We start from the raw sequence: 137314 nt of genomic DNA, 5'->3' as shown, positions 1-137314 counted from the left end.
AGTATCAATTTGGGGCCCGAAGATCTCATTGGCACTGGATCTAAATTATTCTTTCACCGGCCCTGGTGTAAGTAAACAGACTTATTTATCTGTCAGGTATGAATTAGACATACAACGACAGCCACAGACTTAAACAAATCTTTTTTAGAAAATTAACATCAGCAAACTTTTTTTTTCAAATTTAACTCCTACAGCTACCATCTGTCTCTGTACATAATAATTTTATATACCTGTAGTTATTGTTTTGTGCCTACCAATATCATTTGAATACCGCCAGTTGTAAGACTTTCATTCTCACTCACGTTTAGCAACAATCCGAAATGGTGTGAACGTTTTTGTTGTTCTACAGCAGTTACGGACTTATAGTTTTTTTTACGTTTTCAAATTTTGTTATTACTGGGACTCCAACTACAATGTTGGCTCATTTTAAATCTAACTAACTCCCAACGCTTAACACCAAATCCAACCTGCACAAATTTAAAAGGTTTCTACTTGGCATTATCTGGGACCATACGGCCCCTTAACAAATTTGTTTGGAACACAAAGTATTCAGACATTGAGCAAAGTGGCTAACCTACTGTAAGTCTGCTTCAAAGTTCCTTTTTCACAAAGGTATTCTCGATTTCACAGTCTCAAAAATTTTGGAATAATTGTGCTTTTTACGCCTACAGCTATCGCACAATCAATCCAGCGTGACTACAAAACCACAAAATGTAGAACTGAAAATATGGCAGTTAGGTGACAAGTTTGGTAATCATCTTTCTACTATTTTGAGCAGACCAGACCATGTGTTTTTTTGAAAAAGATCGTTTTTAGTAGAAGATGGTAGAAACTTGCAATAGCCTTCAGATACTCTATTTTGAAACAGGTAAGCCATGTAGCTTTTTTGTCTGTTTTTACTTTTATGGCTGAAAAGAGCATCACTCATTAGTTAGTGCAGTGTTGTTTTTGTTGTTTGTAAGTTTTTGATTTTGCATTCAAATGTACCTTATAGTTACAACAATAAGAATAACTTATTTCTTTTGGAAATACAATATTTAAAAAAAAAATGTGTCGCTTGGCAGCTATTTCAATCATCGAATAAAATAGGAAGATATCCTTGCTTTTATAAGCAGTTTAAAATTTATTTAAATCTTTAACTGCCTGTTTCAAAATCAAGTTTGTTACGAGAAGTCTGCATTAGTCTCAGTGTTCCGGCGGGTCAATTGCCCTCTTGTTTAGAATTGAAATTGTGATGAAATTTGTTGACATTGAACTTGCGTTGTTTTTGTGTTCTGCGTGATGTGGCTTGCCTGGCTGCAAAGAGATTTCACAACTGATTGTCGCTTTTTGCTGCGTGCCGGGAGCCGTTGTTTCTGGTCACAATTTTGCCTTTTTGTTGAGTTTCATTTCATTATCAAAATAGCTGACCAGCTCAGTGGCCGAGTGGTTTCGCCTTCGGCTCTGGTGCTGGTAGATCTGAGATCGATTCCAGGTCGGGTCAAACCGAAGACTTTAAAATCGGTACCGATTGTGTTCTATCCTGCATAGCGCAGTGAGAATGAGTCGGGTAATAATGTGATAACATCGTAAACCTGATATAAATGAAAAATGAGCCATGTCGCTAAAAGACCTTAGCTGTTGTAGAGCGACAATAAATAAAAACTATAACATTATTATTATCAAAATAGCAAGCTAGAGAAATGCAAATGTGTACCACGGATTTCGGATTTAAGTTATCGTTGTTAAAGCCATTATAAGTTGATACAAAATCAGATTTTTATCCCAACTCACTAACTCAATAAATAAATCAAGAAACAATTGCAATTATGATTGAGGCAGACCGAGGAGGGATTGTAGGTAGGCAGTGAGCACCTACTCTTGTAACCACTCAGTTAGAGGTCACCATTTTTTGTGACCCTAAAAAGAAATGTTCTCGGGGCAGATGACCTTTTTGTTTACAAAAAGGTAATTTGTATTGGTGATTCAACAGAGTAGGTGAAACGCATCTAGCAGTAAGCGACAATTTTTATTGATGCAGTCAGTCGTTGCAGGCGAATGAAATGCAGAGAAAAAAAATTATTATTTTATTACAAACGCTAATTCAAAGATATCTAGTTGAAAGCAAAGTATACAATATATGGATGGAAAATTGCAAATTACATACTTGAACACTTCTCACATCGTTAACTATTGATGGGATTTTTATTCAGTGTATAATAATGCCACCCTAGCATAGACTGGCGGGCCAGGTAGATAATTTTCTTGGGCCGGATCTGGCCTGTGAGCGGCAGTATGGTGACCTCTGGTCTAAATCAAAGTAACCAATCGTAAAAAATAAGTAGATAATAATTTCTCGTTCGTGGTACAACCAGCGAACCAGTGGTACAACCAGTGCTGCGGTGGGATGGCTCAACGGATAAGGCGTTGGCATTTCAATCATGCAGTCCTGGTTCGACTCCCGGCTTCAGCTGGTTGTTAAAAACACCGCTCACCTCTACCTAGGGTGTAATAAATTGGGTGGACATAATTGCTACAGGAAAGACGGCCGAGAGAGAGTAACTGGCCATCCTACTCTGCTTAGTACAATGAGAGCCTTATCTTCTCATACCCAACACTTCAATCAAGTACGGGACCATCTTTACCTTACAACCAGTAGACTAAACATGCAATAACGTATGGGCTAAAACTGAAAGTTGATGAACGCTTTAATAGATTGCTGGATTACAAACAGCACGCAATGTAATTCCATCTACCTTAAACAACAAATGGGTAGGCACTAAAACATAGAAAGTTTTGTAACACAAATAAATCTTTGGATTAATCGGAAGTTACAGGAACAGCGTTCAACCAATCAGAAGTTGCATGGTACACAAAGAAAAACCAAACATATCTGATAAAAAGTAAATTAAGTCAACGTTCCGTTCTCCACAGCTTGGCGTAGAGGGTTAGGGTAGTGGTGGTCGTTTTAATGACGTGTGTTCGATTCCCACCCAAACCATAGCTCTTTTTTCTTCTGCAATTACCGAACAAAGTTCAAAGTTGGATAAACTATCTGGATGAATGCTAGAAGGGTCACAATTGGACGGTAGTCACTACATGTTATGATTGGTTGGCGGTATCATCGGGTCTCACAAGAAATTGTCACGTTTGAGTAGCTACCCAATAAATGATGGGCTAAGCAATATTGCCAAGTGATAACCTTTTTACTGTGACAAGGACGTTACACGTTGTGGAAATTTTGCGGTTTTACTTTTATAAATCTATATATGAAATGTTTACTATATCTATAAATAAATACAATATTTGAATGTCTTAATGATAGCCTATTAGCAGTTAGTGGATGCTAACGTCTTTGTTTGACTTTCTGGGACAGAAGGATTTTCTTGGTACAACACCAGAGGTCAACACATGCCATGATAGTCATAAGGGCATAATGTTTAAAATCAAAAGAAAGCAGAACTTAGTTGTAAAGGCCTTGAACAGAGCAAAGCTGAGATTTGTCATTAAATACAAACAACTTAGATGTTGATCAGTTTTATTAACTTCTCTAGCAACACTCGCAACGTCTGTCTGACGAATGAGAAGATAAAACAAAAAGAATAGAAGTTTTTTTTATTACTTTACTGACGTTTCGCACATCCTAAACTTATGCCAATGTACGGCACTGATAGAATGCTAAACTATCTACAACAGGTCAACAGTTTTGTGATGGGTTATCTTTAAATGTTTATTAAAAATAACGCAGAAGTTTTCCAGAATCAGGCAATAATACGTGCAATGCTTCTCGTCCCTTGTGATACATCCACCAGTAATTAGCTGCGGAGGAAGATTCCTGAAGATAAAAAGTAAACAATTGACATATTTTGCAAACAATTTTCTACTGAACGCACACCTTGTCCTGCTGCATTTTTGTCCCAGCACATCTCAGTTTCATGTCATTAATATGTTTCACATGGTATGCAGAATCTGCAGTTTGGAAAACGTACACGGAAAATGATGTAATAAAATTTCACACAATTACAAAGTCTATAGTTGAGCTTGTTCCAGGTTTGAAATTGTTCTTTAAATTTTGGTCAAACCGAAAGAAGGTTGTGGACAATGTATGAACAGTTGAACACTCCGAATAGTGCAATTTCATGTAATTCTTTGCATTGCAAACAAGTCAAACATACTGTATTTTACCTTTGACCCGACATCGTGGGACCCCATTGGTCCATCGCTTGTTCAGCAAGCACACAGCACGCAAACTACCCAACGGTTGATCGACCATTTCAAAACCAGGATTGCAGGAATAGGTGATGGTTCCGCCTACAGGAAGGGAACTTGCTCGAAATGATACTGATCCAAATGCAGGTGGTTTTGGAACGATGCAACGAATTTCTGTATAAGAAAGAAAAAAAGTAGTTAAGTCCGATTTACTATTTTTTATTGCATGGTTGCTTTGCATCCTTTAATAACTACATATCTTAATTTTTGCAAAGTCGGTAGGCTATGCGTATTTGTTTGTTGTTTTGTTTTCTCAGTTTCTTTTTTTCTGGACGCCTGCAGACGTCGAATCAATGTAAAAACAACTGATATGAGATTTAGGTTAGAAGCAAAATTCACTAAACGTGACGATAGAAACAGAAAATAAACTCTGCAAGCTCAAAAATTATCCTTTTAAAAATATCACCAACTTTGTTGTTATGTTTGCATTGTGCGTATGTTTCTCCTGTCTTATTTTATTTATTTTCTTGTCTTAATGCTTGAAATTGGCTGCAGGCATTTGATTTTCCACTTCAGAAAAGTTTGTTACTGAAAACGCCGCATGTAATATTGCAACAAAATATACAGCAATGGCAACAGCGTAGTGGCACTGTTCACGCGTTTAGTATGTTTCTACCAGATCATTGGCCGAGTGGTGATGGTCTTTAGCTCTGGAGCTGGTAGATATGAGATCGATTCAGGTCGGGTCAAACCGAAGATTTTAAAAATTGTGTTTTTCTTACATAACGCAGTGAGAATAATTGCTACATGTTTATTGCCATGGAACAAATGTGACTTCGTTGCGTGATATTTTTTCTTGTGGCGTTATTTCAAAACGGATGTTTTAATCATTTCTGTTCGTTGTTTCCGTATGGTGCTCAATAATAAGTATTTGTCATAAATTCAAAGGATGTTGTTTTAGCTAAATTTTGATCGCTTTTGTTTAGTAGTGAGATGTGTATTTTCATCCAGCAGAATAACATGGCATTCAAGGTGATCTATAATCTGGTTTGTGAAATTGCATTCTGGCAAGTTTCCTTGAGTTGCCATTCCACATTGGTGGAAGCGGGTTTTTCTTTTGGCTTATTGTTCTCGTATGCGATCTGTAGGGGACAATAGCACAAAGAAGCCATAAGATCATGCGACGCTAGTTCGGTTTCCGGAGTTTGCACTTGAGCAATGCAGTTTTAAGAAGAGTTCTCCATTTGATGGCACATTGTGCATTGAATTATTCTCTGACAACAACACCTCAACAACAAGTAGATATTCCTCTTTGTTAATCTGGGTCACCGGAACTGCATCGGTGGTTTAAAACCTTTACAAGTATGCCAGACCCTAAAAGCTTCAACAAAGGCCTTTTGTATGCAATGATAAAAATTTTTATAATGAATGAATGAGTCAGTTGTAAAGATATCATAGCCAATGTAGAGCGACAAAAGCAAATAAAACGATTAGACTACATTGTTATTTTGCTTTGTTTGTTTTTTTATCTGTAAACTCTCATAAAGTCTTAAACAACAGTATTTTACAGAAAAAAAGATTCTAATATGTTGCAAAATTTCTGTATTAATTTTAAAGATTTGTTGATGTTTTTTCGATTATTATTATTGTAATTTTTCAATTCAAATCGTGCTTGGTCTTTGTTTTGTATGATTGCCTTAAAGCCACTTACTCCACCTTTAAAAGATTTGATCGATGTTTTGAAAACAAAGATTTGCTGTAGGCTCACATTGTAAAAACATTGTGAAAACACCGAGACATGTTCCTGCATTCTTTGAATGATTTTGAAAATATGAAAGTGGTTACTGGTGTCCAATACAAGTATATGGTTTAATGTATGATGTTGAATTAAATGTATGCCATATACTCAGGGCCGTTGAGAAGATAATTTGGGCCCGGTACCAATTATATTGGGGCCCCAAATCAATACACTTCTAAAAAATCAATTCTTCTATTTTCCTGGCCCTTACAGGTTCAAAAAAGGGTTACCAGAATCCAAAAGTACCCCTTGGACCTCCTGTAAACGTTATAGTAGCCTATATGCAACGCATGGTCAGATTATATTGGAAAGCCAGCAAAGTTTACCTTTGCATTGTGGAGGTCTATTGGACCATTGCCTTTCAGATAAACAAGTTATTGTCAAGGAATATAGTGATTGGTGCACCATTTCATAACCAGGGTGACAAATGTATGTTATCGTATCTCCAACAGAAAAGAAAGTTGCTTTTGATGATGGCTTTACATGTGCCGGTAGAGCTGGTAAAATGCAGTGTACCTGTGTAATCCCTAAGACATAAACGTATTGTCATTACGAGTTGAAATAAAACCGAAAATCAGAAATGAATATTACACGAAACTAAATTTGAATTTGCAATACAGGAAAATAGTTGTTGATTATTTTTTATACATCATATTATTTATATTTTTGACTTTCAACACAATACACAGTAATGATAAAAAATGTTGGTCGTTAAATTCAAGTTGAGTTCATAATCAAGGCACAAACCTATTTAAAATTGTGTTAAACATGAGGTCTAACTTCAAATTCTGATTGCATGACTTGCGTGATACGTGATATCTCGTTTTTGCAATCGTTTTTAAATAATTTATTTTTCGATTTACAGTGTTTTCTATAGAGACAGATTGTTCTGTTTTCAAGGCATCAACGTGCAACAAACTGACGGGCGTTGTGGATACAACGGCATAAAATATTTCTGGTGGATAACTTATGTATCACTCATTCAACTTCATAACAAATTTGTTCACCCACCTACGCATATTGGCTTGGAAACTGACCACTTTCCATTTGACCTACATGTAGCAGTCAGTTGTTTATGCGCATGTCTAGCAAAGCGGTACCCCTCTTGACACTGGTAAGTTATATAACCTCCGTTTTCGGAAAAAGATACTAAGCCGAAAGCAGGTGGTCGAGGAAGCGCACATTCTGTAACTGAAAGCAATTTTTAAGGCGATACACTATGGCAAATTAAAAGTACCAGTCTTTACATCAAAACTGAGTTTTTTAAAGAATCTTGTTTCAAATAGTTTAATGAGCTGTAATGATAAAAACTATACGGCCAGCCTTATTTGTTGTACACTACAGTACGGATATTTCCCAGAAGATTGTCTGTTATTCAGAAATGTCGCGACATAACGGAGTGATGGCGGAATTACTCAATTAACCATTCAATCAACCAACACATAACTAACAAGAATACGTTGCAGGTGCATCAGCAGAAATCAAACCTTGTTCAGATGGCGTCGATCATAATGACACTGTTGGGTCAAGAAAAAAGCAACCAGCTTTTCAAAATAACGAGATTAGACAAGTAAAAGCTAAAAACCCGTTCAACTATATCTATTTTATATCAAATCATAGCTTACGTCTTCTACATTCTGGAACACCTTTGGAAAATCTCCCATTTCTTAGACAAGTCACATTTAACCGGCTGGTCCTGCGTTGGTTAACCATTTTGTACCCGCGATTGCAGGAATACGTTATAAAGGCACCAACCGGAATTGATCCTGTTTTGGGAAGAACAGATCCAAAAGCAGACGCTGCAGGAACCCGACAGTGAAGTTCTGCGACAAAAAAAGCCTTCAAATGTAAAATACAGGCCCTGTTTGCATTCATCAAAGCCTCTACGAGTACGTGAAACCGTGACGAGCTTCCAAAAGAGGCTCTTTCAGACTGATAAGATTGTCACAATTGTCACAATCAATCAACTAGATTGTCACAACCAATGAACTAGATTGTCACAATCAATCGACTTGTCGAAAAGTTTTCGCAATTAGCGTTTTTGGTTTCATTTCGTTCACACCTGAAAATACGATCAAAAAAGCAATTTTGCGAGTGGAAACACTCCGAAATTACAACTATAACTGCATTTTCAGTAAACGACATGATTGTACAGTACTGTTGTGAAAATCGTAGTAGTTGTTTATAGCCACCTTGTTCAAATTCTACACACAAAAATGTTGTATCTCGAGATATTTTTGCTTGTTGTAAGGCTTTTGTAAAATATGAAACCCCTGCTATAAATTTACTAATTACAAACAAATTCAATTTTTTATCTGTTTGCATCAGTTTACGGCATTGAGCTTGTCGATGTGACGCTTGAATGTAAATTTGGTAGCGCATATTTTCATTATTGGTGATGCTAAAGAGGGTAGTTTTATAACTTTTTTTTTGCAGATATTAACGGTTTTGCGTTTATCTGGATCTATATCTAACCAGTTTACCTACCAATGCACGTTGGAGTGGAAAGCGACCATCTTCCGTTCGGTTGACAAGTGGCAGTTAGTTGCTCATCACGACGACGACCAGCAAGACGATATCCTTCCTTGCACCGGAAAGTAATATCACCTCCGTTCCTGGAGAAACCAACCAAACCGAAGCGTGGTGGTCTAGGAACAACGCATTCTACAACAAAAACCAGTTACCCCGCTTAGTTGACATCACGTTTGCTTTTGACTCAATGTGTGCGTATTTTTCATATGAAACTAAGTTTTCAAAATTCAGGGCAGGTAAATGAAAGTCAGATTAGTCCTTTTTTGCTCAGTGCTACTATCTCAGACAGCAAAATTTGCTGTCTGGGATAGTATCTGTTTCCTTAGATTGCTTCATAATTATGTTTTATAGAAAAAAGCACCCAAGAATGATATTGGAATGTGTATGTGGAATGCATATGATTAGATTTTAGTAGATGAAGGTTTTGTGCCAACTACTTTTCATCATAAATACCCAGCTTTTTGCGTCTGTTCGTGCACAGTGGAATTCCTCTTGAAAAGGTTCCTGTACTTAAACAAGTCGCATTTAAGCGACCCGACGGTTGGTTCAGCATTACGTAGCCACGATTGCATGAATATGTTATGACGTCATCGGCAAAAATCGCACCTCCATCTGGTGAGACTGACCCAAATGCAGGTGGATCAGTAGCTTCGCAGCGGACTTCTGTAAAGCAAGTAAAAATATTTAAACTAATGTAAAAACTTTCTTCTTCTTCTTCATCGGTTCAGTCGTTTACGACTCTCGGTCACTCTATATGACATGTTTCTCCACATCTCGCGATCCCACGCAGCCTGCTTCAATTCATGCACTCCCATTTATGTAAAATTTATGCAAAGTTAACACGAATAAAACTAACTCTTTTTCATTTCATTACATTACAAGCACTCAAGCAGAAACGTAAAAGATCTCGTAGCATTGAGAAAGTCCATACATGGATTTATCATAAACCTTTAAAATTTCAAAATTGGAAACGAAGGTCGCAATGACCAAATGAATAATTAAAATAATTCAAAATTAAATTAGTTTTATGATTACCACAATCTTTATGGTAAAAAGGCATTAGAAATTTCATAGTCATATAGAATCCCTACGAAAATAAATTAAGTGAAGTATGCAATAAATACCAGTAGTACTATACAAAAGTGCTCAATGCCAAGCAAAAAGGTGAAGCAGAGCAAATTATATTTGAATAAGGACCTTCTGATGATCTCCCTTTTAGGGAGAAACAGGCTGTAGAGGTTTTAGAAAGTAATAACTATTTTTGGTGTAATTAAGTGAAGTAAACATTTAACTTTCTTTTATTGTCTTGAAAATCTTACTTTTTATGCATTGTGGAATTCCTCTAGAAAATTGTCGATTTCTGAGACATGTCGTACTCAAACGACCTGTCGATGGGTCGATCATTTTGTATCCTTGGTTGCATGAATACCTTACAACTCCACCCACAGGAATTAAGCCATCTGCAGGTGCAACTGATCCAAAGGTGGGTGGGTCAGGAACTTGGCAATGAATCTCTTTAAACAAAAGATTGACATGTTTTTTTTTTAACAATAATGAGTTCAAACTTGCGTGGACAAAGCATGTCTTCGTAAGAAATTTTATTGTAGAGCTTCGGTAGAGAGTTTGTCTTGTTGAACCATAGGCATACGAAGCCGAGTTCAAGTTCAAGCCATATTCAAGTTTATTACATTTACAGAAACACTGCGCAGTTTTTCAGAAGTACTGCGCAGTTTTGTTTTTTTCCTGTTTATAGATTTAGAAAGCGATACGGACATGTGATAAGGAGGGAGGAAGGAAGTTTTCTTAGAAAGGCACTAGATCTAAAGGTGGATGGGAAGAGGAAACGCGGTCGTCCAAGAAGAAGGTGGAAACAACAAGTGAAGGATGAATTTTAAAAAGTCGGACTGAAGGAGGAAGATGCAAGGGACAGGGTGAAATGGAGAAAAGGGATTAAAACAATTGCTGCGCGGAAACAATCGGCCACCCCCACTAGTGGGGAACAAACCGACGATGGATTATGATGATGATAGTATTTTATTCAGATGTAGTTAGATTGTAGGCTATATATGTTATTACTGAAGAGGACATCCTGTGATGTCGAAAACGTTCGATATTTAATTTGTTGCGTAGTTTGTGTTTCTGTAAATGTAATAAACTTGAATATGTTAAACTTGATCACGTTGCTTGGCTTCGTATGCCTATGGTTCACATTCCACTGCATTTGGAACTTTTCTTTTGAATTACTGTGGTAAAATGTCGCGCAAAAAATTGTTAAGCATTTCTTCCAAATTTTTGTTATAATGATGTTGTTTGGTTTCTATATAAATGCTGTGTGGTGTCAAAAAATTTATATTTCGATTACAATTTACAAACAAACTTTCCACTTACTGACACACACAGGCGGCGAAACTGACCAAGCTCCACCAGCGCGACAAGTAGCTCTCAATCCCTTCACTGGCTGCTCAACCAATTCGAATCCTAAATTGTAACAGCAAGATTACAGTGCAAGTCTTGGTTTTCTACCATTTCTTTATTTTAGTTTAGAGAACTGGTAGATCAGGGCCATGAAGCAGACAGAACAAGAATAACGTATGATTTTCATTGCTCAAAGTGAGTTAGCCTACATTGCACTGATGTAATAAATAATGTTATTGGACTTTCCGCTTATCTCCAGTATTATTTGAATTGTGGTAGTGTCAGCTAAAAACAGGTTAAAAAATATTATATCAATCTATTGCAACAATATTAACTAGCCTTACAACAGCAATTTGTAATTAATTTAAAAAAGCATATTTTCGTAAAATTATTCAAAGCAAGAATACCTCAAAATGAAATTCCGTTTCTAACTGTTTTTTTTTTTCTTGGTTTAGTTTAATATCCAAGCGATTTTGTTTCAAATAGGCTAAGGCTCGAACCAAAAATGTAAAAAAAACACGAGCTTTAGAAGCAGAAAATTTGCAAAAGCATTAAAAAAAAGATTTCGATATAAAAGTTAGCACAGAATTTTTTTCTGTTTGCTTCATATAGATGAAGTGTTTTAGCGAAAATTTTGTTATATATAGGACGGGCCTATAATACAAGAGAAGGATCCACATAGGATACAAACTGATATGCATAAATGAACAAGTGAATAATACTGTAATACTGGAATATAAAATAACAATAACATGTACTTGAGAGGTTACTGTTATTTCTTATTTACTTGTTTTGAGTATGTTTAATAATTAGAAAGACAGCTAGTCTACATATTTAAAAAATGAAATTTCATTTATCACAATGAGTAGTTATCTGTTATTTGATAAAATATTGCTTATGTTGAATCTTTATTCCCTAACTGACAAAGCCTTTGATAGGTTATTTCTGGTAGTTTCGCATACTTTTAGAGCCGTTTGACGCAGGCCGGTTACCGAGATTGACAGAGCGAAGTTTCCGATTGTTGTTGAAGTGTCCTTGACGGAAATTATTTCATCCATTAGCTGCCGCTGAATCGAGAGCAGTCCTGAAAAGCGTTGCTCAAGCACATACCCCGCGAGTCGAACCAGCGCCGCTTAATCTTGATTCGGTTTGTTTAACCAGTGAGCTAACCGGGCGCTTGTTTTGGTCAACTGATAAAATTATTATTTTATTAATCATGATTGATTAGATCTGCTTGTTGGGTAATGAAAGATTTAAAATTGTTGCCATGGCAAGTTACAGATGGTACTGACACTTAAAAAAGAACTGGCACTCCGTGAAATGTTGGCACGGCACGGGAGCCATCTGTTGATCATATTCCAAGGTACAGCAACGTGTTTAAATCTAAATTTTCTCAACGCAAATTTTTTCACAGAATTTTACAAACCTAAGTTTAGTCACGTTTATAAGTCATGTGTTTATACGTCAATTTGCGTGAGCGACGTTGGTGGTCAAGTCATTTTATGTGTTTGCTTTTAACTTTCCAAGCAAAAGCAAATCAATTTAATCTTACTTTTGCACTGTGGATTTTGTCTGAAAAATCGTCTACTTCTTAGACATCTAGTTCGCAGAGAACTTGATTGTTGTTGATTGATTATTTCATAATCCCGATTGCATGAGTATGTTAAAATATCATCAACCGCCAGCAAATCATTATGAGGTGACAATGATCCGAAGGGAGGCGGTTTGGGAACTTTGCAACCAACCACTGAAAATATATGATAAAACATTTGAAAAGTTTGACTACATACAAACTTTAATCAGGGATTTTTGAAAAACGTTATTTGAGACTTCCGGCTAACAGAGGGATCACTGAAATAAAGTGTTGCCAAACATTTTTTAATTATTTCTTTTAATAAAAAATACTGCGATGTATTAAAAGCTTTCAAATTTCTTTTTTAACTATATTTTTTGCATTTACAATAAAGATGTTGAATCCAGTGGTGGTTACTTGGTGTGGTACTGCATTTCTGAACAGAGTAAACTTTTTAGCCAAACTCCATCTCCAATCATACCATTATTATGCAAATCTCCAATTATGCCACAATATGCAAATGGAGCTGTATTTGCAAGTTTATTAAATGTTGCAGTAGCCCTATTACACATACTGTGATGGGTTCCTTAGTTGCATTTATAATTTGAAATTTTCTCTTAATTCAGCCTTATAATAATGTATGAAAACGTATCAATTTTTAACTTCCAGCTTACAGACCTAATCTATATCTTTGTAGTATAAAGTTATGAACATTAATGAACTCATAAGTTCAAAAATGTCACTTTGAACAAGTTACGTGCGACTTTATAAGTTTCTCACAACTTTTAACAAGCAAGAATTAGTAAACTGTTAACTTGGTTAAAACAAAATTTAAAGTAGATATAAAAAGATTTGGCAACACTATTATTTAATCTACACTTTCTCAACAGATGGAACTCATACATTGCTAGTCAAACTTTGAATCAAAGAAATTTACTTTCTCTACACTGCGGAATTCGCCCAGAAAATCGTCGGCTTCTTTGACAGGTCGCATTTAATTGGCCAGTAGGTTGATCGACCATTTTGTAACCAGTGTTGCAGGAATATGTTATATCTGCTCCAACAAAAACCCAGTCTGTTCCAGGTGCCACGGCTCCAAATGCTGGTGGATCAGGAACTTGACAACGAATCTCTGTTAAAATACAAAGTTTTTTACTGACTCTCATTATTTTCTTTGATGAAACAAAAGTTTCGTGGCTCCGTTGAAGGTTATAGCCAACAATAGATTGAGTTTCGCTTTTAGCAGCATGATGGTTGTTTACTTCACAATGTAGATATTAACGACCTGTTTCAGCCTGATGCTGCGAGTTCGTTGTGGTAATAGCAAATAGCACTAGCTTTCGGAACACAGTTTCCTAGTCATGTGCTTTGATCATCAGGCTAAAACAGGTCGTTAGTATTTACATAGGCAAGTAAGCAAAGATCATGCTACTAAATGTGAAACTCAATCTACAGTATTGTACAAAGTTTTAGTTTTCCATTTTATTTACTTTATTTTTCATTGTACAAACTCAAAATCGAAGTCCAAGATATAACCAACATCCAGGTACAAAACAAATCAAAGAAAGTAAAAACCAAACTACAACCGTTTAAAGCGTGTATTTATGCTGTAACTAAAATTTTATGCAAACAAGTAATAATTATAATATTGTGTGTGTAAAAACAAGCTGCATTGTTTGAAACAATCAGTTTCCTTAGAATTTTCGTCATCAGTTGTAAGTCTTTAAATTATTAGTGCAATACGGAAGTAATTACTTAATTTTCCAACTACAGTAAATGAAAAAGTACGTTATGCGTTTGAATTAGTAACCAAGCGAGTATTTGCTAGCAAGCTACTATTTATACTGCGAAAATTACACAACAACAGTCATATTTTACTTTGCGACTATTGATATCACAAATGCAACACAATAAACAACTAAAAGCAGCAAAAGGACAGTGAATAGTCATCGAGTCAGCTGCTCCTGTTTATTTTTGCATATCATTAAGTGCCATGCCGAGACGCAGCCGAGTGCTCTGGAGCGGTGTCAAACCCACATCCTTCAAACGCCACGCAAGGGTTTTTCAACAGACTTACTCGGCCAGTCAGTCTAATATTAATGCAATCATAATGATTTTTTTTTTGAATTCAGTTAACTATTTTATGATTTAGTTTCAATAACATATTGCATTAATTAAAATGCTGAACAATCACTCCACTTACTGGCACATATTGGTGGACGAACTGACCAGGTTCCATTAGGTTGACATGTACTTCTTAATTGTCTTATTGGCCGGCCAGTCAAACGATATCCTAAGATATAAAGGTAACCTACATTAAATCAAGAACTGATTAAATATGATAATATGCTGACAACCCGACCCTGAAATTTTCCAACGAAGTTTTGGCGATTTGAAATCAAATTGGTTGCGATTAATTTATTCCCATCTTGTATCTAAATTACGTTACTCAGAAAACAACTTAGATGTTCAACTTTAAACAGACAATTTCTGGACAACTGTACCAAAGGAAAAATAAAAATGCTCTCTAATCATGTTATTCTTCATCATGTCCAGTTTGAAGCATTGAATTGACTGTATTAGAGTCTAGGAGCCAATCTACACCTGGAGCTTTTTTGAAAGTACAATATTCAAAAGAAAATCATATAAATCTTACTTCTGCATTGTGAGTTTTGTCTAAAAAGTCGTCGAGTTCTGAGACATCGAGTTCTCAAAGGCCTTGATTGTTGTTGATTAATTACTTCATAATCACGATTGCAAGAGTATGTTACAACATCTCCAACAGAAAGCGCACTACTAGGGAGAGATACTGATGCAAATGTAGGTGGTGTTGGAACTTTGCAACCACTATCTGAAAAATTAATATTTAGTTAAAAATTGAATATTTACTTAAAACAAACAATAAATTCTATTAATACTACAAAAAGTACTCAATGTCAAGCAGAGAAAATTACCGATAGAATTCTATTTGAATAAGGACCTTCTGATGATCCCTTTTTCAAGGTGAAACAGGCTGTAGTGTAGAGGTTTTAGAGAATAGTAACTATATTTGAAGTAAATATGAACAATTTGATCAAAGGTTTCCACCGTCATGCAGATCTTACTTTTAATACATTGTGGAATTTCTTTGGAAAATTGTCGATTTCTTAGACATGTTGCATTCCAACGACCTGTCGGTTGGTCCATCATTTTATACCCCCGGTTGCATGAATATCTCACAACCTCACCCACTGAAATTGAACCGTCTGCAGGTACAACTGATCCAAAGGTGGGTGGGTTAGGAACTTGGCAACGAATCTCTTTAAAAATTACAAATATAGGAAGTGAAGAGAAACAACAGGTCTTTGTAGAAAATTTCATTAAAGCTTATGTAGTAGCTTGCTCATATTTACATTATTGGAAAATATATTTCTAACAAACGTTGACACAATTTAAAAAAATAATTGTTCTTTTTAATCAGTAACACAGATGGGTTTTATACATAGCCTACGTTGTAAACTGCAAAAAGCTTTTACACTTCTTTCATATTTTACAACCAAACTTTCCACTTACTGACACATACTGGCGGCGAAACTGACCAAGCTCCACCAATGCGACAAGTAGCTCTCAATCGTCTTACTGGCAGCCCAACCAATCCGAATCCTATTGTAACAGCAAGTTTATACTTATCATGGCTTGCATCAATTTATAAGATTGGTACAGTGCCATGACACAGTTTGGATAACAACTCCTTGTAACAACCAATAACCACACTTGATTTTTAACACCGTTTGATAAAAACCACTCGTCCTACTGGCCGTCCAACCTAAGTTGCAACAGAAAGTTAGAACAAGTAATGATCTGATGAAAACATCCAAATAAAGCAACGACACTTTAAACAGGAGCGCATTTGATATTTATAACTCAAGTTAGTTAGTATTCAACTACAGTACATTAAGTTTGAATCATTTGGCGTTAGACCGACTACACAATTTATTATTTGATCATTCAGTAATGAGAAGGCAACTTCCTGGTCAGAGGTGCCGAAAAATTTTAAAAAAGGTAACATGGCCTAATACGAACAATAGGCGATCGATTGTCGTAAAGAATCAAGGTAGTCGACGCCTTTTTAGGCTGGGCCAATGATGATGATGATGATGATGATGATGATGATGATGATGATGATGATGATGATGATGATGATGTAACAAGTGGAGATTGGACTGGAATGTAATGACGTTTGACTATACACATGGCTACAAACAGCATGTTGATGAAGACTGCAAAGATTGATATTCAACACAGTTTAAAGAAGCCTATAAACTACCTGGGATAGACTACAACCAACAAACTTTAAACTCCTAATAAAAAAAAAACTGAAACAAAAAGATCTTTATTACTTTACAACCTCCGCCAAAATGGAATTTTGTCATCAAAGTTTTTTTTTTGAGAAAGTGTTTTTTTGAAGAACTAACAATGCTAAACTGGCTTTCTACTCGAGCGGGACACACCATATCTGCAATGGTGAAGTGGATCTGGATGACCGCGACAATAAAGTTATCATATGGTATTAATAAACTAGAATGGACCATTGTCGTGTGTGCCTACAACTGAACACTCCTAAGAAAAAACGAAACCTATCAGCACCAAATCCATTGACAAAAAAATTCTAGCATGCAAACTATCTATCAACAAACGTCAAAGACACACATCAAACAAACGTTGCTCAAAATATTTTGATGTACTGTAACTAAGTAGTAATTACGAGTTGTTTAGTCTTACTTTTACATTGTGGATTTTGTCTGAAAAATTGTCTAGTTGTTAGACATCTAGTTCTCAGAGGACTTGATTGTCGTTGATTGATTATTTCATAATCACGGTTGCATGAGTATGTTAGAACATCATCGACTGCCAGCAAATCATTTTGAGATGATACAGATCCAAATGCAGGTGGTTTTGGTACTCTGCAACCAATCACTGAAAATCACAGCAATTAACTGACGTTTAACAACAAAATAACAGGTTTGAAAAATATTGTTTAGTTTGAATAATGTTACACAACACAAGTATCAATTATTATTATCTTCTAATGGTAAAATAACTGCTTAAAATTACTTTTCTCTCAAAGTTATAGATAGAAGAGACACATCAAGTTTTACAGGTAAGTAGGATGCAATTTGATTCTAACTTTGCATACTTGAAAACAAACCTACTCTTTATACATTGTGGGATTTTTTCGGAAAGTTGTCGGTTTCTTAAACATGTCGCATTTAAACGACCTGACGGTTGGTTGACCATCTCATATCCATGATTACATGAATATGTTATAATTTCCCCGATGAATGTGGAATGTCCTGGTAGTGATACTGACCCAAATGCTGGTGGATCAGGAATTTGGCAACGAATTCCTGCAAATAAAGCAAAAATCTTTCCAAAGACGGTACCAGTAAAAAAGGGTTATACAAAATACTTTTTCTTGTTTTAGTCATGCGATCTCGGTTCAATTCCCGGTTTAATCCGATTGTTGAAAAAATACTCTAAACCTACCCCAGTGAAAATATTATAAATTGGGCGAGTTGCCAAAGGTGAGAGAAAGGCATTGGCCACTACCCATTATGATTGGTGCTAATAGCTTAGCAAAATACGATCTTCGTTTTTTCATTTGTTTGTAACTGTGGGACTAACTTTACTGCTTCAAAGCTTGGTTTTAATATTTGAAAACCGTGTAGCTTTCGTTTATAGTTTATTATTTTTGTAATAAGAAAATATTCTACAGTTACTTTTATTGCGCGCCCTACTGTAATGCTTCTACTTAACCGATTAGTGTAAACAATCACTCCACTTACTGGCACATATTGGTGGACGAATTGACCAGGTGCCATTTGCTTGACATGTTCCTCTCACTTGTCTTATTGGCCGGCCAGTCAAACGATACCCTAAGAAAAAAAGTTTCACTAAGTTTACAACTGACAAAAACAGATACTACTCATATATTATTTTGCGAAGTCTATACCAGAAAACTGAAATAGTTTAAACTGTCAATTTGTTATTTGGTAATTGCAGGTGTGAATAAGTTAATTGGATGAATTTATTTTGTTGTTGCTTGTAATGTGATAACAAACGCAATTGAAACAAATCATACTTCTGCATTGTGGGTTTTGTCTGAAAAATTGTTGAGTTCTTAGACATCTAGTTCGCAAAGGACTTGATTGTTGTTGATTGATTACTTCATAATTATGATTGCATGAATATGTTATCACATCCCCAACAGACTTGGAACCATCTGACGGTGACACTGATCCAAATTGAGGTGCGTCAGGGATTCGACAGCGTTTGGCTAAAAAACAAAAAATTAAAACAGATTTCAAGACAGATATACAGCCTAGACAGGACCTTGTTAACCGCCATGAAAGATAACAGTCCTATTTCTATAGACTTATAGTCATGTTTATGAACACGAGAAGTTCAAGAGAAATCTTTTTTTATTTAGTAGCTGTGGGAAGCGGCTATGGCGGCCGCGTGTTTTTGTGCCAGTTCGACGGAGACTGGTATAGCCGCAATTTTTTGTTGCTTAACGTCGGAAAAGCGTTTATGGTTGCATACAGCTTGTATTGCTTAGTGAATTCCCTTAAAACTTCTGTTATTTATCAGAGATGGTTTGGCCTCAGTAAATCACCATTATGGCGCTGCTTCATCAGCGAAAAGTCCGTCTGTTGACAAGCAGTTTATAAACGTCTAAAAAGTTGTAGTGTCAAGCATGGCCACCTGGAGATGTGGCCTGATTTGTCACATTTTCCAGATTTTGATTACAGCTACTGCTAGTGTTTGACTGACATTTTTTGAGATGTTTTTACTTTTTGCGGTTTCCTAATGACATAAAACTTTTTTGTTGCCTTGGGGAAGCAATAGCAAATGAGAAAAAGTAAGTTGAAAAACGCAAAATCAGACTGTTATTGAAAATTAACAGTCTGAATAAAATCTTCGAAATCAAATTTTCTTTGTTTTTCAACATGTGAGGATGTTAAAACCTATTGTGTCATCTGGGGAAAAGAATAAAGAAAGAGTAAAAATCTACTTTTTAGAAAAAATTATTTAAACGTTCGCCCAAAGCTAGAAAAACCTGGAAATTTCTGCAAAATGTGACAAATCAGGCCGTATCTTTAGGTGGCCATGTGTCAAGGAAGGATACTTTCTATTTGGAGTCACAACTCTTATGTAAAGCTCACCATGAGTGACGAGTGTAATAAGTAAACTAAAACAATATAAATCATGAGCACTAAAGCTAAACAGCTCATGAGTGGCAGACTTGCAAATTACAGCATTTTTTATATATTAAATTTTTTCCTAGAGAAGATGAGAGACTAAGCTACCGCATATTCTTTGCTATGCTACCACGCCCAACTTTTAAACAAGCTCATGATTTGTGAAACACCATCGGAAAACATTTAACGCGCGCTCAGTAAAAAATAAGAGCCCGCAAGTGGATTTCGGAGAGTGGAGAGGCAAAATGGTGCTCACACGACATAGAGCATGCATATCCATAGGTATTGTAGGTGTGATGTAGACTACGTGTAGGCTACATAAGCAATACCACCCAACGCTCTTTGAAACCATCTACTGTAGGCAACTGTCATTGTAACATCTACTGCAAAACGAAGGTTATTATTTGACATATTTACTGTTGAAAATGGATCACCATGGAAATAGTTATTTAAATTAGAAGAATGAGTTGGTTGCAATTTATATTTATGCAGTCAAAATCTAAAGTTTCCATAAAAATATTTCGTAAGGTAAAGCAGTTTTGTTAGTGTAATGACTATCCCTCGTCTTTGAGGATGACAGTCTTCACATAAGCACTAGAAGGCAATATAGGCCTACTCCGTAAATGCAAAAACGCTGTAATTACAAAAGATAGTCTGATCGCAAAAGTTACTTTTTTTTCTGCATTGTGGAATTCCTTTGGAAATTTGTCGGTTTCTTAGACACGTCGCATTCAAACGACCTGACGGTTGGTTGACCATTTCATATCCACGATTACATGAATATGTTATGAATTCCCCAATGAATATTGAGGGTCCTGGTAGTGATACTGATCCGAATGCTGGTGCATCAGGAATTTGGCAACGAACCTCTGTAAATAACGCACAAGTAAGTCTTTTCAGACGATACCAGTTGTAAAGGGTTATGCAAAACTATTTTTTCACTCTTCTAGCTGTGAGATCTTGTTTTAGGCTAATTTCTAGCTTTAGCCGATTGTTAAAACAAACATTGTTCACATCTACTTGAAAGATAATAAATTGGGTGTGCATTGTTGCTGAAAATAAAGTGGCAGAGAGAAACAAAGTGGCTATCCGTTTATGCCATTGGGCTATTGCCGAAAGGTCAGTAGGTCTACAGTATACACAATGTACTCTACAAACCTCATCTTCTCATCTATTTGGATCAAGTAGAAAAGCACCTTTATTCTTTTGCATATTAGTTTCATTCTTGAAACACCGAGTAGCTTTCGCTCATGGTTTATTATTATTTTTTTAAAGAAGCAGTTCTAAAAATAATTTTTATTACGTCTTACTAAAATGCTTCCATTTGACTAATTATAATGAAAAATTTTTTCACTTACTGACACATATTGGTGGACCAACTGACCAGGTACCATTAGCTTGGCATATAGCTCTTAATTCTTTAATTGGCCGGCCAGTCAAACGATACCCTAAGAAAAGAAAGCTTTGCTAAGTTTACAACTGACAATAGATGGTATTGTGGATACATACAACTCTTCAGTTATTTTTGAAAGTCTATTCAAAAACTTGGTTTTGCCCCCAACATTTCCCCTTCATTGCCCCCAACCCTCGACCCTCAACGAGACGAAGGAACTTGATGACGACGACGGAAATTGAAACAAGTTTAGTATTTAAATTTAACAATTACTAATTTTAGATATCAATCAGGTCTGTGATACAAATTTATTTTGTTGTAGCTTGTAATTCCACAGCAGTGACAGAAATTCTTACTTTTGCATTGTGGATTTTGTCTGAAAAATCGTCGAGTTCTTAGGCATCTAGTTCGCAGAGGACTTGATTGTTGTTGATTGATTATTTCATAATCACGATTGCATGAGTATGTTAGAACATCTCCAACAGACTTGGAACCACCTGACGGTGACACTGATCCAAATTGAAGTGCAGCAGGCATACGACAGCGAACATCTGAAGCAAAGATTTATCGTGTCCTCATCGTTTTGAAGTAGCAGTTTTTGTATCTATTATCTGTATCTATTGCTGTAGGTATATCGTATGCTGCAAGTGGGCTGTAATTTTTATTTTTGTTAACCCTATATGGACGGAATTTATGCTAAAGTTTTATTGTCTAATGCTAAAATTAATGCTGAAGTTTAATTACTAAAGTTTTATTGTCTAGTAGCCTACTTGTATTATTTAGCATATTATTAAAGTAGTTATTAGAAACTAGCAAGTATTAACAATTAAGATTGCAGATGAATCAGTTGACTACATGTTTTAGGGGGAAGAATAAGTTTTTGAAATGGTGGGTGCAAACCTTTTTATTACAATAGATTATATCATCAAAAACTAATAGAAATTTTACTTATTTTCCTGCATTGCGGAACTTCTTCGAAAAATTTTCTGTTTCTTAAACATGTCGAATTCAAACGACCTGAAGGTTGGTTGACCATCTCATATCCACTATTACATGCATAAGTGATGACGTCACCAACAAATATTGAAGATTCTGCTGGTGACACTGATCCAAATGCAGGTGCATCAGGAACTTGGCAACGAATTTCTGAACAATAATCCAATAATGGTGCTGGTAGGCTAGAAGAGATATGGATAAAGAGACATGGTTGGAACAACAAATTGAAAAGTAAACTTTACATTTAGCAAACATTGATAAAAAGTTTAGTTTTCAAATTTGTTATCAATATTACTCAGTTCTTATATTATTCACTAGATTTTTTATGAGTAGAAAGTGTATTTGATGTAATTCACTCAGTTCTTAAAATGCTGTCATTTGATCAATTACAATGAACAAACTCTTCACTTACTGACACATATTGGTGGACCAACTGACCAGGTCCCATTATCTTGACATGTAGTTCTCAATCGTCTTGTACGCCGACCAAAGAAACGATATCCTAAGCCACATGGATTTGTTTCAGCAAATCTATATGTTTCAGCAGCAAATCCTGCCCAAGACAAACTCTCTACCGAAGCTCTATAAATCCATAAAACTTACAAAAAGCAGTTGACCCACTTAGACGACTCTAACCATGAACTCGGCTAAAGCTAAAAGCTATGGATCTTTTTTTGTTTGTCGTATCCAGGCTTACACCCGGTGGCTGAAGATTTAGATTAAGTGGACGGGAAGGCAAGAAAGCCAATCTTCGTGTCCACCTTCAGGCATGCTTTTAAGTGTCCTGCCAAAGACACCGCCGCATGCTCTGGAGCGGTGTCGAACCGGCGCCCTTTCGATTGCCGTTCCAGTGTTGTCACCACTCGGCTATGCAGCCGACGCACTATGCAGCTAATATGCTACAAACTTGTTGAAAACAAATGAGATATTTCAACAGGAGATGTTGAAACAACTTTTGAGATAGATTCATTGTGTGATGCTTTATGTTTAGCGATAACACCTTACATAAATCTTACTTCTGCATCGTGGATTATGTCTGAAAAATCGTCGAGTTCTTAAGCATCCAGTTCGCAGAGGACTTGATTGTTGTTGATTGATTATGTTATAATCACGATTGCATGAGTATGTTAGAACATCTCCAACAGATCTTGAATCGTCTGAAGATGATACCGATCCAAATTGAGGAGCATCAGGTATTGGGCAGCGAATTGCTTCAATAAAGATGAAAGTTGTCAACACAATTCAAGAAACCGTAGCCTAATAATTGGCATTGTAAGTTTACACATAAAATAGTTCCATTTTTATTACTCTGGTAAATTATGATGTAGAAATAATATCATGGTTGTTATTGCGCAAAACCACTCCAAAAACAGTTACGTTCAAAACTGTTACAAAATAAACAATATTTCTGAAATCTGGGGTCGTTCTCAAAGTAAGGTAAGTGGTTTCCCCACTATTTACCATATTACATTACTGTATGTTTCAAAGAAAAAGTACTTCAACATAAATAATATGAGATGTTCTACTGGTGCAAATTAAGCTGAACTATCACAAGATGTATACAGTGACAATCTGCTTTTATTCCGACGTTTCGTCAATCAGACACGACTGACTTCTTCAGGGGGCTAGACCAGGTAGTGATTACCTGTCTAGCATGGCAAAACACAGGACCATGTTGCTGAAATCAACTCAACATACGAAATGGATGTTGAGTTGATTTCAGCAACATGGTCCTGTGTTTTGCCATGCTAGACAGGTAGTCACTACCTGGTCTAGCCCCCTGAAGAAGTCAGTCGTGTCTGATTGACGAAACGTCGGAATAAAAGCAGATTGTCACTGTATACATCTTGTGATAGTTCAGCTTAATTTGCACCAGTAGAACATCTCATATTATTTAATTTAATGCCTGGTGAACAGTCTCATTCAATTTTCACTACTTCAACATAAGTTATCATAAGATATGTGAAGTCACTGTTATGAATGTTAAGATGAACTTTTGTTGCTAGTTATCTACCCATTGACTTGGAGATCACTACTTTATTTGGTACATATCGATACCCAGTCTGGCAAAGACGAACGTTAGATTTATGTGGTGGTTTCATCTTTTAAATATGTAGCATATCAACAAGCTAATAATGCAAGGCTTACGCCGGCAAATTGGTGTTTCTCCGGAAAAATTTTTGTCTGATCTACAAGTTCTTTGGCTTGCTCCTTCTAAAATATATCCTCTGTGGCAAGTGTAGTTTACGGTATGACCATATGTATGGATCCCGGTAACATATCCGTTTTCAAATGGGACTAAGTCGTGGCAGGTCTTATCTAAATAATAATAAGGCTAGGCGCAGGGCACAAGTGTTGTAGACATTAAACAAGAAAAACATTCATTTAGTTTTATTTAGTGCTTTTATTCTACTAGAAAGCGTCATATTCAAATAGGTCACACGTGATTACTAGTAAATGGAAAATCTCACCTGGATTAATGCAGGACATTCCACAAACGTCATCACATATGCATTCTTTTGATGATCTTCCACAATCGGTCTTAGTCTGGCAGCGCTTCTTGCATTTTCTACCCTGTTCTACTTTCGATAAGTTTCTTTTTTGGCATTCCTCGCCTAGATAATGCAAAACGTGTGTAAATACTTTTTTAACCTCGTATGCTACTGTTGACACTGAATCGTTACCAACAACCAGTAAAAAATCTTTGTAGTTTAGATTTTTCATTATTTTTTTAATCAATTGTTATAAAATGACTACTTGCACCAACTTGTTTTGGTTATAGATAATAAAAGCGCAAATATCTATAAAATCGTATTGTTGCGATGCATTGCAGCGTGCAAACTTCAAATGCAGATTTTAAAGTATCATAAAATCACAATAACTCGTAGACTACATGCCTAGTTGATTGGGGAAAATATTGTATTTAGCTTATTCAACCTTTTCCAATGTGTTTGGATATCCACTGTGTAAAAGGCGTAGTTTTAGAGTAGAATCCTGGAAAGTATTTCAATGTATTGTTTTCCATGTAGCTGGTTGCGCAGTTGAGACCCCAACTGACAAGACCGACCAAAACCCAACAACTCTCTCCGGTTTCTTCATCAATGACCTGCAGCAAAATTAGATTGTTTGTTACTTTAACCCTTTGAAGGCTGGGGGGGGGGGGGGGGGGGTAACTCAACTTTTTTGTATCAAAAGTTGTATCTCTAAAACCAATGAGACTGCGACTACGAGATTTCTTGACTTTTCCTAACTTTTATTCACCTCTATTGAGCTGAAATTTTGAGCGGATAAAGGTTATAAATTGAGAGATATAAGGCATTTCTCAGCACATGCTCTGAAATATGAAAAATATATATTCAAATTGAGATTATGTTAAAAATTTTAATCACAATATTGCAATACATGTTCTTCATTACTCTACCAAAAAATAATGTGTAAACTCACGCAATCGCAAAATAATCCAAAAGTCATAAGTCACCTCAACATTTCAACGTATATGAGCAGTTCTAAAATTCACATAGTTTTAATTTTCGGATATGCTCAGAGTGAATAATTTTACAAAGTGAATCCCAAATTTTGAAACCGTATGTCAAATTGTGTATACTTAATGGTTCGATTTTGATCTCAGTCTGTCTTCTTATTGAGACGCTTGGTTGGTTGGTTTGGTTTTGAATTTTTATCCTTGGACTGACAAAGCCTTGATAGGTTATTCCTGGTAGTTTCGCATTCTTGTAAAGGTTTTGATGCAGGGCCGGTTACCAAGATTGCAAGTTACCAATGTTGACAGAGTAAAATTTCCGATTGTTGAAGTGTTGTTGCCGGGGAATTATTCCATCCATTAAGTGCCGCTGAATGGGAGCAGTCCTTGGAATGCGTTGCTCAAGCGCACATCCAAAAAATCGAACCAGCGCCGCTTGATCTTAAAGCTTCTTTGTTCACGAAGTCATGCGCTAACCAACTGAGCTATCGGGGTGGTATAAACCGTTCTCTGTTTCAGAGGTTCTTATACATTAATTCTAGTTAGTCTTGATAGTTCAGTCAGATCTACCTGGTGTACCTTGCAATTAAAGAAATTGCATGATCAGATAACGACAGTTGGACTCTGGGGAGGTGTGCTTGAGCAACACACTTTAAAGACAACTCTTCATTCAATGGCGCCAAGTTGATGAAAAAATTACACTGAAAAACAACATTTAAACAACCAGTAGAAACTTGATTCTGTCAATTTCTGTGATCGGGTCGCGTTAGTGGTTTAAAGCTTCTATTAGTGTGCGTAACTTCCAAGATTGAGCTTCTAAAGTGGATTTCTCAGTCCGAGGTAAAATATTCAAAAAAAATGTTAAACCAACTAATTCTGCAACAATTCATTGCATGCATACAATAACACTTCTTTCGAATTAATATTCATATTTTGCGTTTGGTATTACGAGAGTTGTTAGCTTTTTTCAAGGCATTAAGTACATTTTCTTCATCACTTCGAAACTTAGACATTTCGAAGAAAGATAGTTGCCTAAAATTATATTAGAGGCAAAGTAAATAACATAAAAATCTTTAAAGATAACCTGTCTGACTAATGGGCCACCACTATCTCCGGTACAAGCGTCCACCACCGAATTCATTCCTACACCGATACCACAAGTCATTCTCTCAGTGAAGGCTACTTTGTCTGGAAGTGGGGGGTTATGGTGTGTCATCAAATCCCTGTCATGACTGCACCTGTAGGATTAAATAAATGCAGTGGAGAGTACAATCCTATACTGTATAGTGTGCAGCACAGATCATAATGTGGTCCTTTTGGTGTTGCAGTCAGTGCATGACACTGGCGCTACATGTGTTCATTGATCTATATCTGCTGTCAATTTTAATGCTTAGACAATCCTTGACTATTTAATAGACGTCCTGAATGCTGGATTCGCAGAGTGGGCATTCAGGGCCGCTCAGAGTGTTCCATGTATGTTGTGATTGAGCAGTGTTTACTGAGAACTCTGTTGGTGGTTACCCCTTTTTGTCTATTTGCTGTATGGAATTCCGAAAGAGCCGTTGTTAGGTCGGTAATGTGATCTCCTTCCCACGGCATGTCTACCTGTCAGTTTTACGTCGGTTCCAAACGCAGTAAAAAGCACCGACAAGCTAAACGAGATATTATGTGACATTTTCAACAGCACACCACGCGACGTACATTTCCTTATTTCAAGGAAGATAATAAGCATGACAAAGAAACGTGTTTAAATTTGAAGAAAAGCAACATACATGATGTAGCCTACAATGCTCCGCAGCAACAGAAGTATCAATAAATATTAAGTTTTAAATTCTTATACTGTAGCTTACTCCATATTCCTGCAAGTTTAAACTTAATATGTAAGAGGCAAACAAAGTAATTTTAGTGGATCATACGCCATGAGAAAATTGTAGGCTGGCTTATAGTACCTGTTGCTGTTTCGTAGCCGAATTAATCCTTGTTTAAGATGTCGTGAAATATTTTCATCGCCTTCATCGAAGCGCCCGAAGCCAGTAATCGCTGTCAACATGTTTTTCTCTTCTCGTCCGTCTTCTTGCAATAACCATTGTTCTGCAAATACATTTATAGTTTGACCTCAAAGTTCTGGAAATGTGAAAGTGGTTGAAACCTATTTTTAAGTTATATTTAATTTGTAAATGGTAAAGTATTGTAAAGGTTTAAAAAATCAATCGTATTTAGTATTAGAAGTAATTTACGGAAAAAAAGAACGTTTCAACAAGCGAAATTTTCACTCTGTCTATGTAGCTGACCGGACCTGCGATAGTGGTTCAGAATCTCTCTAAGTATGCTAAACTGCCAAGAACATGCCTCCTGTACTCCATAGACACTACGCTACAGCACCTAATTACTATGTTATTAAAATAGTAATTAAAATACCTTCAATTCGACAACTTTCTTCTTTTCCTTCGTTGCCATTAAGTTTTCCAATTTTTCTTAAATGCTTTCGAACGCAATTGTTCTCAGTGCAAGGCAAACAAACTCTTTGTATTCGTTTGGTGTATTCAACTCTCCCACTCCGCTGAGAAGGAAGCCACGTGTCTTCCAACTGTTCCTGTTCTTGTCCAAGTTTAACCTAAAACATATTGAACATCTAGATCAGGGGTTCCCAATCTGGGGATAAATTATCTCCGGGGTAATATGCAATTCGTTGGGTATAACAAGGCACAAAAATCAAGCTAAAAATATACATTTTTGAACATTTTGGCATTATTCTTGACTGCTTACATGTGTGACAGGGATTTTCAACTGTGATAGGGTGAAAACAAAAAAGAGAAACAGGCTGAACATAGAAAACGATGCGCGTATTGCACTGAGTGTTACCAAGCTAACGGTTACCGCTTTCTTCTCGCAGAGGCAGTTGCAAATATTACATTGAAAACGATATTTTTTTCTTGCAGTGATTGTTTCTAATAACTTATGACAGTAATAAATAAAACGGTATAAACTTGAGCATCCCTGACTTGAGAATAATGTTTGAGTTCTTTTACGAAGTGAAATATTGAGGTAACACCCCGTAATCGCCACGTTTATTTGGGTAACGGCTCGAAAAAGGTTAGGAAGCACTGATCTAGATACATTGGGATATATACAGATATATACAAGCACTGATCTAGATACATACAACAGTTGGAAAATACCCCTGAATCTTGAATGAAATAAGCTAAAAAGCAGTGAATAGCACGTTGACTGTCATGTATAGTATAACACGTGTTAATACAGCTTGTAGTATAACATTGTTGTTAGAGATACCAATGCCCTTTTCAGTGCATTCTGAATGTCTGGCGCACACGCGTAAGGAGAATATCAGTGGCGCTGAATATTATAACTAAATTACCATATTTTTGTTATTGCTACAGCAAACCGTCAAGTTAAGACTAAATAAACTAAAAAAAAACTTTTTGCTGATGGATACTGACACTGATTTTACTTTGGTGAACTCAGTTTTTAAATTTACAGAATTACCAATGCAATATCGTAGTCATACGTTCCTTCCACGTAGTTCTCATGAATGATGACGCGCTCGGGAAGGAATGCTCGCGTGTGAGGTGAAAGGTCAGAAGATCTGTTGCTTAGCAACCGTGTTGTTCCTGCACGTAGAACATAAATATTGGTAACATTTTGATGTGATACATTGGCTGAAAAATGATTTCTGTTAAGACTAACGGCATTTGGTTTGTGTGTTTCAAGGATTTTGATAAAACGATGTTAATTTGTTGTTGCTATTTGTTTTTATATGTTTGCAGAGCAAAAAAAAACTTTAACTTTAAATTTTTCTTATATTTGAAATAACGTACAACCAGCTTCCCCAAAGCAAAATTTTTCAACACAGTTTAAGCTTTTCTGTTTTACTGGAACAAATGAACTATAGCGGTAGCGGACCCCATTTAATCGCACCAGGTCAAATTGGTCCGAGCAAGTGGTCCAAATAGGCGAGAAAAATGCCTACAAATTTAGTGATTTGGAAAATTCATCATTTTCAGCCTGTGGCAGCCCACTGCTGAGCAAAGGCCTTTTCATGCCAATCCAGTCGATCGTGTGTTGTGTATGTCAGCTGTTGTTTCACATTCTTTGTCAATCTCTTCTCTCCATCTCATTTTTGGCTTTCCTCGTTTGCATTTTTTCCTCAAGGTGTCTAAGTTGTTATTTTGTGAGTCTATCTGTTGTCATGATATCTTGATAGATGACAATTGACCTTATGACGTGATAACCATATATTTTGTATTGCCTTCACTTCGAAATCGTTTTGCGTGAACCCAGCACGGTGCTAACAAGGATTCACTGAAGGGTTATCTCTACAGCGTACTCCATGATTATCTCACAAAACATAGTTACAAAAGTTAAAAACAAGAAAGCCTACTTTGCAGATTTTGGTCTGTTGTTGCAAAAAAGTTATACAAAAAGTGGATTTGGATTCGGTAGGGGAGACCAGGGATAGCACGGACGATTTTTTGAAAACAGCTCATATTTTTTTTAAATTACACAGCAAGTTCGTAAATGTTATTTTGTTGTAAACCTTAAAGCTTTGCCAAAAAAGGGTAGGAGTATCGTTTGTTTCAGAAAACCGGAAATGCTTATAAAAAGCATAATTTCTACGGTCCTCAAATGTCCGAAGTGGTACCGGGGTAATTTCGGACATGCCTGGGGTCATCTCGGACAGCAATTTTATGTAGATGTTTTGAGTTGATTTGACAGTTAATACAGAATATTTGTTTTTCTTTTATATGTCCGAACCAATATGTCTTTAAAATCCAATAAATTATTCAAAAGATCTGAAAATAGAATTTTGTTTAAGTTTGATTTTTTCCACGGGGATACTTCGGCCATTGTGTCCGAAGTATCCCCGACCACGTGACTACAGGTAAATGAAGAAAATATGGCTACCTGATTAACTGCTGGTCAAAATCATCACTTGCTTATCTGAGTATAGCTTTCTAACTACAACCTCAATGAATAAAAAGTTTGTTTTGGTTAACGGCAACGGAATTATGACCTTACACGTACAATTTTAAAATCTTGATATCACTGATAAAATTACTTTTTCGGCCTCAACTTTCTAAGAAAACCAGACATACTTGCAAACTTTATCCTGATTTGTAATGGAGCCACAAAGCTTTGGTAAACGTGATTTAACAATACTCTACTGTGACGTCAAATGCCTTATCCGAGGTATCCCCGCGTCCGAACTATCCCCGGTCTCCCCTACTATCAAAACATGATGTTGTGAAAAAAATTTCAAACACACAAAAGGAAATCTAAACATGTAGTAGCCTATGGTGAAAAATGACAAAACATCATAGCCTACGTATACATGCCGCTATAATAGAATATATAAGCTACTTACCCAATGTAAGGATAATATTTTGCGGCCAATTGTCCAAGCGCTGTGCATCTTTAAAAATATGCGCTGCTGTAATGACCCATTCGTTGTTTATCAAAGAACCACCTCCGAATACATTAAAACGAAAGTTATATGTCTGCAAAAAATTAGTTTTCTTAAGTTTTTTGCGATGGGCATAAATCAATGCATCCAAGATCTGCTTGTCAACAAAGCTCTGGGTGAATGTAGGTCATACCGCTAAGAATGTATAAAACTTAGGCTATTTGAAGTGTAAAAATATCACATTTTGTTTCAATAGAAACACAATTTAGTACACACTTTTCTGCACATACCAAATACACGCTTTGTTTTCGGTGAGCAAACGCCACTTGCCAAGGCCAAGCTCCATCTATTGCAAACGAACCGCCAATGACTTTGCCAACTGCGACTCGGTTTTTAATTTTCCCTTCATCTCCGGCTTTCCCACATTGAGCATAATCTAAAAACATGGCATGGCCTTCCTACTATGTCGATTGACTGCATAGATTTACATTGAATACTGGGCAGTAGCCAAATATTTGCAAAAACGGTTTTAAGCTTATGTTGTTCAAAAATAAAACCGACAAACTGTGCATATGGCACGGTTGGTGTGCATTTTGGCATTAGGCCTACCACTAATGATGTAATACAAAAGTATCGAATCAACTCTGTACCTGTATAACTGACAACCGACCTAATAAGTCATTATGTTTCAAGAGGTTAACAAAACTGCTTGTCAAGTAGCCTAACCTATTTTATGAAATTTGAACTTATGGTCTAATTAAGTTACTCTCGCGAAAAATATTTGCTTGTAAACAAGTTTAAACCAAAACTTTTCTAAAGTTTCTGTGATCAAACAAAAACTGGAAGCTCCCTCATGGTGAGGATGGTTAACATTTTGATGTTGAAAACACAGTAATTGTGTTTCATTTGTAGAGAGCAATGAACAACAACCATACAGTTAAAACTGATATCACAATATTTACAACGACAGATGATAAGAAGGATTATCAAGTATTTTTTTCTCTCACTAGTATTGGCAACAGTAAAACTGAATATCGTTTGCGCAAATATAAAACTACTAATGCATAAAAAAAACGTACAATTAAACAAAATTAAATGAAGAGCATTCACGATAACAAAAAAAAATGAATAAAATACATTTAAAATTTTCTTTTGGCCTATGTACTAACCTTGTTCAGTTGAATCAAGAAGAAAATCGTTGGCATTATCAATTTTTGGATTTGCGAGGAAGTTTCCTTTGGAAGTAAGGGATCGCAGTTCTTTAATTGCTTGAGGATGTTGGAATCTTTCTCCAAACGCAATGACGTAAATCTGAAAGTTTAGGCAAATCATTTATGGAAGTTTGGTCGTTGTAGCTGCTGATCGACAATATGTTTCAGAAACTCTTACAACAGACCGATGTCTGTGTTTTAGGTCCATTGTTATAGGGTTCAATGTCGTAGGCTACCAGTGTTAAATATTTTATCAACACTTAACGACGTGCTTAAAGAAGGACACAAAAAATTATTTTTCTTACCTCCCAATTCACTTAATCTAAATCTTTAACTAGATATAACAACAAATAAAATCCTCATCAGAACGAAACGCAGATTATGACGACAAATAAAATCGTCATCAGAACGAAATGCAGATGTTTTGTTTTTTTGTTGTTGAGAATTTTAAATTTGGTACAATTAGATTCAATGAACTACACTATTGTATGTTAGCAAAAGTCTTATTTTTAAATTTGTTACCTCAAGTAGATATCCTTCATATAGAGATCTGATGCTGTCCATTGCTGCTTTGGGTGGTTTCCCTTCTGTATGAGGCCCTGAAATGTAATATGAGTTACACTTACATAAATTTAATTATTTTTCAAAGGACCAAGAGAAACCAACATATTTTCGAAAAATGAGCAATTATTCCATGCTGTATTGAAATTTCTCAGAGCTGCAAATATCTCTGCAATTGCTTATTTATCAACCATCTCTATTAAATTGAAACAAGGTGTCGATGCTAAGCCATGTTACGAAGGTGATTGCCTGACCACGTGGTGAGAAACATGGACGTCGTCTTCGAAATCGCTGCAAAGCACGAAGCTGTGTCTCTTCAAGACGTATCATAGCATGCCAAAATAATAGAGAGCAACTGACTTGATAACTATGCAATTATGCATCTGTTCGCTGGTTCGTGTTGCCTGTTGAGTTGCATCTGTGATCGCAGTGTGCTGTATATTGTCGCAATGAGCATAAAGTATAAAACGATTATAAACCTAAGCGAAATGTACATAACAAAACGAAAGTAGAATCGATTTTTTTTTCTGCACTAAGCTTAGAAGATAAAGTTATGCAAATGTTTTCTCCACTAATTGCTCCTTTACTTACCGTTAATAAATAGAAACACGTGTCTAGTGGGGTCAGGATTCTCAGAAAGCGTTGAGTACAGAGTGGAGTTCAGCTTTTTAATTGCTTTGTATGTATTACGTCCGCCGCGAATTTCGTTAAAAAAATTGACTAAAAATAAAAACATGCCCACATAAGTTTCTTGCCAGAGTAATTACTTATATACAGTAGCACGTGAACACATGTGTACATTCACACGCAGACATAGAAAATCTTGCTTTTTTAAACATTTACATGTAAAAATGAGATTCATTAATCAGTTTGCGCAGTTATATAGGTTTTATTTATTTACAACACGTAAAATCAGTCACCACATAAAATCTAACTGATAACGAGATTTTTTGAACATATTGTAAAATACCGTGGCCTACTTACGCCTATTGAGTTGGACATCATGTAATCTCTCTATTGCATTTTCAGTTGTTGTTGTTTCTAGATGTAATATATCCAGTTGATTGGTTGCAAACACCGATATTTTGCATTTGATTCGGCCATTCTGTGACATCTAGAATTTAAGTCAATAAGGTAAACGTAACAGAAGACGATAATAAGTTTCTGGGCAGCCGATTGTAGCATCGAATAGACAGCGATAGACACGTGTTTCGCCCATGAGGCTGGGCTCATCAGTATCGCACCGTATTCTTGCCACTTGGGTAATCGACAGCGGCGGTCGATTACCCAAGTGGCAAGAATACGGTGCGATACTGATGAGCCCAGCCTCATGGGCGAAACACGTGTCTATCGCTGTCTATTCGATGCTACAATCGGCTGCCCAGAAACTTATCGTTTATTGGAGGTCTTTATGGCTAGCGTGGAAGCTACACCGTTATGGTTAGCGAAGCGTTACTGCTGCTTGCTGTACTAGCGAGTGATCAGCCTTGTGCTGATGGCCAGGAAGAACACCCCTTCTTCACAGAAAACGATAATATTATTTATTAATACTTACATCACATATCATTTCATATTTTAATATTGTGTATCACGGATGACTTTCACGTATTTTATCTTGTATGCATGTTATTATATAGCATTATGCATTTGTCACGCAAAAAAAAAAACTTAAAGAAATAAAATTTCTTTTGCAAAAGCAGGTCCCCGAAATGTAGTGCCAAATGGTAACTTAACCAACAATTTTGCTGATATATAAATAATTCATGAAAAAAAGAGAATTTCGACACTTTAAACCTTGATTAACGTAAAGTCAATAGAGGATCCGCGTAAAGCAGATACAAAAGCATATATATTTCAAACTGGTTGTTGATATGATCTGTGCATTCAAACGCGTTTCAGTAACAGGTTTGTCTTTTGCAATTCATAATGAGGTAACAATAGAAACATATCTGCTATATATTGTTTCATGTTTTGCGGTAGATCATAATGGGACCATAAGTTGGATAACCAAAAGTCAATGGGATCATTAATTTAGCAACTCAAAGCAAATTTTTAAAATGGGAGCTTTGACTCTTTTTTTGTGTTTGGTGCTCTCACTTTCTTTATTCTTTTTTCTGCAAACTTTAAAGCATCACGTAATACATCATCTTTGACGTCATCAGATATGTCGAACACGAAATAACTTTCAAGGTTGGATGAATATCGCGCACCAAAAGACTTGCCGATGAAAGGAGCATCAGAAATTTGAGGAAGTTTTCCTATCACCTTTTCGTTGTTAAAAGGATACTTCGGATCTAAAAAATACATTCTATAGTTTTATTCCAGTACTCCAAATGACTGTTTGGGTTGAAAACACATGTTTTGTGAGATTGCAGACACTCAAACAAATTTGACTGGTCCTGAATACTCATCAACCAAACTTCAACAACTACGATTTCTGTCCACTTAAACACATTTTTAGGTAAAATTGGGACAAAAATAACCCTGCAAAACATATCGTTTCATGGGACATATCGTTTCATGGGACTTTCACATCTTAAAAATCAAGAATTTGATTAATCGACGTTGCAACGTGTCATTGTGTAATGCGCTTGAGATGCCTTTGTATAGAAATGTCGATTAACTAATTTTACGGTTCTTAATCTAGAGCAGGGGTGACGAACCTTTTTGCGGTCGCGGGCCACTTTGTCAATTACACATGAGTTATCGGGCCACACACAAATTCTTAATCGTACCCTATTATGAAATCTTTTAGAAGCGACTCAAGATATTATTCATGAAAAGTAACAAACGGCAGGTGAAAGAAATAAAACCCACACAGTTGAAATTATTTTTCGCAGAATCGAAACATACAACAATAAAAACTAAAAACAAATCAACTTGAGCAAAAAGGATAGAGCAACAGTACTTGCACTGATAATGAAGGCAGTTTAATTTTCGAAGCATTTGCTTTCATATGAGTATGGTTTCTTCTTTTTTTGGCTCTATCCTTTTTGCTCAAGTTGACTAAATGTTTCGACCATTATGCTCCGAAACAACAAATCAGTTAATGAAATTTCTTTTTCAAATAACAAACAAAACCCTATGCAAATCATACAGCTGAAGCTATCTAATGCAACATTGAAGCATAAAATATTAAAAAATAACATTGAATTTTTTTTGCGTAGTGGGATTTTTGGAAATTTTTTTGCTTGACTAAGCGTTCAATATTCGGTAGAACAGACGATGTGGCAACTCTCAACTGCATAGGCTACTAAGATTTTCATCTGTCAGCTTCGACCTGTAACGACTTTTTGTAAAGTGCATTTTATAAAAGAACTGTACGCATAGGTTCGTGCTGCTAAAAACAGATGACCCTTTGAGATTGTCAAGTTGTTTTGCGGGCCGCACAAAATTCTTTGACGGGCCGCATGCGGCCCGCGGGCCGCAGGTTCGTCACCTCTGATCTAGAGCATTCTTACTTATGCATTTCGGAGCTCTATCATCGCTCCATTGAAGGAAATAGAGGCATTCCTGTCTTCCATCCCCATACATTGAATAACCCGGATTGCATTCAAACTTAACGAAGCTTCCAATTTCCAGGTTGCTTATGGAGGTGATACGTCCATTGATGGGGACTCCTGGATGCCGGCATCGGATCCTTTCACCTGGTTGCAAATGAAATAACACAATGAGGAAATAAATAAGTGCGGTTTGATGAAAAGCGGCAATAAAGCAGTCACGAAAAAATTTTTGTGGCAATTTCAAAAATAAATTGTTTCAAATCAGGAAGTTTATATTTCTTTATTATTTTATGGAGATCATTTGCAGATCAAGTAGAAAATATGAAGAGGAGGAACCGAAAAATGAGGACTAAAGAATCAACTGCTGTATAGTTACAACTATAAATAGGCTACCTAAGTGGAAATAGAAAATTTTGTTTAAAATGAACACGCACTGATGCGAAGTTTTGTTGACTAAAAATCATTGATAAAGCTTAGGCAGAGAGTTTGATTTGTTGAACTATAGAGAAAGTAACTTTTGCAGGTTTAAGATGTTTTATTACAAATATTTTTAATTAAAAATCATTGGTTTACCAGGCATTGCAAACTGTAAACAATATTATGTTGAATACCTCTGTCATCGCATACTGTCAACAATCCACTCCATCTTCCAGTACTCAAGCAAGTCCTCACTCGTGATCCTAGCATCTCATGCGTTCGTGGACATCTGAATGTAAATGATTGGCCTACACGATACGGACCACGCCTCCAATTGATTACGTCACCACCAGTAGCTTGTATGGAAGGTCTTGGATCTCCGCATGTGATGCCTTGAATGACAACATGATGTAATATTATAAAACAAGATCATTGCATTATTATGGTTTATTTGTTTTGTTCTAAACTGTAAATAGTTTTTATGCCTGTATATAGCAATTGACAATGCCAACGGGCAAAGTAAGCCGGTTGAAATATTCAACTAAAGGTAAAAATGATCCCATACTTGATTCAAGTGTTGGGTATATGAAGATAAGGTTCTCATTGTAATAAGCCTTCGGCACTAAGGAGAGTAGGGTGGCCAGTTTCTTTCTCTCAGCCGCCTTTCCTGCAGCAATTATGCCCACCCAATCAATTACAACCTACTGTAGGTAGCTGTGAGCGGTGTTTTCAACAACCAGCTGAAGCCGGGAGTCGAGATAGGCTTGTATAATTGGAAAGCCAACGCCTTATCCGTTACGCCATCCCACCGCCGATTCGTTACGCCATCCCATATTCAACAAGCTGAGTTATTAATAACATAGCGTTTTGAAAACAAGACAAAGCTGTCATCAACGTACGCTTCATTGTGCCAAAAATCTATCCAATTAAAGGTTTTAATGACAGTATTGCCATTTTAAGGTTTATGGGCTGCTTTACAACAGTAATACTTTACGGTGAATATGGGCTCAGTTTTTTTAATTGCACTGTATGTCTATAACATTCAATGTGTGACCACAAAATTTTGTCCCCTTGTTGATCTACAACAGTGAGATAGAGCAGGGGTAAAACCCTCATTTTTCCAATAATGCGGCTGGTTCCAACAACCGTTTATTGAAAAACACGGATCACTTTTACCTAGGGTGTAACAATTGAGTGGGTGTACAGTGGTTACTAAAGAAAACGCGACTGAGAAAAAGAATCTGGTCACTCTCATCTTGTTACTGCTGAAACTTTAATTTTGTAAGAGGTCCTATCTTTTCTTTCTCTAAAGGTCGATAATTGAGCATGGGATCTTTTTCTTTACTGGTCTACGGTGCACACAATAAAAAAAGAACAAACCTGGTAAAATTTTTAAAGCCATGCATGTGTCCTGGTGTGAAATTGTATTACAATCCTTCATAAACGTAGACAAGGATTCTAACCAGTTAACAGGCAATAGACTACAACTGGTTTTAAAAAATCTAATAAAGGAAAAATTAAAAAGGTTTATAAGAAAAGCAAAGCAATAACACTCAAAATTATACTCTGTCTGAAATAGCACTAAATTTTATCGAAGCAAAAACGTTTATGAATTTTATGTATAGGCTATTATTTTACTGGAATTTGTTGCGTTTGGAAATTCAACAATTTATGTGAGAGAATGAACAAATACGTGTTATCGTAATTTGTCTGAGAAAGAGTAAATACGCGTTAGTGTAAAAAACTTCAACCTAATTTAACTTTAACTTACGTTGACAAGACACAACTTGACCGTCCCACGTGCCACCTCCAGTACACCTTCTAGCAGTGTTGCCAGATTCATGATAGAATCCTTTTCTGCAGCGATAATGAGCTTCTCGCTCTATTCCAATTCCTGTGTACGTCAAGTCTGCGTTTCTGGAAGCGGCGGCATTTCCGCAACTTACATCTGGGTAAACGAAACGAAGTTCAAAAAGTAATAAAAATTACATTGCAAATCCTGATATAATGTTGTAAACGTTGTCAATATATTAAGATGGCAACACTGTCTAAATAATTTTTGTATAAACTTAACGAAATGGGAGAGTAGCTAAACAGTGCAACGATGGAAAACTTTAAAACAGTTTTAATAATTGGATTTACACAGAACAATAAAAACGTTTTTTTGCTCCAAACACTATTTTACTATTTTGCTCCAAACCTCCTGTAGGTACTCTGCAGCTTTATCTTCTACCAGTTAATCACTGCGCGTTGATAACTGCACAAAATTACAAACAATGATATGAATATGCAGAAAATGCTTTCAAGTTTTGTTTACTTGGGTTTACGCAGCTTCTGGAACAATAGCCATCACATCTGCACTTCAATGTTCCTCTGCAGTCGTCATCTACTTTGCAACTTCGTCCGCATGTCATGTTGTTTCTCCTCACCCCAAAAGAGCTGTAGTTTTGGCAAGATACTAAGAGGATAAGTAGAAAGAGTAAATTCTATAGCACAAGGAAGATTTTTCTAATTAAAAAACATTTTTCATTATATTATGAAATCGTTTGTAGTTGCATGATTTCAAGTCGTTGTAGGCTATTTATAATTACATCTAATCAAGATCTAAAAATTATTGCATCTTGATCTGGGGTAAACTTTAGTCTGAAAAAATTTATGTCTTTTAAGGAGTTAATGATATGCAGCATCTGACATCGCCAACCCATGCTGCTAAGTTTAACAGTTTTGTGCTGCGGCTACTGTTACCACCGTTAACTGTGAAGTCCTTGTTATTTGTGTAATCTGCTTTATAGTGTGTTGATATTTGGGGTAGGCTAATTCTCATAAACCAGGTTGGTTTAAACAAGTAATAAGATTCATGAAGGAAATTTAGAACCAGTGGTTCAAACAATGTGACGATAAAAGTAGATATTTACTTACAGTGAGTAGCAAAACTTTTGTAACCAGCAAACTCTCCACTTAAACGAACTTTTTATTTAAAGTGCATGGACTTACGGATACAAACTGTAGTCCCAGTCCATCCTCTTCTCGCATGGCACAAATGTTGCATGATCGGAAAGTCTCGTTTGTAACCTGGTTTGCACACGTATTCAGCTACGTCGTCGTACTTAAACCTATTTCCTGACACCAATACGAGTGAACTGTTCGAAGATCGTCGTCTTACTTTTACATCAAGAGTGTTTTGAACTGGTGGCGGGGGCGGACAGTAGCTTCCTTCAAATATTAAAAAAGTTTTATTTGCAGAAAGTGTAAATATATTCTTTGTATTTTCATGCGTGTAAAAAGATCCATTTGTTTCTTGGAACTTCACATGATTATAATTGAAAGTGTCTGAATATTTTTTTGCGTGTAATTTTATAAAAAAAACTGCTCTGCAGCCTATTATTTTCATGTGTAAACTATTTTAAACTCACGTGTATGGTCGTTAAACAAAAATCAACAAATGCTCCTTGTTGAACATTATTTCATAACAAGGGAAGTATGAAAATGAGAATATGTGGAAAATGTTTTTTCAAGAATACTTCTTGTTCCACGATGAAAACCACTCATAAATATATTTCTGTATACAGATAATATGAATTCATTTTCTCTACAATCGTGTTATCACGGAATATACTTTCAAGAGGCTTTTAAGAAGACTTAGCATTATAGCAGTAGACAGTTAAGATACTTGCTTTCAGGTACGCACGAATACCCGCATTCATGATCGCAAGTGCAAAGGAAAGACTTTTTACAGCTTTCTGTTTGAATAGAACTTTTTGGTATACATTGCTTCCTGCAGCGTCTTCCTACTTCAATGGCGGCAGTGTTATTTCGAGGATTACATTGACCTAAAAAATCAATAAATTACTGCTGTGCTTAAATCAGAAGTCTCTATTCGTAGCAACAGTAGGTCTAAAACTGTTTTCAATTTTTTGTGGACTCCTGCCAAGCTATACGAGCTTTCCAGTAAAACGACTAATTTTGTACGTTAACGTAAAGCAACTCTGCGGAAAGCCAAACAACAAACAAAAGCATAACTAGACGTTTGTGATTAGTTCAGGTCTAAGTAGTCACAATCAAGCTTAGCTTGTGGGTTTAAGTAAAACAATCGGTATTTCTAAACAGTCAGTCTTGTAACTTTACCTTTTGCGTGACTGCAACAAATGAAAATGCACAGACACAAAAAATAAAGGCAGTAGAAAGACATTTGTGAGCTGGTCAGCAGGGAAATAAATTTCACCTGCTAAATGTTTTGACCTGACAAACATAATAAGAAAAAATAAACAATTTGTTTGCTTTTTGAGTCATGCTCACTCAATTTTTTATAAAGTTGTATATTAGGCCTACTGTATGGATAAAATATTACAAGACCACACTTTAATCCTATGATGTGATGGATTTCTTAAAAATCTTTAGAATGCCTTTTGTATGAAATTATTTCTCTGTTAGTATTTTGAGAAAAAACATCCATTACTTTCTTTGGTTCGTTGAGCTGAGTGACAGACCAAGCTACACTTAACAAAAAATTACCGATTCTACAGAAGTAAATTCTTTAAGATAATTTACTGTGTCACTTCCACTAAGAAATCTTATCTTACACGATCGCTTTAAATCACTGATATTTTGATAAACGAAACAATCTCACATCTTTGTTTTAGTCTACTTTTCAACGGAAAGAATGTTGAGAAACTATAACTCTTCACATGCAATATCTGCACAAACGTGATTGCGCTAAAACGTCATTTAGCCAAACATCGTCTGCACTATTTCAAACGGTGATCGATGCACGTATGCAAAACAAAGGACAATCAAATATCACTAAGGTACAACACAAAGACATCAAAATTTTTTTCTTGGTATTATGGTTGGGAGCAGCGATTTACTTGTCTGGTCTCATAAAGCAATTTTGCATGCGGTGAGGTCGTGATAAAGCACTGTTATCGATAATCACTTTTTTTCTGTTCCTCCTTTTGTGATACAAGGCTGTTATTGTGATGAAACAAAACTTAGGCTGTAAAAAAAAAACATTTACAATAGAAACAATTTTTTGGACTTTCTAATTATGATAAAGTACTGGAACTTGCACGTAAAATATATAATATTAGAAAGCCATTTTTGACATTTCGGAAGTATGTTTTTTCAAACAGGACGTAATTATTCACCTGTTACTGGTCCGTCTCAATAACCTTGACTGGGGTGCAGTACTTTCGCTCGTTATTTTTCAAGTTAAAACTTTATTCGTATTTTACAGCTTGACATTTTGTTTCTTAACAGCTGAAAAGAAGTTGCTTAAAATGTTGTTGCTCAGTCAGCATACCATACATTTTCCAATAATTTAGATAATTTAAAAGTCATTTAAAAGGTTATATAAAAGTTTGAACAATGTACGTAATCACATATTTAGGGACTAGGTATGGAACACTGGAGGCGCAAGAATCATATTCATTGAAATTCAACGACGCAATTGAACAACATTTTTCCAACAGGAATGCAATTTATTCTTCATGGAATCAATTATTGTATTAAATGGTTCTAGGACAATTGCCCCCCGGACAACTGCCCCCTGGACAATTTCCCCCGGATAACTGCCCCCCGCACAACTTCCCACCTAGACAACTGCCCCCCCCCCCCCCCCAGACAATTGCCTCCGGAAAATTCCATCAAAAAGTGCAGTAAAGTTTTTTCTTAATTAGCGCTAATGGTTTGATTCTTATTTGCGACAGAAAGATATATAAACATCGCAACTAGAAATGTAAATTATGAGCGATTCCTCTTACAAAGTCAACGACATTGCGATTTTCATAGTCTTCTACAATGGTTGCAATGCGAGCTGAAAAATCATGATAGCGTTTTTTAGGCGGTGGTGCAGGAAATCCTGCAACCATTTGGTTAACTGTTACCTTTGCTAAAGCCTGCTCGCTTTTTAATGAGTCCATAAACTTCCAATTTAATGTTTGCATGACATGCAGTAATGTTAGCTTGAAGGTAGATTGCCATCTTTTCCAAATTGTTTGTGCGGGGAAGATCTTCCACTACACGATCATACATGCTCCACATCCTGATCTAAAACGGTGTGATCGTCTGTTGATGCATAGCCTTCTTCCAATGAAGACATCTTCAAAGTAATCTACGGTCGAGTCAGTTTCTGTTGGCATGGTATCCTAAAGTGTTTCAAGCACACTAACAACGTCATTTGGTCGAATGAAAGCCAGAGCTGGAAGCATACGAATTTTCAGAGCAAAGTCAACATCCGCCTGATATTGGCATTGCAATCCTTCCGCCTGCCTTTCCTTTGGTCGCTGTAACGAGTAACGATGTTGCCACCAAATATTTTCCGCTATGAATAAACTTCACCAAGTCATGCTTAAATTGTATTATTCTCTTGGTATTCATTATCCGGGGGCAGTTGTCCGGGAGGCAATTGTTCTATGGGGCAATTGTCCGGGGGGAAATTGTCCGGATACCGTATTAAATACATTGAATAAACGTAGATCATCAAATTAAAATGATGATGAACTCAAGTCGTAGCATTTATAAAACCCGGTAGTTGGCGATAAAGAGGTTGTTGACTTGTACTACAGATTGTGTCGTTTAAGCGTATCCTCAATTTAGAGTATACTGTAATTACAATATACAGTATACTGTATCGCAGTGCATCGCAACGAAGATAGCAGTAGATTTAGATTACCTGCTAATGTAAAAGGTTACCCTTGAATTTTTAAATTACTTGATCATCTTTCACAACCAAGTGTTGATTCAACGTGCACAACCATTTGCACTGAGCAGTACCGCTGACAAGGGGTGCCCAGGGGAGACTTTAGGACCCGGGCCTGGGATAACTGCAGGAGCCAGGAACCTCTTCAAGGAACCTAAAAATATGAAGAAGCTACAGCGTATTCTTTGGATGCGTTTTTCATATAAATGTATTGATTTGAGACCCAAAGATCTCATTGTTACCGGCCCAATAGGTCCTCTTAACCGTCCTGACACTGAGCAAACATTCTTGAACTAAACTAACCACCTACGTCTTCTAATGGCAAAATTAATCAAAATGACTGGAGCTGCCGCCATGCTGCGTTGAAAAAAGTAACTTTTTGTTTACGATATATTGATCTAATGAATACGGAAACTCGACTAAAACAATCAAATGAAATCTTAAAAATTTCAAAAAGCCATATCCCATATCTTGATTGAAAGCTCATTTCCAAATTCAAGGTTTCCATTATTCTCTTGCATATTTCAATATTAACTTTGGCAGACCGACTATCTCAAAAAAAAATTATTCAGATTATCTTTTGTAACAAGGAAGTTTTATCAAACGTCCTGCTTTACAAATCGCTAAGTTGTTGTCATTTCGATGATGGGTTGTCGACAACGTTCATGTAATGTATTCCGTTACTTATCTTTAATGAGTTAATCTTCGAAAAGTTGTAATCGATAGAATGTATATAGTTGCTGGTATTACCCGAGTAAAAATTCAGTCTAAAGCCTACCTGGGCCACCAAAAAGCAATTGCAAATACTTAAAATATGACTGACGCAGTTTCAATTTGTGTTTGAGGTTTTGAAACCAAAGGATTAATTGTCTGATAGCTGCAGGCACTAAGCGAACAAAATTTCCAAGTTCCAAAATTAAGAAAAATTAGCTATTTTGCAAACAGAGGCGACGATTTTGTTTTCAGAAAAAATTAATCACACACCAGTATGTTCGATGAACCTTTGGCAAGATATTTTGCATGTTAGTGTTTTAAAATATGGTACGAGTTTGGAATAAATTAGTTAGCCTACCCTGCAGTTTGAAATTTTGTAATTTTCTACCAGCGGGAGATTGGCCCTACTAGCTTCACCAGAGCTTTGCCATATTTTATTGACAATATTTTGCACCCAACTGGTGTGAAATAAATTATTACTATATTACCCTGAGGTAGTTTGCCTGGCACATGACAAGGCAGTTTGCATAATGTTTGCACAGCACAGGCTTGAATACAGAAACTAAAAACAGGCTGTTGCTGGAAAACTCTAGCCGTAGTGCAATAAGTGTGAGTAAGTAAGATAATTATAACTTTATAATTAGGCCCGCATGGATTTAAAATTAAAGTAAAGGCAGGTGGAACAACTAATTTATTGCGTCGCCAAACTTATACCTTATGACTGAAAAAAAAAATTAGTTCAAAAAGCTTGCAATATGTGGGAAATAGACCACGCACTAAAAGAAGAGGGGTAACATTAGCCTACGTAAAAACATTTTTTAGACTTGTTCAACTTTCAGTAACTTTTTGCCTTTAATTTTTTAACACAATTTTTTATAGGAAATTTTTTTGAAGTGCATATTTTGCAGATAATTCCACCTAACAAAAGTACAGGATTGAAGATAGTGCACTGGGACGTATTGCAATGTAACAAAAACTAAACGCTTCCAATATGTCATTGACATCATTTAACTACAATAGAAGCTGGTTTCAGTGCGTTGTTGTCAGGGCCTGTTTGTTGTGACAATCCGATGCTGTTTTAAAACAATTGACCTCAGAAAACAAATATCGCTTTTCTTAACATTGTTTCAACGTCCAAGGCGTCCCAACGTTTGCAGCATGGGATCATCATAGTTATGTGAATAAAAGCAAATAGATTTCTTGCTTGTTTTCTCTCTTCAGCTGAATCAGAATTCTTTCGTGTTTTCACTAACCGCCCAGACAGCAAAATCTATCATTTTAACGTCTGCTGACGTTGAATCAATGTAAAAATCATGGATTTTGCTGTCTGGGTAGAAAGTACGGTAATTCAACAACATTTGAGAGTCTGCATGGTATTGGTTTAAGTACAGTTTCGTGGAAGCTTGTTCAAGTGGAAATTTGTTCATGTTTCGTTACAGTTTGCATGCAAATGTTCTTTTTTAAAAGAGCTTCCGTAGAGAGTTTGTCTTGTTGAAATGTAAATTAGTTGAAATGTAACAAACTTGAATATGTTAAACTTGATGACCTTCCTTAATAATCAAATAAGGCTGTTCACCAGGGATTTAATTCAATGACATGATACGTTGTTCTGGTGTTATTAACGAACATTCCTTTCGGTTGCTCTACAGTCTTTTGAGAATGTTTTTAACATAACGTTGAAGTTTTGAATTAAGTTTCATGTACAGCAATTCAAGCAATAATATATTTTAAGGTGAGCATGCTATTTCGACTTGTGGTTAAGTCTTAGTGAGAAATGAAACACTACCCAAGTTTTCTTATTTTTTTAGTGTATAGTACGTGCGTTCTAAGACTACTGTATTTGTCTTACAAATTACACGAGAAAAGAATCTCATGCGTTTTTACTGGATATATCTCTTCTGCTTCTATTCGATTGCAAGTTGTGCTAAAGGTAAGAAAATAAAAGGTGTAATGATTTCTGAAGAAGATACAGTCTTTAAAATGATCAGATGTCTGGTGTCGAATAGCTCATTTTTAATTTGAGCTTTGTATCCTATTTATGTTGTCACTATCTTATCCTCATTGTATTATTTAAAAATAAACACCATCGGTACTGTTTTTAAAGTCTCCAGTGTGACCCCAGTCTATGGGTGTGAGCCTACCTATAGAAATCGATCTCAGACCTACCAGCATTACAGCTGAAGGCAATAACCACTCCACCAATTCAGACAGCAAAAACCGTCTGCAGACGTTGAAACAACGTAAAAATGACGGAATTGGCTGTTTGGAACTGAGCTGGTTTGTTGGTCTCGAATGAATCCAAAACCTCACTTATCAATCATTCAGCAATCAGCGGTCCCGTGGCACCCAACAGCAGGTACGCGCATAGTTTCGAGTTATTACCATTGCACAAACTCTCACAGCATAAAGTTGCACTATGCCTTGACACTAGATTTGGACAACCAGCTACCAGCTCAGTGGCCGAGTGGTTTCGCCTTCGGCTCTGGTGCTGGTAGATCTGAGATCGATTCCAGGTCGGGTCAAACCGAAGACTTTAAAAACGGTACCGATTGTGTTCTATCTTGCATAGCGCAGTGAGAATGAGTCGGGTAATAATGTGATAACATCTTAAACCTGATATAAAATTAAATATGAGCCCTGTCGCTAAAAGACCTTAGCTGTTGTAGAGCGACAATAAATAAAACCATAACATTATTATTATTATTGGACAACCAGCTCAGTGGCCGAGTGGTTTCGCCTTCGGCTCTGGTGCTGGTAGATCTGAGATCGATTCCAGGTCGGGTCAAAACGAAGGCTTTAAAAACAGTACCGATTGTGTTCTATCCTGCATAGCGCAGTGAGAATGAGTCGGGTGATAATGTGATAACATCGTAAACCTGACATAAATTAAAAATGAGCCCTGTCGCTAAAAGACCTTAGCTGTTGTAGAGCGACAATAAATAAAACCATAACATTATTATTATTAGATTTGGACAAAGTGGCTTGACCTAATAGACTCAAACCAGGTCACTGGTTTCAACTTTAAGTTTCTTGCTCGAAGTTGAACATAACGTAACTTGGTTTTATTTTAGCAATGAGGTGGTCTTTTAGAACTATTCTACCTCACAAGCAACTATTGAACTCTTGCTGAGGATTTTTTCTTTAATAATAACAATCTTTTTATGACTTATTTGGAGTGGAACAAACTAAGGCAGGGGTTCTTAAACTGGGGTTCGTGGACCCACAAGGGGTCCGCGGACTAGTTTGAAGGGGTCCATGAAGGCCCTTTAAAATATTCAAAAAACTGAAAAACTTAAAGCTCTTCAGGACAAGTTATCTTTGTGGAAAAGGAGATTGGAGACTAACAAGTATTCCAATTTCTCAACGTTGGAAGAATTGATGCTTCAAAATGAAACTGCAGTTTGTAATGCTCTACCATCTTCTCTGCACACAGACATTTGGAAGCATTGCAAAACTCTTTCAGAGGTTACTGCTTAGCCGCAGAGCATATTAAATATACAGTATGGATAGTGGATACGTTACCCTTTTCTCGTTGGACTGGAATCTATTAGTGATGAGGGCCTTGCAAAAGATGAGTTCATTAAACTAAGGGCAATAGAATCATTAAGAATGTCCTTCAATTTGAAAAGTATTGGCGATTTTAAGAGTACGTTGACGCAAGCATATCCTTTTTTGGTAAAGAGAGCCATGGCTGCTATAATCCTTTTTACGACTACATAATTATGTGAGTCAGGATTTTCATCCTTGGTAACTATTAAAACAAAGAGTCGAACCCGGTTGCAACTTTCCAAAAGGTACCATAAAAAATCCCCCATGTTGAAACTTCGGAAGTACAAAGGAAAAATGCAAATCGTAGCTAAATTAACTGACTTGGCGCAGAGAGTTAGGGCGATGGTAGTCATTTCATCAATGTTGGTTTGATTCTCACCACTGCTATGCCTATTGATGTTTTTTCTTCTGTAATTACCAAACATAGTTCAAAGTAATAAATGTTAAAGTGTCTACCCTACTGATCAGCACGACTCTGATTGGTCAAATTTCAAAGAAGAGACTTTTTTTATGGTACCTTTTGGAAAGTTGCAAACCGATCGGATGCAAAGGATGGCATGCGTGTTGCCGTATCAAAGACGAAGCCACAATTTCATGTTCTTGTTGAAGACAAACAGCAGCATCCTTCGCATTAATGAAAGTAAATCGAAGATATTGAAAAACAATCTGCATTCGCTATTTCTTAAATTTAATAAAACATAAATTTTGTTACGAATTCATTTTAATTTTATTGCGCTATGTCCAATTCATGCTGATCAAAAAAGTTTCTTGGTCTAGTCCACAAAGGGGGTCCATGCAAATCAAATACTTTTTAAGAGGTCCGCGTTAAAAAAAGTTTAAGAACCCCTGAACTAAGGAGAGTGATTACTATGAAATGCCATGCAGCGTTAAAAGAATTGTGCCTACAAATGCGAGCATTTGTATTTTGTCGGTTGCTATAGACCTAATATGGAGAGCACTGGTAATCTCAGAGGACGTCCACCGTTCGACACTTGAAGAGGGCACATTGTTGCCTCAGACGTTTCGACTTACTTGGAATTTGACACGAAGACAAGAAGAGAACAAGAGATAGCTAGAACATAGATAACGATAGATACGTCAGTTGGCAAAGCTCCTGGCTTCGCAAACGAAGAAACTTCAACATCAAGCGGCGTTGGCGCGATTCTCAGAGTGTGCGCTGGAGAAACACATTCCAAAGATTGCTCTTGATTCAGCGGTTTCTAGTAGATGGAATAATTTTCAGACAATAACACTTCAATATAAACGAAAAACTTCATTCTTCCAATCTCGGTAACCGAGTCTGCGTCGGTGGTTTAAAGCCACAATTATGCGAAACTGCCAAGAATCATCTATCTGAGGTTTTCTCAGTCCGAGGATAAAGATTCAAAACCAAACCAACCAAAGATTAACTTTCAGGCCGTTCCGTCGACATAATAATTATGTGTCCATTGTGTCGTCATCAGCCAGGCACTGGCCTAGTTAAGAAGCAGAGAATTGCAGTAGCCTATTTCAGCATTTGCAATAATAATTTAACTAACTATTTGATTTTAATTAGGACAATGTAATGCAAGAAATAACAACGCTGCCACTCAAAGTGGAAGACGCTGTAGGAGACAATGCGTTCCAAGAAGTTCAGTACCTCGAAAACGCTGCAAAGCTTCTTCTGTTTGTACCTGCGATCATGAGTGTGGGTATTCTTGCATACCCCGAGGTTAGTGTTGCCAAATACTTTTAGTAAATGAACACACATTCACACGCTTGCTTATATCAGATTGTATCACTGAAATCGTTTCACTTTAATTTCATTCAATTTGTAGCTCCGCTTAAGAGTACTATTCATTTACAATGTCTTACTCCGCTCACAGTTTAATTTTCAAAAGGTTTGTCAAAATGAGTTTCGTTGCTGTATTTTGGGCTTTGTTGACCAAGCATTTCAATCGTTTTTCATCTAACTTTATGTTATTTTCTATTAATCGAAAGTTTAAAACTTCTTAGAGGCTCTCTGCCTGCTCCCGCCGGAAGTTGAAAACGCAATAGAAACAAAAATAAGACGGAGATCTTCAAATGGTTCATTCGAATTAGTGTCTGGTGATTCGTTCAAGTACGATGATGTGGCTGAATACGTGTGCAAACCAGGCTACAAACGAGACTTTCCTATCATGCAACATTTATGCCATTCGAGAAGTGGATGGACAGGGACTACAGTTTGTATTCGTAAGTCAGCATAAATAAATGGGAAATTTAATTGTGCCAACAAACGGTGATTAATTTTTCTACCTGATATCAATAATTGTTTCCACGAAACTTCAATGTAGCACAGCAAAAAATAACGTACTGTAATATCATACGTTCTGATTGTTACGCTATTAAACTACAGTTTTTATCACGTCAATTGAAATCAGAGCTATGGAGTCAAGTTAGAACTTTCAGACAATAAATCACAATAACTTATTTTTTGGACCGACTACCGGCATTTCAAGTCTCCAATCCCACCAAAGTGAATAAAACTACATCTCTTGGTGCATATTTAGTGTCCTGTCAACGCTACAGTTTTTCTGGAGTTATTCAAAACAACATGAGATGTGGAAAAAGTTGCAAAGTAGATGACGATTGCAAAGGAATATTAAAGTGCAGATGTGATGGCTTTTGTTCCAGAAGTTGCGTGAACCCAAGTAAAGAAAACTTTATCACATTGTTTTTTTGTTTGTTTATCTTTATCCTGCATTGCGGGAAAGCGGACTTGAGCGCTATGCATCGGTGTACGCCTTCCGACATACACCTGACCCACGCTGCAGCCGACGGCAATGTCTGTTTTCCGGTTGTCTACTTTACTTATGACTTAAATTTGGTACTACCCATTACTCGAAATCGATCACTAGGTAGAGGCAATTATCGTAAAGTTTCTTGCCCAGAGAAACAACAGCAAGTGCGGGTGGCTGGAGTCGAACATGCAGGCTCTCGACTGCGAGCCCAACGCGCTAACCACTCGGCCACGGCTGCCGACTCGACACGGCTAACGACACGACACGGCTGTCGACACGACACGGCTCGACACGGCTAACCACTCGACACGGCTGCCGACATTTTACATGTTACCGTTGTTTGAATCTTGGTCGAAGCACACCAAAAGCATTGCATTTGTCCATATTTTGTCCTGTGTTAACCAAAGCAGTGAAGATAGGTTGAAGGTAACAAAGTGCTCATACTGCGCAGTAGGAAAACTATGATTTATGGGTTGAAAAATGTACTGTATGAGTAATAAACCTTAGCTGATGTAACGAAATCATACATATTTGCTGGAGAAAAAAACAAGTCAATATGCTTTCCATCATCCTTTGTGATAATGCATTCTTGTAAACTGCACAACCGAGCTATAAAGGCCTTAGGCAGTCTGTGCCTTAGGACTTAGAACGACGCTCGAACGGGCACCGGTTCGACACTGCTATAGACCACACGGTCTTTGACATGACACTCAAAGATCTGCCTGAACGTAGGCTAGACACGAAAATTTGATTTCCTACGTTCCGTTCGTATTTAACTTCCAGCTGCCCAGCTTAAGCCTGGTTCGGAAAGAAGCCTTTGCAATATTCCGTCATGATTTATTTTCTACGTACTTCAAAAAATATAAATTCTTGTTTGTCATCCCAAAAACGTTTTATTCTGTCTAGATGTAAATTGTGGGAATGCACCCGCAGCCACAAACGTAGACCTGACATACACAGGAAGTGGAATAGAACGAGAAGCTCATTACCGCTGTAGGGAAGGATTTTATCATGAATCTGGCAGCACTGTTCGAAGGTGCACAGGAGGTGGCACGTGGGACGGTCAAGCTGTGTCTTGTCAAAGTAAGTTTAGAAATGAATTGAAGGCATAACTAGTGTTTACTTTGTGCATTCGCAACACAGCAAATCAATACCTGCCAAATTGTGTGTAGTTTTATGACATTTGAATGGTTATTATTCAGCTTGCAGTCACAGAAAGAAGAAAATAGAAGGCTAACAATGAATGGTAATCGAAGTGTCATGTCTGCGTCAAAATTTATGTGTCGTTATTTATTTTATCTAAAATTTAAACTGAATGAATTTGTGAAGTTTTTAAGTAGTTTGAGAAACTATAGCCTACATTAAAAAAAAAATTACTTCAATTGGACTTTACCAGGCATCACATGTGGAGATCCTAGACCTTCCATACAAGCTACTGGTGGTGACGTAGCCAATTGGAGGCGTGGTCCGTATCGTGTTGGCCAATCATTTACATTCAGATGTCCACGAACACATGAGATGCTGGGATCACGAGTAAGAACGTGTTTGAGTACTGGAAGGTGGAGTGGATTGCTGACAGTATGCGATGACAGAGGTAAAGTTGCGAGCTTACAGAAATGTAGAAAACGAATTATCCTGTTTGACCACAAACTTTTTCGAAATTTGTTTTGGTATCATGATTTGTAAATATTAAAAAATGTAGTCCAAAAACAACCTCTCACACGAAAGAAGAATTTTAAAAACTCGTGATTATCTTAATACTTGTTTGTTTGATCGAACGACTGATCACCATCATCCATTGATCCAATCTTCAGGAGGTGAGTCGTTTGTCCACGCCAGAGGTAGTCTATTAGTTTTATTGCTCATTCTCCAAGCTTTCGCTTGTTGTTTTTGGGCTTTGTTTAATTCTTTCCTGTTTCTTTACGCTAATGTCTTTTCTCCAATTCCAGTCATCTCTTTTTTGGTCTTTTAATTTTTTTCCTCTAACGGTACATCAGCTACTCGTTCTTCATAACCATTAGACTATCTTTTAAAATATCTTCAATTAGTCATTTGAGTAATAAAAGATATTCTAAACAAGTTTTCACCACAAACATAAATAGTCACAGCTGCTTCACTTCATATTCAAATTCACTAAAAGTAATGTTGCTCATACAAAACATGCATTCCAAATCATTCCATTTCAAATTGTTGTATTCCATTCCATAATGCATTCCAAACGCTGAGCAGGCAGTGGATCTTGAAAAGCGGGAAACAACGGTTTAGCTCTTGGTATATGTCTCACTCTCGAGCATATGCCACTCATCGTTGGTGCTTCGTTTGTAATCATAATGGATGTATAGTTCATGGGTTCAAATGCTCAAAATATCATTTGCAACTAGGTGAAAGGGTCCGATGCCGGCATCCAGGGGTCCCCATCAATGGACGTATCACCTCCACAAACAACCTGGAAATTGGAAGCTTCGTTGAGTTTGAATGCAATCCGGGTTATTCAATGTATGGGGACGGAAGACAGGAATGTCTCTATTTCCTTCAATGGAGCGATGATAGAGCTCCGAAATGCATAAGTAAGAAAATAATGTTCTAGCAGATAGCAAATTTGAACAATTAATCATCATTCTGTATCTAAATTTGATTAATGTTTAGTAATAGGCTTCAAAGCGCTTGAAATGACGAGCAGTTGCAGAAGTTTAATTTGCAAAAAAAGGATAACGATGAATAGAGATTAGACATCGATGAGTTTGAATAAATACTTTGTAAAATACAATATTTTCAATTCTTCCGATTTAAGATATTATTACAGACACTTTTACAGATCTATTTGTTGTTGTGTCATAATTATAAAGCAACGTTTCTAAGCTTCCCTTCTGCTTATGACGTACTGGAACGGTTTATCCACAATGGTTTATCCACAACGAAAGATTATCCACAACTGTATAGGCTAATAATCTGAATTTAGTTGCAGTTTATTTTCGTCAAATCACACATGTCTATTGGGTTATAACCTAATAGTTTGCATTATTTCGCAATCGTAAAGCTGAGAATATCTGTTGTATAGTTGCTGTCAATACATAATGCAACAGTTATTTTAGCATTACGCTGCTTAATGTTTGCATTACTAATTCCACAAAGTCAAAAGACTTATCTTGAAAATTCAGGAATATAAAAATCTTTGTGTAATCTTGAGTTGTTTAGATTTGCAAGGCCTGTGCATTTGCATGGTGTAAGCATGGTGTAAGTAAGTGGATTCCAACCAGGCAAGACTTTCTCCCAAGGGAGAAACTTCACAACTGCTAGGGGGAATGTTTGTGCTCTTCGAAAGCAAAACAAACCTTGAAAGGATTTAGCTCAACAATAAGTTGTGTACTTTCCGTTGTCAAACCAAGAAAAATATGTGGCCGTTGGCTCTCTACCTGACATGGCTCAGATAAAACGCGCGGATGAAAGCAACTTGCCTGAAGCGAACAAGCGTTTGATCACGTTTCTTTTATAATAACAAATGTCATGATTCAAGCTTTGTTAAGGATCTACCACATTCACACGCTTAGTATTACCTAACAACTTATTGTTCTCCAGACCTTAGCTAGAACCTGTTTAGTGGCCTAGTGGTTATACCGCCTTGGGCTCTTGTGCTGGTAGATCTGAGATCGATTCCAGGTCGAGTTATACCGACGACTTTAAAAACGATATCGATTGTGTTTCTCTTGCATAACGCAGTGAGGATAATTTGGGTATAATAATGTGGTGACATCCAAATCTTAGACAAAACTAAAAATGAGCCCTGTTGCTATAAACGACATTAGCTGTTGTAGGGCAACATTAAAAAAAATATAACGTTATTATTATTATTATCAGACCCTAGATATCCTTTCGATGGCGAGAACGTAGTTGGCAAACTCTTACAAGCTGCTGAAGATCCTTTTATTGGAAAATCTATTTCCGGTACAACATCATCGAACATCGAAGCTTATTTCGTCATCGACATATCGGATGACGTCAGAGATGACGCATTAAGTAATTCTTTGAAGTTTGCAGAAGAAAGAATGAGAAATGTGAGTGAAATAATCAGGGATATCTTGACACTACGAGATGCGAAACTTGAAATCTGCCCGTCCAACTGAAGGGCTAATTATGCTGTCTACATTGTATTAAACAATGCCGTGTTACTGCATAAGAATGTTTGTTTTTCACTGGCTGTTTCCACTTGATCGTTTCATTAAAGTGGTATTTGTTATGTTTTTGACAAAAGTATTAATATTTCATAAATTATTGCCTATTACACAAACAATTTACATGAACAAGGGACAAAAAAAGCAAATAAAACAACTACTATTGCCGTATTGTGGATTACCTTGGCGAGCATGTACACAAAACAAAAATAATGCACATCAATATCATTGGACAATTAGATATTATAACTACAAACTGTAACCACAATCAAGTTATGACCTAAATTAAATTATTCGCAGTCTTGCGTGAACCACCACTCGTAAGCTTGCGAACTGTTCGAGCCATCTTCGCTGGTTCCTCACGCCTGGGAGCTTTCAAACGTTTTAGTTCATTTTAGACGAAGCAATACGAAGTTTTTACAATCAATTCAAAGTTATAATGGCCTATAGGACAAGCTTCATCAGCCTGCAAGCCGAATAACGTCTCTGTGGCATTCTTAACAGCTCGAACAAACGCAGAGCGTGGGTTTGGTAAGGTGAACATTTTCATACAATAAACGTTTGAAAGCTCCCAGACGCGAGAAACTCGCGAAGATGACTCGAACAGTTCGCAAGCTTACGAGTGGCGGTTCACGCAAGACTGCGAATATTTGAATTTGTCATAACTTGATTGTGGTTACAGTTTGTAGTTATAATATCTAATTGTCCAATAATATTGATGTGCATTATTTTTGTTTTGTGTACATGCTCGCCAAGTTAATCCACAATACGGCTATAGTCGTTGTTTTTCTTATTTTTGTCCGTTCTCCATATAACTTTATTATGTAATAAGCAATAAACATGAAATATTAATACTTTTGTAAAAAAACATAACAAATACCACTTTAATAAAACGATCAAGTAAAAGCAGCCAGTGCACAACACATTCTCATGCAGTAACACGGCATTGTGCAATACGATGTAGACAGCAGTTAACCCTCCAGTTGGACGCCAATGGACGGGCAGATTTCGAGTTTCGCATCCCGTAGTGTCAAGATATCCCTGGTAATAATTTAAAAAAACTTAAACTGGATTTTTTTTTATATAATTAACGCTGACACAGCATGATCAGGTGGCCAAAATAAAATCTTGTACATTCTATATCGGCAACTTTTTAAAAATGTTTTCAAATCTTTTCGGTGTAGACCTAAAGTGTTTTATTTACTTGATTGAAGTTGCAGCCTTGAAAAATTTAAATAACAAGAAATTTTGATCTCAAATTTTAAAACTGGCAACTATTGTTTTAAACATTCATACTGCATTCATATTATAAACATCTGTCCTATGAACAGTTAAACACTGAATACATTGCCAAGATATTTGTCTTTAAAATTGGTACTTATGTCTCGAAAGACACTTATTTTGCTATATCTTGCCAGAGTATTTAAAGCTTATGTTATATTTGTGTACAGAGCTCTATATTATTTTTTCAAATGTGACTTAAATATGTTTCGTTTTCACCTCTTCAATAATTTTCTTCTTAAAGTTCTAGTAGCCTACATTAGACAAACATAACAGCAAAAATCTTGTTAAATGCAGATGTCAAGAAACGGTCGAATCCGATGCGAAATATCAGCATTTGCTTCAGAACGTGTAGTGTTGTTAGACCTTCAAACCACGACAACTGAAGAAGCGATAAACAATTTAAATAACGCAAGAGCAAACCGACGTAAGTATGGTTAAGTGTTGTCGTTCACAAACACCTGCTTTCAAACGTCGAACGTCGCTTAATTTATTTACTTTGTGCAATCGCGGCACTTGGAAGTAAATCCGGCCATCCTAAGTAACCGGGACATCACCGAATTAAAACTGGACTCCTTGTACAAAGTACACATATAGCCTACAAATTAAATTTGTGATTTTTAACTAATCAGCAAAACGTAACCTTAATATAGATTAACAGTGTTTAGATGAAAGTTGGTTAACATTCTTTTCCATGTACAAGTTTGTTAGAACACGAAGTGACATTTTTGTGTTTATTGTGTACTGTAGAAGTGTGCGTATTTGTTTGATTTATTGTGAAGTGTTACATGTGTGTGGTTGAATGAAAGTACAACTTATACATAGTATTTTCGGAAAATATGTGTATAGTTATTTCGAACTAAACTTCAAATGTAGGAAAAAAACGTAAACCCGCTCAAATGAATCTGGTTCTTTAACCCTATTAGAACCAACGTGTTTTCAGTGAACATTTTGGAAGAAATCGATACACGACGGAATACCCACAGAGCGATCGAAATACTTAATTTGACTCTTTCGTCTTCGTTCTCTGAAGACCCAGACAAAACAAGATATGTGTTTCTATTCGCCAACGGTAAGATTTTTTTGACCGCGGAGAGCACAACTCTGACAAGAATTCCTTTTTGTTTAGTTTGTTTTGGCGTCATAGGCTACAACATAATGAAACGATGACAAGCAAAGTATGAAAAACATGGACAATATCAAACAAATTATCAGACTGAAAAGCATGCCGGCATCACTAATATAAACAACACACATATCAAAATGGAGGAATTTCACAAGGGAGGTTACAGCTACCAAGCATGATCAATCTGTTGAAGCATATGCAATAAGAAGCAAAAAGACATAGCTTTAGGATACAGTTGTGGCACGAAACAACTTAATCCGCCAGGTGTGAGGACTAGCGACCCTCTCCCGCACAGTTTGCTGATTTAAAGTTTTAAACTATACTTTCTGCAAGTGCTAAACAAAATTTCAACACAAACGATTTTCAGTCAAAAACTCAAAAAATTCTTTTTCAGGACCCCACGCACAAGGAGACCCACCAAATGTCGCAATGGACAATATCAGATCAATATATGAAGGATATTTGCTTGAGGTTGTTTTGAGAATAAATCACGATTTTATTTTTATGTAGGTCTACTGTAAAACCTTTTATTTCTATGACAAAGGAACACTACAAATTCATTAAAGACTTCGTTGATTATGAAGCCCCTGTTGGTTTAATTTGTTTAGTGCGTACCACAATTGTAGTTGTTCGAGCCAGTCGCTCTCTATCGTAGGCCTTTCGTCCGTTCAAGTTGCCTTTGTCTGGACGACGCTGAAAAAAAAAAACGAAGAACATTGTTTCCAATGAGAATTGCAGTCTGACAGAAATAATTCAGTAATGATGCAATTCCATCTAAAAAAATGTACATCCAACATTGACTTTTACGGGATTATCAATACGACAAAATAAAGCAAGAGCTACGAAACAAAATTAATAACTTATTGCGTTGAAAGTTGGGGACTTTCCCGACTTTCTAAGAAGTAATAACCCAGTCGCATACGACTGCGGATCGCCAAATTAAATTCGCACAGTCAACACAAGTCGTAAAAACTTCTGCACTTAACCGAGTAAGGAAGTATTCTCCAAATGTCATTAGCATATGTATAACATTAAAATTTTAGAAAATGCCATTTCAAATTTCATTAATTTTTCAGATTTACGTCATTGCATTTGGGGAAGAATTTCAAAACGATCAAGCATTAACCGAACTTCAGTCTCTTGCACCTAAAGGAAACTTTCTCCCAAACCCGCCCCTAGATCTGTTTGTGACCTCACAGTCTGGAGCAAGTGAAACAGGTTTGTTATATATTTTGATACAAATTAACTTTCATTGTCGTTTACGTTTTTTATTGTGTTGTTCTTTGCTTTGTTACTGAATAATAACTAATAAGGCAAAGCATTTTTTAAATTAGATATCCTACGATAAAACATTGTGACATAATATTGTTGGACTTTGAATGACCGAGTGCTTATTCACGTTTTAGATCCTAGAAGAATTGTACCACCATAATTATCTTTTTTTATTTTTGTTAAGATATAATTGCAGTTTTCCTTTGTAGCTTTTTTCGCTTTAAAGACTTTAAAAGTTTAGAATTATGGTGAAAACTAAAACGAAATGTAATTTATAGAATGTTATATATTTTAATCCAAAAGATTGTACTTGTACTACCCTAATTATGTAGCATAACAACTTATTTACATTGCATAAGAATGTATGTCCATAATTGTGTAGTATGATCACCTATTGTAACAACTTTAGATTGTATACTGTATGTGTAAATAAAATAAATGTGAATATGCTAAATCTGATCATGTTACTCGGCTTTGTACGCCTATGGTTTAATAAGACAAACTTTCTAAGTATATATGTAGTATAGTTTCCAAAAGTCTAAATTGGCTAAGTCATGCGCTACCTAAGGTTTTATGCTAGGTAGCCTAGCAATCTTTAGGTGCAATACTTATTCAAATAGAAGAAATAGAAGTAAAATGTATTTAATTTCCATATAATCATATCATCTAAATTCTGTTTTGTGCCCACTAGTGGAGGTGGGCGATTTTTCCTTGCAGCAATTGTGTTCATTTCGATTCTCCATCTTATTCTATCTCCGCATCTTTTTCTTTCAGTTCGGCTTTGTCTGCCCCATTCTATTCCTGTTCTTTTTAGAAGTCCCCGTTTCCCTTCCCATCTACCTTCAAAATCAATGTCTTTCGAAGAATATTTATTTTCTCTTTCCTTAGTACACGCTTATACCATCTTACTCCATTTGTTCTTGCAAGTTGATCCATAGTCTTCTTCATCAATTTACATCATCGCCATGTGCACTTGTGCAGTCTCCCCGAGTCAACGGTTGGCTGTCGTTTGTTTCCACAAGTCACGTTCTTCCGCTAATCGCTTTTTACATACGAGTTCCAATTGATATTGATGAAGATGAAACATTTTCTTAAGATTACAATGACTGTGGAAGAGCAGGGGATGTTGGAAAAATCAAAAACCGAGTCGCAGTTGGAAAAGTTATTGGAGGATCGTTTGCAATAGATGGAGCTTGGCCTTGGCAAGCGGCATTTGCTTACCGAAGACAAAGTGTGTATTCGGTGTGTACTGTGGTGACTTGTAGTTTGCAGATTAAGCATCCTTGAAACACAGGGTCTTGGTCGGATATAGCTTACTGATAAATTTGATCTAAAAAAAGCAAAAAAAATGTAAATTGAAGACTTTTAATATAGGGTCATTGCAAATCTTTAACATTTTAGTTCGTAAGTCTTAGTTCAAGCATTTTAGGTTTCAACAAAGAAACTACAGTGAAATGATCAGCTGTAACACAGACTTACAAAACTTGGTACCATTAATGGTTTTACTATATTTTATTCACATAAAAATATACAGAAATAAACGGATAACATTGTCTTGAAACTGGTGGTTGAATTTCTGCTCTTCGGTTTAAAACTATATTTTGCAGGTAACAGTGCACAGTCAAAATTGTCACTTGCTTTTTCATTGCAGATTTAATCATTATCAGGCTATTCCTTATGTAGTCACAACGATGTGTTTTCAACGTTGAAAAAAAAATGTTTTTGTTGTTTTATCTGTGTATAATATTTCTCGTAAATAACGTGTGACGATTAGTGTTACCAAGTTTTGTATGTTTATGGTACAAAAAATTAACTTTTTACCAAAACTTACAACTATCAGTTCTTCAAGAAAATCTTTTGGTAAAATGAATCAAGTGCTTACATCATTGTAACTTTTTCTGGCGTTGAAATATTTTACGCTTGCGGCTATTTGATGTGTAAATGCTGTTCTTAATACCTTGTTAATCATTGTACAGCAGGTGAAAAAAAAGTTTGAGTAAAGCTTCTTAACGCATTTTAAATCTTTAACAACTTGAAAATAATTAAAATATTTTATTTACAGACGTATAACTCTCCAATAGGTATTTTTGGAGGCGGTTCGCTGATAAACAACGGATGGGTTATTACCGCAGCACATATCTTTGCTGTAGCAAAACGAATACCTAATTGGCCGCAAAGTTTTATTCTCACTTTAGGTAAGAATATGATTGCAAATATACTTTTTTACATCTGTATAGGCCTAATTGACACTTTACATTTCAGAACAGTGTCTCTTAGAGTAAGGCAATTGGCTTTCTGTGGAGGACCTCCTAACCTTACTACTAAAATGAATGGAATTTTGATTTATCTACAATTATACCCGAAGGAGACATTTTGACTTCATGTTGCTTAGCGCATAACAGATATAGCAAATTTGGGTCTTAATGATAACATTTTTAACTGTAGTCTATTTACATTGTGTTTATACATGGTTGTCATATCTAGAAGCGTAGTCGGGGGGAGGCAATTGCCGTCTCCGGAAAATTTTTAAACAAGCATTTTACCTTCTGTTTCAACATCAATTAAAAGATTTTAACATTGATTTAAGCTGATTTAACACAGCTGATATAACACAGCTGATATAGCTGATATAACACAATTTTCAATTAAGTTTTCTTTTTTCAACTTTTCCTGGGTGAGATCTCCCAGACCCTCTTTGAGTGCTTCATGTCCAAAGATATAAAACTGCTTTAATTAAATTAAATTTCACAAGCGTTACATCAAATCTATTCTGAACATCTACTGGAACAAGCATTTCTCAGATACTGAAGTCCACAAAGAGGCATCTATTTATCTGCATTAAAGCGCTTTTTTATCTCGAGGAAGCGCTTCAAAGATACTCAAAAAATCAACCCATTATGCAGCACTGGACATTCGACCAACCGTGTTGAAGATAGGAAATCATAGAGGCTCAGATCAAACTCATCTGAAACACTCATTCATACAACCTATCATTTTGGGAATACTTAGTTTAGTTATTCATCCGAGGCCATCGATGCCTGTTCAGGTAAAGGAATTGAAGAAGAAGAGGCTCATTGTGTTTGAGACCGTCTCCAAGTATTTGCGCGTGATTTTGGAGTGGTGATGCACCTGGGAGGGAAGTCCACCAGCTTAGGTGGCGGAGGCCATGATGAGGGGTCGAGGTACCTGTGGAGGGAGAGTGTAGATCGAAAACACTAAATAACCCTCCGCAACTTTAAGATGGCGGAGGGGCCAGGGAGAGAGCTTTTTTTGGGGTAACGCAGAAAGCCGGCCTGTCGGGCCGGGAGGGCAGTTGCGTGTGGTCGCTGGAGTCGGCAGTAATTGATCGCCGGGCAGCACCACAGGTACTGTTGACTTCTATCAAGAAGGTACTGTTGACTCTTATAGCCGGTTAGTCACAAGTCCACAATGTCAGTTTTCCGAAAGAAAGCTTTGTGCAATTCATTTTGTTAGTCACTTGTGGAATTGTGAAACGAAGTTCTAACTTTATCGGTTGAATTTGTCTAAGAAAGTTTGTTCTTATCTATAGGAACAACACGGTTGCTAAGCAACAGATCATCAGACCTTTCACCTCACACTCGTGCATTTCTTCCCGAGCGCGTCATCACCCATGAGAACTACGTGGAAGGAACGTATGACTACGACATTGCATTGGTAACACTTGAATAAAAAAGCACACAAAACAACAATATTTGCTGTATTAATGTAGCTATATTATCATTATGAACGTTGTTTGAGCGTTTGCTAGGCGGAAGGTTCACTTCATTGAGTTCAGGATATATACTTTTATAGGTTAAACTTGGACAAGAACAAGAACAGTTTGGAGATATTTGGCTTCCTTCTGAACGAAGTGGCAGAGTTGAATACAGCAAACGAATACAAAGAGTTTGTTTGCCTTGCACTGAAAACAACTGCGTTGGAAAATATTTGAGAAAAATTGGAAAACTTAACGGCAACGAAGGAAAAGAAGAAAGTTGTCGAATTGAAGGCAGTTTCAAACAATTGTTTATTGCATTGTATACATAGACTAAGTTACAGCATCTCTTTTGATTGTCTGCTTTCGTAGAAACAAAAGCGATAAATATATTGCCAATTCACTCTAAATCACGTAATCTGTCGTTTAAAGTGTGTAAGCTAAAAAATTTTGAACAAAAATATCTTAGTTTACAGTCCTAGAAAAGTTATTAATTCTCTATTGTTTCTATACTTTCAGGGGAATGGCTTTTGGAAGAAGGCGACAATGAAGTCATAGAAGAAAAAAACATATTGACAGCTGTGACGGGTTTTGGTTATACTGATGAAAGCGAGCCCGTAACTTCAAATCATCTCAAACAAGGATTAATCCGCCTAAGAAACAGGGACAGGTGAGCCTACCTACAGTGTAAAAGTTTCTGCAGACTCCTTAGTCCTTAGCAAAGAAAAAATTATAGCAAGTCAGCTACTTCTAATTTGTTTCCACATATATGTCTGGTCAAGTTGCTATCACTATTAATTAAAATATTTGGTGAAATTTAGCAAAATGACTCGTGTATTGTCACACTGTAATAATTCAGAATGAGATCTTTCCACTACATCTGCTTATCACAATATTGCTCTTGAGTGTGACGTATCACTGTAACGCTGTGTCGCTGTACCACTGTGCCGTGCATATCGTGTAAACGGAGTTAGGATGAAATTGTTTCTGCAGACTCCATCGTGTTGTTTAAGTTTAAATCAAGTTTAAACATGAGAAAGAGGCATCACACCACAAATTTAGTTTCTTATTCTCTGATGTGATAAGTCGTCCATAGGTTGGTCTCATCTGCGTGTTTTCTTTCTGAAGTAGATTTTGAATTCCATATTTGCTTTGACGGTTTCCACGCTTAATTACCTTGCAACAGGCCTTGTATGCTCATAGTTGAACAAAAATGATATAAGGCTTAAAATCAACAGGTGTAGTCAAGATAGAGATTTGATGACCCGTCATAGACCCCCACTTCCAGAGAAAGTGGCCTTTACAGAGAGAATGACTTGTGGTATTGGTGGTGGATTGAATTCCGTGGTGGACTCTTGTACCGGAGATAGTGGTGGCCCATTAGTTAGAGAGGTTATTATGCAGTTACTGACATTTGTGACATACGGACTTCTTCCGTTAGGCTACTGGCGTTTGCGACATTTTTTTATGTAGCCCTTTTTTGTTTCATTTTTCAACCGCGTTGTTGCATATAAAATGCACACGTAATGCTCAAACTAATGTATGGTTTGCTTATAAAGATAGTATCAACGTGAAATTTTGTGTCGATGGAAACTCTTAACAGGTCGAACATTTTTCTTGCTTTTTGTAGCAAAAGTTGCTGTGAGATAGGCTTTGTTATTGCATTTATTTTTTGTGTGTATTTTCTGCAGATCATTGATGAAGAAACTGGAGAGAATTGTTGGGTTTTAGTCGGTCTTGTCAGTTGGGGTCTTAACTGCGCAACTAGCTATACGGAAAACAATACAAAAAAGTATTTTCCTGGTTTCTACGCCAAAACTACGCCATTTGCACAGTGGATAGCCCAAAACATAGACGAAGGTTTGTTTTGTACGTTCTTCTTTCGTGTTGTTGCTATACATCAGGGAGCCTGTCAGTTAGCCACTGCCTGGTGTTATCGCCAAATGAGACTAGGTCATTCATATCATAAGGTGGACTGTACAGCTGGCGTCCCTTGTTTGTGTGAGCTATCGTCTGCATTCCACTACACTCACATGCAGCGCTCTCTGCCAAACCCCAACCCAACATTTTGTACGTTAAATTCATTAAATTCTGATTACCTTTCTCTTTGCAATTAGTCACAGCGGAAAACCATAATATCTCCGTGGGTAAGTTGTAACATAAAATTCGCGAATCCTTTCGTCTGTATGCGATAACAACCAGCGAAACACACTTCTGAAAGCCCCTTCACGAATTGTATTTCAAGAAAAACTCAGCAACACGGGCTGTTAAAAATTAGTGCAACGCGTTTGCACTACGCAGTAGAAAGCTTGTTACCACATTATAGATTTCTCGGATAAAAGACGGAAATTTCGTCTAGTTGGTAAGCACAGGCAAAACAGTTTTAATATTCGACCAACCTTTCCAGCGACAATTCTAAAATGACGAAACTGACTTGGGATATTTCAAACCACATAACTTTCATCTGTGACATAATAGTCGATAGGCGTTGTGAAGCAATTCCACAGGTGTTAAAAAAGATGATGAAATATTTCACAGGTGTTACAAAAGGATGATGAAATCTCTGCTCATTTTTTAGCAATATTCCATGACGTAAGACAACAGGTTAAGAAGACCTTAACGGTTTTATGTGACGTTTGATTTGGGAAACGATTGTCCGTAACAGCAATGTACACCTACACTCTCCATTTAAAATGACTGTAGCCTACAGATCTTTTTTTGGGTTGATTTGACTTGGAAAGGATTTTCGCGTTATTTTTGTAAGGGTTAGCGGTGTGATGACGTGGCATATAACGTTTCGTGTACCAGACATGCCATTTTGTGTCGACTCTCAGCAAAAACTGCTTGTTAAAAATCCTGCTCACCTTGGTTTGGTTTTGAAACTTTATCCTCGGGCTGACAAAGCCTGTGATAGGTTATTCCGGGTAGTTTCGCATACTTGTAGAAGTTTTGAACCAAGGTCAAATTCCGACCTTGTGCACGAAAATCCTCAATGTGCGCTTGAGCAATGCATTTCAAGACTGCTTTTTGTTCAAAGGCACCTAATCTAGCAGATAGAATTCGACAATCGGAAACTTTTTTCTGCCACTCTCGGTAACTGGGCCTGCGTCAGTGGTTCAATTCCTCTACAACTATACAACATTGTCATGGAATAACCTATCAGATGATTTGTCAGTCCGAGGATAAAGATTAAAATCAACCAACACTCAACTTACCTTCCCACATTCGAATTTCAGCAACTATTGTGTACAACCACGTTCAATTGTTTAGTTGTAATGTATAATCACGTTTTAGAGTTAGACGAAGAATGTCAAGAGCGTAATCCCGCTAACCTTCCGCCCGGTAGAAAATGCAAGAAGCGCTGCCAGACTAAGACCGATTGTGGAAGATCATCAAAAGAATGTATATGTGATGACGTATGTGGAATGTCATGCATTAATCCAGGTGAGTATTTTTTCATTGATTTTGACTTTTCACAACAAGTTGCACTTAGATTGCAGCTTTTCTATTTTCGTTTGTTCAAACCCCTATAACTTTTTCTACTGCTGGTGAAATTGATCTAGCTTATTATTATCTCATAGTAGCATTTGAAATCAATACATTTAAATGCGAATCCCCCTGCTTGTATGGAGGGCTGTTGGCTCATCCGATTTTGTATTAATCAGTCATTATGTTCAGATTTAAGGTGCGACAATTCAGAGACATTTGAAAACGGAGTCATCGCTGGTAGCCTGATCTATAAAAGTACCATAACCTACACTTGCAACAGAGGATATGTTTTAGTAGGATCAAACCAAAGAACTTGCAGATCCGACAAGAAATTCACTGGAGAAGCACCTACTTGTCGCCGTAAGCATTAAATTTGATTTTGTGTTTTTTGCACTCATGCAGTTACCGTACCGTAAAAGTACATTTTCCTATCTTCCATCAAGAAAACTAAAACTACAATACATGTGATTGTTTGGCGAGTGAGCATTGCATGGTAAAAGTAAATTTTAATTGGTCAAAAATTGTGTCTGACTAAGTGATATTTTATGCTTTAAACTGACTATTCTGAATCGATATCAAGCACATCATGACGTATACGTTTTGTCGCTTCTACCTTTTTGTAGACCTCTGTTATGTTTGGCATATATTGTGTTTTTGTACTAGTCAGAAATAAAAACAAAATTGACCTGACACAAAGTAGAACACACATTTGGGGCTTGGGCTTAACATTGTGGATTTGGTAACCCAAACTTTACCCTAACCCAGGGGTCACCAAACTACGGCCCGCGGGCCGGAACTGGCCCGCGAACTGATTTCATCCGGCCCGCAACGTGCTGCGAAAATAACAGCTGCACTACAACTGTTAAGGAAAAAGTTACCAAATTTTTTGTAAAGGAATGACGTTGCTGTTTATCATTAGGCCACCAAAAATGGGGACAGCCTAGCTAGGCAAAATTTGGAAAGATGTAATGTTTTTTCAAGAGCACGATGCCATGTAGCGTATCACAGCAGGGGATAAATTAGCTTTTTCAACAACCTTTCGATTTTCATCACAACTTTGCTATTCATGGCCGTAGCCAGACCGCAGAGCAAGGGGGCCAACTTTTTTTTAGGGGGGCCGAAAAAATTTAAATGATTTTGGTATTTTAACCTCTTAAATACCGGTATCCACAAAAATTGCAATCTATCAGATTAGTGTTAAGACCAACACTGGTCTCTTATTTTTCCGCTGGTTAAATCACTGCAACCATTTTACAATGACCAACATAACACAGCAATTGTTGACTTGTATAAATAGCGGTACTTGTTATGAGCAAAAACTTTAACTGGCTCGAAGAAGCTAGTGCCGAGAATTTTGATATATATGATTAAACTCCGCCTATACACCCGTGAGCTACTCTATTGCAATTGCAGTCGCGGATGTTTGGATGCAAACCATCTCACAAACAAGTCTAAATCAATAGTTTTCGATACAGAATGTTCAAAGGCCATAAGCACCAAGTTGGTTGTAACATGTCTGTCTTGGTTGTAACATGCTCCGTCTAGTCTAGTGGGAGCGTCAACCCTTGTTAACACTGCGAATCCACACTCACAAACGGCAGTGCTAGATCCAAATGTAGCAATATCTGCTGCAAGTTAATTGGGCCTAGGTTGGAGCTCTGCAACGGGAAAGATGGGAAAAATCATAATTCTAGCTGTTGCTCGAGAATGTTGGGATTTTGCCAGGGAGGCAATTTTTTTTCAAGGGGGGGCGAGGCCCCCCTGGCCCCCGGCTGGCTACGGGCCTGTAATGTTATTCCACCGCTGACTGTTATTTATTGTGCTCAATTCAAGTCATTGGAGATTCTAAATAGTTGTAGGCTATATCTTTTTGTAATTTGCATCCGGCCGGCAGCTGTTAATCTCGCAGCAATCCGGCCCACAGAGAAAAAAGTTTGGTGACCCCTGCCCTAACCCAAACCTTAAAGGAATGAGCAATCTTTTGGTTTTGTGATCGTCGTTTTCAGAAAACAGACAAAATACTAAAAATGTTTTCTGACAACAAATAGCAACAGTAAAAGCATTTATAATCAAACCTATTGACTTTAAAGGCAACAAGCATTCAATACTCAGCATTGTTTACAAAACAATTTATGTTGAAAACGTGTTTTTAAAACAAACGTGATGGAGAAAGAATTGGTTTGTGATCGTCTTTTTCAGAAAACAGACAAAATACTAAAAATGTTTTCTGACAACAAATTGCAACAGTAAAAGCATTTATAATCAAACCTATTGACTTTAAAGGCAACAAGCATTCAATACTCAGCATTGTTTACAAAATAATTTATGTTGAAAACGTGTTTTTAAAACAAACGTGATGGAGAAAGAATTGGTTTCCTTGTCTCATCAACCTCATAAAAGCAGGTTGCAATGAAATTTTTTCTTTCGTCTCAGATTTGGTTTCGAATAAAGACTACTAGTAGGCTACAAGGCAATAGCCTATGTGTTTTAATTATATTATGTTCAGCAAATAACCTAAAAGGTAGAGCTACGACACAAAACACAATACCGCCTTTTGAAATAAAATAATCAATATGTTTCTTTTCAGAGCAACGGTGCCTTGTTCCTAGAGCCCCGAGATTTGGAACAATATCAACAAATGAGAGATTTGTTTTGTTTGGAGAAAGTATCACATTCACTTGTAATCCCCAATACGAGATTGTAGGAAGGTCCTCCAGAAGTTTGACAGTTGCATGTGGAGAAAATGGAGATTGGTCGGATGAAATTCCAACTTGCAGAGGTTTGTATCGTCACTGCAATGCTGACTTGTAAGAAAACAAGTGAGGTGGCACCCATCAGCTGTTGCAACTAATGCAAGTTGTAACGTTTGGCTCGGTAAGATTTAGATTTTCTGCTAAAAAAAAACAGATAGAAGATGAAGAATAAAGCTAAAAAACACAAGGTTCACGGCTTGAGGGTCTACCACAGCACTCTGCCAAGCCAAAATTCTATTCTCAGATAGCTACCTAGGCAGATTACTGTGATAGACCCTCGAGGCGTGAACCTACTGTTCTTAGCTTTGCTTATTTGATACAGACCACCATGGTCACCACTTTGCGATTTTCCCCTCTGTGTTAGACTAAATGTCGGGCTTCTTGCTTTTTTGCTTTTTTCAATGCCATATATTAATGCAGTGTTGGATGATATGATGTAGTCTGAAGAGTTGTACAGACCCGAGTAAATTATATTCTTTTTAAAGCAAACAATTTTAAAAAATAGTTTTCTGGAGACAATTCAGAGCTATCTACTGTATTGCTTTTAGACAAAATCTGAGAAAAGCGACGCTTTATAGCATCAACACTCAACTGTGAAAAACGTGTCCAAGTAAAAACATTCTCTGAAATGTTACAGTATACTTTGTGTTGCTTTACAGAAATTCGTTGTAGAGTTCCTGACCCACCTGAATTTGGATCAGTGTCAACGCAAGAGCAATGGGTCCTTGTGGGTGAAATCATAACTTATTCTTGTAACACTGGATATGAAATGGTCAGCCAAGCGTCGGGTCGTTTAACTGTTGCATGCCTTAGAAATGGTGAATGGTCCAATGATACTCCACAATGCAGAGGTAGGATTGTTGTGCAAACAACATTACCTAAATTATAGTAAGAACAAAACTCTGCGTGGACCAATCCGATCAGTAGTGTTCATAAGGGGTTCTACGAGGTACGTTCCTCAATAACTTCAAGGATCATTTTTACGTTGCAACCACAACAACTTTTAATCCAATCAAATACCGAGATAAATGAAAAGAACTTTTGATGAACGCCAAAGGCTAGAACAGGCGTGGTACACAAAGAAAAAGAAATATCTTCTTGAGGTCTTTGTTTATCTGTGTAAACGTTACAATACATAGTCAATATGTGGTGAAAACGCCATAGTTGATCTGGTTACTATCGATCACTAAAGAATTACTTGATCGTTAGGCATAATATATATTTACATAATATTTTGACACAAAGGCTACATTTATGCTTGAATTAGGGTTAGAGGTAAGGTTTAAATGATATGCATGAGAGTTGTTACTTTGATGTTTATGTGTTAATTGATGCAATAGGCCCATTCCTTATGGATCTAACGATCGTTTAATAAATCACAATAACTGAAACAACACACGATGTTATTGCAGAGCAACGGTGCCTTGTTCCTAGAGCCCCGAGATTTGGAACAATATCATCAAATGAGAGATTTGTTTTGTTTGGAGAAAGTATCACATTCACTTGTAATTCCCAATACGAGATTGTAGGAAGGTCATCAAGAAGTTTAACAGTTCAATGTGGAGGCAATGGAGATTGGTCGGATGAAACTCCAACGTGCAGAGGTTTTTCAGTTTTTCTGAACTATTTTTCAGTATCTACAGCAGTTGTTCTTATCTTTTTTTTCTTGTTGGCACCATCTTGAAATCGTCAACCAGTTCTCACACCTCATCCTAGAATGACTGAAAAAATAATTGTCACCGACATTTTAAAAAGTTGGTTAAAATTATTTTTAAACAAGTATAGCTTCTTACATCATGTTATAACTAACGTTACCCATACAACATCCACGCACTCCCTAGGTGGTACCTGCACTTCTTGTTAAAAACCCCTGGTGTAGCCTATAGTAGGCTATTTTGTAAAGAAAATAATATTCTGAGGATACCTTTTTTAATTAAACCTCACTTTGTTTTATAGAGATTCGTTGCAAAGCACCTCAGCCTCCGGAATTCGGATCAGTATCTCCTCAAAAAGAATCCTTTCTTCTCGGAGAAGCAGTAACATATTCCTGCAATTCTGTCTATGAGATGGTTAATCAACCATCAGGACGTTTGATTGTTACTTGTCTTAGAAGTAAACAGTGGTCCAATGGAGTTCCACAATGCAGAGGTAAGATATTTCTATGGAAATTTCATATTCTTGATATTTCATATTCTTGCAATTTTGGTTATGAGATGGTAAATGCACCTCCTGGTCGGTTGAAAGTCACTTTCGAAATAGCAAATGGTCCAATGCAATCCCACAATGCAGAGATAAGATCTTTCTATACAGTAAAAGCACAACATGCCACCAATTAAACATAAATATGGCTTCCGTTGACTTCTGCAGTGGCCTAGTGGAAATGTTGTTTACACATAAATCAATCAGTTAAGTTGCATTAAAATTAACAATTGTTTGAATTGTAGTTTTGCAAATAGTAGCAAACTATGAAAAGTCCACTAGACAAACCAAGTCTTCAGATTAACGATTGGCCAATATCTTGCAGAATAACATTCGTGCAAGATTCGTAAATCACCCTTTATCTATAACAACATTTTATAACATAATATAACTTTTCAAAAAGGCTCGCTGGTTGGATGAACACATTTTGAAAACTTTGACGATTTTCACTGCATAGTCAATGGGAGTGATGTTTGCTTCGCCGGCCCTTTCCAAAAACAGGAAATTGATGTCCCCAAAATATACTTAAATAATTATTATGAAGTTAAAAAATAATATTTATACAACCAATTTTGTCAATTTATTTCAAAGAGTGTCTAAAAAAGTCATGGAAAACAATTTCTAGGTGAAACTTCATTTTTCTTTAATGTTTCCATCAACATTCTCTAAAGACGATTCATATTTCCCACTAAATTGGGAAATAGCAGGTACAACTAAAGCAAATGCAGCGTCTGTACCGCTACTCTAAACTAACATGTAGCGCGGCTACGGCTGCGGCTACGGCTACCGCTATTGCTACTAAAAAAGTAGCGCGCTTCGTCCCACATCTGTGAATGATCATGGTACAACTTTCAGAATCTTATTTTCAATCATTATTCATCAGAAGTGATGATTTGGACATTGGTTATTTGATTTCACAAATTTTTGCTGTTTCGTTTCAGATTTCTTAAAAAGACTGCCATAAAAGTGAAAACTAATACTTTCAATTAAGACATTTAAAAGTGGTGAAAATGTGAGATAAACTTCAAACATAAGTTTTTGAAAAAACTAAGAAAAAAGTTGATCGATGCGTTATCAAAAGGGGTCGACGATGGGGCACAATTCTTGATGTGATTGGTTTGGCTCAGTCAGAAATTATTAGATATTTAGGGATTAGAACAGACAGCATCAGTTGGGTTAGTTTCACCAGAGTTCTTTAATCATTATGATTATTATCACTTTTAGGAGTCCTTTTTATCTGATCTTTTTCTGGTCGGAAGAGCATGGAAGGCAATTATTTCATCTCATTGCTTGACTTTTTGCTTCACTTTTTTAGGTGTTTATAAATTTTGCACATTAATTAAAGCAAAGCTGTCTCAGTTCTTATTTTGGTTAATAGCAATTCGTTGCATCGTTCCAAAACCACCTGCATTTGGATCAGTATCATCTCGAGCAAGTTCCCTTCCTGTAGGTAGAGCCATAACGTATTCCTGCAACCGTGGTTATGAGATGGTCGATCAACCCTCGATGACTTTGACTGTTAGATGCTTGGCAAATAAGCAATGGAGCAAGACAACTCCACAATGCAGAGGTAAGACCTTTCTATAAAATTAGTGGCCATGCAGCCAACAACGCTGTGTTGGTATCGAATGCCTGCAGCCTACACTACAAACAACAGATTACCCGTTTCTTTGGAAATTGATACAAAACTATTCAGTGTCAGTTGAAAAACTGCTTCGTTGGAAAATGTTTTGATCTTATGTGTGTTTTCTATGTCAGCAACTAACAAATAGAACTTAACAACCACACGGTATTTAACGTAATATAATAAAAAAGAAATAAACTAAAAGTTACAAACGTTTTCGGCTATACTCATGTTAGCCCTTATCAAGTAACCAGCTGACTGATGTTCTACATAAATAATTAAAATTACACAACTAATTTTACATAAACAAAGTCAAAAAAAGAAACGGATAAGACTGTCTTTCCGTTATGAAACTCCAGATGCAATAACTGAAAGGAGTGAGAGCCAATTATAAAGGAAACATCATTCAAAATACGTTCAAATTGGTGATAATGCACGGCAACATTGTAAAAGTAATAACAGAGGTTTGTTTTACTTACGATGACATGCAACTTTTGAGCAAAACTATCTAACATGCAGACCAGATCCCAGCACCGTTTGTCTAAGAGTTTGGTTGAACTGTAGTAATATTTTACCACAATTCTGTTACTTACAGAGTCACGTTGTGAAGTGATCCGTCCTTCTCAATTTGGCACTGTGTCAACTTCAAAAGCATTTGTTCCTCTTGGTGCCAGTGTAACATATCGCTGCAGAGACGGTTACGGAATGGCTGCAACATCAGCCAAAAGTTTCCGAATCACTTGTCAAAGAAGAAATGGAGTAACGTTGTGGTCTACTACAGAGATTCCTGAGTGCATAGGTAAGTTTTGCTTAACCTAGAGAGTGTGGTTCTCAAAGAAATCTGTCTATCAATTGACACCTGTCATAATATTTCGTTTTATTTTGGGGTTATTTTTACGTTTTTTTAACGCTGGTCGATGTTATTTGATTTAGTTTCCACTTGTTTATTGTTTTTACAAATTGTATTTCTCTCTATAGGCTCTGTAAAAGATTTTCCGTTTTAGATTTTATGATCAATGTGCTTATATTCAAACCAAAACTGTGATGTTGGCCAAAGTTTTGATAAGAGAATAGGCTGGATGACTTCACGTGGCAGTTACAACATCAAAAATATACAACATTTTTTATTTCGTTTTCAGACTGTTTCACAGAATTATTGGTCTGACCATGGCTACCTAGAGATATATGTGGCCATTTCTAGGCGGCCATGGTCTGACAGTAAATACATAAAAGCTTCATACAGCCACAGACAAAAAATCAACTGTTTTTTGTTGTTTTTTGAAACAAACGGTTGATTTGTTGTGTGGGTCGCTGCGTAGTTACGTACGCAAAAAGGGGCAGGGATAGAGGGTCAAATCCCTCCATCTGAGGTTAATATTTTCAACTTTGTTTGATGCTTTGTTGTTTGTTACGATTTTGTTTTACGTCAGCGATCTACTTTTGTTGATGGACCTACAAGTGGCTCTTCGTGCTCCATCCTGTCAGTAACAGCTGCATCCTAGCAGATGAGAAATGAAACTTGTCTACAAAGAGCCTCCACCAGGCACAGCTGCAGGGGGCAATGGACAAGTTCATCTGCCCCACCATCATGCAGCTCAACATGGAAAGCTACACAACAAGCAAGATTAAAGTTGTGGAGCAGCTTGTCCCTTACCAACTGGGCACTCGTCATCCTTCCATCTATTTTTTATCGCCGTTTTAGCTTTTCTTCAAACTAAGATAGTTAAAGATGACGTAATTTTGTAGCAATGTAGCCAGAGCAACAAAACGAAGAAGTAAAACAAATAGAAACTTGGCCAAAACGTCGCATTAGAATTTCTAAATCTATCCCTTCCTGCGCGCCGTGGTGGGGCAGTTTGATGTATGACTGAGCTACAACCGGCCAAAGGAGACCACCCGCATAATTACTCGGAGTATTGTTCACTAGTGCTAAATCTATATTTTTCAGTAAGCTACAGCTTTCACTCTTTATTGGGATCTCGCTGTTTAATGTTAAATGGACCAACTTGACTTAGTTGTAATGAGATTTGATGATGTGGAATTAATTATATTGAAAAAATAAAAATAAAGATATTTTATTTCGACATAAAGTTATTTTGTCATCTTTATTTCAAAATCGCAGCCATTTCGTTCGCTATGCCATGGAAATAATTTGCAAAGCATGAGAGAATTTTAAAACAAAGAAAGCGTGGTGAAATGCAAACGCTTAGGTTGATTTAGCCAAGATTTACTATTCAGTGTGTTTCAGACCAAATGCAGAGTATTTTATAATTTTGTTTGTCTAGTCTTTTCTTTCATTTTATTTCTATTTAAGCTTTTAAGCGAAAATTTGCTTTGGCTAATTTTTTCAAGCACTTTTAATTCATAACAACTTGATCATGCTTCAGCAAAAGTAGTTTGCTTTTAACAAAATATTGCATCTTACTTTTGTTTGCGAAATTTGACGAGATGTTAGTGTATGCAAACCAACGACTTCCATGATTCAAATTGCGGTTGCTAAAACTGCAAACAGACATGTAGCCTAATGTATATTTATTGACATATTATTTTGTTTCTTAGAGATATATTGATTTATCTAAATGTTATATAGACTACAACACATGCGGAGTAGCTGGCGATACTGCAAGTAGAAAAAACAATTCTGTAAGAGCTCGAAGAGCAATAGGCGGCACCAATGCTACTCTTGGAGCTTGGCCCTGGCACGCCTTAATATCTAGGCGAAGTGTTAATGTACTTCAGGTACGGCAACTCAGATTATTTTACTAGCTTGATACCACTGTAGATTTTCTTATAGTTTACGTACAAGTCAAGTTGAACACACGCTATTTTCAATACCATACTGAATATCAATGGGATTTGATCCTTTTCAATGGAATAGAAGACATAAATTGTTGAGACTTGATAGTCATAACCTAGAAACCATTTCGCTAATGTTACAGAAACCATTGTTTTTGCTTTGAATCATTCCCAATAGCCAGTTAAGTTCGTGCCAATAAGAAACAAACTGTCATCGGCAGCCAATTCTATGACAATGTACCAAGAATGGTAATAAGTAGACACAATCGTACGGGGATTCGGTAAGCCTTGTAGTATTCCCCCGATTCTGTTATAACGTATTTGACCAGTTCTTATATCAATTAATTGCATCGTTGCGCATGGTCGCTAGACTAGTAGGCCCATAGGCCTAAGTGCTTTAAATAATGTTGACGGCTCTGTGGAACCCTCTTCATATAAGATATACATCTCTGGTGTTTGAAATATAATAATACATGTATAATATAATCAATAGCTTAGAAACTGTTCCACGATCTTCTTCTGTTACGTAACAATCGGTTGAAACAGATACTTGCCGTCACCAGAGTCTATTGTTGATTAAAATGTTTTCAAATTTTGACATTGAAGATGTAAAAGTTTGAGTTTATGTTGTTTTGAATGACGCTAACTACAGTAGGCTACAAAGAACAGAAAGGAAACTTGTCTTTGTCTAATGTCAACAGTCAAACTGTCCTCACTTTTTTCAAATGTGTCAATCTGCTTTTGATGTTTCTGAACAGAACTATAGAGAAGAGTTGTATTGCGTTTATCATTGCTTCTTTGCAGGTGTACGGTAAAGATGATGGTATATATGGAGGTGGAAGCGTGGTCAATACCGCCTGGATATTAACGGTTGCACACTTATTCCACAGTGAAGATATGAGCGATCATCTTTGGAAAAAAAATTTTTTGGTAACACTGGGTACGTTGATATATTAACTTTACCGATTTCAGTTTTGTCCTCATTAGACGAGTGGCGGATTCTTTCCTTGCAACTATTAATGGTCTACACTTCTTTTGAATCATCCAGTTCCTAACCTTTGCTGAGCCAGGTCCCATCAACATCAGCTGCTATCTGTGCCGCCACGGCAGTGAGTGGTTCTACACATGTTCGAATGGTAATGCGTCAATTCAAAGCCGGCAATTCAAAGCCGGCAATTCAAAGCGGTCAATTCAAAGCGGTCGATTCAAAGCGGTCGATTCAAAGCGGTCAATTCAAAGCGGTCAATTCAAAGCGGTCAATTCAAAAGCGGTCAATTTAAAAGCGGTCAATTCAAAGCCGATAATTTATTTACGATAAAGACAATAACCCTAACCCTTAACCCTAGCCCATGGTGACCTCTAGTACCCTAACCCTAACCTTAACCTCTCGTTTTTGAATCATCGGCTTTGAATTGTGCTACCATGTTCGAATTCGGTACCGTATAGCGCCAATAGACAATAGCAAATCATTTTTTTTTTGTGAGCATACTTTTGGTATTTTAGGAATAGGAGAGCTACCCGCCCGCCCAACCGACCGTCTACCCTTCTTCGTCCAAGTGTTCCAGACGGCAGATATAATTATACATGAGTCATATGATGCCGAGACCTTTGATTACGACATTGCACTGGTAATGCTTTAAGCTTTTGATTGTGAGAAATTGCTACCGGATTTGTTTAACTTTATTTGAGGCAACTTTGAGATTTCGGTTTATTAAAACTGTTTCAATTTATATTATGCGGGCATCTTGTCGTGTTAGAACGATTTGACTTTCAACTGATTGTGGATTACATCCATGAGTTTCTTTATTTTTGGAAATAGTTTGGTATCCAGTTAGTCACACAGTTTGCAAGTTTTTACTAATTTGGTTTATCAAAACTGTTTCAATTGATCTCCAGTGATAATGGCATAATCAGTCCTTTGTGTAGCAAGTTAAAATTCAAAATCACGAAGTATCTTTAAATCTACTGAAAATTAACTTATGCCCAAATTAATTTTTGTCTTTCATATTTTCCCTTTGTAAATTAAAAAAAAGTTATAACTGAGCTTACGTTTTAGATTCGTGTTGGACAACCATACCGCCAACAACGAACTGAATTTGTTCCTATAGTAGATGGTCATCACATCATACAATTTTCGGGGTATGTGAGACCCATATGTCTGCCTTGTATGGAAGATACATGTATTAATGAATATTTGAAAAGGAACGGGTTAATTGGTGGAAATCTATCTGAAGAGACAAAATGTAGAATTGAAGGTAATAAAGTCTGTAAATGTGAGCAGGAAAATGAGGTCGTCAGATCACTCAGCATGCGACAACTTAACAAGTGTTTCAATTCAGCAACTTCAATTACAACTAGGCCTACCATTTCAGATACTGTCATTCAAGTCAGCAAATGAGAGTGACGTGCTTACATAATTATAGGACTTACTTGGTTATCGCTTGCTAAGCTGAATTTGCTAACTTGTGATATGCCAAGTTTTGGCTTGCTCAGTTCGATCACATGTCAACTTCAACCACTTGCTGAAATGTTGCTAGTTTAGTTGTCACGTCTTTTTCAACTGCTATTTGCTCAATTCTCAACTGCTGACTTGAAGGAGACTCTTAAAATAACAACTTGTAGCAAGTTACTTCGGCAAATAACAACTAATCATGATAATTTACAGAGTTGGTTCATATGTGTGATTTACTGATTTGCAATGCTGCACCTTGTACGCTACTTGGTCTTCTATAAATTATTAAGCCGACGTGAAAGTTCAATTTTAAAAGTGAAAGCAAAATAGTTGATCCAACTACTTGACTGATTTCTATCTTGCTGTAGTTTGTCCGACGTGGCGGTTTCAATTGAAAATTTATTGACAAGCAACAGTTTAAAAGAATGTTGGCATAGCAAGTCATTGTTCCGTGTAGAGTCTGGAATACTTTGGTGCGTTGAACTGTTGATGTGCTGCAGGAAGCAAAACGTAGAACACACTTTCCAAAAATCCTTATAGCCATAGACAAAAAGACTAAAGATTTAAGTAGCTGACGTATAGTGGATGACATAGGTCAGATAATATAAATACAAATATACCTGAAAAGTTCTGATAACATGGAATGTACACGTTAGTTTTCATGAGGAAATTTAAAAATTCGTTTTAACAATTTGTTGATTGAAAATCAAATTTGTAGTGACATTTATATTTACAGGAAATATCCTCAATCCAAATGAAGCCAGATCGAGACTCCCGGCTACGGCAATCGGATTTGGAAGCACAGAACCACAAGAATTCGTCAGTTTCAATCCAAAAATTAAGCTGCCTAAGAATCTGCAACAAGTCGCTCTCAATATTCAAGATGACCAGTAGTAAGATATATTGTAGTTTAGATCATGTTTTGCAAGATGTTTGCTATGAATAAAAGTGGCAATTGTCAACAAACGAATTAGATGTAAGACTTGTAGAAAATTGATGTATTGCATTACTAAAGCGTTTGAAAAGTTCCAGCCAGAAAAGCAAGAGTTTATACACTGCACATAGCCGCCTTGGCCTTTGTCTATTTCTCAACAGAGTATTGTGCACCAGTTTGATGCAACAGTGCTCACTCGACACTACCCTCAACGGCGCCAGGCCCACTATGGCCGGATGTATGTGTCTTGGACCATTGGACAACCGTCATATTCCTTATGGTATTTAACCTACTGAGTTTCGCTTCATTACAAAGAAGCCACTCTGTTTCTCGGTTGAATAGCACTAGAACCAAATAATCTCCTTACTCAAAGGCCTATACCCTCTTGAACATTCTCTCGATTGACTGAAGTTTAGACAATCCATCGGAACCAGCCCCTCAATTTCTGTTCAGCATAGCTGACAAACAAAACAACTCTGTGACAAATTGGAAGGACCATAAATTGAAACCTCTTCCACTTTCCAGTGACGAGAACGCTGTGGAGTTGTAATGCTGAGTAGCAATTGTTGGACAGTTGGTAAATCTTAACGCTTACAAAGTTATAGTCGGGATTAGTTGAGAAATAAATGGTGGACTAGAATGGTAGAATGATTTTAATATTGTTTACCATTGCCATGAGTAGTTCGTTTGTATAACTTCAGAAATACTGTGTAGGCCAATGTGTAAGCTAACGTTGAGATGTTGTATGCGTGGCCAGGTGGTGTTGGTATCAGGCCGACTGTAGAAAAGTTGGCCTGTTTTCTACTCACAGAGGTCACAAGTCTCGGCGTTTGGAGACCTTTTTTCCATGTGGTCTTAGTCTTTTTCTTGGGCTCTGATTAATTCGTTTTTCTAAATACTTTCAGCTGCCGAAATTTTTCTGATGAACATATAGATTGGAAAGGCAGACCACCCATTCCTTATACTGACAGAATGTTATGCGCTAGCAATACTGGAAGTGAACCAGGAAGCATAGATACATGTCAAGGGGATAGTGGTAGCCCTTTGATGAGAAAGGTATGCAATCTACTTATGCAATCAAGAACGTAGGCTTTGTACGTAGCCCACAGGGTTTCAGGAGAATGAATTATTTTCCTTAAAAATCTGGATTCGGTTTATTCTTTTTTTTTTTTTCAAAACTAGGTTACACTTCTATCAACAATGGTAAAGTTACCTCATAACATTTACTTTAGGCTACCGTGTTCAAATCTGAAGCTATGTTATTTTTCAGCAAATTTAAAATTAATTACTCTCTAAAAACCACAGCCTGTTTCACCTTATTAGAATCATCAAAACTTATTCAAACAGAATCTATATAGACTTACAGCAGAATTTATAATAAATTAAATAAAAATTTATAATTAAACATTAATAATAAATACATAATAATAATTCATAAAGTCAATATCAATAATAATAATTAACTTAAATAGAATTTATTAAGGCTTACAGTAAGTGTATGACAGTGCTTCCTTTCTTAAGGATTGCAATAACCTTTTTGTTACACTCACTCTACAACAGGAGTGAAAAACTTATATAACTTCGCCTGGAATCTGGCAAGACAATAATTATTTAATCGAGTTCAGCTAAATACTGAAAAGTTTAGGTTTTTATCAGGATTATCATTTCAAGCAGTAGTTACAACATGCATCTGATGAACACGAAAGTAAAAGCAGAAACATACAAGCTGCCATATTGCTTCACTGACGTTTCGCCCTCCATGACTTTGGGCATCCTCAGAGCGAATAACATATTGTACAAATTAAACTGACGCAGTTATATGCTGCAGTATACCGTTGAAGGCCAGAAAAAAAGTAGAACATATATTATTTCAAATAATGACCACGAGATGTGCGAAATCTCTGCTGAAACCATGTAAATCTTTATTATTCTGTGTGACAGGCTTCATGCCTAGTTTGGCAAAGTAGAAAACGTCCACGTAATTCTATTTCATCTAGAATATTCTCAACTGCTTCTTCTTGCTTTTGAGATCGCTGCAGGTCCTGTTATTAAATCTAGGCACACCATCCAATGCAGTGTGTGTTCATCGAGCGTTGTTAGATCAACATATTTATCCTGAAGTCGGTACACAGGACGTTGGTAGATAATTTAGTATGCAGTTTGAGAACCTGAGCCGCATGCACAAGATGGTGAGTCGGCGAGTCCCCATTGAAACATGTTGCTATTGAAACAACCCACCCCAGTTTGCAAGCGATTGAGCAAGGAACAAGGTGACTCAAGGTGAAGCGACTCAAGTTGACTCAAGGGAACTTGACTCAAGTTGGCTCAAGGGACTCAAGTTGCCAACCTCCTCGTGATGAGTCCTGGTATTTCAAGTTTTTAAAGCGAATGGCACCAACCAGAGACCGCAACTCACAGAGTACCCGGAGCGGTAAAACAATCAACCTTCGGCCCCGGTGTCCAACGAAAGGAACTCATCCACCTGATCCTAAGCAAGCGCATTTTTCAGTGCAGTCAGTTCCACCTGTCGTAAGGGTTGGAGTAACATTGTTGCAGCTAAACGTGGAAGGCCTTACGAAAGCCAAATGCAACATCTTGAAACAGCTAACACAAGAGCATAACGTAACAGCAATCTTCCCACAAGAAACCCACAGTAAGGAAATATCGAAGTCAAACATCAGTGAATCTACCTTGGCAGCTTGCACTAATAGCAACATTCATCGAATAGCCACATACAGTATGTGAGGAACTCTGCTAAGTGGAAACCAATTGCTTCATCTAACTCTGACAGTGAAGTTGAATGGGCACCCACTTAAATTGAAGGCACATCTGTGATCTCAGGCACATCTCCACCATGCATGTATGCCGATGACTTCAATTCCTACGGCACAACCTGGGGCTACCGCCATTAAAACGCAGACGGCATAACGCTTGCATCATGGGTATCAGCCACTAGTATCCAGTTGCTGTTCAACCCAAAAGAACCAGCCGAAAAAGGACCTTTACCAGATCGAAGCATCCCTAGCCCCTTTCCTAAGTCTCAACATAGGTCTTATGTTAAATCAGCCTTTACCTAGACAGCCACTTTATCTGGCCCCGATCTAGTAAAGAACTGAACCGGATAAAGTGTTTTTTTATGCTATTCAACGTAGAAAACAACCCCTTGCACAATGCACATCTCTTAGTGTCTATTTGAAAGAATGCCTGTTTCACTTTTGTCTCTTACCGTCAGCAGCACTGCAGTATACAACTTTGTTAATTTTATTTTGTATGGTATTCGCTCTGAGGATGCGCATTATCATGGCACGCAAAACGTCAGTGAAGCAATATGGCAACTTGCATGTTTCTCCTTTTACTTTTGCATTCATCAGGTGAACGTTGCAAGTACTGCTAGAAACGATAATGTTCATCTAGTAGGCTATATACACCAACCAACAGAAAACATCCGCCATTTTTACTAGATCGTTATTCAATCTGGCCGAAGCTGTTGGATCCAAATTGGATTGATAAGTTGGGGAGTTGGATGCGCACAAACTGCTGTAGTAAAGGGTGTTGAAACTAGTATACCCAGCTACTTCGCTAATCTTCTTGATCTTATCCCATGGGTCAAACGAAACATACAACTTCGTTGCGTTGTTCCCAAGCCCCCCCAGTTTGGATCGGTATCTATCGCATCTGATTTTGCTGATGTTGGCAGTAGTTTAGTTTATTCTTGCAATGATGGATATGGAATCGAGGGCCAATCGGTTTCAACGTGCCTTGATAATGCAACATGGTCTAGTGCTCCCCCGGTTTGCAAAGGTAGGTTTTTGCATATCAGTATTAAATTCTTCACTATAGATGTTTGTTGTTTTACTGGCATGCAATAAAACATAAGATAGCATTTCCAATCCCTTACCTTTGCCAATGCAATGATAAACATACAGGTGCAACGTCACTAGTCTGAGTTTTGGTTTAAGGTAGAAAATAGTTTTCATTACTTTTTAAATTTTTTGAAATTTAACAGCATCTAATCTTCATCAGTAATTTATACCAAAAAAAACAACATGTTTTCATTGGAAACGCAATGAGTGGTTTCAATTTAGTGACTGTGGTACTAAAGCGTATTACAAAAGCATTGACATTTTTGTCAGATTTCAGTAAATGTGGACAAGCTGGTGACGTGGGAAACATAGGAAGCAGAGCGAGAGTCCGACGCGCAACTGGAGGAGAAGACGCCAAACGAGGAGCTTGGCCTTGGCAAGTTCTGATAAGTGTAACGAGAGGAACAGATATTTTCTCGGTAAAGCTGAGCTGCAATACGTTTTAGACTTATGCTTAAAATTCTTTCTTAAGTATTGTCAAATAAAATGTTTTCTCTACAGTTTAAGATTAATTTAAAGGTCATTCGACACAACAAATTATGAGTGATAAAATTTCAAAGTGAGTAGGCTACTGGACAAGAGGAGAAGATTGAAACTAGCTTGGAATAACGAAACAGGTTCGGTGTCTATTTTGAAGACTGAAAATGCTAAAAGAACAAATTGAATTTTTTTATTGATAACCCTTGTTAGCTTAAATCTTTTTTGCTTTTCTATTGTCCAAGGGTGGAGGGGTTCTGCTTTTTACTACCCATGAGCGGTGGTGATGTCTCGAGCTATATGTTAGGACAGATGTCGAGCAGCCAATGCATTGATTGTCCATCCACTTCGTGTAGACCTTGCACAAAATTGGTTGCACGATAGACATCGCTGTTGATGATGTGATCTGCGGTATGTTCTTGTCGCGCTCACTGATCGTGGTGATGTCATCTATCATTTGTGCATTTTGGAGCGACATAATCTGACACCAGCAGTGCGCAGACGGTTGCGCAGCACCCAGGCCTTTCTTGGCAAAAGCATTCGGGTTTAGTGGAAACCAACGTCGATAAAGCTTTGAAATCTTGTAGAGTTCTTCTACCACGCCAAGCTTCATTGGTGGTTCCACCATTGGTGGTTTGTTCAGTTAGTCGCAGGGGACGATGTTGGGAACGTGGAATCTTCTTCAGCGCAAATCTGTCAGAAAAAAAGCTATGATTACAAAGGCGATACCAGGATTTATACCCGCTGCCCAACGTCGAGACCAGAAAATTTTGAACCTTTCTGTTTGTAGAGAATGACAAAGTTGTTGTTGGTGCTCAAGTGGTCAGATATTCCTCGTTGTGGTTGGTTTGCTTGTAACCTCATTCAGAGTTACTGTGCTAGTAGTTGAAATTGCCAGCGCAAATGCTGGGTGAGAAAAATCCGGGTTCTGATGAATTTAAGCATGAAAATGGTGGCTTGTATACATAGATAATGTTGTATATTGCAAGGTCAAAGCCGGACTATTCTATTTTCTCGTAGGGAGAAACACTTAGAAGAATCTAGTTTATGTTCTTGTAGACAAACGTGGCAAGGCCATGCTTCATGCTTTGGGTAGACCCAGCCATAGTGAGTACTCTAAAATTACTAGCTTGTCTGCAGAAGTGCAGTGAAAGAGATTAAGAAGAGCTCGGTTTTTATCGAAATATATCTGGATATGATGCCCTTGGCGTTCAACTGTAAGATGGTGGGATGACGTTGCTTGTCGACAGTGAAACTGCCTTGCTCCAAAAAAGTGGTTTGCGAGAATTCCGCTGAAGGTTCCGAATAAAATTTCGGTTTCGACAGTTTTCCTTTTGTATTTTCGTGCAACTTACAAGCGGAGCCATTTGAAAAATGATTAATTTCCATTCAGCGACATTCATAAAACTCAGGCACTGGTACACTATAATGCTTGTTTTATGGGCAAGATACAAAATAGTTGAGCCATCAATGTAGATGTAACCAAATAATCTTGCATCTTGCGTTTATTGGCATAAAACTTACACCTTTCTAACGTTTTTATTTAATAACATTTTATTGAAAATATAATAGTTTACTAATACAATCCCAACATTTCCAAAGATAAATCTTTATGTATGAATAGTAAACGTGAATTGCTCCAAAAAACATATAATGACAACTGCGTTTATTTTTACTATAAAGCCGCAATTCTCACGTCGCAAAAAAAATCCTATTGTTCAATTAACTACTTATTGTTATACTTTTTAGACTTACAGACAATCCACTGTTCGCGGCGGAGGTTCTATTATCAACAACAAATGGATTTTGTCAGCATCGCAAATGTTTGAACACATTTCTAATCAACAAAATCCTCGGTGGTTCATGGACTTTCGCTTAACACTTGGTAGGTAAAAACCTACAAACAGAAACGAAATCTAATTTACTGTACAGTCTCTCGTAGTTGAAGACAGTTAAACAGCTCCAACAAAAATTTTTAAAGTAAAAAGTTGTGTTTACCAAACGTCCTTCATGTTTAATAAAAAAAGTGTTTTCAAAAAGTTGGAAATCAAAATATCCAGCTTGACTGACCTTTGAAGTAGATATTTTTGAAACTGACATTATGTGAGTTTTCCACTTTCAGAGTCGTTGCGAGAGGCAAATTTGCGTTTGATAGCAATGATACTTTCTGGGCCTCAAAAACAAGACACCGGCAAAAATGCACTGTAACAAACATACGCGTTTTCTTTAACTTCTCTGTTCCTTGAAGAGATCCAACCCTAAGATCGTCTGAAAGTAGACCTGTCCTCTGGATCTCCCTATCAATGCTACTGCCTCTTTTACAATTAGCCTACTCAGTAGGCTACTCTTCATTTTCATTTACTAATCTCTACAATAATATCTCTTGCAAGTTTCAGTCTGAGTAAGACAATACAACACTAAATCTAACAATAATATCTAAATCATCAATCTAATAATAACGCAGTTTCCTTGACTATAGGCTATATCAGTATATCATTGTTCCTCAGGTTTACATCGTCGTCCAACAAAGCCATCTGATGTACTTCCATCCACTGTCCAAGTATATGCAATCGAGCGGGTAATCGGACACACACAATATTCTGCAAGAACATTTGACTACGATGTCGCATTGGTGAGATTACAGCCCCCTATTAGAAAATAGTTTGATCATAGCTCGCCATATGATCCTACAAACTTGTAATCGAGACATATCAACAGTTACTGTAGGATGTTCCATTTTTGGGCAACTTTTCAGGAAAAATAAGCTTGGGTCATATTCTAACTAGATTTTCAACACCGAGTTATTTATTAATCAACACGTTTTCAACGCGTTATTTTTATTATGACGTTACCTTTGCTTACAATACATTGTTAAACGCTAATTGCAACAGAAAACGAGTTATTTGGAAAAGTGTTTTTTTTTTTTATCCTAAAAAATAGCATTAAACCAAAACATAAAGGTGGTGAGATGACGCAGCGGATAAAGTTCTCGTTTTCAAAATTATGCAATGCTGGTTCAAGTACCAACCACTAGTCGTTGAGGAACACCACTCACCTCCGAAGTAAACTTAACACTCTTATCATTACCTAAGTTAAGTTTTATTAAAATAATAAACACAACTAGATCTGTAACGGAAGTATACACTACACCATTAGCTTTCTTGCACCAGGCTACAACAATAAAACTGAACCAGCGCAGAATAATAATAATACAGTAATTTTATGGTTTTATTTATTATCAGGCGATGTCATGGTAAAGTGTTGTCGAACCAGTTGATTAATAGATTTGGTGACGTAGGCTAGTTCTTCCCTTTCGGCACGGTTGTTGATCTTTGGACTCTGTCTATACTTATGAAAATGTCGTATTTAAAGCGCAGTGCAATTGAACTATTGAAGACAGAACGACGCGGTGCAATTGCGCTTCAAAGAGATCATTTTCATAAGCAGACAGAGTCCAAAGATCAACTTTTATAATGGCATCGCCTGACAACACATAAACTCAACAGACAGCAATCCAGACAGCAGCCTCAAGCCAAACAGAAGAACCGCATAAAACAACGACACACTGACTCCCACACCATTCGTTATAGCACGTGATTAGGGGACTTTGTTCCGAAAGCTAGTGCAAACCGCTACTGCCACAGCCGTAGGAGAGTAAAACATTTTGGGATGGCGAACAAAATTTGCACAAATTTTGTCTTTGCAAACATACTTTCAAAAACGCAACATTACTCACAATCTCTGAGGTAGTGTATGGTCTAATACAGGGATCGGAAACCTTTTTAAGTAAGCGAGCCATGAAAGCTACATTTTTGGAAATGTATTTCCGCAAGAACCATATACGGTAATGCTTTAACACTTAATACAACTAACATGTAGCCTAGTGGCAAATGATGAGTTGTAAAAGTGAGTTGTAAAAATAACTCTACAGTCATCAACTTGGCAGTGTACGAAAAGTCGAAAACACAGGCAACAAAAGGTTCAACTTAGATAAACAAGGCTGACTCATGGCCACCTGGAGATGCGGCCTGATTTGTCACATTTTGCAGATTTTGATTGCAGCTACTGCTAGTGCTTGACTGACATTTTTTGAGATGCTTTTACTTTTTGCGGTTTCCTAATGACATAAAACTTTTTTGTTGCCTTGGGGAAGCAATAGCAAATGAGAAAAAGTAAGTTGAAAAACGCAAAATCAGACTGTTATTGAAAATTAACAGTCTGACTAAAATCTTCGAAATCAAATTTTCTTTGTTTTTCAACATATGAGGATGTTAAAACCTATTGTGTCATCTGGGGAAAAGAATAAAGAAAGCGTAAAAATCTACTTGGTAGAAAAATTTATTTAAACGTTTGCCCAAAGTTAGAAAAACCTGGAAATTTCTGCAAAATGTGACAAATCAGGCCGTATCTTTAGGTGGCCATGGCTGACTTAACTTTAATCTTGGTTGGTTGGTTTTGAATTTTTATCCTCGGACTGACAAAGCCTTGATAGGTTATTCCTGGTAGTTTCGCATACTTGTAGAGGCTCTTGACGCAGGGCCGGTTACCGAGATTGACAGTGTGAAGTTTTCCGATTGTTGAAGTGTTGTTGCCGGTGAATTATTCCATCCACTAGGTGCCGCTGAAAGGAGAGCATTCCTGAAATGCGTTGCTCAAGCGCACAGTCGCACGCCCCGAGAGTGGAACAAGCGCCGCGATCTTGAGCCGGGCGAGTAACCACTGAGCTAACGGGGCGGACAATCTACTTTCATAGATCTGTCTGTGTCCCAATTACCGTAAATAAACCATCAAATTGAATCTTTCTTGCATTAAACTTTTACACCTTTGAACAAAACTACTTTTAGTATTTGATTTAATATTACAATAAAATCATAATCAATGTGTTTTCAGTACCATCGGTACATGAATAACTGGACAGTTTTACCTAAATATTTTTACAAATAACTACATTAGCCTAGTAGGATATGGACTAAAAAATCAAAAAACATAAACAGGTTTTCGATGCCAAAAGAAAAACCTCATAAGGTTACCAGTAGCCTACCCAGCAGGCTTTCAAATTGTATCATAAAGAAATGTAGCCTAAGCTAGGATTCTAATGAATATCTGAAATAATCTTACATCTGCTTACCAATTGCATTCTTTTACATTTAATTTCTGCAGATACTGAATCAAAGCTGAGAAGCTTCGTTTTAGCCCATTCAGCCCAAATTGCATTGCCAAATAAAAAGCTTCAAAAATTGATGATGCTACTTATTACATTCTAAGATAAATGTTAATCCAGGCCTACATTTACCTTAGAATGTAGATTACATTTATCTCGCTCTTCTTATGGACTTTGTTGGACTGTTCGCAAGTTTTCTGCGAATCTTCTCTACTGGCGTTGACTTCCGCCCAGATCCTTTTACTCTGCACAAGTAACATTCTTGTTCGAACCTTTTATGCCATGTCTAAATCTGCTCTCCATCTGGCCCGTTTCTTCCCAATCGTTGCGCAAATGCACGCGGCACAGTCTTATTGAGGGATGGAGGAACCATTTTAAAAGTAGGTGGGCCCAAAGGCGTAGCAGTCAAAGCTAATCAAACTTCAGGAGGGCGAAGCCCCCCAGACCCCCCATAATGTTGCTGCATTTCTAATACTTGAAATGGTTTATACATTGTGTTTTCATGATTGCTTTTTGTGCCAACCAGCGAAAACTTTCCGTTTTTACGCCCGATTTGGCCAAACAAATTACAAAATTGTTAAATTGCTCTATAGCACTGTACAAAATATGGTGATGTACACACAAATAAAAAGGCAAAATACACATACAGTTATAATACCAACCTGGGAGAAATAATCTGCAGCAATATACAGTGAGGCTTACGTGCATTATTATTGTAACTGTCTCCGCCGCCAGTGTAGCCAAATCGTTTGGCATCCGCTGGCTTCGATCAGTCTTTCAACAAGGTTGATAGGATCTCCATTCTGTTTTGTCCTTTGCGATGTTTTGCAATCGATGGAGATGTGGTGTGCTGAGCAGGGATCCCAGGCCAGCTTTTCTGATGTCAGATCTCAGCAGTTGTAATAAATTGGTACGGTGACGTCCGGTTCGGCCTTGGTACTTTTTGCTGCCAATTATTGCAAATTCAAGGGCTTTCTGGGGAGGTGAGTCCTGGTGAAGTCTCAGAATGTGTCCAAACATGTTCCATCTCATGGTGGAGACCTTGCAAGACAATGGTTCACTGTTGCATATTTTGTAGAGTTTTGTTCGAGATAAGACTGTTTGGTTAAGTATGACCAGTTATGACACGTAAATGTCATCGATGACAGGCATCCAATCTTTCAAGACTTCCTTTGGTAACAGACCAGCTATTACAGTTGTAGATCATAATTGGGATGCAGTACGCGTTGTACAATCTTAGTCGCAACTGTAATGGGATTCTCGATCTCTTGCTCCATAGTTTCCAGTGTGATCTGAAAGCGACATTGCCTAAATTGCAGCGGGATTTGACATCGGCAGTGCTGCACAATAATGATCCCAAAAGTTTGTGTATACGCCATTTTTCGTTTCCTCGAATCGGTAGGCTATCAGTATCAGTTTCATTTGTGTCTGCAAGAAATATGTGGGTGAATTCAGTTTTAGTCTCATTCATGAAAAGATTGTAGTTTTTCAGGTTCTTTGTAGCAATAGATTGTAGCATATCAAGTGGCTGTCTTTCCTCATCCAGAAACTCAACATCGTCTGCATACTCCATTTCCAAAGGCATGCATGTGTCAGTGGTCACAGCGGTAAACCATAATCTCTTCGTGGGAAAATTGTAACATAAAGTTCCCGGATCCGTTTGTCTGTATGTATCGACCGAAAAAGAAACACTCCTCGAAACGTCTATTCTTAAAGTGTATTCCTGTAAAATTAGCCCGCGGCTATCGAAATCGAGATGCAACGCCTTGCACCTCTAAAAACTGTCACTACGATACAGATTACTTGGATAAAAGACGGAGAATTTGTCCAGCTAGCAAGCACCAAATAAACCAGTTAAATGTGCGACCGACTTCCAACAAACAACTTCAAGAATGAATCAGAAAAATTTGTGATAACTCAAAGGCACGCCAGCAGTTAGCGCGACGCAACATTTCATGTTTAAACAGGTTTCAACTGAAACAGGTTTAAACAGGTTTGACACAGGTCTTACGAACGATGGTGCAATTTTGGCACATGTTTTAGGAATTTCCATGACGTAATATTCAGTAGACTTGAACGGTTTTTATATGACGTTTGACCAGGCGAACGACCGTCTGGAACATAGCGGCCCCTAGTTATGACAGTCTGACATGGCATAACTAAAAAAGAATTGACGACAATTGTGAGCCAATGAATAAAAACACATGATACACAAATTGTTTGAATCACTCACGTTTAAGTTAATACGCAAATACAAAGGGCATGCAAAGAATGAACAGCAATAAGAGTAAACACGACGATACATGAAATTGGTACCATAGGCATTAGGTACACGCAAAAAATGACGCTATATACAATGGTTGCGATAATAACCGACTGTTCTGGGCTCAGACAAGTGTCGGCCACCGCAGACAAAACCAGGCTCAAACCCTAACACTTAGGTGTTCTTTACGGGGGCGAGGCACGAAATATCCCTCAACACATAGTCTACTTTCACTTTCCCCGTACTCTCATCATAGTTGCAGACGGCAACTTTAGCTCTACGAACCACAGGCTTCCCTTTCCTAATTTGTGGAACTACCTCATGCACCCTCCCAAGTTGATACTTCCCACGTTTACCAATGTCCTGGAGAGAACCTACCACTACAAGTTGACCAGGCTCCAAATTCTCGGCCATTTTTAGCCATTTTTTCCGGCCCTGAAGACCTGGCAAGTAAAAATCGATCCATTTACTCCAAAACTGATGAGAAAGTGACAAATTGAACCGATAATCCCTTCTTAATTGGTCACGATCATGTGGTTGCCCAACAGCACAGTATGGGTCTAAGTATGGGGTCAAAAGTGAGGCAGGGGTGATGACAGTAAAATCCCTAGGGTCGTCACTCAAAGGTACCAAAGGGCGTTCGTTCACGATCCGAACGGCACTGCCTGTGTACGTAAGCAGTTCAATAAAATTGGGCTTACGACTTGAAGAGTCCAAAATGTGAAAAAATACAATTTTAAATTGTTTAACCATTGCCTCCCAGGCGCCACCTTGCGCCGGAGCATACGGAGGTATAAATTCCCAGTTTATCTCTCTCTGTCTCAGGGCGTTGTGAAATTCAGCTGATTCTATCAACTCGGGTAACTTCTTAGATGCTGCCTGAAAGGTACTTCCATTGTCGGAATAGATAGCATTAACCTGCCCACATAAATCTGTAAACCGTGTAAAGGCAAGTAAAAAATCACTCAGCGACAATGACGTAACCAGCTCAACATGAATAGCGCGAGATGCCATACATGTGAACAAGAGTTCCCAAGCTTTTTTGTGACTTCTACCTTCAGCAAAGGTTAAAGGTCCAAGATAGTCTAAGCCGCAATCAAAAAAGGGTTTCCTATGCGCAGTTGTGCGAGACAAAGGTAAATCAGACATGAGCTGCCTTATAGGCCGTGCTTTCTCAATCGCACATACACCACAATCATTAAGATACCTCTTCACGGAGGCATTACCATTAGCGATCCAAAACTTCTGTCGCGTAGACAACAAAGTGTGCTGTACTCCACAGTGCGCATTTCCATTATGATGCGACAGTACAACAAGCCTAGTGAAGGGGTGCTTCGAAGGCAAAACAATTGGATGCTTTGCTTCAAGAGAGATCTCGGGAGAATTACTTAAGCGCCCTTCAATGCGGATTACACCAGCGTCATCTACACAAGGTCTGTACTTTTTAAGTGAACGTAATTCTTTCATGCGTTCCTTCTCACGTTGCGAAGCGCCAACACTACCTCGCTTTATCACTTCCTCAAGGGCATCCGGCGATCGTTTGGTCATTAAATGTACCACATCGCCATACACGCTCTTCTGAACAAACTTCACAGCCAACTCTGAAGCACTGTTAAGATAAGATGCATCCAGTTTTGGCTTCACAAAGCTACGCTTTCTCGTTTTACAGCACAAAAATTCAACAAAAGCAACCAAATAAGCGATTCTCTTTTTCATAACATACAAAGAAGGTGCGGCCTCGATCAATCTGTGAAGACCACCCTGTCCAACGTCAAGCGACTCCTCTTCGTCACGAAGATATAGGCTATGGACAGGTACTGAAGTGGCATTTTCTACAGATGGAATCTCCTCACACTGGTAGAGAAGACTAGAACCATTTAACCACAACTCTCGAAATTCTTTCTTTGTAATAAGATTTGGCCTTGTGCCAACATCAGCTGGGTTCATATCGGTAGGGCAAAAACGCCAATCCTGGGCTCCAGACAACAATAAAATATGCTCAACTCGACGCGTAATAAACTTATTCAAACGTAAATCAGGGTTTTTAACCCACTGCAACACAGTACGAGAATCACACCAAAAATACTTAAGGCAGTCGGGCATCTTCAATGCCTCGTAGGCCTGCTTCACGAGTCTTGCTGTATTCAAAGCGGCAACAAGCTCTTTCCTAGCTATCGGCCAAGAAAACTGATTTTTTACAACAATGGTAGATTTACCCAGAACGAAAGACACACTCGGAACTCCGTTAACCAGTCTACGTAAGTAAACAACAGAAGAGAAAGCTTGATTCGAAGCATCACTAAACCCATGCAATTGATATGAAACAATATCATCCGGACTGCACACACCAGAGTTTGCAAAATGCCATCTCGGTAACGAAAAATCCTTAAGCAGGTCCAAAGAGCGAAGCCACGACTCCCATTCTTTAACAAAGCTATCAGGGACCTCGGTGTCCCAATCAAACTTGTCTATCGCCAATTGCTGAAGTATAAGGCGTGCTTTTAGAAAAAATGGCGCTCCAAAGCCTAGCGGATCAAAATTTTGTCCAAGCTGACTGAGCATACTTCGGCGCGTGTGTTTAGCTAAGGGCTTTAAGGAACATGCGATACGCATCTCGTCAGACTCGGTTTGCCACACACAACCCAATGTCTTCGCTGATGGCAAAGTCATATTTTCAGTCTGAAAGTCAATGTCACGAATCAAAGGTGAAAGCATCTCATTATCCAAATTTGACAAGACAATCATAGCCTCCTTGTTAGCACTCCACTTACCAAGTTTAAACCCACGGCTATCAAACAAAGCAATTGATTCATGAGTGATTTGCTGAGCTTCCTCTAAGCTATCAGCCGAAAATATAAAATCATCCATGTACATATTATTTGCAATATTGCAGAGAGTCAATTCACCAGCACTGCTGGGATTCTGCTCGATCATTTTCTTTATAGCCAAGCAAGCGATATACGGGCTACTCTTTATTCCCCAAGGGTGTACACAAAAACGAAATGGTACCATCCTACCATTTTCAAGGTCATCATCTTCAAACCACAATATACGAAACAAATCCCTTTGCGACTCAGGTAACTTTATTTGAAAGAAGCATTTAGTCACATCAGCCATGAGACCAAATCTACCAAGCCGAAATCTAGCCAAGACATCTACCAGAGGGTTTAACAAGTCAGGACCCGAAAACATTACATCATTAATACAAGTTCCTCGAAATTCAGACCTGCCATCGTAAACAATGCGCTTTTTTAATTGTGACGTAACAAAGTATGGTAAATACCATTCAAATCCCTTGACATTTCCTGCTTCACCAGTACGCTCAATATAGCCATTTGATTTAAGATCTTTCATGGTGTCAGTAAGGAAATCACGAAGTTCAGGTTGTTTTAAAGCCTTCTTCCTTAAAGCAGCAACTCTATCTGACGCCAACACAAAATTGTTAGGTAGATCAATATCTTCCTTCAACGGAACAGGTATCTCAAATCGACCATCTTTCAACTCAATATTCGGTTCAACAAGTTCTCTAGCCAACTTATCATTGCGAGACAATTCACAGGTTTCATTTTGCAACGTCAAATCCTGAATGACTTTATTCAGGTCTGCTATTTCCATATCACGAGACTCAATTTTACGCTGAAAGCCAGAGATGACATCCGACTCTGAAGACGTCTGCACTCTGCACACTTTAGCAACGCTTTCATCTAAGGGTGACTTACCACCACAAGCCAACCAGCCGAGAGGAGTGAGCAAAGCATGTGGTTCACTACGATTTTCACCAACACGCTCTTTTTTTGCACACATCAAATAAGCGTTGTCGTTGCCAATCAGTACATCTACAGTACTACAATCATTCAAATGAAACATATTCACGTCATGAAAATGACGGAAACCATTTAAATCTTGTTTATGCGGTAAAGTTTTAACATCGTCAGCCCAAGCTGGGTTAACCACCGAAGTTATATCACAAAACAGTTCATCTGTCTCTAACGACTGGATGTTGAGTTTGACAAGGTCAGCACAAGTAGCTTTCTGACCAGCCAGGGTATCCATTTTAAACGACGCTTTATCGTACGGTTTAAGATCAAGTTCACACACCAAATCACTCGAAACAAACGTCAACTGCGAACCAGGATCATGCTGACAATACACCAACTTCGATTTGCCAGTCATTGGATTCAAAACACGAGCAGCAGTAACGCGGTTAAAGGCTGCTTTAACATTTCCAATCTTAACCTTACGCACAGGAACTCTGGCACGAGCATCATCTTTCCCAACCGAATCCAAAGAATCACGTGACGTCACATAAAAATCATGCAGAAGAAAATAGTGTTTCCTATCGTTGTTAGGCCCACACTTACGACAGTTATTTGCATGAACGCAATCCCTAACCATATGCTGGCGCAAACAATTCAAGCATTTGCCAGTTTTCACAATGACATCTCTCCGATCTTTAGGTGTCAAGCGCAAAAATTCTTTACAATTAGACAAAAAATGATATTCAACTTGACCACGTGACGAACAACAAATGCATGCCGGTAGGTTTTTACGTCTGGCTTCACCACCGCGCGGTGCGCCAACAACAGTCGAGTACTGCGAACTCCCTGACATCACATCATCGTGGGGTTTTACGGACGTCTGCCTAACCAGACATGAAGGCAATTTTCCTTTGCCAAACTTTTTAAAATGCTGCGACTCACCAGAATCGCCCATTAGCATAATGCTAAAATCAGTCGACTTACGCATTTCCTCTCGTACAACAAAATCGAACAAACTCTGAAAAGTAGGCTCATTAGTACCACCATACTGATCACCTAAAAAGTCAAGATAACGCTGCTTAGCGTCAAACGGAAGTCGCTTAGCCAAATCCAAAACAAAACGTCCTTCCAATTTGTCACGCTGACCATAAGCTTGCGCGTAAAGCAAACACTGCGATAATTCATCTTTAAACTCTTTCAGATCACTGGAAGAGGTCGAAGTCAATTTGCTACCATAGCGATACTTTCTAATTTCTGGTTCTGCGAAAAGACCTCCACTAACCCCAAAACGCTGGGACAAGCGAGCTAACGACATTTCTATCCTGTCTTCCTCTGACAAGCCAGGGGTGTCAGAAACCAAATTAGCAATCGTTTGCGCAGCTGTTCTAACACAAGCTGCTTGTAGCAAAGTCAAACAAGTCCCCTTAAAGGGCGAAGCTGCCATTAAGGCCGTAACACGATTTTTAAAGAAGATAAATGGCATATTATTACCATCGTAACCAATCAAGGCCGCCTTATCGAAAAACGTCCTACTATTTTGGTATTCAAAAAAGCAATCCTGCTGTTGAGAACTCGATTTAGCGGGAGAAGACAAGCTATTTCCTCTAAGGGGCTGAGTGGGCTCAGTCACGTGCACAGCCCGATCACGATCCTCACACACGTTAAAATCAGGAGACGCGATACGCCTCTCACAACCACCCAAATTACGTGTAGCTGGGCGATCAAAACCTAGCGGCGCAGAAAACTGTGAAGGGGGCAAAGCATTACTACTAATGGCGGCCCCGTGACCTGTACGCTCTGGGGGAGGAGTTCGGTTTTAATTCGCAGACCTTGGCTCTACAGCATTCGGAAGACCCTTAGCCGCGGCCCCGAGACCTCCTGAAACAGCTGGAAAACGTGTGGATTGCCCTGGTCCACTCACAGGTTGAACGGGCGTTTGGAAAAGGTTATGTAAATTAAACTGCGATTGATGTTCATTTCTGGAATGCCTAGAAGAGCCCTTCTTAGAGCTACGCCGAGAGCCCACCTCTGATCGATATTCAGCTAAAACTACCTCTTTACGTTGTTCAGCCCTCAACTGAGCGTCTTTGGGGGCAAACTCAGCAGCTCTCGCTTCGGCTCTCGCGGCGGCCTCAGCAGCTCTCGCTTCGGCCTCAGCTCTCGCGGCAGCCTCAGCTCGAATGGCCTCAGCTTGTATCTGGAGCTCCTCTCGTCTTAGCTGCAGGTTAATTTGTGCCACTATCCGAGACGAAGTCCTAGACATCCTAGTGCTTACATTTGAGGCGCTATCCTCAGGATGTATGTCAGCATCCAACATATCTGAGAACTCACTTTCTTTTTGTTCAAAGTTATTTTTTAACGAGTTAACTTCGGGATCTACCCTATCACGAAGTTCTGCCAAGATTGCAGAGTTAAAGATTTTAGTCAAAAGAGCATGGAAATGCCGTAATTCCTCTTCTAAAGTAGATAACTTAGATCTAAAAATTAACAGTTCCTGCTTATCACTCAAAGAACCTAGGGCTACAGAAAGTTTCCCAATTTGAGTCAAAATATCCCGTCTAAGATGCCGGGCCTCTCGAACTGACTTAGCCTCATCGTTACTGGGTCCCTCCCCAGAATGGCCTGCCCGACCGCAAAGAACATCATCAGGCTTAAACTCAGTCGAGTCTACGGCGGTCGAGTCCTTGTCGCCACCGAGTGTAGACATATTAAATGTTGGGGCTAAATTTAACAATTAAAAAAATTAAGTTACACAAACACACAAAATTATTAGGCTACAGTAGTTATAAAAAACTTAACTGCAAAGACCGTAAAAATGCAAAAAAGAATTTAAATGCACGATACCCTAGCTGTACGGGTATGAAGTCCTAAAGTCCACAAAACTTGCTTGGATTCTTCCACTTGAATCTACAAGCACAGATGGATTGTCTTTTAATCTTCTTTCTTGCCAATGAATGTCAAAGTTATTTTTCTTCTGTACCAAACTGAGAAGAATTGTCTTTACTTTTCTTTGCTTCTGTAAGAGTGTAGACTACCAACCAACAAATCTTCTTTTATTATTTCTTGTACTTCTAAGTAGTTCTTCTGCACTAGCTGACAACAAACACGTCGTTTATTTTTATGCCTTCAAGTGCTTCTTGGCCTACCAGCTAACAAATTCGTTTTTTATTTTTCTTGCTTTAATTTCTTCTTGACCTACCAACTGACAAGAACTCGTCTTTTATTTTTTATGGTCACAGCGGTAAACCATAATCTCTTCGTGGGAAAATTGTAACATAAAGTTCCCGGATCCGTTTGTCTGTATGTATCGACCGAAAAAGAAACACTCCTCGAAACGTCTATTCTTAAAGTGTATTCCTGTAAAATTAGCCCGCGGCTATCGAAATCGAGATGCAACGCCTTGCACCTCTAAAAACTGTCACTACGATACAGATTACTTGGATAAAAGATGGAGAATTTGTCCAGCTAGCAAGCACCAAATAAACCAGTTAAATGTGCGACCGACTTCCAACAAACAACTTCAAGAATGAATCAGAAAAATTTGTGATAACTCCAAGGCACGCCAGCAGTTAGCGCGACGCAACATTTCATGTTTAAACAGGTTTCAACTGAAACAGGTTTAAACAGGTTTGACACAGGTCTTACGAACGATGGTGCAATTTTGGCACATGTTTTAGGAATTTCCATGACGTAATATTCAGTAGACTTGAACGGTTTCTATATGACGTTTGACCAGGCGAACGACCGTCTGGAACAGTCAGATATAGGGGGGTTTGGTCTGGAGGACTGCTCTAGCACTGAGCTCAATGCTGCAGATAGATAGCAGGTGAAGAGTATTGGGGAGAAGCTGTCTCCTTGAGGGGAACCGATGGTAGTCTCAAAGTTTGCGGACATTTCGTTGTTAATGCGCACATACAGTTTCGTGCATTGCGATACATACATACATTGCGTACATACATATATATACATACATACATATATACATATACATATACATATATACATATATACATACATACATACATACATACATATATTTCATACATTGCGATACAGGATTACATTGCGATAACAAGCCATAATAGGGGGGTGTGTTAATTGTCGATTCATACCGTACGCTGCTAAAAATTTGTGGAGCAGTATCAAAATCGAGAATATTTATGAAAATTCGACATACGATCCCCCTAACCCCCATGTACATGCCCCCTGAATATAAGGTACCCCTATTTTCAGAAAAATATGAGATTGTTGACCTTTTCACCCACTATACTTGCGTTTTGGTGGTATTTATCTTACTCATATGTGGCTTTTCGGGGTCTGTGTGTTCAAATATGACATTAGAAAATTCCTAAGAATTTTCAACATGGTGGTATTTCAATATGGCGGCCAAAATGGGGCTTGGAATGGGTACTTTTGTAAATTTTGACCAAACACAGTTGTGTGATATGTCGAATTATAGGTTTTCGAGGGCGTAGAATACGAATTTGATCCCAAAAGTAAGCTTATTCTTTCCTGGCATGCGCAATGAATATACCTGAGTATTTAACTGCAGACAGTGCACACCGTTTCGACCCCCCGGTCTCATCAGTGCAGTAGTTACTACATACCTGAGTATTTACATATGTTCATACTGATGAATTATGCTTGTTATTTTGCATTGTGTTTTGCAATATCCTCAGGATATGCAGAGTATCGACAGATCGCGCCAGACGGCTGTCTTAGAAAAATCATACTTGGAAGAGAAAGCAGAAATAAGTGGCTCCTCCGAACAATCAGCTGAAGAAAACCGAAGCGAGTATGAAGTAAGTGATTCCGAGGAAGTCTCAAGAGGACACAGAAAGAAACGAAAGCTCAATTTTGGTCTCAGTATATCTGATGAACATGATGACATGCCAGCGCAGTATCGTCACATCCGTTTACGTGAACGAAAAGTGCATCCAGAGATTTACGAGGCAATGGACACATTAAAAAGCGTCAACCACATGTCAGAAACACAGGCGGCAGCGGCCGTTGTGACCATCGGCAGTAAGGTTTTTGGTCAAAAATGGAAACTTCATAATGAGTCTCCCGATGAAACAGACAGAGATATGTTGCCTGATAAGCGCAACGTGAAACAGGTGGGGCGAAGTTTAGAAGCTTTGGCGTTAGATGAAATCGTAAAACAGATGATGGACAGCGATGAAAAATCTGCAGTTACGTACGCAGATGACGGATCAAAAAAACAAGGAGCTGGGTCCTTCTCAGTTCTGGGTGTAACGGTAAATGGCATGTTTCGACCACTACCAACATTGCCAATGGCATCCGAGACTCGTGAAAACCTAGCAGAACTGAAGATTGCCGTGTTAAATGTGTTATCAGCTGCTAGTGGAGTCAACACCAAACTTCTGTTTGAAAAACTTGACTTCATTCTTACTGATCAGACTTCGCACAATCTAGAGGTAGAGAAACTTGTAGCTGAAAGACTTGAGACTGGGCACATCCCTGATCACCTCTTCTGTAATGTGCATCTAACATTGATGTTCAATAGAATAATCACGAGGTTATGGGCAGAGATAGAGAACGCTCTTGGAAAGGACAAAATCTATTCAAAATTCCTTGTTGAAGCAAGTAATACACATTCAAGTGTGACCGAACAAGCACTCGATTGCATAACAAGGCTCGTAAACCACGACTTCAATCATAAGCCTTGGAACAGAGCAGTGGGTTTTGATATCTCCATAGCGCCGAAAAAGAATCTTTCCGTATGTTTAAAAGATGAAAGATTTAATCGGTTGACACTCACTTGCGCTGTAGTTGTTCACCATCTTCAAGACGTGAATAGATTTCTACAAAAATTTCAGCAAGTAACAAACCAGCTCGCTTGTATTGTAAGATGTTTTCTAGAACTAGATTTCATGAGAGTAATGTACGTTGTAGGAGCACTGATTGGATTGCATCTGGTAGAACCTTTTCTATCCCTCACTACGGCAAAAACTACTAAGTATTCAAAGCTAACAGAACCTTTCCAAACACTGAATAAAAACCTTCGTGAAACCGATGCTCAGGCTTTGTTCAATCTCGAACAGCCTGCATTCAACTTCATTTCCCTGGAACGCTTCAACCAGACAACATACAGCCAAGATATCCGTACGTCACTTAGTAAAGCAATTGAAGACACACGTCCTGAAGTGATTAAGGTTCTTACTATGTTATTACCAAAACTAGCGGATGGTTTCCAACGCCAGAAAGGGGACATATTTGGATTTGGACTTTCAGATGAGGTATCGGAGATTGCTCTGTCAAGAATGGATTCGAAAAACTAGAAAGTGCCCCTATACACAATCTGGATTCAGAACGAGCGGTAGGATTCATAAATTATGAACTCAAACAACGAGGCGCCAAAAACTTAAAGTGTGCGTCGACTGTTCAAGTAAAGGCCAAATCACAGGAGTTGATAGAATCCAAATCTTCTGGTTCATCCCGACAATATGGCAACATTGCAAAGTTTACGATTCCCGCCATAATGAAAGCCTGGAATGCGCAACAGAAGCATTTGCAACAACAGGGCCTCGACGACAAAGAAATAGCTAATGTAGCACTTGATAAAAGACGAAATAATGATTTAAACGAACTGAAAAAACAAGGCGGTCCTTTTACGAAGGACTCTGATGTGGATGAGATTCTAAATAGTAATATAACAGAGATCGAGAAACAGAAGCGGTTATACCTCGAGATCAGATACGCCCGTGACACTGCACTCTCAGTTCCAAAACAAAGTGACATTTTTCGTTTATTGAAAGACCATAAAAAGTTGCCAGCTTCTGTTTATGGAGCCAATCTGAAAGCTTACCTGAGTAATTTGAGTTGCAAAGCGGATGTTACAATGAATGATTTAAATTCTGTTCTTGACGGCATGAATCTAACAGAGCTGAATACTGTGTTTTATACTAAATTACATATACGTCATAAGTTTGAAAATATGTTGTTATCAGCTTATTTTTCGTTTGAAATAATCATGAATTCGTATTCTACGCCCCCGAAAACCTATAATTCGACATATTACATGACTATGTTTGGTTAAACTTTACGAAAGTACCCATTCTAAGCGCTATTTTGGCCGCCATATTGGATTACCATTATATTGGATTTTTGGAGGTAATTTCTAATGCCATATTTGAACTCACAGACCCCGAAAACTTCTATAGGAGCACCATAAATACCGCCAAAATACACGTCGTTTGGTGAAAAGGCTTAAAAACTCATATTTTGGTGAATTTATGGATACCCCCTTTTCAGGGGGCATGTACATGGGGGTTAGGGTGGTCCAATATGATAATTGTTTTCATATTCCGGATTTGGCTACTACTCCACATATTTTAAGCACCGTACCACGTTGCCATCGTGAAATTCGTCAAATAACACACCCCCCTACAGCTAGCAGGGTGCGGGTTAGTCGCAGTTCATCTTCATTACAGCCAGCTTGGTCTAAAATTTGAAGGATTTTTTTGCGTTTGATGGTGTCAAAGGCTTTGGACATATCTATTCCCATTTTGTGGAAGTCCCATTTTCTAGCCATTACCACTGAAACGAGCATACGTTGTGCCCAGACAATGTCAGCACAGCTTCTGCCACGTTTGAAACCGCTTTGGAAGGGTCCAGTGAAGCTGTCAATTTTGTCTCTAATCCGATGCAAAATGATGATGGAGAGAATTTTTCTGATGCTATTGAGGAGCACAATGGGTCGAAGATTAGCTGGTGGTCCTTTTGGTTTCTTGGGTTTTGGTATAGCAATTAGTAGGCTATGCCTTCTCCGATGGTGTATACTGGTTTGTGTTGTTTGACAGATTCATTAATAGTCTGTGATATTAAACCGGAGGTTATGTCTTTGGAGAATTTGAAGAGTTCGTTGTTGACGTTATCAGGGCCAGCAGCACGACGGTTTTTCAAAGAAGAAATTGCTGCAGACACTTCCTCAGTGGTTATTGGTGTTTGCAAGGGTCTTGCTTCTCCGGTGAATGGTTGTATTGGTTCATCATCTGAATCTGTAAATTGTTGCTGAAACCATTTTCTTACAATCTTTACTTTGCTTTTGTCTGAGAGCACAAAACTGCCATTGACATCTTGAATCATGATGGGGGTAGGAGGCTTTCTATGCATGCGCTTTCTATGCATGCGCTGCTTACGTGCATGCGCTGCATAATAATGATATTATTGTTTTAACCTTAAAGAACAATTTGATTGATTTGTAGATTACCCCACCAATCACACGCAACCACACCCACATCCCACATGTGCTGCCCATCAACAGTGGGCTCAACAGAAAAGTTTGAAGATTAGATTTCATCATTGAGCTATCAAAGATAACGCAGGCCAACAAAATTTTTTTTAAAGGCAATGCATGTGAGAGTTATTTTAGGGTATTTCGAGGCCTCTGATTCCGAAAATGCACTTGTTTTTTTTCGAATTGGCTCTAGTTTTTGAGATAGCCTATCAGCAAAAACTTTGTTTTTGCAATTTTGAGCCCCTATAGATTTAACGTCGTGTCGTTTATTACATAGACAAAACTGAAAGTAATCCCAGGCACATTTCTGAGTTGTATAAACGCTATTTGGAAACAATCACGTTGATTACAACCCAAACAAACAGCTATTTAACGTTTACTGGCCCAGTAACAATCAAAATACGACATGAAGCAAGCCTGGGAATATAATTAAGATGTACAAGAATTATATAATTAATTAAACTACCATTCAACGCTTTATAGGCGGAGAAAACTTTTTTTTTTTCAAACCGTAGAAAATTTCATTATCAGATCACCGCTTCAATGCGTGATGGAAATCTACAGATAAATCTGCATCAAGCACTGCAGAGTGCAAAAAACAGTGTTGCAGAACGCGTTTTCGAATATTAAATTCTCATCAGTGCAACTACGTTTATGAACGCAATAACAACGGTTAAATTTAAACTCGATACAATACATTACAAACATTATAAGAACATATTCTCAGTGTTCAATTGAATATTAATAAATCCAGAGACATCAGAAAATCACTTCCCGCATGCAATTCCAGACCGACATTACTCGCTTAAGGTTTTTTTTGTTAAAACAAACTTAATGTTCAAAGCAAAAAAGCCATCACAATGAACATATACCGAAGTATACTAATTTACAGTACTTAGATAAGCACTGAAAATTAATAGACGGTATTGTAAGTCGGTCTGGAATTGCATGCGGGAAGTGATTTTCTGATGTCTCTGGATTTATTAATATTCAATTGAACACTGAGAATATGTCCTTATAATGTTTGTAATGTATTGTATTGAGTTTAAATTTAACCGTTGTTATTGCGTTCATAAACGTAGTTGCACTGATGAGAATTTAATATTCGAAAACGCGTTCTGCAACACTGTTTTTTGCACTCTGCAATGCTTGATGCAGATTTATCTGTAGATTTCCATCACGCATTGAAGCGGTGATCTGATAATGAAATTTATTTCTACGGTTTGAGAAAAAAAAAAGTTTTCTCTGCCTATAAAACGTTGAATGGTAGTTTAATTAATTATTTCTGAAAGTTCCTTAGTTTCATATTATAATTATGTAACTTCTGCTTTGTGTTAAGGGGGTATATTTGTTGACTTCAACAGACTATTACTAACTATGCTACTAAGTAGTACAACAACAAAATACTGTTTACATATTACTAACTAAGCTATTAAGTACAAACAAACAAAAACTGTTTACTGCTACATTGTTTTGCTTAACAAACTAGACGAATACGCAAAACAAAACCATCGATGAACAAACGCAATTCTTTATTATGGTAGGCCTACTATAAACTGAGCAACACCCATCAAGGTACGAAGGCCATTTATATAATTACAGAATACAAAGTTGTGTTCTTCAATAAAGTAGCTGCTTAAAATTTTATCCTTGTTACGGAAGAACGTAGCCTAATCTTGGTTCGAAATTCAATTCCTGGTAGTTTCGAAAATTTGAAAAAACTAAGTACATTTTTGGAATCAGGGGCCCTGAAATACTCTAAAATGACTCTCACCTTTTGTGCTAAACTTCTTTTGTTGGCCTGTGTAATCAAACTAGTGTGTATCAAATGAGTGAAGAGCTTTTTGTTGGCATTCCTTCTCTAATTTGCCGTTTTCGCTAACTTTTCAAAGAAATTTGGCTCTCAAAAGTGGGTAGGCCCACCCAGAAAATAAAGTAAGTGGGCCCAGGCCCACGAGGCCCACGTGGTTCCTCCATCCCTGGACTCTTATTCGACTGTGTTTTAGCATACTCCAGTAAACAAAATGCTTTTTCTGCGCTATTGTATGGCATTTCTACATCTAAAAAGAAAAACGTCTGAAACTTAAAAATCAAAATTTTATGTATCTGTAGCCTACATACTGTTAAAATTTGAGATCGTATAAACGATAATTGGCAAAGTTACAAGACTGTACAATCATGTCAAATTTTTTGAAACACCCTGTACTTCAAAATACAACACTATACAAAGTTTCTAAACTGGTAAAATATTGATTTGTCCAAATAACCAGACATTTTTGACCAAGTGATTTTGTAACTGCATTAGTAGAATATACGAAAAAACTCATAAGGTTGCCAGTAGGCTACCCAGCAGGCTAGTGAATAAGTTTACTACTACTCGCCAATTGTGCTCTTTTACACTTACGGTACTTTTGGAAATGTTGAATCGAAACTAATCATTTTGCCCAAATTGCAATACCTATGCAATAGTTTCCAAAATCGATGACAATACATCTTACATTCATTGGAAAATATCGATGTAATCTATCTCATAAATTATTATAACAATATTATGTAAAGTTTGTAAACTGGTGAAATGTCGAAGCATCATAGTAAAATTGATTTTCCCATGTAACTGGACATTTTTGCCCAAATTCACAACCTTTTTTTCAGCGGGGAAGCGACCGCCCTTATCTCCTATAGCTATGGCTACTGTCACAGCAAACTCGCAGCATCAGGCTGAAACATGTCGCTATAGTGTCTACAATCTACATTGTGAAGTAGGCTACCGCCTTTTACTTTGGACGCAGCTAAAATGAGTGATTTTCAATCTGGGCTCACAGCCCCTTGGGTCATTGGGACGTTTTACTACAGGTGTCCGTAATCAAGTTTTTGTCCGTAATCAAGCCTACAGTTTTTGAGAAGCAAGCTGCCAAAATTCAAACAAATTATTATTTAAATGAACAAGAGTGACATCGCGATCCAGGAATTCATAAAAGTATGGGATATCCGACTACCTACCAAGCGAATGTTGCTTTAAATAAAAGTGCTGCCAAATGTTTTCAATTTATTTTTCAAAATTGATATTTTATATTTTCCGTTGAGATGACGTTAGTTAAAGTTAGAATACTATAACATAACCCTCCAACAATTTGTTATCAATTACAACAACTTACTTTCAGATAAAAGTTGGTCAAAGATTTAGTGGGACCACTGGCCGGTGGCTTCCCATTGGTCCTGCTTCAGATGTCACTATTCAATTCACGAATTTTGTGAGACCAATATGCTTGCCTTGCATGAGCAACAGTTGCATTGAAGCAGAGTTGAAGAGGGAAGGAATCTTAAGTGGAAGAGAGACTGACGCAGAAAGATGCAGGATTGAAAGTGAGGAGCTATCGGAAGCTGCCGTAAACCGGGAATTCAATCCTATCAAGTTGTTCTCTATCATCTGTCTGTGTCTATGATATTCCAAAATTATCTCTTTCTCAAAGCAATGTTGTAGCCTAAATGTTTGAAATTTAGTCGCATATGAACCTTTGATAAACTTCTTTGTACCTTGCTGGTTGCAGTGACCTTCCCAACCTTCAAAACCTTCCCAACCTTCAAAACCTTCCTCAAAATCAAAACCTTCTTCAAAAACCTTCCCAACCTTCAAAACCTTCCCAAACGGCCTACACATATAGTTATAGGGACGGTACATTACAGGACGCGCAACTCCGTTGTTCCTTCAACATTAGAAGGGTCAAGTGCCAATTTGACATTTTTTTACGCTTTACTCCTGGCTTGCTTTCAACTAAAAACCTTAAATTGCTTTAAAACCAACTTCACTCTTCTTATATAACCCATAAAAAGTAAAATATTTTGTAAATTACAAAAAAACGTAACCCTTCTAGTGTTGGGGATAAGCCAAAAGCGGATGAAGTTTCGCATCCCTATGATCTACAATCCTTAATATAGTTAGCCTAGAAACTATGACAAATTTATCAACCAATTGACCAATTAATATATTTTTTTTTTCACTTCAGAGACTTTCTTATTGCGTGGATCCGGCAGTAACAATGCCAGTGCTGTTGTTACTGGTTTTGGTTATACCAAACCGCGGAGTGAGCAAACTTTTTCTGAGCGGCAGTTACCGCAACACTTGCAACAACTTTTCCTTCAAGTTAGAGATGATCTCCAGTGAGTATTATGGCAAAACCCGATTTAACACCCAGCTGTAGCTGCACTGTTGGACAGAGGTGGGCATTTGCTACTTTGAGACTTTAACGCGTATTCTCTACCGCTACAACATGCAAAAAAAAGAAGTTACGCTACCAATCGATGAAAAGTGACGAGTCTTATTCTTCAACAAATCGATCAGCTGTAACTTCCTTCACAAACTCATCCATTCTGTTTTTACTAATGACTCCGGCCAGATTTTTATGCCATTCCCAGCACTGGGGAAAAATTAGCTAAAAAAAGATGAGCAGTAAAGAACATTTGTTTACCAACGGCTCTAGTTATGCGTAAATAGCAATCTGTTGGCTAAATAAAGTGACAACATTATTATTGTATTCAGTTGCATTACCGTTTTGAACACTGTTTTGGATGGGCGATCTCAGGAAAATGCTATCTCATACACCCCTAGAATGCTCTGTTCGGACAGCTCACGCAACAAAATACCAGGTTCCTCATGCCAAGGGGATTCCGGGGGTCCACTTGCACGAGAAGTAAGCTAACCTGTAAACATCTTATGCTTATTTGCAGATGTGGCATCCGCTACTTCTCCGGCTACTTTTGTCTTAACTTATGCTGCCACATGCAGCACTTTGTGACGTCAAAATGATCTTGAAACGAGTATCATTCCTATACACTGCCATTTCAACGTCGTTATAAAAAATACGTTCTAGAATAAATTTAGTGTTAGCCTACAGTACGAAACTTTGTGCAATTACTTTAAAATGTAAAAACGCCCAAAAATGCCTCATTATATTTATGAGAATCCCAGCAAACATCACAGTATTGGGCCAATACTGTATTTGTATCGGCATGTATCGGGTGTATCGGTAACGTTTGCACTGTATCGGGCCAATACCGGCAACGTACAGTATTGTATCGGCAAAATGGTACAGTTTGTCCGATACAAAGCTTGTATCGGGCCGATACAATGTTGTAAGGGCAAAACTGTACCGTTTGTGTAAGGGCAATCCGGTAGACCTATTGGCACAGTACAGTTTGGTAATGGCAAAACTGTACAGTTTGTGTAAAGGCAATCCGGTATTGGCACAGTACAGTTTGGTAATGGCAAAACTGTACAGTTTGTGTAAGAGCAATCCGGTACTGGCACAGTACAGTTTGGTAATGGCAAAACTGTACAGGTTGTGTAAGGGCAATCCGGTATTGGCACAGTACTGTGTGGTAAAGGCAAAACTGTACAGTTTGTGTAAGGGCAATCCGATATTGGCACAGTACAGTTTGGTAATGGCAAAACTGTACAGTTTGTGTAAGGGCAATCCGATATTGGCACAGTACAGTTTGTGTAACGGCAAAAGTGTACAGTTTGTGTAAAGGCAATCTGGTGTTGGCACAGTACAGTTTGGTAAGGTGTTGGCACAGTACAGCCGATATTGGCACAGTACAGTTTGGTAAAGGCAACACTGTAGCCTACACTGTAGCTACAGTTTGTGTATGGGCAATCCGGTATTGGCACAGTACAGTTTGGTAAAGGCAAAACTGTACAGTTTGTGTAAGGGCAATCCGGTATTGGCACAGTACAGTGTGGTAAAGGCAAAACTGTACAGTTTGTGTAAGGGCAAAAGTGTACAGTTTGTGTAAGGGCAATCCGGTACTGGCACAGTACAGTTTGTGTAACGGCAAAAACTGTACAGTTTGCGTAAGGGCAATCCGGTTTTGGCACAGTACAGTGTGGTAAAGGCAAAACTGTACAGTTTGCGTAAGGGCAATCCGGTATTGGCACAGTAGGCCTACAGTTTGGTAAAGGCAAAACAACTGTACAGTCTGTGTAAGGGCAATCCGATATTGGCACAGTAGGCTACAGTTTGATGAAGGCAAATCTGTACATTGCGAGTTGCGACGCACGTGTTTTTTCGCTGTCGCCAGTGCCTGCAGTGAAAGGCCGATCGTAAAGATTTTCATTGATTGAATTGAATTTGAAGTGGACAGATTGCAGTTTCTTTAGCTGAATGTTAAGATATACAGCAGTGCTAAAAGAAAGATATATTGTACTTTAACATCGAAAGACGTAGTCATGGAAAGTCTATGAGAACTCAACTTCGAGCCAGCACGTTTCAAACTCTGATTGGAGTCTACAAAAGAAACCAACAACAAAAGTAAGCTGTCGGAGCGAAAGTAAGAACATTTCTTGGGACTTTGATGCATGTGTGTACGTTGCTAAATCTTTGAACATGATTCGTAAATTTGTATTTAGTAAAACGGGTGCATATGGTTTCATAACTGCTGCTACATGTAGCAAAAATCCATTTTACCGCCGGTTTAGCTCACTTAAGTTTTTCGTGTTTCATACCCAAACTAATTTTGAAAATTTGCAACATTCATTAGTCATATTCAACGTTAACCACCAAAACTCTACTGCTATTGTGATTGTTGAAATTGCTTACATCGCAAATTTTCACCATTCTTCGTAACATTTATCTAGTAAAAAAACTAACAAAATTAAATACGATTTTGAAACGAAAACAAGATTATCTTTTTGGACTCTGTTGATTGTGTTGTATTTAATAAGTGGTGCTAAAATCTTTTGCCCAGCCCAGAAATCAATCCATAAATTTGCTTCCACTCAGATGAGCCTAGTTTTATAAGGGTCACAAGCAAAAAGTCAACTCGCCCACCACAATTGCTATATCCAACGTCAAACTACCTGCTGGCTGCTGGCCTGGGCGTCTGTATGGAGGTCTTGCGCTGCCCAAAAACACAACAGGACCCCCCTCTCTGCCTCTCCGGCGTGGTCCGAGGGAACGCAAAGCGTGACACTCGGCGACGGTTTGGCTGCAGGAGTTGCCGGAAGGATGTCAGAGTTTGACAGTCGACCACCTCACGTACTCCACTCCGGATTTTCTGTCTGGGTTGACTCCCGTAGCCTTTTCTACCAAACTACCGTAGTTTTACGTGAATCGCCAGTGTTTGTGGTTGTCATTTTACCACACATTGCAAATTTTTGCTTTTCGTAATTGTGTATTAGACCGCCCGCTTGCCAGCTGAAGTGAATAGAGTGACATCATAATCCCTTCAGCAAAGGATTAACTCCAGACCTTTGTTTCTTCTGTTTTCAAATCAAACCAAGCCCTTCTTTTAAGTCACGTCGTCTTACGTTTATATAACGCATTGCCTTCTCTCTCACCAAATTCTCAACTGCAACACTAAAACCTCTGGCATCTGCGACTCCAAAGCCATTCAAAATCCCAGTCATCTCGCCTAGTAGCCCATTATGTTTCAGATTTTTCGCCTTTCTGTGGTGGGTGGCTCGTCAGTGAAAGAATGCAGCTGGCGAGTGATGAAGAGCACCATTTCTAATACATTGTGTCAGAAGTATAATTAGTCGGGAAAAGGTGGATGGAAGAGGGATTCCGGTTTGCCACGGAAGAAGGCGCTATGTTTTATGAAGAACATTGCGGATGTCAATTGTCATAAAGAGTAAGTCAAGTAACGTTTAAAGTTTTTGCTTCCATATTAAACTGTAAGGTGAAATCTAACAGCAAAAACATACATCACAAAAACATAAAGAAATAAGCATGGTATAAAGTTTAAAAACACAAAAAATTGTAGTGGTATGTAAGAATGTCAAATTGAGCATAATAAGTTAGTCTGTCGTCACAACCGGCAATTGGTAGGCTACAGGGTAGTGATGCGTATTTAACGAATTGTTTACTGCTTTGTGGTAGATTAATTTTAGAATGGTTAGATAATAATATGCACGTAACATATTTTAATGTTGCAGTTATGTTTTGTGGACAATTTGTTCATCTTTGTTTTAGGAGCTGTTCTACAAAACCCGCTGCTGACCTCAGTTACGAAAAAGAGGTAGAGAAAGCAGCCAGCACCTGGATGCGAAACTGGCCTGATCGCCAAGGCGGAAGAAGACATCGGGTTGAAGCCGAGGTGGCCAACAGTTGATTGTATTGATAATAATAAAAGATGCAAGTGGTAAATGAGTTGTGTTGCAAAAGCTGTCGAAGTATTCCTAAAGACAGTGTGCTATCCCTGGATGTCAGCAGAACAGTTTCAGTTACCGAGCAATACACATCAGTAGCCTACCTATTGATGTTGTAGCGTAGAATCGCATCAGAGCGGCGCGATAGTTTCGATACAGTTAATAAGATAGTAGCAGATAATCTGTTTACAGGCACGATACGGTCACCAGTACAAAGACAGTATTGGCTAGGTACAGTCACCGGTACAAAGACTGTACTGAGCTAGTATCGGCAGTGTACAGTCACCGTACAAAGACTGTAGGCTACTGGGCCAGTATTGGCTGTGTACACTGTACACTGTGTACAGTCACCAGCACAAAGACTGTACTGGGCCAGTATTGGCTGTGTACAGGCACCGTACAGTCACCAGTACAAAGACTGTACTGGGCCAGTACTGGCTGTGCATAGGCACCGTAAAGTCACCGGCACAAAGACTGTACTGGGCCAGTATTGGCTGTGTACAAGCACCGTAAAGTCACCGGTACAAAGGCTGTATTGGGCCAGTATTGGCTGTGTACAGGCACTGTACAGTCACCGGTACAAAGACTGTACTGGGCCAGTATTGGTTGTGTACAGGCACCGTGCAGTCACCGGTACAAAGACTGTACTGGGCCAGTATTGGCTGTGTACAGGCACCGTACAGTCACCGGTACAAAGACTGTACTGGGCCAGTATTGGTTGTGTACAGGCACCGTGCAGTCACCGGTACAAAGACTGTACTGGGCCAGTATTGGCTGTGTACAGTCACCGTTACAAAGACTGTACTGGGCCAGTATTGGCTGTGTACAGGCACAGTACAGTCACCGGTACAAAGACTGTATTGGCCCAACGCGTTAACGATGTGCACGAATGTACTGGGCCGGTACTGGGCCAATACAAGAAAGTTGCCTGGACGATTCGATACTGGGCCAGTATCGGCCCAATAGTGTGATGTTTGCTGGGATAAGTAGCCTAAATTTTTGTTTAGTTTAGCATGAGCTTACTCTATGTTAGCTTCAAAATTGAAATTTTTGAATTAGCCTAAACTTATATTTTCGGGAAATTAGAATAAAAACCGACTTTCTGACGTTTTTTCATCTCAAACACTTTATTTCAATAAATTTGTTGGAAAAAATTTAATTTCTATACGCACAGTAGCCTACACAACACATGGCTATTATCTTGTAAAATATTTTGGTTCTGTGATTTTCATAGCTCCTGTTATTAGGGATGAATTAGCACGGGGCTAAGATAGCCCGGTGACGTAAGCTACTTTTCGCGTACGAAAACAGCTCGTACTTAGATAGGGTTAAATGGGCACAATATTGTAGCCATGCAGCTGTACAAAAGTTAAGCAAATTTGATAAGCTAAGTTTTTCTGACCTTACTCCACAGGTTGTGAATGAGGCTACCGGAGAGCGCTGCTGGGTTCAGATTGGGATCGTCAGCTGGGGAAGAGATGGGTGTGCGCAAACAGTACTAGCGAAAGGGAAGGAGATTCAATTGCCCGGTTTCTACGCAAACGTCATTGAACTAATGCCCTGGATCAAAGCGATGATGGCAGACAACTAACGACGAACTAGTGATCAGGCAGACGTTCTGCCACCGCCACGAGCTAATTGAATGTAGTTTCTTTTCTCTGTGCCCGGTGAAGAATTTGTGCGACTAAAAATGACTTGAAGTTATCTCACCGGTTAATAGTGACGGTGCAAGCTTATTTGACATTTTCAATGTCTTAGGTTAAGCAATTCCCTAATTTCTCTTCTTTTAAAAAAAAACTCCTGTTCTTCCACTCCCTGTAATGCACCAGTAAACAAAAACACATTAATCATTGTTTGTGAACTTAATATTTCGATCACCTAAATATAAATCTTCGCTGTTATAAAAATATGCAAAGTTACCAAAACACAAAGAAAAATGCTCTGCCATACAGGAAACAAGATATACTGGAGCTAACTACAATCTAACCTTTGTTAAAGCATCGTATTACATTCTGCATAGCCTGTCGTTGTGCCTCAACCAAGTACAAACGGTTCCAGATACAAACAATGCATCACACATTAAACAATCTACACAAATTGTGTACAATATTCCTGACAAACGATAAGATTTTGAATGGAACGTTTACCTTCTCGTGTAAAATTGCTTTATCGACAATTGATCGCAATACACTTTCAATGCGAATGACGTAACGTGAAGTAATTTTCTCGTCATTATTGGATTGTTTGGTAAAGTTGTTTTAACACCCGGCTATTAGAAAGTTGCCATCTTTATAATCGTTGAAACAACTCAAAAATAACAACCTTTTGATAGCTGAGCAGGCGATATTGAATGCCATATAAAAGCCGCCCGTTATGGGTAAACTCAACTACACAAGAAGTTGATGTCCCTTGAACCAGTAACTTTTTCACGTCGCAGTAGCTGGAGGCCCAGTTCCTGGCCTCAGCCACAACTCCGTGTCCACTGTGTTAACGGAGGGGGAGCGCTCATGCTGGGGGGCACTGATAGAAGTCCCCTTGCGTGGACGACGTGGATTGGGGGCAAAAGTTTCAGGGGTAGCCGGAAGGTCATTTGTGGTCTTTTGTTGGTTGACAAAGCGATCCAGGATGTCGTCAGGGTCAGTGAGGGAGACCTCGTCACCTGAACCGATGTAGAGTGTTATTGCCTAACCAGCCGACCAGAGTAAGATATATGTAATTGTAATAATGACTACAACAGCTAAGGTCTTATTTTCAATTTGATATCAGATTTAGAATGTCATTACATTATTCCTCAACTTCTCCTCACTGCGTTATGCAAGAAAGCACACAATCAGTACCGTTTTCAAAGTCTTTGATTTGACCCAGCCTGGAATCGATATCAAATTTACCAGAACTTGAGCCAAATGCGAAACCTCTCGGCCAGTGAGCTGGTACCCTTTCAAGCTTTCATATGCAAGTAGCACAGTAGTAAACCAACCGCTTCACACCCAACCACGCACGGCATTACATCTAAACTCTTCACATTCACCATAGAATCATTTGCGCGACTCACCCTGGATTGCTTTGAGCTTGTTGAGTCTGTCCTTGTTTTTGTTCGCCATCCTGTCTATGTCAAGTGTGGCCAAGAAGTTGAGGGAATTCACGGAGTAGTTATCCGGGGCGGCTCGGTATGTGAGGCCTCCTTCCTCCTGGAAGGATGCGATTAGATTAAGATTTAGGCAACAGAGCAGGCTCCTTATTTTCGAAACTGTTGTTGACCAAAAAAGCCTCTACGATCATAACAATGACAGTGTCACATGCTTGTACTGTGCATGGGTTGAATCACCAACGCAGGCAGCTTGAAGCAGTTGCATAAGCACTAAGGCAAGAAGTTACTTTTGACCCCATCAACAATGTAACCCCCTCTACTGTTCGTCCATTGAACAAAACATTAATTGGTAAGCAACCGACTTCATGTCATAGTGGTCACCCTCAAAAGCATGAGATTGTTAAACATACCTCGCTCCTCTTGACTCGTCTCCTCTCACGAGCCGAGGGTTTCCTGCAAAAAATGAAACGATTGAGAGTGGTACACATCGACAGATGTTGCTGTGCAGTGTACGAATAAAGATGAGATCGAATGGGAAGAATACGGCTACAACCAAGCAATGGTTTATTTGTTAGGAACAGCATTTGTTTAAAACACGCAAGTTGAACACACTGCAGAAGTTGCACAACCCAGACAGCAAAATCTGTCATTTTTACATTGATTCAACGTCTGCAGACATTGAATCAATGTAAAACTGACGGGTTTTGCTGTCTGGGAAGATCTCATACAAGAAAACTAATTGCAAACACAATCCCAGACAGCAAAATCCGTCATTTTTACATTTATTCAAAGTCTGCAGACATTGAATCAATATAAAAATAACGGAAGTAGTTGTCTACTGTAGGATATAGCAGCATAGCTGTTTGAAATCAAAGTGGTTATACGATCGCGTTTGCCTTCCGCCTTAATCATCTGCTATGGGGCGTGTCATGCTAGGTATCGAACCGGGAAGCTTGGCATTACGCACCACCAGCTCAATTTGATGAAGATTTAAAAGTGATCCCATTCACAAACCCACCTCCCGGTGCAGGTCGGAGATGTTGGAGGACGGTTCTCCGCATCATTCTCCTCCAAAGGAACAAAGGTTGTTTCCGTTTCCAGTAAAGACGCATAAGATGCAGATGGTGGCTGCACAAAACCACTGGTAGGTACATTATGATCGAACGTAAAAATAATACAATTTTAACTTGTTGATCAATCGGCACTATTGACTTCGGTCCGAAAATAGATCAAGGCCTATGGTATGAAGTGCCACATATAGCTTAAGATAGTAAAATCAGAGAGCTTTGATTGACATGTTAATTTCTATTCTTGATCTTTTGTTTCTACTTTATTTTCAGAGATTCGAAACAATCGCGATATAACAATTGTCTTGGTAAACTTACCTACAAACTAAAACCATTTTGAGCTGATTTCGTTGGAGACCTTCTGCTATGACGAGGCTGCTCCACAGTCTTGCTTCTGAAATAGCAAGAAGTGAAATCAAGTAGAAGGTGGCTACCGATGTATGTAGTTCCGATGGGAGTTCTACTAAGCCTGTGTAGGTAGTTAACGGTGAAGGTTGTCCAGCCGAAAGCGCGATTTTGATACATTTGAAAACATGATTCTTGTACGTCAATGGATGCCGCGGTGATGGTCATGTCACGCTGTTGGTGTTTCACCATGGCGAAGATGTGCTTAAAAGACCTGTCTGGAATTGATCGTTGTAAATTGTCACATCATTGATGAAACCAAAGACTGGCTGCTCTCTAGTAGCCTTCCAGTGTATTCCGGGAACACCGTGAATCTGGGGAGGTATAAGGACAGACCCTCGGCCCCAGAAGCTCACATTATCATGAGGCTCACATGATCATGAGGCTCACATGATCATGAGGCTCAGATGATCATCATCACGAATATGACGAGTATCTTTGTAATAACAGACATGTCGACTCACTTCAGGGTCTCTATTTTCATTAACTGGTTCTTGATCATCTCTTCTTGCTGCTTTTCCAATGCAGCTGTGTCCGATGGAGTGTCTGGATGTTGGATGCGAAACATGCGAAGGGATGCAGTGTCATCTGGCCTGGAACAGTATTGTGATTACGAGAGTACCACAAGACTCTTTTGGGATCATCAAAGAAAACACATATTAAAAAGGATAATCTTGGAAAAATGAGGCGATTGGAAGTCGGAAAGTAAAAGCGAGGAAAGCGGAAGAGAAGATGAAGAGACTGTGTAGCAGACCTTGAAGTAGCAGGAGTGAAAGAAGAGAACGCTGCTGACAGAGTGATGTGGAGGCTGCACCAGAGTTCCTCTTGAAGTGGGAAAAAAGCCATAAGAAAAGTAATGGAAAGCTTGGTGTCTTACAAATTAAGGCAGTAAAGAAAGTTGTAAAAAACAGATGGAATGATGACAACGTTACATTCTTTTCAAACAATTGAATACTTACACCAAATCGAAAGAGCACCAGTGCTTATATCAGCGCTGGCAAAATAAAAAAAAATGTTTTTTTCATCACTGAGTTTCTCACAAGGAAATTTACCGGTTCGGTGGCTCAGTGGTTAGAATGCTCGGAATCGGTAGGATGAGGGCTTGATACCCTGTCAAGTCATACCAAAGACCTTATAAAAATGGTACTAAATTTGCTACTCGAGGCACTCAGCATGGAAGGAATTAATTTAGACGTAATCTTGTTTCAGCTGTGGCCTTTGGATGCTGCGCTGAAACTGTCTACGCCTTGAATACAGCACATCGTATCAAAAATACATATAAAAGAAACCTGTGTTTGAATTCGGAAAACTCTTTAAGAGCCTTGCTGTTCGGTCTGTCCACGGTTGGGGGACGATGGACCACCTGGACAGGTCGTTGCCGGGTGCGCGAGAGATCGACTACCGATTCTGGCTGCTTGTTGCTAAGTGGTTGTCACAGTTAGTCTCGAGAGATTAACATACTCAAATCGCTTTTAATGTGCATGAAACAATAGCCAATCAATTACACATATTGTGGGTTGGTAAAGGTGATATACTTAATTCCAAGCATCGAGATGAGAGGATAAGGTTCTCATTTTACTAAGCCTTAAGCACTAATGTGAGTAGGGTGGCCAGTTCGTTTTTCTCGTTCGCCATTCCTTCACCAACTACGCCCACGCAATTTTTACACTCTTGGTAGAGGTGCGCGGTGTTTTCAATAACCAGCTTAAGCCATTTGTTGAACCAGGTTCGCATAACTGGAAAGTCAACGCCCTATTTGCTGCGCCAACTCGTTTTTACTTTACATATAAAACACTCAATACATTGAATAAACATTTTTCTAGCCTTACACTTTATTATTGAAATTAAAATAACTAACATGAAGCTGAGCAGTTCTCCAGCATGCGCATTTCGGTAATCAAACTAATTTTATCATAATATGTCATGCCCGAACTGCTACCACTCTTCATCGATGGGGCCATCAAAACACACCAATTTGTCCAAATTCAAAAAAGCAGGCAAAGTGTTGATCATTTGATTTTGGACTGCACGACCCCCGGTGGTTACAATAACACAGTTCACCAATGCGGGATCACTTTTAGGAACCGAGTTAAAGACATCGAGCTTCACGTGTGAAAGTGCCATGCGTAACTGCTACTACTAATTTAGTAGTGACACTAAATTGTTAGAGTATTTAGACTGGCGGACAAAGTAAAAAACGCTTCCTAAATACAAATACACTTAAAAAACTAAGAAACAGTATTGTTACAGTTGTTTTACTAATTCAACGTAATTTTACATTAAACTACTAAAAGATTATATAATTTCGTCAACTCACATTGTACTAGGCTGGTATGTTGGTTGCTGATAGACGGAAGTATCCGAGTTCTTCAGCTGAGTTTCAATACGCTGCTGCTCTCTGAGTAGCTGCTTGCGCAGGGCAGACAACTCTCGAGATATCCCCTTTGATTCTGTGCAACATACAACGTCGTCAGGACAGGAATAAAACAAAAAACTGGTTTCAATTCGGTTCTTTTATGCAAGTTCGGTGTTGAAAATAACCAGACGTTGTGTCGTTTCGTTCTGTTCGTAGAATTTCGTGAATTTTCGTTTTCGTTTTCTGTATGCTTGGTTCTCCAACTTAATCTTAAAAATTTCCGACATTTAAAAGTCTCTCTGGCTTATACACAGTGGCGCCGGCAGAGGGGGGGCAGGCGGGGCAGCTGCCCCCCCAATGTTTTGGGCATCATCTTTTTATTTATTTTTTTATATTCTTACATATTGTTTTTTTTTTTTTTAATATTTGGATCCCAACCTGAAGTCAACTCAAGTTGCAAGGGGGGGGGGGGGGGTAAAAGCTTTCTCTTTTATTTTAAACTTACTCTTCTTGCTGCTGTTATTATTACGATTTTGTGATTCTATTCACGTATACTTTGCCTGCTGTCTGTCACGTAACCGGTTGTTCAGCAGATTGACTCTTGCTTGGTTCTTGAGTGGTGGCAGTGCATACAGCAGTGGGTCATTCCATGTTTCAAAGATATAATGTTGATTGAACTCAAAGAAGTCTACTAAAGTAATACAGTAAGTAACCAGTGGTTTGATGATTATCTCTGGCTGGAGTATTCAGAAGCTAAGGATGCCACATTTTGCTTTCCCTGTCGAGTTTTCAACAGCTTGGTATGTTATAATCCTGTTAATATTAGTTAAAGTTTATTCTATTAAACCGCAATTTTGCTCCACCGGTGTTAAATGATTTTTTAGTCTTTATGTTTTTTTATCCTATCGACGAAGATTTCATGCGCAATATAATGACGATAAAGTTTAAAACACACAATGAGCGAACAATTATATTATATACGTATTAAGATGCAAAAAATGCAGTATATATGACGAAATAATGCAACTAAAGTCAACATGTTCCTACGTTTATTAGACGTTAAAATACGTTTCACTTGTAGTAAAATTCTTTTCTCATTCTGAGGATATTGCGTTGCTTATTGCCTTTAAATTGGAAGACTTGCGTCCCCGCGAGCAAGCTTGTGCATCTTTTACATCGATTCAACGCCCTACAACGTTGAATCGATGTAAAATCAACAGATTTAGCTGGCTGGGGTTAGCGTTTTAATTGATTATTTTTACTTTCAGTAAAGCATTTGTAAAAATGGTTTTTCAATCTGGAAAAAAGCAACGCAGAATTTCGCTAGCCATGGCAGTTGCAAGTCCCATACGGAATCCAACTGTGATTTATTTTGAATTTTATTTTTTTCAACAGATCAGACATGTCAAAAATGTGGGACTTTTGGTAGGCTATATTGCAATAGACAATAGCAGTAGAAAACAAGAGAAATTAAATAATATATCACTGTCTTGCACCAGTGGCGTAGCCAAGGGAGGGGAGTTTGGGGGTTTCAACCTTTCAAATTGAATTTACTGATGTTAATACATTGTTTGCAGAGGTGGGCAGTAACTAGTTACAAAAGTAACTAGTTACTGTAACTAGTTACTTTTTGAGTAACTGTAACGGTAACTTCGTTACTATTTTCCAAAAGTAACGAAACGCGGTAACTAGTTCTTATTTTAGCACTTTTTCAACAGTTACAGTTACAAGTTACTTTTGTATTAAAATTTCAGTTTTTAATTGCCGTTTATTTCTCTGCACGTGTTTGTGTCTTGCTTTGTGCGTGTTTGCTGCGTTTTGCGCAATAATGCATTTTTCTCGCAGATGTATCGGCGCAGTTCTGCGCATGCGCGGTTCTACTTTTGTTTTGTGGTCTGGTGGAGAAGGGTTGACATATTGGCGAATTTATCGCCAAAGTCCAGAAATCTGGCGGTTTTTTAAGACGTTTAGCTTCATATTTATGATTTGGCTATTTTTTGGCAATTTATGATAACTGATTTGGCTAAATTAATTGTTTTTGGCGATTAATCAATATGTACCAAAGACAGGTAAGACACAACAATAGCCTACAACAGGGTTGAGCATTATAATAATATATTTTACGTATTTACAAATGAGTTTAACAGTCAAACGTTTTCGGTTTAACTTAAGCCCTCATCAGGAACCTGAAAATATTTATAAAAATGCAGTAAATTTCAATTTCTTGAAGGTAACTAACTAACTGACTATAAGCATCAAGAAACACGCAGCGATTAAAAGCAATTTGTTGATGCTTATAGTCAGTTAGTTAGTTACCTTCAAGAAGTTGAAATTTATTGCATTTAGTGTAACGCTTGCAATGCCTCTAAAAAGATTGTCTGACATTAAAACCAGCAACAGCATTGCTGATTGCTTGCCGTTGGTGGACGTTCTTGTGGAACAATGCAAACCAGATTTGGTCATTGGTTCGAGGACAGCGACTTTCAGCTTGCAACTGCATTCCACCAACAATTTAGACTTATCTGTGTTTAATGCCTGATCATTAAGCGACACTGCTGAATTGAAGACCAAAATAAAACAGAACATGCTTCAAGCAATTGAAGAAGCAAACTGCTCTGCTGAAGAGGGGAGTAGCAGCGACACTGAAGTGGATGGTGGTAGGTAGAGCCACGGAGGACTTTTTGCACCACTTTAAGCAAAAACCAAGAAAAGAAAGCAATGCGCGTTGAATATGTTACAAGAGTATTTGGAAGCGGACCCTGAGGACAAGTTAAGCGGATCCAGATTCACAATTGGACCCATGAAAAAACTGTTTTAAAAACATAACACTCCCATTTCGTCAAGTGCTGCAGTAAAAATATTGTTTTCATTGCAGCACTTGTTCATCACCAGACTTTATTCGTTCATCCCCGACGCCGACACACGCCCCATCGGTCTAACACTACCAAGACAGGCATGGGTGCGCCTCAACCGTCTCCGTACGAGCGTCGGGCTTTTCCGTTCAACCATGCACCAATGGGAAATGGCCTCTTCCTCCTCCTGTGAATGTGGTGCCGAGGAACAGACCGCAGACCACATCATTGATTGATTGATTGAATAAATCTTTATCCTCGGACTGGGAAAGCTTCTTGCAGAACTTAATCCTGGCAGTTTCGCATACTTGTAGACTAAAGGCTTTAAATCACTGACGCAGGCCCGGTCACGGAGATTGACAGAGTGAAGTTTCCGATTGTTGAAGTCTTGTTGCCGGGAAATTATTCCATCTATTAGATGTCGCTAAGTGGAGAGCAGTCCTTAACGTGCGTTGCTCAAGCGCATGCCCTGAGAGTCGAACCAGTGCCGCTTGATCTTGAAGCTTCTTCGTTCCAGAAGTGACGCGCTAACCAATTGAAGGCATCCAGGCCGGATAGCGACTGTCAAAACAGCGACTGTCATAATGGCGACTTCATAATAGCGACGTAATGAAGTTAGCGACATTCCAAACAGCGATTGTATAAATGCCGACTGCATTAAAACAGCGACTGTTATGATAGCGACTTAACACTTTAAACCGAACCAAACCGAACCCAGCTACTACAAGGCAGAGACCTGACTCAGCGAATGAAAAGATACGTGACAATGAACACACGAATCACTGTTGCACAGCAAAATCGAGGCCAGTATGATCTGCGGCAGTTCCTTCGAGCCCTTGCTCACAATTTAGAAATAAACGTGGCTTGATTTTTATTGCAAGACTTTTGGTTGTTTTAAAGTCCCTTTTGGTTTCAATCTTTTTCTAGACCCTGAATTTTATTGCAAGGCTTGACGACTTTCTGTTGTTTGGCTTGACTAGCCTATTTCTTTTTAAATCATGTGACTTCTATGGATAGTCCAAATAAAATGTTGTTTTAAAGTCCCTTTTGGTTTCAATCTTTCACTACGCAGTGTTTGCCTATTTGTGCGTGCATACGTGTGTAGAGAGGTGTGGGGGATGGAAGGTATGTGTGGAGGGGGTGAAAGAGTGCGTGTGCGCGTAAGCCTTGGATTTAATAAAAGAAGTGAGGTCGCTGTTGTGGCAGTCGCTGTTTTTGATGAATCGCTGTCGTGTAGTCGCTCTATTGACAGTCGCTGTTTTAAATGAATCGCTGTCGTGTGGTCGCTCTATTGACAGTCGCTGTTTTGACAGTCGCTATTTGGAACCCGAGCCCCAATTGAACTATCGGGGCGGACATCATCAATGACTGTAACAATGTAACATCTTCAAGCCACCTAACGGAGTGGAAAGTGCGTGTCATGAATGATGAAACCAAAGACTGGCTGCTCTCTAGTAGCCTTCCAGTGTAGTCCGGGAACATCGTGAATCTGGGGCGGTAAAAGGATAGACTCTCGGCCCCAGAGGCTCACACGACGACGACGATTGGGCAAGGACGTTTTAAAGCCCAAAAGGGCAGGCCTGAATGACGAGCACTTTGAAATGCTCGTATTTCTCAAAGGAAATAAACATATAAGCCAGTGAGAATTTTTTTTAAATAAAACCTTGTTGGTTTTGTACTTGTGCTGTTATGTTAGCATGGTTGGCTCTAACAATATATATCAAATATTGCGGTTAACCTGGACTTGCATGCAGAGCTGGCCAGGTGCAGAATTTTATGTTCAGATTTGTGAGCAACTGAAAGTAACTAGTAACTGTAACTAGTAACGGTAACTAGTTACTTTTTCAAATCGGTAACGGTAACTCAGTTACTATTTTGGCCAAGTAACTGTAACTGTAACTCAGTTACTTTTGAAAGTAACTTTGCCCACCTATGATTGTTTGCAAGAAAAGCTTCAGCCTATGATGTAATTTCACATCAAACTGTGCAAGGATGCAAGCCATCTGTAACTGCTGAGATCGCTTGTTCGATCTAGATTAACGTCTAAACAGCTATTTGTTATACAAAACTTAAATATATCAGAAATAAAGTAACTTCATTGTCTCAAAACTTTTTGTTTGACACTCATCAAGATGTATGACGTCCATGACGTTACTTTTTCTAAACTTTGGGTTGACTTTAAAGCATAAAAGTTTGTGACTTACCGGAATAAGATCGCTTTTTGGATCAACCAAGGAGAAAATTGATAAATAATAAAACTGTAATAATCTCGCAAAAAAAAAGCAATCAACCTATGAAGAGCTTGTTTCCAAAACTGCTTACATCCACTTTCGGTGATTTCGAGAAAACCACGAAAAACGTTTATGCGCGTAAGCGGTTTTGGAAGAAAACGCAATTTTTAGTGTTGAATTTGAAGCAGAAAGAGAAGGTTTTGGAAAAAAAGGAATGGATTGTAGGTACCTATGGTAATACTCTACCTAATGACACTCTAAACTCAATTTTGGTAAAAGTGGCGCCTAAGCGGTTTTGGAAACAAGCTCTTCCTATGTCTCTAAAACAAAGTTTGCCTAATTTTAAACGAAACTGCATTAAAAGAGCGAGTTTTGCCAATACCAAACATTCAAATATCTCAGCCTGGAATTAGCAACAAGAAAACATACTTAGCTTTATTTCCGAAAAATGCCGAAGAAAACATGATCTTATCCTTTTGCTATGCCACCGGACAGCATCATTTTACAGGAATATTCATACCCACAATTTTGTTGAAAATGCTCTCAGAATGCACTAAACTGAAAGTAATTTTTCAAAATATTCTGGGGGAGCCCCCCCAGACCCCCCGCTGCTAAGTGTCGCTTTCGGCGAACACGCCATCGGGCTTCGCCCGCCGGCCGTAAACACCCCCCTTAAAAAAGTCCTGACTACGCTACTGTCTTGCACTGCCAATATTTTGCCCCCCCCATTGTTGAAGGTCTGGCGGCGCCACTGCTTATACAAACTAAATTGTAGATAAAATATTGAATGAAGACACTTAAGCAACTATTAAAATATTACCTCTCGACTTTTCGGGCCTGACAACAATGTTTGGAGTGTGTTGTCGTTCATACGTCACAGGTTGATACTGCTGTGCCACCGGCAGAGGTGGTTGATGGACGACATGCTCTCTGTAATTCAATGGCAATTGCATCTCACTGCTGCGACGAAGATTAAGTCAAAGTACATTCACCGAATTATGACAAGCAATGGCCGAATTATGACAAGCAATGGCCGAATTATGACAAGCAATGGGCTAATTTGTTGAACAGCAATTTATTGTTCAAAAGTTTAATAAGATAAAACACTAAGATAAGCTTGGAGAATGCTGTATCTAAGATACGTTTGTAAACATTCATAGATGGAAACGCTTGTATTAGACTTAAGACGTTCTAACCAGTCCAAGTCGACTTACAATGAAAACTGCGGTTAAAGTAGAAATAAACAATTATTTACAAACAACAACACAACGCCATCGCGCCGGTGAAGTCAAAATCTTTTTGTATTGAAACTAATCGAACGTTTGTGATAATTGTAAAAGCACATCTCACGTGACAACTTGCTTGGAGACGGTCTCTTTCTGCGACACGCTTGATCGAGCAGTGTTGATTTTTTCTGCCTTGATGTTTAGAGAGCCACTACTTTGCTGTAAGACGTCATAAATAAACAATAAAAATGAAGGGCTCATAAGGTGATCTTATGAAGTGCATGAATTATATACGATATCTAACAGTAACACGATAAAAATTAAGGTCATAATTTCATCAGGAAACAAAAGCATGCGCAATGCAGCGATCGATCATCGGAACGATTGAAGCCACAAAACATAAGAAGCATCAATGAACTTCTGTTGAAGTGGTATCAGTGGCACTTCAAATACTGGAGGGGACAGGAACATTTAAATTACCAGTTTATTAACCAAATTAAAATATGTTATATAGAAAGACCTAGGTCTATCGTCTATGTAGGCAAGACACCGTTTTTACGCAGTCGCATTACTAGAAAATCCTTGACAAAACCACTAACCCTTAATTTTTCCTCCAGTTCTCGTTCCTTTTGTGCTCTTTCCGCTTCTTCTCTTTTCCTTTGCTCTTCCTTCCTCCTACGACTTTCATCCAATCTTTTCTCTTCCAGTGCTCTTTGGAGTTCTTCATTCTTTCGTTGTTGCTGGAAGGAGGCAAACAGAAACAGTTCAATTCAAAAGATCTCAAAACATGTCAGATATGCCAAAACCGCAGTTAATTAGTTTTGTCTTCAAATAGGTAACTCCAAAAATACAATGATTCAGACCAGTGGTCAAACATTTTGGAAAAAACGACATTATTTGCACGCAGATAAACTGTTGTATCAAACAGTTGTAGACTAATGCAAATGGTTCATCTTAACCCATTAAAAAGCCGCCACAAGTTCCCATTGCTCTTTTTAGGAAATATTTCAGCCACAAAGTTGTATTGTCATAACTTTTGAATTAGTTTAAAAAATTTGATGATTTTTGCTTTTTTGATGCATTTTTTTGTTTGCCTTTTAAAAGGACACCGGCCACATAGTCAAATGTAAATCTCGCGATACCTTAACATAAGAAGGTGTTTGTTTTGGTAGAAATTTGTCAGATCTTTCTTGAAGGACATTTCAAAGTTATTGTATGAACATATTATATTCACGATAACCATCGGCGGAGCTAGTGGGAGGGTGCCCCCCCCAATTAGGCAGTCCCCCGCCCCCCCGGTTGGAAGCTTGTGGCGGCAGAATATTTTTAAACTTAAACGAAAAAGCATAGTAAAAATATTTTTTGAAACGGATTTGGCTCGAATTCTATTCGCTGGCTCCTACTTCACGCGTTCAGGGGTGCAAAATCGTGGTCCGCCGCGGGCGGCACAAACCATAGCGATACGCCACTGACAGTCGTCGGCTCCAGCTCGGGACCGAGCATTGGTTTCGTCATCAAATCGAATTTGGCTTTGAATGGTGATGTCATATATGGCTTTGGAGGCCAGTGTATGATGGAAAAGACGTGGGCAAAAGTCACATTGTATGGGGGCTATGGATTGCATGGAGAGAGAGACGTGGTAGTTTTAGCTTTTCTAGTGTTCGTTTTTCTTGGGCTTTTTGTATTCTTTTTTTTCGAAAATTTTCGTGCCTTCCTTAGATCTTTTTCTCCAGAGTAATCTGTCACTAGCAAGGTTTTCCCATGAATCCAGATCAATGTTTGCATGGTTGAGGGAGACTTTCAGCTGATCTTTGTATCTCATTTTTGGACTTCTGGCGGGGGGGGGTTCCTGTCTCTAGGTGTCCCTCCTCATTGTGCCTTCTCATGACATGCCCTGTCCAGCGAAGGCAGTGTTGCAATATGGTGGCTTCTGAACTGGGCAACCAGCCTAGCGCGATCAAGGATCGCATCTTTACTGAGACAATCTTCCTAACGAGTGCCTAGCATTTGACCCAGTTTCCTCTGCTGAAAATTTTCAAGACGTTTGATGTCACGGCGGTATAACGTCCAGCTTTCACAAGCATAGAGAAGGGTGGATAGAACGACTGCCCGTAGGACCATAATTTTTTGCGGATAGATATAGCATGGTTGTTGAAAACACGATGGTTAAGTCTTCCATAGGCACTATGTGCTGCTTTTACACGATGTTCAATATTCTTTGACAGTGTTACAAACAGCCAAAAAAGTGTGGCCATGTGGCCGATGTCCTTTTAAAAAGGCAACAATAAATGTAAAGCAAAATAAACAAACAAAAGAAGCAAAACCTTACACAAATTATAGTGTAGTAGGAAGCACAATATTATAGAGTGCCAAACTATGAAGAAACATAATTCATATCTATTACTAATAGGCAATAAAACATGCATGTTCCTCCTCACTTCACTTCATCGGACTCTTCTCATTTTTCAACAATTTTCAAACTTTCACAAAATTCAGAAAAAGTACGTTGTTCGCAAATATTTATCAACACCTTCCAAAACAGATCCTAAACAACTACTAGCAAGTCCAAAATGATTCAATCAAAATAAGATGATGCAATACTGATGCATTCAAAACGATGTCCTTTTAAAAGGACACCGGCCGTAAATGGGTTAAGAGAGAACACAAAACAAAAAAGTTTCAAACTGGTGTGAAACCCTTGGCAGTGCTCGATGTGAACGACGACTGTGCTGCAATACAAAACAACTGCTTTTTCACTTTAGTCAGAACAAACCTTGTATGTTAGCACCTCATGTTAAACATACTGTTTGATTCAAAATACCGTTTTAGTGAAATAATGTACAATATTCAAATACAATGATTGCAATTAGTCCGGATTACCAAATGAGCTCACTTGAAAATAATACTGAACGTGTCTAAACCCTACTTGTTCAGCTAAAAAACTAGCAGCACTGGCTCGATTGTATTTATTTTACATGGTTTCCATCGTGGATATTTTGATGCATTAATCATGCGATGACACACCTCAGCAATTTTCTCCTTCTGCTTCCTTTGTTCATTATCGTATTCCTCCTGCATCTTCTTGTTCTCATCCTGCATCCTTTTCTCTTCTTTTTCTTCTTCAATCCGCAATCTTTCCTTCCTCTCAGCTTCCAAGCGTCGCCGTTCTTCAATCTAGAATTTGGAAACATATCATTGACCAACTGGGCAAGCAGATGCAGACCCTGCTTAGGAATCAGAAGACATCGGTTCGGTTCCTTGCGGAAATGTTGCTAGTTAAACTACGTTTATGACGCCAGAAAGCAAATTCTCTACTAAAGCTGAGGAAGTATAAGATAATTCTTAGGTAACAACATAGATCGCTGCATTGGACTTGTAGGCTTGCAGAACATTGAAGGTGACACATGAACAATATCAGATATAAGTAGTCTTCCAGTTTTAATCCGGTGATGTCCCCGTTACTAAAGGTTGCCGGATTTACTTCCACGTGCCACAATCGCCTTACATAAAAATTCATGAAGAACTTACAAAGCACAATGTTCCATACTGTTCAAAAACTCGGAAATATGAATTGCTTCGTGCTTATTAATTAATTTATTCACTGCTGCAATGCTTGCGAAAAAAGGAAGTAAAACAATTAAAGCCTTTAAAAGTAACAAAAGGGTTACAAAGCGGTTAGTCTATCTACATTATACATAGTATACAATCTAAGTGAAAGAACAAGACATCAACCCTTAGCTGGTTGAAGAAGACAAAACACATTGGCATTTGTCCGCCCTCGATAAGCACAAATGACTGTATCGTTAAGTGACGTAAGTTGTAGTTATATTGAACCATAGTCATACGAAGCCGAGCAACATGTAGTTATATGTTAAGTAACTCATAAGGGAAAAAGGTATTCAGCAAAATATTCAACAAATCAGCCAAGCTTATTCAAATAGAATCCATGCCTGTTGTTTCAGCTCATCTTTGTACACGTCCTTCTGCGACTTCTGCTCAAAGGTTTCCTTCTGTTCGAAGGGATTGCTTCGGCCAAACCGTGGAGAAAGATGCTCACTCATCATGGCCTCCTGCAAATGACAAGCTTCACAATAATCCGCTTAGCAAAGAATCTATCTTTGAATTTCTGAATGCCTCAAGCCTAAAGTAAAAATGTAGGTAAACGTGGTTCAATCCTTGGCTACCGACACTCGGGTGTAGGATCGATCTATTGTAGGAATCTTTTATCCTCGAACTGAAAAAGTTTCTTTGAGAGCTCAATCTTGGCAGTTTTGCCAATCATATACAATTATACATACTGTAAGTAAAAACTAGGTTCCACCGTATATTCCAAATTATTACATGCGAAATGTTTCGCTAATATCATCTTTGGCACTGATAGTTGAAAATTGGAATAACGAGCCGGAAAAAATGTAGTCGATTGGGGCAAACTTACTTGTTTACTCGACTTATGAAAAATTTCTTCTGTGTTTTCGATCATTTGTTGTCGCTGCTTTGCCATCTCAGCCACTTTGTTCGGGTCTCGAACCAGATCCTCATTTTGAATGTGCATTTGCTGTAAGTCAGCTGCAATATGTATTGTATATTATATAGTCAGCTGTATAATACACTACTCTACAACTACCCCTTTTACTATACCAATTGGGCAGCTAGTTTGTCAACGCTGGAGAACCATAGCATCAAGTCGCTGCTCGAGGAATGCCCAGACATATTATGCCAATGAAATGTGGTTTAAAAACAACTTCTCATACGAAAGAAGAAGAAGGTGAAGAAGCTGCAATAACGTAACAACAAAGCGGAAAAACAGAACCATTGATCGGAAGCCACCGGAAACAAGAGAAACTTACAAACAAGATTCCCATGAAGATCTCTCATGGGAGCCCCGCCTCCTCCTTTACCCCATGGATTATAGTTCATCGCCTCCATCTCCATCCTCCTATTACATCGTTCCTGTTCCAACTTAGCTTCCATCTTCTTTTTCTCTTTTATGCTCATCTGAAAGGAGAAGTTAAACTGAAAATGACGTAAATCCAATGACGACATCATTTCAGTTTTTGCATTTGTTGAATAGTCTTCCTCATAGCATAGCCGAGTGGTGAGAGCCCTGGAATAGCAATCGAAAGGTCGCCGGTTCGACATCGCTCAAGAGCATGTGGCTGTGTCTTTGGCAGGACACTTAAAGGCAAGCCTGGAGGTGGACACGAAGATTGGCTTCCTTGCCTTCCACTTAATCTAAATCTTCAACAACCGGGTGTAAGTACGACAAACAAAACAAATAAAACGTTTTGCTGTATCCAGACATGGTGGTTAAGAATTGAAAAGTAAATGATCGTGATTCCTTCAAGTAAACTTTGTAGTTTTAGCTTCTCCAGTTGACTTTAGATTATGTCATAAACAAATAGTGAAATGTCAGTGAAGTCACAAAGACAGTAAACAAGTTAACAAGTAGTTGATGAGAAGGAAATGTATTTTTTTAGTTTTGTAACATATGGGATATAAAAATACGTAATAAAAGTATAGAAGAATATATTTTAAGGTAATCCACCTGCTCTTTAAGTTCGTCTTGATAAGCTTGCATCTTTTCCTTTTTTATTTGCACGTCTCTGGAGTTATCAGAAACAAGACTGGATTCGGTGTTTGGGTGAAATGAGCCTCTTGCGATGGTGGTTCTGTGATGCAACAACAACAACGAATTGGATAATAGTACAAACAGTCCATGAGTGGCTGGACGTCGATGTTGAAAAAAGCAATGTGTCTTTAAACCGCTGTGCCTTCAAACAAGCACGCGTTTATATAAAAGGTAAAAGTGAGTCCCATACTTAATTTCAAGCCTCGGAGAACGAGAAAAGGTTCTGAGTATACTCAGCCTTCGATACTAACGAGAATAGGGTCATCAGTTCCTTTCTTCTCTTGGTCGCTTTTTCTTTAGCAACTACGCTCACTTAATCTATTACACCCTGGGTAGAGGTGAGCGATGTTCATCAACGACCAGCTAAATCCGGGAGTTAAACCAGAATCGCATGATTAGAAAACGAGCGTCTTATCCACTATGCCACTCCATGTGCTTATATCAGCGTGTTTTTAACCTGGTGTGCCCTTAAACAAGTGAGATTTTAAAAGTATTAAATCTCTAAACATGCGTGTCTTTATCATATATAAAAGTGGGAGTGGATGAAACGCAGCCAAGACTTAGATCAATAATCCCGTGGATAACAAGTCAAAGAAGGATGGTTTTTATCCCATTTTCACACACTGGGGGTTACTTTCGTGTCACTCCACAAGTCACAGTAAAGTCTGACTGGACAAAACTAGCATGTCGGGCTAATGCAAAATATGACATCATGAAGAAAGAAAGCTGCACAAACCTTTGTGTGTCTTTTGTGACTTCAGAAAACTTCGTAACTTGTGGACCTGTGAAATGGAGAAAAGCGCCAATTCAAAACCATGAGCACGACTACAAAAAAGATAAAGAGCACAAAATCGACCATAATTGCAAAAACAACCGAAGTGTCCGACGAAATACACAAATTAATTATATTTTTGCAGACGTTAAATCAATGTAAAATGACGGATTTAGCTGTCTGAAATGCTATAGCAGCATGTTCGCTATAACAAGCTAATATAAATAGCTGTCCTTGAACGGATAGTTTCGATTTTGCAGCTGCAAGAAGGAGGGAAACCCCCGGCTGGTATGGGGCAGAGGGGTGGTTCAGTGGTGCACCCATTCCTGGGGGATCAAGAGGGTTTCTTGTCCCATAGTAGTAATAAGCTTCATCATATGGAGATTGAAACTGCATGGGGGGTGGCTGGAAATATCTGCAGAACAGTAAAGTATAAAAACATTTCCACAGCAACATTGTTCATTGTAAAACACCAAGAAATGAAAATTGTCATTGAACAAAACTTTTTTGGGCCTTTCATGAAAATATAAAATATTGGTAGATACATTTCAGAGTCACTTAAGGCTGATTAAAAATTAAAAAAATAAATTGCTATTACAAAACTACAGACAGTGTAATTCTATATATCTTTCAACAACTTAAACAAACAATAAAAGTTATAACTATTACAAAAAGTGCTCAATGCCAAGCAGAGCAAATTACATCAAACTTGGTTATTATTCTCTAACAACCTCTACAGCCTGTTTCGCCCTTGTTTGGAATCATCAGAAGGTTTTTTTCAAACAGAATCTTTTAATAAGTTTATAAACCTACCTTAGAAAGCAACGAAAATGAACAAACTGTTTTAGACATGACAAATATCTAAATTAGATTTAATTGACTCTTGTCTTACCCATTTGGTTGCGGGGCGTAAGGATTAGAACGATAAAATGGCCGCTCAAAAGGTCTTCTAAGGTCTTCCTCACTGTCGCTGTCAGAACTATCCGGTGTCTTGAACGATGTCCTGAAGTTAATGCTTACTTAGCAACAGTATAATTTTGGGAGAGAAGTAACTTTACCAGTGACGTTTCTAGCACTAGTTGCAACGTTCATCTGATGAAATTGAAAGTAAAAGCAACAACAAACAGGATGGTTTATTGCTTCACTGACGTTTTGCGCACCATGACAATGTGCATCCTCAGAGCGAATAACATTAAAAAAAAACATCAGATGAACGTTGCAACTAGTGCTAGAAACGATAATTGTCCAGATGAACACCCAAACTTTTCAGTATTCAGTTTACCAGTAACATTATCGTTGTGTAAAAAACGCGTTTTTGAGACTATGATGCTTCACAAGAATTCAATAAGAAGCTCCATAACACTTCAAGCCCAGAATGAAAAAGATGGCAAAGGCATGCGATGACAAAAAAATTCATCCAAACAAACACCATTGCCATGCAAAAGTAAAAATACCGAAGCTAACTGAACATCTTAACTGCTCAATGGCAAAGAAATGGAAAACTTTCTTTCAACTATGTGCGAAGCTAAAACGGGCATGAAACTGGAGAAAGGATCAACATTAAAAGAATCCTCTGAAAAGGATCAACATTTAATGGATCCTCCGAAGATGCTTTAACACAGTCGGCATAATTACGTTTCATTTCTGCTGTAAAGTGAAGTTATCACGAGCTCGCTAGTGATACTGAGTAGTGTCGTATCTAATCTTAGTCAACAGCAGCCTACCACTAAACACTCTTACCTTTTGCCCTTCTTCTTCTTCGAGCGTTTGTTTGTCTCCCTGTCTTCACTGGAATGACGTCATCTTTTGCAGTCGCTTTCTGTTGCTTCTGCGATAAATCGTGTTTATGTTACGATAAAAACAAAATAACCCAAAACATTGCTGCGGCGTCGAATAATGTCACTGTGACGTACAAAATCCATCCATGCCGTTCGTTATCAATAATTCTAATGCCACACTAAATAAGCAATTGGCGGTTTTAGCAAAACTGTTGTCGCTGTTTTTTAGATCGAATTATTACTCAGACAGAAAATCAACCGTCTTTTACAACAGACGTTGAATCCATGTAAAAAAACGGTTAATTTGCTATCTGGGTAGAAACTACACAAAACCATACAAAACCATGTGTTCGCCCATGTGAACACGTGTCTATCGATGTCAATTCTTGCTACTCTCGACTGCCGGGAAACACATGTTTTTGGGAAAAGTCTTCATGGCTAGTGTGGAAGCTACACCGGTATGGCTAGCGACACACAATTCTCGCTGTTCTATAGTGAGTAGTCAGGAATGTCAGGAAGATCGCTCATTCTCAAATTCTTTAGTGTGTTGATATTTGGGGTAATCCTCGTTAACCTGGTTTTGTTTAAAAATGTGATGATTTATGGAGGAGATTTAGAACCACTGGTTCAAACAATGTTCTAATAAAAGTCGATCTTTACTTACAGTAGCTAATAAAACTTTTCTGTTTTTGTGGACCAACCCAGCAAACTGTCCACTTAAAGTCTTAAACGAGCTTTTTGCGTACAGTGCATAGACTTACGAACACAAACTGTAACCCCTGTCCATCCTCGTCTCGCATGGCACAAATGTTGCATGATCGGAAAGTCTCGTCTGTAGCCTGGCTTACACACGTATTCAGCCACATCATCGTACTTGAACGAATCACCAGACACCAATACGAGTGAACTGTTCGAAGATCGTCGTCTACTTAAAACGAACTTTTTACTTACAGTGCATGGACCAGGGCCGTTGACAGGATTTCTCGGGCCCGGTACCCATTTGTTTTCGGGCCCCCTTCATCCACAATGTTATGAATATAATAATATCAAGTTGTGTAGAAACGTTTGTTGATGTACTGTTAAAATGAAGATGACACATGTCGTTCAAAGTAGAAAATTAAGAGGAACGTCATTTATATATTCTCAAAGATTTGTTTTATCCACGAATTTCCCCAACTGTGCAATTACGCATTAGGGATTTCCCCATAAACCGCAAAATCCTTGCTCTCAATCACGATCTTTGTCAGTATGTTTAAAATTGTTGGAGTTTTCGGCTAAAATTAATTCTTTGTAAAGTAGCCCTAGGAGAGTAAAAAATTTGGGGGGGGGCAAACATAATTTGCCCAAATTTTGTCTTGGCGTATATATTTTCAAAAATACTAAATTACTCACAATCTCTGAGAGTCATCAACTTGGCCATGTACGAAACACAAGCAAAAAAAAAGTATATACAACAAGGCTGAACTTACTTTAATCTACTTTCATAGACCTGTCTGTGTCCAATTTAAATAAACCATCAAATTAAAACATTCTTGTGTATCATAAAAAAATATTCAATATTAAGCCTAACTGGATTCAAAAAAATTTGAACTGAGACTTCAGCAATAACTGGATAACAATAATTGCTGAATATTCATGTCACCAGATTATATAAAAATCTCCAGCCCAACTTCAATAAAAGGCTTGACCAAAAGTAGCTCAATCTTTTCAATTCAAAGATTCAATATTTGTACATTTGCATTGAAAAAAACTAAAATGACAATCCGTTTACTTATCAGACCAGTATCTTATCCCATTACTTAATGTCCATGCTGCTTCAAATCCTACAGCCTGAAAAGAATTGGACAGTTTACCATGCTATGTGCATCAAACTTCCACCTTTGAACAAAACTAATTTTGATACCAAAAATATTGATATTATATTACAATGAAATAGTCATAGTCAATGTTTTTTCAGAAGATCATTACAAAGATAATCTTACTTCACAATGAAGCAGCTAGGCCTACTCAAATCACAAGCATTGAAGAAAAATCACTCCCAGATAATAACTTCAAACTCAATTGTTGCCACAAAATACAGACATTACCAAAACATGACACAAAAATAGCACTGTTTACATTGCCTGATATATTAACTGCATAAATTGGATGACAAAATAACATAACACGTGTCTTTATATTTGATTGTTGTTGCTCTAATACTGTGTTATAGATAGTAAATAGCTGAGCATATCAACCTTGGGAATGGCAAAGACAAACAGCAGTTTATACAAAAAAATTCAATGCTGAAAACAGTTAAACCATAGCTCACAAAAACATGAAATTAAATACAGGAAAATTCGCAAGTTGTTTTCATTTAATATACTTTTTCACTTTGTACATAACTATAGTTAGTGGCCGGGATCAATGCTCACAAAAGTGGTGTATATGTGGCCTCACAACTGTTGATTTATTATTAAAGTTTACAACAAATGCTTATTTTGTATATACAGTATATAGGCCTATATCTAAAAATAATAAGCTATCTTTGTAGTATTTAAGTCAAGTTTTCCGAGCATAGCATAACTCATGGTAAAATTGACTTATCCAATAATTGGATATTTTTACCCAAATATTTTTACAAACAACTACATTAGTAGGATATAGAGAAAAAACAAAAACTTCATAAGCTCACCAGAACCCAGCAAGGTTTCAAAATTCTACCAACGAAGAAATGTAGGCTAGTGTGATGATATTCTAATGAACATCTGTAATAAGCTTATCTCAGCTTGTCGAAGCATTATTTTCTGCAAATACTGAATTGAAACTTAACATTCTGCCCAAATTTTAATACCAAACATAAAAGTTTTCAAAATTGTTGATACTCTGTTTTACATTCAAAGCAAAATGTTTTTTATACAAAATGCAAAACTATAAAGTTACTAAACTGGTAGAATGTTGAAAACTTATGGTAAGAATTGATTTGTCCAAATAACTAGACATTTTTGCCCAAATGATTTATATAATCAACTACATAAGTAGGATATTGAGAAAAAACAAACAATCGCATAAAGTTACCAGTAACCAGTAGGCTTTTAATTTTTACCCATGAAGAAATGCAGCCTACATATTAGTGAATATCAGTAATAAGCTTACCTCTGTTTCCCAACTGTGCTTTTTTACAGTTCTATTTTGCAGTTGTCAAATCGAAACTTATCATTCTGCCCAGATTGCAATACCGCATGCAACAGTTTTCAAAGTCGGTGATAATACATTTACATTCATTGGAAAATATAAATGTATCTCATAAATTACAACAATTATGTAAAGTTTCTAAACAGGTGAGACGTCGAAACATTGTGGTAAGATTGATTTGCCCAAATAACTGGACATTTTTGCCCAAATTTGTGACATTTTTTTTCAGCGGGGGAGCGACTGCCCCCCCATCTTCTACGGCTATGAATTGTAGATGCAAGTAGCTAGAAGTGATTACCACCAAAAAATATATATATTCAGAATTAAAGAGTGGGTGAAGAAAAATATTTCGTGTTTTTGAAAAAAAAAAATCGTGGTTAAGGAAATCACTAGGCTATACCCGGAAGGGGGCCCGGTACTTTACCATCTGACGGCTGAAGTGGCTGTTTTAACCTCTGGTCGCAATTCCTTTAGATCTGATTATAGTAAGATCTTGATAATGTTTGAAGTCGCGGGGAATCTTTTAAATCCGGGCCCCCTAAATATTCCGGGCCCGGGTCCAAAAGTACCACCTAGACCCCCCTGTCAACGCCCCTGGCATGGACTTACGAGTACAAAGTGTAGCCCCTGTCCATCCCATTCTCGAATGGCACAAATGTTGCATGATCGGAAAGTCTCGTTTGTAGCCTGGCTTGCACACGTATTCAGCCACGTCGTCGTACGTGAACCTATTTCCTGACACCAATACGAGTGAACTGTTCGAAGATCGTCGTCTTACTTTTACATCAAGAGTGTTTTGAACTGGTGGCGGGGGCGGACAGTAGCTTCCTTCAAATATTAAAAAAGTTTTATTTGCAGAAAGTGTAAATATATTCCTTGTATTTGCATTCATGTAAAAAGATCCATTTGTTTCTTGGAACTTCACATGATAATGAATGAAGGCGTCTGAATTTTTTTGCAAATAAGTTTATGAAAATCTCCAGTGTAGTGCATAAACAATTTTGAAGTCACGTGTAATGGTCTTTAAACAAAAATCAACAAATGCTCCCTATTGTAGGCCTACATTATTTCATAACAATAAAAATCACTCATAAATATATTTCTGTAAACAGATAATATGGATTCACTTTTTCTACCAACATGTTATCACGAGATAAAATTTTCAAGAGGCTTTTTAAGAAGACTTTTTCAGATACCATTTTAGTTTGGGTAAACCTGTCGTGACACGATTCAGACTCTAAACCAGTAGTTCTTAAACTTGGGTCCGCGCCCCCCTTGGGGGTAGTAAAGATTCTCTAAGGAAAGAGGCGCGGAAGTGTTAAGCTCTTACAATAGCATGTTACTATATCTTACAAGAGTGAACAGAAATGTTGGCGACACATTGCCTTGTGTCACGATTATTGAATTGTGATATGATCTAGTTGTGACTTTAGCCTCCAGCGCTTATTCTTACTTTTGTGCTTAGTCGATGACTCGATGGTTCCTTAACAATGGCTGTTTGTGATGTTATTTTGTAAGACACAAGCTCAGAACAAACTTGATTGTGAACCTGACTGACCTGCGATGTGCATTTATGTTATGTGCTTCTGTGACGTTTGGCTTCGATCACCACAAGCTCGCACGAGAAACTAAATTAGTCGCGCGCTTGCCTTCAGATGATCTCACGTTTTTTTTAAGTCACAGGATTCATTTATTGACTACGTGGAGAAAAATTCACACAGTTTTAGTTTGGATTAGTAACAGAACGGTCGTTTCTTTTCCTTATCACCAGCAGTTGTGAAAAATGGAGAAATAAAGCGAAGACGCGCACTATTGTTTCTTATTATTTGCATGGCGTTATAAACCTAGACCTGAAAGAAAAGAGAACCAGACAGCGCACACACTTCAACTTTAGGCAAGAATTAAACTGTTGGCTTCGAAAAAGCAGCCAGATCCTTCGCATTAGCCTATTGCGATAAAAAGTACATTATGGTCCGCTTTTATATACGTATGACGGAAAATAAAAAATAAAGTTTGTTTTAAAATCTATAATATGTAAAATTTATGTAATTAGACTTTAATTTATAACATTACGAGAAAAGAGGGGCATAAAAAAAGTTTACAAGTGACATCAAGGGGGGCACAACCCAAAAAGTTTAAGAATCTCTGCTCTAGACAACGCTTTACACATTAGGCCTGCCAAGGTATGATATGAGTTTTAAACGAAGACTAATAATAGAATTATAGCAGTAGACAGTTAAGATACTTGCTTTGAGGTACGCACGAATACCCGCACTTATGATCGCAAGTGCAACTGGAAGACTTTTTGCAGTTATCTGTTTGAGTAGAACTTTTTGGTACACATTGCTTCCTGCAGCGTCTTCCTACTTCAATGGCGGCAGTGTTATTTCTCGGATTGCAGTGACCTAAAAAATCAAGAAATTACTGCTGTGATAAATCAGAAGTCTATATTCGTACCAACAGTAGGTCTAAAACTGTTCTCCATTTTTGTGGACTCCTGCCAAGCTATACGAAGGTTCCGGTAAACTCCGATTAACTTTGTACTCAA

General features: G+C 38.0%; 2 protein-coding genes across 2 annotated transcripts; one reads left to right on the top strand and one right to left on the bottom strand.

The window, feature by feature from the left end:
* The first annotated feature begins 45945 nt into the window (after positions 1-45945).
* LOC145785273 (uncharacterized) lies at positions 45946-111955 on the top strand. Its single transcript, XM_082596950.1, has 41 exons — positions 45946-46069; positions 49244-49399; positions 49684-49902; positions 50220-50360; positions 51357-51533; positions 51847-52044; positions 52832-53017; positions 54306-54502; positions 56198-56327; positions 56844-56972; positions 57421-57497; positions 58103-58244; positions 59395-59540; positions 60361-60493; positions 61849-61973; positions 62112-62307; positions 62533-62683; positions 63252-63405; positions 63705-63873; positions 65308-65457; positions 65692-65862; positions 68090-68281; positions 68915-69106; positions 69668-69859; positions 70212-70403; positions 71833-72024; positions 72674-72877; positions 74669-74817; positions 75679-75814; positions 76378-76502; positions 76931-77129; positions 78063-78219; positions 79166-79316; positions 81722-82061; positions 82394-82542; positions 84350-84485; positions 85108-85232; positions 105204-105405; positions 106047-106200; positions 106580-106730; positions 111603-111955. The coding sequence occupies exons 1-41, from the start codon at positions 46012-46014 to the stop codon at positions 111777-111779; spliced, it is 6720 nt and encodes a 2239-aa protein (XP_082453076.1). The 5' UTR covers positions 45946-46011; the 3' UTR covers positions 111780-111955.
* Positions 111956-112373: 418 nt separating this feature from the next.
* LOC145785272 (centrosome and spindle pole associated protein 1-like) lies at positions 112374-132392 on the bottom strand. Its single transcript, XM_082596949.1, is given in 22 exon segments — positions 112374-112847; positions 113241-113376; positions 113687-113729; positions 114295-114404; positions 114662-114737; positions 115213-115341; positions 116038-116162; positions 116381-116385; positions 117073-117198; positions 123008-123117; positions 123538-123632; positions 124013-124153; positions 126438-126587; positions 127364-127483; positions 127849-127979; positions 128261-128408; positions 128959-129082; positions 129779-129824; positions 130135-130229; positions 130707-130817; positions 131555-131602; positions 132364-132392. Coding segments are annotated over 22 exon segments (2331 nt in total). The 3' UTR covers positions 112374-112614.
* Between the last annotated feature and the right edge of the window lie 4922 nt (positions 132393-137314).

Source organism: Aplidium turbinatum, chromosome 16 (assembly GCF_918807975.1).
Source record: "Aplidium turbinatum chromosome 16, kaAplTurb1.1, whole genome shotgun sequence".
NCBI classification, from domain to species: Eukaryota; Metazoa; Chordata; class Ascidiacea; order Aplousobranchia; family Polyclinidae; genus Aplidium; species Aplidium turbinatum.
Note: the sequence above shows the minus strand (reverse complement) of the source record. Positions and strands in the feature narration are given on the sequence as shown.

Excerpts from the sequence above, each read along its gene's own strand:
- LOC145785273 (XM_082596950.1), top strand. The coding sequence starts at position 46,012 with ATGCGTTTTTACTGGATATATCTCTTCTGCTTCTATTCGATTGCAAGT. Across the intron at positions 49,903-50,219 it reads AGGGACTACAGTTTGTATTC|TGTCCTGTCAACGCTACAGT; the intron begins GTAAGTCAGCAT and ends GTGCATATTTAG. Across the intron at positions 54,503-56,197 it reads CAGAAGAAAGAATGAGAAAT|ATGTCAAGAAACGGTCGAAT; the intron begins GTGAGTGAAATA and ends TGTTAAATGCAG.